Here is a 144,179-nt window from a genome sequence, read left to right on the forward strand (position 1 = left end):
TCTACAGTGTGCCTAGAAGCAGAGGTCAATTTTATCAGGGAATAAATCTGAAAGTCAAGAGTCAATCTAATTGGAATACCATTAGCCTGACTACAGTGACTGCTACCTGAGCTTCCTTAGGGCAACTGCATTACAGGCATACTGGATAGCAGCCATGGAGTCAAAGTTTGGGCTTTTTTTTTTTTTCATACTTCAAAGGATTCTTCCAGCAATTTTCCAACAGGACTCCTGACTCTAGGACTCTGTATTTGTACCATGTCAGCTAGACACTCATTTTGCCTACACTAGAATATAACACATGTGAAACATGACATAGGTGAAGGGACTATGAGATTCACAGGTCTGTCAGTGGTTCTTACAGAACACAAACTTTGCAGGTGAGTTCTAAGATGCACTCTGTCCTTAAGAGTGTATCTTCGCTACTGCAAAAACCAGTGCTACTCTTACAACTATTACTAATCCGCTGCTTCATAGACTACATGATGCACTAAACCACCGAGTGTCAAGCTGCTTGTTTGTTTGCCTTTTTCACTCAAATGAGAATTACTGAAAGGCAGAAGCATTTTTCATGATTAAATTGAATGGGGTTTATTTTGTGCTATAACAGTTCAGGAGAGAAGCGCACTGCTAACAAAAGTCACTCAGATTGTGACATACCTTCAGTAAAAATTGTTATCTTGCATACTTTCAAAGATGTGCATAAAAGGCTCCATGACAGGGAGCACAGAGGTCTCTCAAACACACTTGAATGTGGAGCAGTACTCCAGCACCAGCATTTTAATGCAGGAGAAAGCACAGTAGGTTTCATCTGAACTAAATTAATTCAGCAGCACACTCTTTCAGCACCCATTTCCCTTAAAAAGGGGGAATATAGATATGGACAATGCTGCTGATATTCCTAACTAAATAAATCTGTTAGTATGAAAGCACAGTGACATGATTAACTAGTATCACTTCTTCCTCATTAAAATACAAAACCAAAACAGGAGGGAGGAGGGCATGGTGCACAAGGGGAAGCACAGAAAAAAACATTGGCCTTACTGACAGGAATAATTTAAGCATTAGGTACGATCACCTAATTTTACAGATACAAGCATAAATAATGTTCCTCACACTCACAGTATTAAAATCTTGCCACTTTCTAATTGCACTGTCAAGTCTACCCCTTCTCCCAGAAAATACATACCTGTTAATAAAGCAGTTTATTCCATGCTTAAGAATACGATCTACCTTCTCCTTCATTTTTTCTTTTTCTGCCTGTTCTATTTCTGCTACCTTTGCTGTAGAGTCCACTCGAACACGAGAGCCAAAAATCTAAATCAAAGAAAACAAAGAGTTCATCCTCAAAAGGAACTCCATTTACAAAAACATTGTTTCACAACAGTAGTTCTGTCACGTACCTTAATCTTGTCTGTATCCATACCAGTATTTGCAATAAGAATCTTTGCATTTTCAATTCTTTTTGGCTGATTTACACCAATCTTTTTGTCGAGTAAAAAACCTGTAGTAATAGAAAGGCCTTGTAAGACTTGATCTTAAAAAAGGAAAATCCATTTACATTATTACCCAAATTCCTTGTATTTATCATTGAACTTAATAATAACATCACAATGCTTGCCAGAACAAATTTGTATAGAGAGGTATGACTTCTAACAGCTTCATTTCTGAAGTGCACTTACAGCCAACAACATACAAAGACTTACCTTCATCTAAGTAGGAATCAGCCAAACTTCCACCAAGTTTCTTAATGACATGGATAGCCTCCAAATTACCAGAACCTTTCAACCTCAGAACAGCTTCCACAGCTAGTTTGACAAAGTGATCTTTATGATGAGTAAGTAATTTTGATGAAAGAGTTGTTCCTGCGATGTTCATCAAGTCTTCACGGAACTTCACTTCATCATTACTGAAATGAAGTCAGTAAAGGGGAGAGTTTGAAAGTCTTAATTATCATTAACCTATCACTCTGAGTCTTGCCCCACTTCTAGGTGAACCATGCACCATTTTGAGGAATGCTACACAGAATCTCTCCAGCATCCCAGAATACAGCCTTCTATTCGAAACACAAATTCAAGTAGGAGAACCTTTGCATTCAGCTTTAGAAAGCCTGTGCTCTCAAAGTGCTGGGTAAAGGAAATAGTCACATTTAAAATCAGAGTCTGAAATCTGAAATAACAACTCAGATTTTCGTTCTAGGAAGCAAACTATTGCTCACATTTTGTTTCTGCACATTATAAGTAAATTTAAATAATTGCATAAAGCTTCTGCGGTTCATCTAAAGAAAATGCACTCTTTTTTCCCTTAACTGTTAAAATTAATAAATTCAGCCTTTACAGTACTTAAAAGAGAGCGAAGAATTTCCTAATGGTATATAATTCTGATATTTTAATCTTCACTGATTATTAATAAAGTGTTAAGCAAATGTACATTACTAACCCATGATCCACAGCTGCTTTGAGAAGTGCCTCTCTTGAAGCTTTTGTGGCTGCTCTCCAGCCCGCAATGATGGTCTGAGGATGAATCTTCTTTGAAATCAGTAATTCTGCCTCCTGTATAAATGAAATTAGTAATATTTTTTTTTTCTGCCCAAGGTACACTTACACTAACTAGGAAAGACACTTTCAAGTAATCAGAAAATTCTGAATGGCAGTACAAGCCAGAGAGCTATAACAATGACATTGGAAAAAAAACCTGCCAGTAGAGTGACTTCAATCTAGGCAAATATGATCTGCCCGCGAAATATCGTCAAGAAATTTGATTAATTAAAAACAAATCCTAGCTCAAACAGGAACAGTGAGCAGGCATACACTTCAAAATAGCAATCTTTCACGTCATGTTTCAGATCAGTTTCCTGTTCATTTACAGCTGGAACTTAAAAGTGTAGTTGTGAGTTGTGAGGAACTTGGCAAGCTGATGGATCATTTCTCAGATGCTCTTGATCACCGTCCCTGGATCTGAGATGATCAGATATACTGGCACAGCTCCACTAACACGAGTTCCTCACTTCTGAAGTCTCTTTCACAGTAATTTCAGATTTAGAGATTGGCTGTGTAAACGGTTTAAAGGAACAGTACAAATTCAGGTCTTGTATACAAAAGAACAGAATTTAACACGTCTTTTTTTTATTTTCCTCTTTAATAATATGGAAAACTATTTCAGAGGACTGTGCTGCATGCTGCCTAGTGCAAAATCTAGAAAGTAAACTGAGAGAGTGATACTTTTCTGTTTCACTTGCATATGAAACAATAGGAAATAATTTTCTAAAATGTATCAAATGACAACACTTATGATTTGATAAATAATAAGGAATAGTCTATAATGAAAAATCGATGATGTAATGCCTAAGGGTCTTTTTGCTACCAGTTTCAATGGCAATGGAGCAAGATATTCCTATACTTTAGAAGCCCTCTTCACTAAATTCAAATAATAAACCTCCTATTGATATCACAGGAGTACACTGCGAAACAGAAACACATTGGAAAAACTGTAATACATCACCCTCAGTAATTCAGCCGCCAACACTGTGACAGATGTAGTTCCATCACCAACTTCATCATCCTGAACCTTTGACATATCTGAAGAAAAAAGCCACTGGATTAATGTTTTTATTCAAAATACCACACTCGCCCGCACCAGCTTTACATACAAATGCTTTTATCTCATATTAGTTCGGAGAAGAGAAAAAAGCACCTTACTCCTCCATAACTTAGAGGTCACCCTGTAAGTCACAGAAAAACCCAAGATGCAAATCACATTCAGCATCCTTCAAATTCCTGCTCTTCATCAGCAACCTAAACACCAGCTCCAGTCTGGCAAGGATCAAGTGATACTCCTCTCTCTTCCCATTCCTCAAGTTGGTCAACAAAACAAAGTAGTGCCAGATGGAAGCTCAAAAGTATACATATAGGATGACAGAATATAATAACCAAGCAGGCCACATGAACTGTTGATAAACAAGGAACCAGCAAACACAAAACCATCACGAAACTTGACACCAAATTGTTTAGGGTCCTACTTATCACTAGAACTGGACCATTTGAACACTAAGACAGTTGATCACAAAGGTAAACTCTGTGCAGAGTACAATGGTGATTAAGTGAAAAACACAAATTTAAATCAGGGACAACCAGAGAGAACCTCTGTACCCCAGTAGATTCCTGTCTCAAATTTTCCTGTTGAAAAAAGTGAAGGGCACACAGCTGTCTTTTGTCCCTTTTGACTCCTGGGACAAATCAAGATCGAGGGAAAACAAGGAGACATCAGAACAATTTTGCAAGAGCAGCATGTACCTCAATGATACTTCTGCAGATACCACAAGTCTTAGAACATCTTGACCTCCTTACTTCAGGAATTCTGCTTCCCCTCCCTTCAATTTTTCACATTATTAGAAAAATACTTTTCTAAGAACGAATCAAAACTACATAATACAGCTATAAATTAAGAAATGCCAAGTACTTCAACGACAAGCTGTTAAAAACTCACCAACCAAGACCTTGGCAGCTGGGTTGTCAACTCCAATAGCTTTCAGGATGGTTGCACCATCATTTGTAACTGTTACTGTGCTATCTCTCCCAGTACTTAGAAGAATCTTGTCCTACAAAACGTAAGGTTTAGAATATTGCTTTAAAACATACTGTAACTACTAAAACTAAATTAACAGGTATGACCACAGAAAACTTGCAGCTGACTTACCATGCCTTTAGGCCCCAGAGTGCTCTTGACCAGATCACCGATAGCAATGGCACCAACAAAGGATGACTGAAATGAAGACAAATATACCTTAGAAAAGGCTTTATTTCCGCTTTAATACAAGAAGCAGATCCTAGCCCATAACTTCCCAGAGGACATCCTAACCCAACCCTTCCACAGTTGCACTTTTTTCAGCAGAGACTGAGTCCAAGTTTCTTAACTGCTACATTTTGATAACCAGATCAAATATACTTAATTCTCACAGAAACCGTAAAAACGTGTCTCCCAGACAAAAGAATCGCCTTCCAATGAACATCATTCTTCTGAGCTAAGGTATTTCTTTTTTGAACACTTATGAGGAGTTTCTCTATTTGTTAGTATAAACAACACTCCTCCTACCTTCTGTTCACAGATATGCAACAAGAAAAAAGAGTGAGACAGACGAAGCTCCACATCACCATAAAATGCAAGTACATGTAACAGGAGAAAAGGCAAAGTTCAATTATGCCAAGTATTACCACTTTCTTAGAGAACTAAACTTACCAGGCGAGCTGTTTCTGCCTTTTCTTCATCTGCACCTGCCTTGAAAATGTTCACAGGAGCAAGGGAAAGGGATGCCTACAACAGAGTTAATACAAGAACAGTCCTTTAGCTTTAATAAAACAATGCATTTTAAAAACAAATCCCTGACACTAACAATCTAAAAAATGTTTTTATTATTAAAATTATTAATGTGCATAGCCCATTTGGTTTGCATAAATATATTCATGATAGAATTTTTAGAAAGAGTCAAGGTGAATTTATCTTGCAATCTCTTAATCATGTGAAGAGATTACAAGATTGATTGCAATCTACTCCTAAGGACTTCATACCGCACTCTCTGATAAGCACTATGAGCCTGAAAGGCCGTTATCAAGTACCTTACTTCATGGCCAATGACTGCGGCTGCTGTGTGTAGCCAACCCTTACGTACAGACAACCTAAATATCAGTAAAACCTACAGAACTTTAAAAAAAATTTAGTTATCGAACAAATTGGGGATTTGGTATTTTGATATTTGTGCTGAACTCTCGCCTTTTTATTTTTGTGTTTCCATACAAATTATACCAGTAAAGAATACACGCTGATAAAGACTAACACTTGCAAAAACCTCAAGGACTTAATTAGGATCAGAAGCCAAAAGAAAAAAATACATCAACCCTTTTACGAGAGCTCCGTGCGCTTTCACTTTGCGGCGTGATCAGCCTACGACTGTCTACCAGTTTCACGACCGTTCCGTTATTGCTTGGACAAGGAAAACCAAAAGGCTGCGGTAGCAGACGCCCCACGCCGCCAGGGCGGCTTCTCCCGGTCTTCTTGGAGCCGAGAGGCGGGAAGGAGCGGCCGCCCTGCCGCCGGCACCGCGTCAGCCATGCTGCGGGCGGCTGGCACGGGGCGGAGGCGCCTCTCCTGCCGGGCTGGGCGGGGGGATGCGCTGGGAAAGCCGAGGCGCCCCCGGCCGGCGCGGCAACCGCCCGTGGCCGCCCCGCTGCGGGCTGGGCCCGGCCCGGCCGGCCCCTGACGGACCCTCCATGCGCGCGTTCTGGAACCTTCTAGGCCCAACACGCCGCCCCCCCCGCCTCTCCGCCCGCGCGCGCGGGGCAGAGCGCGAGGCCGCCCCCACGCGAGCGCTGCAACTGCCGCCGGACAAAGCGGGGGTGGGTGGGGGGAGGGGCGCGGCCGCCAGGCCCTCGCACGCGTGTCTACGGGGAGCGCGGCTGCTGCCCCGCCCTGCCGCACCCCAGCGTCCCCCCCAACCCGCGCACAAAGCGCCGCCACGCCGCACGGCCCGGAGGCCGCCGCCCCGCCGCTCACCATGATGCCGGTGCCGCCGCCGGGACCCCGCCAGCCGCCTCCTGCTCCACCACTGAGACACCGCGCGGCCCCGCAAGCCCTGACGAAGCTCCTGGCGGAACTGGCGTCAGAGGAACCGCCGCTTCCGGCGGCGCGCGGTGTTGTGGGAGTCGCCGCCCGTCAGGTCGGCGCTGGGGGTGGGCGGCGGGCTCGGGAAGCGCGGAGCTGCGCCCCCGTGCAGGAGCTGTGTTGGTTGTTAATGAGTGAGGTGGCATGGAGGTCTCCTGCCCCGTTCTGTGGAACGCCCGCCGATGGCGCAGCGGTGAAACGGGGACATTGTTTTAATTGGGTCATTAGCCCTAGCCAAAACTTAAGATACTTTTCTACATAACTACGAGGAAAACTGAAGGCGTTAAAATGCACTTAGTGCCCTAGTTTTCAGAACTAGTTGAGGAGGGAAAACATCTAACTCTCTGAAGAAAACAAAGCAAAAAGCCCAAAGAACTCAAGAAAAATGCCAACCGAGTATTGACTTATTTACAACCAGAGATGGATGTTAAAGTTGGTAGTTTTAGTCATGGGTTTTTGCTCTCTCAACCGGGATAGGTACCTGTCTGTGGCCAGCTTGACTCTAGAACAAACAGCTTTACATATATTCCAAGAGATTTGTATGTGGCAGCAAGATGAGGAACACCAGCTGGAATTAACCCTTGAGGAAAAAGTCACATAAAACCTTTTAATTTTTGTAATACAAATGGATAACTAACAGGATATTTTTTTTTTTTTGAAGGGAGGGAATAAGCTTAACAAAAGAGTCTATTATACTGTTAAGTGGCATTTTTTATTGCCAGCAGTGGGGAACACTGGGAATCACCCTCCATAAGTGCTCCGAAGGTTGGACACTCCTGCTTTGCTTATATTCACATAATTATTACATATGCATTACAATTTTTGAAAATTTTGACATACATCTATACTAAGAAATAATTGATTATGTTAGTTATAGTTGTTTAGTTTCTTACTTACAATACATCTATTAATTATTAGTTAAATACAAACTAGGCACTCTGCTCCTAAACAATGTATCACTTAATCTTCTGTCTCCCTCTTGTCATGCAGAGGGATCTAAAACTTGAAAAGTATCCCCTCATTTTGCAGGTGGTCAGAAAGCATCTATCGTGTCAATTGGTTAATGATGGGTATGTCTTTTGTAACTTATTCACAGCGTACATTAATTTGGCAGCTTCTGTTCAGCAGCACCTGACAGCAGCCGGCCTGGCAGTGAACCGGCCTTTTCCCCAACAGCTGCCATGCAGGCACCAAGCTGCCGCTGTACCCCTAGCGTTGTTTCTGCCTCAGCAAAGGAGCTTGCAGTTGCCCCCTATTTAATTTAATCGTATTTCCAAAGGTCTGTTCTCAAAACTGGTCAAAACTATTTTAAATTACAGTTTCTGGTTTCCAGTGCACTTCTCAGTCCATCCCAGGCATCTGCTATTGCATCACCCATGTAGCCAGTCAAAGCAGTGAACAGAAAATACCTCGTCACAATCCCGCTGAATACACTCTTCATTTCAATATTAATTGGTAACTATTCTCTTGGCAGCTTTGCAGATGTGTGAGAACACATCCGAGCCTTGTTCTGTTGTTGATTTCCACCCCTTGACCAAAAAAAAAAATATCCTGTTAGTTATCCATTTATATTACAAAAAATAAAAGGTTTTATGTGACTTTTTCCTCAAGGGTTAATTCCAGCTGGTGTTCCTCATCTTGCTGCCACATACAAATCTCTTGGAATATATGTAAAGCTGTTTGTTCTAGAGTCAAGCTGGCCACAGACAGGTACCTATCCCGGTTGAGAGAGCAAAAACCCATGACTAAAACTACCAACTTTAACATCCATCTCTGGTTGTAAATAAGTCAATATTTGGTTAGCTTTTTTCTTGAGTTCTTTGGGCTTTTTGCTTTGTTTTCTTCAGAGAGTTAGATGTTTTCCCTCCTAAACTTGTTCTGAAAACTAGAGTACTAAGTGCATTTTAACGCCTTCAGTTTTCCTCGTAGTTATGTAGAAAAGTATCTTAAGTTTTGGCTAGGGCTAATGACCCAATTAAAACAATGTTAACTTTTTTTCTCTCAGAATCAGAGCATTAATTCACATGTTCTACTGTGATGTGAACTGGGGGAAAAGAGATTAAATGCTTTGGACAATTTAGCAAGGTATGGCCTTTTGAAGATGAAATGCTCATAGAAAAACTTACTACAGAGAATTTGTAAATTGGGTTTTAAGGGGCTTTTGATTATTGCTAAGGTATGATTTACAATGTGTAAAAGCAGCAACACCCAAATAGGAGGAGCCCAGTACTAGTTTTGGCTGGCAGCAGTTTGTAAGGTCATGCTGTGCATTAGTTGAGAAAAAAAAAAAGTGCCACATTCAAATATTTTCATAAACACATATGCTTTGTAAATCACGTCGTCTCTGGAGCATGTTTCAGTCCCAAAGACCATTTGACATGTCAGACAGCTCAGAGCAAAGCACAGGCCTTGTTTCAGGGATGAATTCTCAATCAGCCGTCCACCCATCTCCTTATCTACTGATAGTGCTTTAATTCAGACCGAGACCTTCTCTTACAGCTGAGTTATTGATGATGGAGAAACAGCAGAGCAGCAACTGTTCCCTAGTTTCTCCAAGACCAATGATAATTCAAGCATGGATCACAGCATCTAATTTGAGGCTTACTTCAGTCAAACCAGCCACTTACACCTCTGAGAAAGAAAGGGAAAAGGAAAAAAAATGAAAAGGAAAAAGAACTTTTCATAAAACTCAACTCTTCAAGTGCTCCCAACTTAAAACAGCTGTGTTATTGTGATTTATGTACAGTGACTTTACCCAGGCCAGTTTATGTAATTACTGTCAATGCTACCACTAGGCACATGTGGCTGGAAGGTCAGCTCTTTAATGCTGGCTGTTTAATGCCACCTACTTTGTGCCAGCTTCAACATTTTATTTCAAAGCAAAGCATTATTAGGCCAAGAAGGTAAGGCATACACATATTTTAATTTGACTCACTTCTATCAGTTGCATGATGTTTTATTCACAATATTGCTGGCAATTAATTCTAAATTGCATATATTTTGCCTGCTGTCACACATCAGCACCAGTGCAACTCAAGCATTTTGACAAACATAACTGGAAAACCTTCTATTTGACATGAAGGTACAAAGTTTCTACGGAACTCTGTATCACCTTAGTGTGGAAAAACGAAGCACCATGGACAGCCAAGTGGCTGTTAGCATTAGGAAAGCTGCAAAGCTGTTGGCCACAGGTATGAAAAGCTTCTAAGAACAGAGTTTTCAGGCATCGAAGTCTTAGAACCAAAATCGTGCAAGGACCACTTGATGTTGTCTCTCAAGAGATTCTGAAAACAGAACTACTCCTGACATTTCCAGGGGTTTTTTTCATTTGTTGGCTAGTATTAATGACATAATTATTTCCATTATGCTTGGGAAGGAGAGAAGAGGAAATACTGAATTTTGATAAATCACCACCATATTTTATAGTCTCCAGAAGAAAGCAAGAAGGCCATCTGGACAAAACTTCAACCTTGTATTTTCTTATTACTTACTTTCTGAATTTATCAGTATTAGGCTAACAGAGGCCATTTGGGCTTTGTCGAATCTCTGTCACTTAATAACTGAGAAAGGAGCACATTCAAATTGCTGGCATGCAGTACTAACACAACAAAAAATTCTAAGCCTACATACATGAGAAACGTGACAGAACAGCAGTAAAAAGGAAACAAAAACTTGGAGAAAAATTTACACACTCCAGGTAAACAGATTTTGTTTTGTTTTTTTGTTGTTGTTTCTTGGGTTTAGGGTTTTTTTTTTGCTTTGTTTTGTTTGAGTTTTTGTTTCTTTGTTTTTAAACCACTGAGTAATGAGTGAAATACAAGGGCCAGGGGGAGGAACAGAGAGGTGCCTGAAGCAATGATTTAAAGAAAAGCAAAAAAAAGTTCTACTAACAAAATGCAATACAGTGACACTAACATTGGGAAATACTGAAGTAACCCACAGACAATTTTCAATGTAAAATCAATAGTTTATTGCCATGCTACAGTTTTTTTTTTTTTTTCCAAGTGAAGTTGGCACTGGTAAAGGGGCAAAATGTTGTCATAGTACATAACACATTTTTTAAAAATGCACATTTGGTAAGCTTTCTCAAGGACAGCTTAAAACAAGTGAATTATTTTTAAGAATAACATGGAATGGCATAAAAATACACTCTTTCTGCATAGTATAATAACACTTTTTTCATAAAAGAAATATGGAATGTTCGTAAAAACAAATTCATTGAACAGGGCAAATTAATTGAAGTTTTAGAAACAATTTGGCAATGGTACTCCCACTGTTTAGACTTTTTTATATAAAAGAAATAAAAATCTAGAAAGCTACCTTTATACAAAGTTGCTATATTTATGCCTTTAAGTAGGAAAAAAAACATTTTATAATGCAAATTAGGACATACAATAATCTTACAATATCATACAATGTAATGACAAGAAAGGAACATACAACATAAGATTTTGGCCTTTGTAGAAATGTCTATTTCTGCATTTAATAAATGCATTTGTGGCACACTGGTGACTATTGTATTCTTACTACTACCAGTTGGCTTTCATGCTAGAGCGGCGTTCGGCTGTACTGTAATGGCAGGTCTGCAGGTGAGCTGGAACCCGGACTGTTTTTCAGGAGACGAAAGGTGATGCTGCAGTGACGCAAGATGTTAAAAAGGCAACGTGCCCGCTGGTTGCGACATCTGTGCTGTGGGACCCCAGACAACACTCTTTCCTTTCATACCAGAGCTTTTCTTATACATTCAGTTTTTAAGTACCAAAGTCTTAAAAGTGAGAACATCTGTGGTTCGAGATTTGGCAAAATCTCAGGGAAAATACAAAGTTAGTACCAAATATATAATATATATAAAATGTGGGTGTATGATATACACACATATTCTAATGCAAAAAAACTGCATTAATATGGAGTTAAATTTGCTGACATCCATTCCTAAATAACATAACCGTTAAAAAACAGGTGTAATCCTGATCTTTCACACGCTTTAGAATCACTTCCTCTTTCATACATAATAGTTAAAGCAATATATATGCAAGTATGACTCAGAAATCAAAATTCACATAATAATCTGAACTCTGACCACAACAAATAGGATTTTTTCTTTTCAGTACATGTATTTAAATATATTTATATTTTTACAGTATTTTTAGACCATTCCTGAAGAACTTGACCAACCAGGTCCTCAGGTGTAACAGAGCTGTTACATCAGCAGAACTTGATCTTGTAGGAAACGCATCCAGCGGCCCTCGAAGTCAACATGAATCATTCGTTTGGCTTCAAAGGATGCTGCACGGGGCCCAAACAAGCTCCAGAAGGATCGCCCTGCTACCAGGAAAGGTTCCCTGATGCCAAAGCTACTACCCTCACACTTCCTTTCCTCCTGCCAAGGGGAAGGACCGGAGCAAAGGACACAGGAACTCCGGGCTCTCCAGGCTGAGGACGGAGGGAACACGCAGAGCAGAGCCCCAGCACCAGGGAGCAGCGCGGGGAGCTTTGGGGCACCTTGTGGACTAAGGCTTCTCGAGAAAAGTGGAGGAGCTGCTCCTCCACGCTCATCGCTTGGCAATTCGGTCGCCATGGGTCTCAGACGTGAGCTACGGCTGGGACACCAAGGCATTAAGGGCTTTGCAAACACAGAGGAAGACGGTCCCTGTTCGGAAGGGCTCGAGCCTATTTCTTAATCGTATTTTGTACATAATCTCCTTTGTATATACACATATTTGCTACATAAAATAGAATTACACCGAAGTAATGGATATAGCAGAAAACATTGTCACAATATATGTATATTACCACACTAAATAATTACGAAAACTGCAAGAAAAATTTCAAAAATGCCCTTTGTAATATATAAAAATATAGAAATGTCCAACACTTGTTTCATCAACTTTAAAGGTAACTTTATCTCTCATATTCTATCTGTACAACTACGTATTTCCAAACAAAATACTGCGTTAATCTGGAGTAAACGCCGTGTTAGGATAATATCCTCTTAAGACATCTGACACACTTGGTCACACAACTTACAGCACAGTATCACAAGAAATAACATATACATGGTCAGAGTTACAGCTGCTATGGGTTTTTTTTTCTTATTCACTTATCTTGTCCAAAAGAGAAAGTAATTCCTAAAGATTGCAGAAGAACCTTAACTCATGACTTCCCAACTTTCATATATACTCTCTAAGGTCATCAGCAACCTTGACTCCATCTTAACGCAGTTTTTTGTGATGGAATTTCTCATGTACTTTTTATTTTCGGAGTGTATATGAATTTAAAATAAAAATATCGTAAATGAACTTATGTTTATATTAAGTAAATACTGTCAAATATAAATGCCTGAATTGCTACCTTAAGGAAAAGATGGGAAAGATCTCATCATTAAATTCAAAAAACCAATAATTCTATCTATCAAACTGAAGGACCAAAGGTCTTTAAGGGAAACAGGAGAATTTCAGATTTAAGTCCACTATTAGTTCCTACTACATCCGTTTATCTTATTTGCAGCCATTAAATAAATTAGTACAGTGCAGAAATGAATCTCACCATTGATCCCACCTTACATGAAGAGAATACTGCTTAGAAATAGAGGTCCAAATCAGATCCATCATTATATGTTCAAAGTAGTAACTGACATTAATCAGAACTTGCATTTTCACTTCACCAACAGTGAATAAAGACAATCTGCTCGCTCTCTCTCTCTCATTGAAAAGTGGTTAAGTATAAAACAGAAACAAGGACAGCCAGATTTTGAGCCAATACACACCGCTATAAAACCAGCAAAATCAGCTGCTGGTCTGTCACCTGCAAAAGAGCAGCCCTGTTTTGACATTGGTTTGGACTTTGTACAGCTTAGACCTTTCTGTGGCCCTTTTTACACCAAAGCTCTAGTCAGAGGTGTAAACAAACACACAAAATCCAAACGTCTGGAGGGGAGCAGGTATTAAGTAGTTTATGGTATGAAATGTCTATTTGAACATTTAAAATGTCTACAAAAGTCTATAAAGACTTTAATAGGAACATGAAGAGGTGTGCTTCAACGCCCACCATTATGCTCAACTCCTGTCATAAGCAAAATGTACTTATCAGCTTCTCAGAATGGTCTTTTTTGTATTGTTTTATGGAGTCACCAAGGAACACCACAAAATTAAAATTGGTCCTCTTCTTGACATCAATTTGAGGAAAAAAAAAATAACCAAACATCTTCCTGCTATGGATTAAATTTTCGTTAACTGTATTTCTAGTACAATCTTTATTATGTACTTTTGGTTCCTGTTTCACCTTCTTTATCAACTCAGTTTCCTTGTTTCAAAGATACACCAGTGTATGTCTTCCCCAAATCACTGCGTTAAGGGCATACCTACAGATTATCGCTTTCCCTTGTCAAATGTGCATGAAGGGTAGCAGCCAACTGCATGTTACAGATGAAAAGCAGAACTGACAGAGAGGCTGCCATTTTTGCAGGACCTAGTTTCTGTAAACTTAACATCATATCTCAGTTACTACAGAAAATGGTCACATATTTGTAACCATCTCTCAGACTATACACTTGTGGGTCCAAAATAAATATGATCTAAATACTGTGGAGAGATTTCAGCTAGAAACCGAATCCTAGATTACAGACACTAAACCTAACATCACAGCCTTTAAAGAGACTGAATTGAAAAAATATTTACTGAGTCTCAAAGGGTAAAGTGCATTGAAACTACATCTACTTCAAGGGGCGAAAAGAAGGAATGCTAAAGACGAATAGCATGGGTAACAGGGATTACCCAGTATGTTTGCAGCGTACACAAAAAGAGAAAGCATTATCCCACCTGTAAAATGTAAGAGAGTAAAAAAAAAATAGTCCTGGAAATATGCCGTAACTTGTTAATATAAGGCTATGGAAAGTTGGTATTTCAATATGTTCTCAGTTCTGGGGACCAGAGCTAAGAAAACTCCCCCTATGAAGTACTGTGAAACTTGCAATAATATAAAAAAATTACTCAGACCATCTCCTGCATCTGAGACTATTCAGGATAAACACGTAGGACAGTGCACTGGAACTAACGAGGGATATGGTTGATTGGTGTAATTTTGGCGGGTCACTTGGGATCTACCTGAGGCTTCTGTTTCCCTATTTCTCAATTAAGAATATTACTTTCCTGCCTCACAGGTGTATTTGAAAGGTCCAGTTAATTAGTATTTCTAAAAACCCCATATTATATAGATGAGGACCAAATATTTCTAGGCAGCTGGCTAGCTCAAACACGTCTGCCTCAAAACACATGCGTCAGCATTACTCAGCCCACAAATTATAAGCTAAGAACAAGAACACACCAGTGTCATTAACCCAGTAAGTATTTTAAAGTACCTGGTAATTTCTCTTCAGTACAGACCAAGACTGGTCCATAGCATAAGGTGAGGCAATGGCAAAGATGTGAAGGAGCATGAATGCTGCAGACCTGTAAAGTGTCTAGCCCTAGGTCATCATTACCTTCTTGAGTACCAAGGTGTCCCCACAAAGTCAATGAGTCTATCACAAGAGTATGCGTAAGTTGACCATGAAATCATTAATGAGTTGGTTTGGGATTTTTTTTACTCTCGTTGAACTTCCTCATAACAGTCTCACTGACTCCCGTCTTTTACTTCTGCAAATTGTGTTATTTGTGCATTTGGCATTTCAGTACCATACAGTCTATAAAGAATAATGAAAGTCAGAGTTGCCCAATATCCCTTGATGATGTGGCACGTACTTCAGGTGTTGCCACTGTTGCCGCTACTAAGCTGAGAGAACACCAAAGAAAAAGTTACCAAAGGAACAGGAATATACTCCAATTTAAAAGACTGAAAATAATCATAGTTCTTTACAAAACTTCAATTAAAATATTGCATGAAGACCTTAATTCATTTTTCAGATCTCCAAATGGCTTTTCTTGCATGTTTTTCCTCAATCACAGTTCAAGGATTATTTTACATCACACCAGTTCACACAAGTGTCAATTCCTTTGCAATCACAGGCTCAAGAATAATCTCTTCTGCTGCTAGTACCAAGGTGCACCTGCAATACTGCCAGGATTCTAAAATTATTCAGAGTATTAAAAAAAACCCAAAACAAACAAACCCCAAAACTTCTGCTAAGGGTGCATCTGGCATATTCAACAAACACCATTCTACCTGGATGTACCTGTAACACTGAGCAGCCATCATTGTAACCAAGTTCACCAACTGCAAAAGGAATAGAAGTACGCTTGTAGATAATACTACCTTCAGATAATTTAGTACATATCTTTCTAAATTAAAGTATACTATCGACTATGGATGCACATTGCTAGAATGCACAATTTTCTTTAAGAACTATCAAGTCCAGTACCCTGCCTCCCGTGTAACCTGTGTTTGATGCTTTAGAGGAAGACAATAACTGCATAATAAACCTTTCCAGTTGTGCAATAATGCATGCTGCTGGAGAGCTGGGGTATTTCTGCCAGGCATAAAACAAGTAGAACACTGGACAAAGACAACCATTTGACCTTCAAGAATCTGTCAAATGTGGAGAGTAAGACAAACACATAAATGACCCTGAACAATAATTAAAGCTATGTACAAAATTTTTACTTTTAAAACAGGACATTACTGAACAGATAAAAAAGAAACACACAAATGCAAAGAAAGGAAGGCACACTTAACTAAGAAATGACAAGAGAGCCTTAATTCATACAGCCAACCTGTGAATTCCTTCACAAAAAACAGAAACAAAAAACACCACTCTAATTAGATTAAAATTCTGTCAGATTTCACAGGGAACTTGATATGCCACTCAGAATTCTCTTCTAGCGGAAGAAGCTTAAGGCTGAGTTTAGATGCATTTAGAGCTCTGATCAATGAACTTCAATGCGACCTCTCAAATGTCACACAAGTTAAGAAAACTATTGGGAATTAGAGGCCTTCTTGCCCATGCGGTATTAAAAAAAAAAGGCAAACAACCAAACATAGACAAAAAAAGTTGTGGTGTCTATATCCCTTGAGATGAACCAATATATCTTGTGTACGTCAAACTGAGTGAATTAATGCATTACACACATTTCATCCTGGCGGAGACACTTCAATGAGGAATGAACATAAGATAGATACCTTGAATGATTAGGTTTACCTGCTAATAATGCACATATCAAGAGGCTTTAAAAAGTGTTATAAATGCCATTAACGAGTATAGGCACCAGACCAGAATATTTATAAATTCAAAACTGGCATGTCACTCAGACTAATCAATTTAAAGAGGCACTGTGAAAGGTGGTGATGCTGCTATGCAGTAATTACTACTACTGTAGAATGAAATAGTGTTACCTAAATGAATACTTGCTCTACATTAATTCCCTTTAGTTAGACAAGTACATGAAGTATGCAGAAAAAGTTCTATTAGTCTATAAAAGGCGTTAGTGTTAAGAAATGCAAAGTATTTGCATCTTCAATTTTATAAACTTCACAAAAGGTGCAAATGATTTAATGCTTCCCAGGCTCACATAGGCAGGTCAGTACTGTTATGTCTAGTTTTCCTAGAAGTACCATCATCTCGGGGCAGTGCTTTTTGCAAGCTTGACATAGCAGCAGTTCTTTCAATGTCTATCACAGCATACAGCTCTGTGCGCCTGGTTGGAGTTTGCGGAAGTGGAGTGGTGGGGGTTTTTGGAGTCTGAGGGTTGTCGGAGTCACTACCACCTTCCAAGTCAACCTGTATGTAGTTGAGCTGCCTGTGTTCTAAACTTGGACGCCTAATGTCAAAGTTAAAGACTGTTGGGGTACAGTCCCGACGTCGTGTAAATTCTACTTTATGAGCACTTGTTGGTACTGTTACATTCTCTGTATTGACATAATTATGCATTGGATCTAGGTTATTGTGATAGCCATTCAGAGACGGGGTCTTTGGTCCTAAACTGTCATCTTCATCTCTACTCAGCTTGTGGGCTTCCCAAACAGGAGGCAAGGATGGCAAGTTCTCATAGTTCAACAGTGCAGTTCTTCTCTGAGCAGAGTTGTTAATGTTCTGGGTGTCTGAGGTACTGGTTGATGTCAAACGACCTCTCCTGACCCCTGAGGCACTAGGGATTGATAACCTGTTTATATTTTCATACACCAATTTATTACCAGATGGTGTTTCTCGACGTTCATCGCTGTCGTACCCTGTGTCCCATTCAGTGTTGTTTGTGCTGCTGCCACTGACTTGGTCTCTCCCAAGTTGCTCCAGTTTCTCTCTTTCCATTAACTGCCTTTGAACAGGTGTTGGTCCTAAAACAAACTTGACCCCTTCAGGCTCCAGGAGAACCTGTGCATCTCTGTCATCAGTACACATCTGATCTTCTTTCTCTTTAGTTGTCTCAGTGTTGGAAAGCTTTGACTCCAGTGGCGCATGCACACTTGATCGATTTTTTCTTTCCTCTTGTACCCCAGTAGTGTTGACGTAAGTATGTACCTGAAGGGGGAAGAAAAAAAAGAAGGCAATTCAAATGCTATTTGCACCTTTTTTTCCCCTCCAAATTGCTTTCCTTAACTCCCTACTTCTCTAATAAAAATACCTGAAAACCAAATCTTGTGATAACAGCTGTTTAAAAGCAAAGGTCATCTCTCTCAAATTTGCTGAACTGTGCACAGTTTGGTTTGGGGTTTTTCTCCCCCTGAAATTTTGTTGTTGGTTTTGTTAACGTTATCCTAACAAAAGAACAGAATTTACATACTGCACTAATAATTATTTTATCTCAGTTGTGTCCTAGTTACAGCTTTTCAGGGTCTATTCCAGCTCTGCTCTGGGCAGGGAAAACTTGGGCTGCTCCAACTTAACTCATTAGATCACTTGGACAAATCAGTGATGCAGGGCTCTACTTTGCTGTCTACTTTCCAAGACAATGACAATAGTCACTTTGGCTAAATTTATCTTTGTAATTTCCACACCACAAAGGAAATTCACGGTCCATTTAAAAACTGAAGTAGAAAAATAGACAATTCCGTATGAACTGTGGCACTCAGAATTAAAAAGGAGCAGGAGTTGGCACCAGATGCCACTAAGAAAGGCATAAATACACCACTAGTTTATCCCTCCAAGTTCCCATGGTGGATCAACACAAGCTGAAAGGGAAGGAGATATAAGGGTGGGTGTCAAGAGGATGGGACCAGACTCCTTTCAGTAGTGCCCAACAACAGGGTAATAGGCACAGACTGAAGCACAGGAGGTTCCATCTAAACATGAGGAGAAACTTCTTTACTCTGAGGGTGCCAGAGCCCTGGAACAGGCTGCCCAGAGAGGTTGTTGAGTCTCCTTCTCTGGAGACATTCAAAAGCCCCCTGGACACATTCCTATGCAATCTGCTCTGGGTGACCCTGCTTTAGCAGTTGGGTTGGACTGGATGATCTTCAGGGGTCCCTTCCAACTTCAACCACTCTGAGATTCTGCCAACAGTTACAGATTTTCTCCTTGACAGAAATAAACCAAATAGCTTATGTTCAGCAAAAGACTAAGGGGTAATGGACAACAGCTGTAATAGGGAAAAAAAAACCACAAACCTGATGACATATTAGGGAGAAAAGCTTTCTCAAAAGTAGTCAAACAGTGGAACACAAGGCTCAAAGCATGACAGGACAAGGCTCTGTACAGCCACATCTAACTTTAAAATTTGACCTAGAGGACTCTAGAGGTCCCTTCTAACCTAAACTATTCCATGATTTCTATTTGCGAAATAGTAGACTTATATGCAAAAAGCACAATTTATGTGTTTAAAAATCATTACGGAAATTGTTGAAGAGTCTATGCAAACTTTCTATATCTTTATTTGTATATAAATATGAAGAGCAACTTAAAAGAGTTACTCTTCCTCAACAAGCCATGCTACAACGTATAATTTTAAAGATGCAAAGCAAATACTATTCTGAGGTAGTTAGCATATTACAGAAATAGATTCCTACTGATAAACACAAATGAAAGCATACAGAACAAGCATTAGAAAAAAAACTAAACTACTGTAGAACCTAAGTTATATAAGGGGGAAAAAAAAAAATACCCACTGGCTCCTCTGCTACAAGTAAAGGATGTGTTGATTCTTCACCAACAGAGGGGAGGCGTGCACTTCCGACAGAAGGATGTCTGCTGGAAGGATGTGATGAAGCATCTCCAAAAGATGGGTATCTGGGATAGCCGTTAGGTAAACTTTGTGCATTGAACCCAGGAGCTGATTCAATTAGAAAACAAGCAAAAACATATTAAAATAGGACATTTTACTGTATATGAGTAAGATGCTTTATATCTTCATTTATGATTTGCAAAAGAGAAATTAAAATATGTAAAATAGTATTAAATATCCACAAGACTCAGTTTTGCTGAGGGGAAAGAAAAGGAAAGCAAATGGCAGAGTATAGCATCCCAGTATTTACTAGGAAACATCTGAAGCAACCGTGGAAATCTAGGTGTATTACATACCACAGTCCTCCCAGTAAACTCCCTGTTCAACTTCTTGTACCATTAACAACATGCTTCCCTAACAAACAGGGACTTATTTACTGAAGCTTTCCCTGAAATAATAACCTGGAATTCCTAATTTCAAATATCAAGCCATATGCCTGGGATTACTTAAAATCCTCTGGTATTTTTACAAGGCCTTCACTCTACTCATCCATCTACCCATAGCAAAAGAAAGACTGCAAAACCACTATACAAGTGATATTACCATTACTTTTTTTCCTAATAAAAAGGTTGGAATATCGCCCAATATTAACATTTCTCAGAAATCCTACAAGTAAAATATGGTGATAAAGCAACTCAACAGGTGTGCACTAAAGCAGTGTATTCCTATGCAACAACTAAGTTTCCAAAACTTATTTCTTAAAGCTGAATAACTTGACGATGGCAATTTAGTTCCCAAGACTTAAGATTGTCAAAAGAGAATCCTCAGCAAGTACCTCAAGAGAATGCATTACTGGTAATTAGCCTCTTAGCTGAAAATAGCATTTAATTTGCATTAAATCTTCAAGTAATTAAAAAGGAAACTAATTTAAAGCCAAGTAGCACATTACATTCAGGTATGTCATCTGACAGTGTAACCATACTTACTGGTAGGCGTTCGAGGGGTTCTTGGAGCTTCCAACTCAGTTTGATGATTATTCCTTTCTACTACTGGTTCTTCTACCACATTTATGCTATTATTCTGCATTATCTCTTGCAACATATTAAATAGCTCTTCTGCACGTGCACATTTAAAGGCAAAGATTCCTATAAGTACATAAGAAAAAAAAAAAATCAAAATCCTTTAACATAAGAAACATGCCTTAAAACGTATATAACTTTCAAACAATAGAACTGGAATCCATGTAATGAATACCTGTTAAAGAAGCAAAAACGTTAAGAAATTGTAATTGCATCAAAACACACAAAATTACTATAAGAACCTTTGAAGAATATGATTCCCATGCACCAAAAGTTAAATTAGAAAAATGATTCAGTTAAAATCAAAACTAAGTTTTGAGTGCTAAATGAGGGGTTAAAACCAAACCAAAACAAACAACAGGGTAAGGTTTTTTCTTTTTTAAGCGGATATAAAGGATACCTGTTAAATATATATATATATATATTTTTAAGTGAAACTACTGTGGTGCTACAAGGTCATGTTTTTTAAACCAATTTCTATTAAATTACCATAAAAATAAGAAACCTGCACAACTGGAAAGAAGGATTTAAACACCGGGTAAAATTTAGTTTCTTTAAGAAGATTAAAATGAAAAGCTACTAAGACAAACTGTGTGAAACAGACAGCAACAAACTAATCGCTTTAGGCTAAAGGATAAACACAGAACACAAAGTTAGCAGCAATACCATCTATTTTGCGTGTGTATTGTGCCACTTTGCCTTGAAACAGCAGGGAGCGCCCCGACTTACCCTCACCAGCAAAGTCGCAGCTTTGGATTATTCTTCCATTGAAAGCATGAAGTTAAAGTTGACATGCTTGTTAACTGTGGGTGCAGGTGCTCATTTTTTCAAGTGAGTATTACAGTCTTAAAACACTACTAAAAACTACCTACCCATATAGTTTGCTCTCTAAGTGCAATTATGATAATACGCTGGCAATTACTATCATCGTATCTTTATTTAAGGATGCAGAACTGTGACAGATCAGAACCAGGAGAAATGCTTCACATGGCAGAAGTTCATAAAAAAGCAGCTGGGAAGATACCGAATGGGCTAAGAGGAATGATGCTCACCAATTAGTATTCTGCTGGTGTAGTGAATAAGCTTCATGCTTGCAACACAGCAGCTGTAGAGCTGCTTCTGCTACATGTCCCCGACTCATGATCCAGCTCAAGTGCAATACTCCACACCTAACTTTTTTATTATTTCTGAAAATTCACACTGGATACTTAATTCTTAAGGGAGAAAAAAAGGTTTACAAGCTTTAAAAAGCTCCCAGTATGTTTCTGAGAAATTCAGCTGCCTTTATCCCTTTGTTTAAAAAAAGTGATTCCAAATTGCTGATTCCTTAAAATATGAGATGAACCAAACTGGCACTGAAACTGCAAGCAAAAACAACTTGATGAAACCTTCATTTTTATTAAATACAGTCACATTAAATACAATGTGATCTGTCCCTTACACAATATGGTGACACACCAGCTCCTCCAAGTTTTCTGTCCTGAATTATCTATTAGCTGTGCACCCAAAACATGTCTTGAAGGTTTTTAATACCTAGCACAAACTCAATGTTTCACCATCAGTGCATTCTGACAGCTTATCAATAGATATAATTTGAGATTAAATGGAAAACACAAACAAGAATGTTGGCTCATGCAATCGGTAAAAGTTGTGAGGCAGTATTGAGAGTATTCTCAAATGAAAAACTTCTCAGTCATCTCACCAAGTGAAGATTAAGTTTTGCAACTGTGCCCACAAAAGCCAGTGTAGGTCTGAGGAACAATGCTCCATTGCAAAATGGAAGCAAAGAGAACATTTTTTGCCAGATTTCTTTTTTTCTCAATATTCACAGTATTTTAATATTACATAAGGCAGGCAAGAAACAAAAGAGGGAGGAAAGGGCTGCTGCTCACACAGCCTGCTTAATCTTCTCTATTAACAAACAGGAGGGAAGCAGGGAAGTCAGTTAGACTTGGTAGAAAAATTTGCAGATGTGCTAATAGGTCATGGAAAAGAACCTTCAAAATAGTATTTTCAATGGAATTTTATTAGTATCTATTTTACATGTTTAGAAGCAGCAGTAAATTAAACCTGTAAAATCAAATAAAACTATTTTCTTCAAAACAAAGTTCACTGCTTTCTTAGAAGTCTGAAAAGTTAGTTTACTATGGAGTATACCACAACACTTGAAAATATCTCTATTTCTCATTAGGAGATGAGCTCAGAATGCCTTCTAAACTCTTATTAAAAACAAAACAAAACACACCTGTCTTTACCTCTGCTTGGATAATGAAGATTGTTTATTATCAAGTGCTTTCAACTTCCTGATTTTTTACAGTGAAATTTAAAAAAATGCAATTGCTAGATACCATTATTGATAAAACCACTAGTAAATGCTAAAAAACTGTAAGAAAATAAAAACGCAACTTCATTTCACAAAGTGTGAACCATAAGAATTCCAACTACACACAGCTACATTGAGGCAGAAAGATGCAAAAAGAGGCAGAGACTTCAGCCAAAACAGCTGTTTCCTCAGCACTGCAGTGAGGAGAGAGAAAAGCCTCAATTTTCTCACTGGGAGCCAACCTTGGGCAAGGCAGGCATGATCTGGGAACTGGAAACGTAATCACCTTTTCCCAGTTAAAGCCACACAGAAAATAACTGAGCGTAGCTGGAGTTCACACACTTCATAGAAAAATGTGTCAAAGTTTGAGAATGATGTCACTGATAGAAATGAAAGTGGCCTTTGTTTTAGGACGAAGACGAAACCCAAGTGTGTTACTGAAGGGTAGGAACATTCAACCCATGCCAATGCTCCAGTCCTTTAAGAATGTAAAAATGGAGATTTCTTTGAATTCTGAGGAGATTCCTCCACATTTTCAGGTTTCACTGCCTCTCCCCAAAAGTCAAGTCAGGCCCTAAGGTAGGAGAATCTCCCTGTCAAAACCACCTCCCAAGCTGACCAGAAGTATCCACACATACATGAAGTGTTCCAGACTGACAATGCCGAAAATTACACGCAACTCAAATCCTGATTTTACCATAAGACCATTCGTCATAAGGTAACTTACTTTTTTCTTTTCAGAAACCACATTCAAACTATAGCCTCTATAACCCTTGCCGAAGAACAGGTAAACATACTTTTTTAAAACATCTTCCACCACCAAAAAGCTTTATATGCAAAAATTCCACATACCTTGTCCAGTTTGACACCTTCGGCCACTTTCAAAAGAGAAAAGATTTGAGTCATAGCCATAGCGACGGAGACAGAGGTAGTGCCATTTTACAGAGTCCCTTTTACGGGTGTACAAAATTAGTTCTGTATCCGTAAGCTCCATTATGCCAGAACCCAGTTCATTACCATCATCATCCACATTAATGACCTATAAAAAGAGAAGTTAAATAGCGTTAGGTAAGGACTCTTTTGAGCACCAGTACCATTACTAATAATGTTTCACCTATGTGCTTCATCTGCCTTGCGGCATGAGTTATGATCCTTAAGGTAAAAGTCTTTAAAAAAAACAAACCTCACCAAACCAGTTCCTTTCCTCCCCCAGCGCAGAATTAATAGACATTTTAAAGCAATATGAATAAGACTGCATAACACCGTTGTAAAATCTGAGGAAAAATTTTAAATAGAAGAGATACATAAGTTTGGGTTTTTTTTTTTTAATTGGCTTTATGTATGTATTCTAGTATTTCCACACAGATAAGGCATACCCCAGCTAATGGAATCCTTCAGAGCCCCATTCCTAAAATAAATATTTGCTTTGTCATATAACCCCACTTACAGTTGGGAAAAGGAATGAAAAAGGATAAGGGGCTCCAAGATAAAGCTTCCTTCACATACCTGTATAGCTTTGCACTATGCTGAATCACCACGCTGTTTCAGATTTTTTTTTCCTGCCTTTTTAACATCAACAAATAATTCAAATACCCTATGGTTATCTGGCATGAAAACATGTGTATAAAGCTTAAACTCTTATTCTTTCTGCTTTTCAACCAGTTGGAGGTCATCCACATCTTTCATGGAATTTGGACAATGTGTATTTCCTCTGCATGTATTTTATCTCACAATACTCTTTTAGTGGGATTCTTTCTTACCCAATAAAAAGGCTATCAAAAAATCTGCCCTATGGTATCAATTAATGTTACTCCTTCAAGAGACAACTTGAAACCTAGTAAATTGAAAAGAATTAGGAATAGTTTCCTCTGCCACTGAGGATTACGCCAACTTTCTTCATTTTGCAAATTACATTCTTTCATCTACTCCCCCCTGCTGCTAAATCAGTAACCCACACCAACAATAGAGAAATTCTGCGAGGAGAAAAAAAATAGGAACTAGTTACACAAAGTGATGTCAAATGCATAAAAAGCAAGAAAACAGAAAAATATTCTATCCTTCAGCTTTTTGTACTGATAATATTAAACATTTCCAGAAATTCCCATGGCTTTAAAGCTCATTTCAGTGTTGCCCTAAGGCAACGCATGAATCATTTTTCACCATGGAAGCATTACATTCGTTTGCCAACTCACAGAGACAGTTTGGAGCACAGAAGCAAATCTTATTTGTGTGACTATGCAAAGGTATATTTACTTAAAGTCACTGACGTCAGTAGCTTTACATTAAGCATGTTAAGCACATGAACAAGTGTTCACAAGCTTACAAATTCCAGAGATGTAAGAGACAGAAGCATGTTTATCAATAAAATTTCTTCAAGTAAAGGATAAAAGTTCTCAAAATGCTACAGTCAGTAGTGATGTTCAAGTAAAATCAGCAGTCCTAAGATTTTCCATTGCTGACCCCATATCCAGGCTCATAATCACAGTTCTCCAACAGCTCTTCCTTAATCCTTACGACTCCCTTCCTAACTTCCATAACCTTCCAGAGGCAACATCACTTACTTGGGCCCTACCAGCTGACATGGAGATGGACCCAAAGCACAGGGCCTCTTCTCCTTCCTGAAGATTAAAACCGTCATTAACAAACCCAGACTGTCTAGAGAATTCCTGTCACTGCTGGTAAGAGTATTTCTCAAAGGGGCAAGAGAAACCTGTAGCCACGGACACATCTGCAACTGTGCCATGTTTTAACCGTTCAGTAATGCTCACCCTATTTTCATTCATTTTTCTTCCACCACATACCTACTCTGCAAGAAAACAACAAAATAGTTCACAGCACACCATGTTAGCTGCTTACCTTAAACTTGTTTCGATGGTTATCTGAGACAGTTTCTTTATCTGGACAGCTACAACAGCTACCCATGACTTCTTTAGAAAACCATGTGATGTCTAAAGGGGATACAAAAAATTAAAAATTATTATTTAGTTAAGTAAAAATACAGTATCATCAACAAAACAACCCAACACAAATTGCTCTCTAAAATTACAAGTCTTCATGATGAATTTTGCAGTGACAAGTAATTAAAAAAATAAACTTAATATTACAAATATTTTTAAACAGTGAAGTTAGATTTGGCATGAAGGGGCGACAACACCAAGCTGTGTAAGTCCTACCATAATTCAACCTGACGTTACTACCAAACAGACCAGTTTGAGTTGTCACCTTAATTCCCATGGTAGCAGCTTGGTGGAAAACAAAACCCAAAAACTTACTGGGTGTGATTCTCATCTCCTAAATTAGGGCCTTTATACAAGGCAACTACCTGACTCAGGTTCCATCTGAACGAGCACTCCCCAAGCTTAAACTGGGGCGCACAGCCCTCCTGAGGCCCACGCAAGCCCTGGGCTGCTGGAGGCAAGACAAACAGCCAGCACGGTGCTCCTGAAAGGCTCCCTGGCTCTGGCAGCTCCAGGGCTGGTTTGCAGGGGAGCGTGGAGGCGTTCCAGGCCTGGAGGCAGCCCTGTGCTGGCAGCTGTGCAGTGAGGCTCTCTGTGCTTCCACTTTTAAATGCTTCCCATATAGCAATGTACATAAAACTATGTAATCAAAGTCCAGGGAAGGAAAAAGAAAATCCACATTCAACGCAAATATTTTAGAACTTGGGGTTTTTTGTTTCTATTAAGGTTTGGATTGTGTTACACAGTCTATTTCATTTGCCATAAAACAGAAAAATATTCAACCAACACAGAACAGCATGGCTAAATTAAGGAAACAAAAAATACACATCTGATATTTTTGATATTTTCATCTGGTTTTTTATGTATGGAAAAACTTTCATAAAACAGTATGAGAAAGTGTTCATAGAACCAAATCTCACAACTTGCTTCTCCTCCCTCTACCACCTTGTAGAAGGTAGTAAGTTTTGTATTTCTTAAATATAAGAATATGAGGCAAAAGAAAACCCATTTACATGACCTTGGTATTGGATAAGAACTAGAATTTCCACTACACAAATGAAAAGTGGGGCAAAATCCTGAAAGAGAGCTAGTAAGTCAAAAGAAGACATATTAGGAATCAAGAAGAAGGAAGACAGAACTGGTTAATAACTTTTTCTGACTAAAAGGGAAAAAAAAAAATCAGATGTCACTTGAAGAAAACCGAGACTTGCTTTCTAGACAGGCGTTTGTATTATTAGCATGCAATGGTAGTATCCAAGTAGCTCTTTAGTCTGCTGAAAAATAAGGTACAAGAAACAGAAGGAAGCACATCTAGCTCTTCTCCTCTTCTAGACCAGAAAAGCCACGCAAAAGCAATGCTGCTGCTCTAGAGACTGGATACATTCTGTGCAAATCTGCAGAGGTGCAACTTAGAACTTGAACAGAAAGAGTAACAGCATGGCTTGGATTAATCCAGTAACACAGAGACAGACTCAGTCAAAATCATGGATTCTTTAATGTCATTCCTGGCCATAACATGAAAACATGCATTAATATGACAGAGCTTTTTTCCCCCCAACTCAACATGGAACTGGAGGGTTGGTTGTTTGCTTCTACTCTTGCAAAGAACTATGCTACACACAAGTGTTTCTTTGCAAAGTGATGAGAGGTCCTGAATTTTCTCAGTCTCTCAATTACAAACTACTTTTAAGAGTCTTCACACATACATTTCATTGTTATTTTAACTACTCCATTTTTTTTTCCCTGAAGAATTCTGCCTGTTTTATTTAGAAAGGTAGATACAGCTAAGGACATCTATTACTAATTTCCTACCCTGGCACCCAACAATTCCTCACTACAGTAACATTCACATGCTACCCTCTTCATTCTGAGAATACACCGCTCAAGACAGCAAAATGTGAAAATAGCTGCAATGCAGATTAACAACAAATATAATATAAATCTCCAGCTAAGACTTTTCAAGCTCTGGTCCATACAGCACTCAAGTGTGGCAAAACAGAAGCCTCTATGAGCCTTCAAGCACAGATGCTTACAGTTAATAAAGTCCAATCTTAAACCTCCCAAAACCTTTTGACAAAGTGGAAACAAAACTAGACAGCAGGATGCTGTTACAGCATCACGATTTCCTTTGCATTTGGCAAAAAGATAACTGATCGAATCTGCTGGAGGCAGGTGCTAGCAAACTCAAAGAGACAATTTACTGTGAAGCAGTTTAGGAGAAATCACTAGAGATGCAAGTGAAAATATGTAGTATGTGAAGGCGTAGGAAATATTGCTACTGCATCCCAAGAACAACAAAGAAAGGGCATGTGATCAATAATCATAAAAGCTCGTTATTTTGTCTCTAGTAACGGTCTCTAATGGTAATAGTTCAGAAAACTAAGAACTGCAATGCTGCTTCAAAGGAGAGATGTGAACCAAGGCTAACAGGAAGAAATTAAATAGGTAGGGAACTGGTAGAGTTAAAAATCACTCACCTAGATTTGGCCATTAATATTCCCAGGCTCTGCTGCAGCATCAGGGCTTCTGTCATACTTCAAAGTGTCATGCTGTCTTGCCACAGAACTAATCATTGGACCTAGAACTAGAAGAGTACATAAAAATGTGTTTTTTCTTGGGTTTAAGATGCCAGTTAGTAAACTAATCAAAATACATATGTTTTTTATATTTTAGCAATACTATGTCAAGTGAGGTCTTCATGGCCAGAGTGCATCTTAAGTGGAGTTGCAGACAATAAACAGATCTCGTAGAGCTTTCCCAGCATTTTAGTGCCTATCTGGTCTTGGAAGAAAATAATCTGGTGTCCCTTTCTGCAGTGTAGCATGTCACGCTGGCAACTCTACTCATCCTCTACTCACTCCTTACCCAATGTAGTGTGTGGACATGACAGATGCAAAGTTCCAATTATCTTTAGCACATATCAACCAAACCACAGCAAATAGAATACATCCAATTTTGTTTAACTCCCTCTTGCTTCTCCTGCTGAACGTATACCAATGCCGACTTGTACGGCTAACACCTCACCCTTTCTTTGTTTCCCTCTCATGATTCTTGCTGTATGACTTTAACCATAAATTGCTTGATTTCACCTTTCCCCAGCCCCCCCGCCCCGATCATTCTCATACTCGCTCTCCTCTCACATTTACCACTGCAAGTTCAACTCCTGCTTCCATCAGGCTGACAGTTGGCAGCCTCTATTCTCCATTTGTAAAATTGCCAAACAAGCACTTGGTGTTTCCTTTGAGGCTGCTTCTTGAACTCAAGAGAAGGGCTAAAATGGGCTTTATTAGCCTTCCTTATCAGCCTTTCAGGAGGTCAGTGCCAACATGTTTGAGATCTCTACAGCTTTGCTTATCAAGGCTGCTGGAATTCTTTGTATTCATCTGCTATCCTCTGCCCTGGACTTGGATTAAAAGCACTTTGGGAAACTAAAACACTCTTCTTTTCTGTGTAGTATCAAGTGTAACATAGTCCCAAGCTCATCCCAGGCCCCATCACTGTAAGAGTTGCAGAATGTTCTTACTATGGAGGGATTGTGCAAGAGAATAGCATAAATTCAATACTGGTAAATGCAAAATAATATACCCAGCAAAGGAGCTCTATCTGTCAGGAAGACAGATCAGTCATGGAGTCACATCGTTCAGTGAAAACATTAGCTCAATAATTATCATAAAGCACATGAAGCAGAACTGTTCAGAAAGAAGAGTCGGAACAGAAATATGAATCCACAGTGCATCCACATATGTATTAATTTATGCAATCATGCCTTCCCCATAAAAAATATACAGTAAAACCAGAAATATGCTACTAGAAGTGCTCAGCATGCAAAAAAGGACCACACAGGGCACAGAAATGATGAGTACTGAATTATAGGTGACATGGAAAAGATAAAAAAAGCCCAACTATTTTCCAAATGCAAGCTCTAGGGAGCAGCAACTGACATTAATAAGGAGTAGGCTGGAAAACAAACAAACAAAAACACACACACACACACACACACAAAACCAAAACAAACACCACAAAAATCGATTTTGCGCATGGTATGTAGTTAAACTTTGTCATCCATGTCTTGTGGGAATGAGTTCAAAAATTTAAAGATTCAGAAAGTAACTGGACAAATACAAAGAAAGAAATACATATTATATCTGTGATTCTTATATATATATATATATATATTTATATCTAAATCTATCTATCTATCTATCTCCATGAAGAGCTTTGAAACTCAAGGATGTCACATCTGGCTCAAAAAGTCTCTAAACTGCAGATTCTTAGAAGAGTATTAGAGAATGATCTTAAAACACTCCTCCTTACTATTCCCTTTCCTATATACTTACTATTGGCTGTCAGAATTTACTACTTACTGTCAGAAACAGGATCCTAGACAAACTGATGCTTCATGCCTGACCCAATATAGCCATTCCTAGTTAACCAAAAAGGATGACAGACTCAGCACATTTTTTTTAGTGCAGTGTCATAAGAGATTTTTAAAAAAAGTATTTAACTTGAAACTAAAACCTAGATTTCACAAAGGTACAGAGGATAACCTTATTGAACTGTTTGATGGATATGTATATTTACAAACACATACTTAACATAAAGATTCTCTGCTGCGCATAAGTGGTATTTAGCATCAGGAACTTGCAGCAAGTCACCAGCCCTTCATGTAACACATTTGCCCTTCCACCATAAGCTTTATTGATCTTGGACAAAGTTGTAGACAGTTCTATTAAAGATCTATCCCTCTGCACCACACACGGGTTCTGGTTCTGTGACAGCCCTACCCAATCTAGCTGGTATTGTCTACTTTGTTTTTTGGCCAGGTTAGATTTTTGTTGGCTTAGCACACCAAGCCAGCACAGTAGAGAGTCTGGCAAGTGCCAGGGCCAGCTGGGAACAGAATCACAGCCTTAGTCACCTCTGCCCAGTGTTCAGAAAGCCTAACCCCTGGGGCTAGTTACTGGAATTTACTCAGATTACTAAACTCCCTTCTAAAACCTTCAGGACAGGAGAAAGGAAAGATGAAGCAGAAAGCATGACCCACTCAATCTGGGGGAATCTTGCAGGTAGTCATTAGAAAAAGAATAAAATCAAAAATTTTCACAGGCAAGCTACACTAATGCAGGTGTGTTTGCACTGGGTATTTACCCTGATATTTTTCTACCGAAGTTTTAAAACCTTCACATGGTTTGGCTACCTAAAGCAGACTAGCCTGTTTCAGTTAGCTAAGAATAATTCTTAAATTATTTTAAACAGAGTTTTTAATGGATAAAAGAAATCACACAAATTCTCAGCACCTAACTTCTTTTAAATGTAAAGCAATAAGAAAAATCTCTAACCAGTTGTTTCCAATTACAAGTTGGCTATTTACTCTGTTTGGGATTTTCTTAAATCTTCCCGGATTGCAAAATATTTGCTCAAATTTACACATACAAGGAGAAGTAGATATTTTTCACAGTTATAACCCCCAAAATTAATAGTTTCGGTTATGTCTACAATGTCAAATTTAGGAGCTGCAATTTCCCGTTCATGAAGCATCAGTGGTGGTTGGGTCCAGTCAAGCAAGGAGGGGGAAGGGGATGGAGAGTATTTTCTGCTTCTCCCTAACACACATTCATTAGGGCATTGCAAGGTAAAAATCCCAGGCAAGACAAATGTGGACCAGCCCTTATCTAAACCTTGTTAGCAGGAGTGAAAATTAGGAACTGCCATAACTTCAGTAAGATATATTATTTGGCTTTGTCAAGTAAAACACATCTCTTTCCCTTATAGACTAAGCAGTGGCAAAAAGTTATGCTAATCTCTGAAAAGTCAAGGAAGACAAGGCACCAGTGTAAACATAGTAGGTACCTTTTTAAAATACATTTTTTTAAAAAGTCAAAAGTTTGTAGAAACTCTAACATTTGCAATAAAGGCCATGTGGACAAGCTGCAGCTTCTCTTTTCATTCATGGTAACCGGTCACCCCATTAAAGTGGGCTCACAGTTGCATAGCTGATCTAGAAAGTGGCATTCACTATGTTCTGCATGCTTTGGCTGCAGAATCAAACATTAACTCTGGAGGATATTTTCAGTATGCGTTAATTTATAGCCCATATCTTTTAAAAATCAGGGAAGGAAAAACCCCAAACCATAGCAAACCTCAGAAGAGGCAGGGAGGAGCAAAGGTACCTTGTCTGTAAACTGATCTTTTCCACATATTCTCTTTGCAAGAAAAAATAGCCTGTCAAGCCACTAGCTGCCACATTACTAGATCTTGACTATGTCATCCTCTCAGACCTACAAGTACAAAATATACTGAAGTGCGTTAATAGAACTTTAGGTTGTTAAGATTATGATTGGGAATTTTTCCTCCTCCAGAAACTGTAGTATCTGGAAAGATCCATTAATCTAATGGAGTAAATAGATTAAGGTGCCTGTGGCAGATTGTTAACACTCAGGCTAACAAGCACTTGCATCTATTTGTTAGTGTATTATCAAGCATAGTATCAAGAATTCATAATATTTGCACCACAGCTAGACTATATAAACACACACTTCTACTACCATGTTTGCCTATAATATTCTAAGTCACTCCATTTGGAAGATTCTGTCTACTTTTAAAATCCTGAAGCATAAGCATCCACCATTTTCAAAGATTCTGGGTTTTGTCTGGCCTATGGTATAAAAAAAATAAGATCATAATCCAAATCACTAGAACACCAACTCCTGTGCACTCTTACTTCCTACTCTTATTTAAATACTTAGTTTAAAAGGTAGAGTAGAAGAAAAAAATCATTATCAAACCCTCTAGGTTTAACATCAATTTCTGTGGAAATAAAGCAGTTATGATAAAACTCAAACCAACAGAAATGCTGCGGTTTGGAGGTATATTAAAATTGCAAACTTACTGACAGATGAATAAATCAAAATCAGGAATATTTCACCTTTTTCATTAATTTATTTTAACAATTCTATTTAGCATACTGAGTAGAATAATATTGTTCAAATCGTTCACTATATTTAAAATTTGAAACTGCCCAAGACTTCATATTTCTTCTGTCCTCAATAACAACACAAGGATGTTTACGCTCATAGTTTAAACTCTGCCACTTCCTAAAATACATTTCTCAAAATGTGTTCCATAAACATTGTAAAGAGTTACCCATGGTTTACCTAAGCTTGAAGCAAGTTAGCCAGCCGTGCTTTATACCAACACTGAAATGAATTTTTAAAATTCAGAAAGTGCAAAAATTAAGTCAATTTAGGACTTTTTTCAGCTGCACCAACGCTATAATACTTGAGTATTTCAGAACGACAGAATTGGGTTCTCACAGCTGTTTACTATCAAAGAACAAACAAAGAGACTGTATTCAATGTAAAGTTTTATTAACACACTCTTAGAATGCAAGTTCTATGAACTGTTTCAACACCTGCTTCATTCTTAACTTGATAATAAATACTTGATAATAAATCCAGTAAACAAAAAGAAAATAATGGGAGGGGAGTGTAGAGGGGAGAGGAATTAGTTGTACTTGACAGCTTCTGGAAAAAACCTTAAGTTTTTGCAAGGGAAAAGTCCAATACTTGGGAAGAGTGTGGAAGGAACAGACAATGTAATGGTTGTCATCTGTACTGAGCCCAGGAAGGTTTCAATATCATAACTGCCTTCTATGAAATAAATTCAATTTATTGCCTGGGGAACAGTCAGAATGCCAAACATTTACTTCTTTTTAAAACCCACATGTTCAGATATTTCCAAATTCATTTTTTCAGATTGTTCTTTTTGCTGCAGAGCTTTGTTTGCTACAGTTTGGTATTACGTGATCTTAGCAGTTACAAAGCAGATTATTAATTTCTTTTCCTCCCCATTTTGGGTCCTCTCTGGCCTTTTAAACATTAAAGTTATTTGGGAACATGAGATACATCTATGAGAAGATGACTAACTTAAAAACAAAAAAAGTATTCTGCTGAAACCAGTGTGTGTGTGAGGTAGAAAATTTAGAAGTGGCTAGCATATTTTCTTCCTTTAAAACTTCAAAAGAACAGACTCTACATGCTATTTCAAACTCAGATTGTGCCAAGGGTTGTTTCTCTTGATGCCTTGGAGTTATCAGAAGTTATGGCAATGGCAAATTATTAATACCTATATAAAAATATGCACATCTTGCTCAGTATTAAGTAAAACTCCCCATTCTCCCTTCCTCCAAGCATGTTAATATTGTCACCTCTTATAAAACTCCTTAAAAATTAACATTATTCTCCTCAAAACTATTACTATTAAATTCTTCCTGTGTGAAAGAAAACCTAGGGAAAGGTTTTTATTTTTAAAGTATGGCACCAGATTCATCCTGTATTTTAGGTCAGTAACCTGAACACTGTTGATCAATACCTTCACCCCACAGAGACTGACCTCTTTCCATTTGGTATGTAAGAACCAGTTCAAATTCTGGTTGTCTACATTGCATCTACAATAGACAGTAGCAGTCGACATCACAAATAACTTGCTAGGCAACTGAACACCTTGAAATAGGAAAAGCTAACTTTGACAATTTTCTCTCAAAGTTCAAAATTCTCATCCCCCAAGTTTTTGGAGGTTTACATTTATACAGATGCTCAGAGAAGCAGCATCCCTAATTCAGAGTGGGTATTACAGCCTTCATCACGACACCTGCCTGGCAAGTGCTGCAGGACAAATCTCACACCACAAGAGACTTGGCGAGAGGTGACCTATTCAAAACAAGAAACCTAATTTCATTACAATTGGATCAGTGGCTTCTTATAGGAATGTTATGGATATCAGTATACAGAAACAATGTCAAACATTTACAGATAGAAACTGCTCTCTGCAACTTACTTTTTTCTTTCTCCCTCTCCCGCACTTTTTCCTTAAGGACCTATTTTTCCTCTGTAATTTTTACAGAATACTGCTAACTATAAATTGATTCATTTCAGATTTTACATCCTTCATGTTTCATGATTTCCACCCTTGCATTACCATGTTAAATATTTCTTGATATTTGACTGCAGCCAGTGTAATTAGATTTAACAGTGAATTCCCACCCTGCAAAAATATAAGCAGCAAGGCTGAGATGCAATTTATAAAGCAGCCTATTTTTCTAGATCCTTCATGAAGAACATTGATGACCTAATATGTCAAAGGGAACACATACTTTAAGAGATACTGCATGAACTGTGAGTTAAATCCTCTATTTAAAAATTTACCACAAATGATGATGGCGAGATTTGTACTACCTTTACCACCCTGAAATCTTCTTATGGCAAAACCTGAAGCTTACATACTCAATTCCTTCGAAAGGTAGTAACTCCGCTCAACTTCTGGTTTCTGTTTTTCTGTCTGCCCCATGATGAGCCACACAGCATTGAACCAGCCCCTCCTTGAAGCTCATTCCAGTACATCTTTCTCCTCTTTAAACTCTCACAATTGGAAATACTTGAAGAAAAGCACAGCCAAATCCCTACAGATACATTATGATAAGTAATTTTCTCAGCTCGGTTTTGGAGCACTGTTGATGCTAACGCTTATTCTAGAGCATGGAATAATTTCACCTAGATACCATTACCTCAAAGATTAAGTACAAGCTGAGAGTAGAAATCTGACTGTTTCAGGTTATATATAGACAATTTCTAAGTAACTGATTACATCCTCTGCTTGTTAACCAGAGTTGTCACTACAGCAAAGCAGCTTTAATTTTTCTGCACAAAAAACAGCTTTTGAATGAAAGCAGAAGTCCTACAGGCATTTGAAACAGCAAGCAGACTAATAAACACATGAACCAACTTACCATGTAGGAAAAATGTTACTGAGTAAAATAATGATTGGTTCATTGCCATTTTATTCCTTCCAGAAGATAGGTGAAGAAGGCAGAAAAGGTACTGAAATCTGTCCTTTGAATTTTGCTGGTAGCCAAATACTGCCCATCTCATCACTAACTAAAAGGAGGACTTAAATGGATAATCATTTTATCTGATGTGGCAAATCCTGCGTCTTCAGCGTTGTGATGTAATCCATGGTGGCAAATTCTATATGATTTAAGAATCCTGGTATCCTACTTAGGACTTAAAATAGCCCATACTTTGACCTTCTATTTATTTTGGCTAGCATATCTTCACTACCATGAAGCCAAGTTCTTTCAACTGGAAAACAAAACTTAGGTTTCTGGAACACGGGACTCCCACGTACCAGACCTCACATGCACATAAGAGATGCAGCATCAAAATAAAGCATTTGCCTTGAACTAGTTATTACTGAGTGTGGTCAGCTCCAAGAGCCTCATTCCCCCAATGGTCACAAAAAGGACCTCTTCACTTTATAATTATTTGGCGGCGGGGGGGGGGGCGAAATCTGTACATCAGCAAAGACTGACTAATTCACTTTAACATTTGGAGACAGAACAGACGTAAGAGGTGCCAGAGCTGGAATGCTCTCCCATGGAAACACAGCAGTTTAAAGGGATATAAGCATTCAGCAGAACAGCAAGAAACCCCTGAGAAATACAGCAAAAACACTCTCCTCGCCTGCCCATGTGTGCTGCCATCCTTCAAACCAACTCCTTTCAGGTGTCCTGGAGGGCCCTTGCATTGCATAGTCTGGTAAACAACAGCATAATAACAACTCACCCCGAAACAGCAAATGCATTTTGGGGAGATGGCATCTTAATTGTAAAGCAAGCTCCACTAATGTCAGACATAATCCTTGCCCTTCATCCACTTGGCAACAATTACTAAGAAAATTAATATTGAAGGTGCTTAAGTACTAAAAGGATGAAAAAACAACAGTGCTAACAAACCATAACAGAGTTAAAAACGACAATGAAGGAGATCCAAGAAACTAAACATGCTGAGAAAGAGTTTGGTGCCGCTGGCTGCAATTATGGAAAACCAACTATAAATGGTAGAGGTGAAGTTGCAGAATCTGGTTTCTAACTTCGCTTATGCTAGCAGGTGAAGTTTTACCTCAAGCTTTTTAATAAACGAGCATGTTGTCAGACTTACGATTAAAATACAGTAATAAAGGTACACTCCTTTTCTCTCTTCAGCCATTTTCAAGGGGGAGGGGGAGGCAAAACTGGCAAAACCCAAGCTAAACTGTAAAGCCTTCTGGCTCCTGTGAAAACAAAATTATTGCAACCACACACAAGCTGCGGCACACAAGGTTGCCGCTTCGGCGCGCCGCTCTCGGAGCCCTCTGAACACGGGGCGAGGAGGCCCATGCAGATGGCACTGGGAATGGCTCCCTCAGCAACATTCCTCCGGCAGCACCTCCTGCCACTGCCAAGCCCCTGCTCCTCAGCCTCACAGGAGGCTTGCTTTCTTCCCTTTTCTTCCTCCCCCTTTTGAACACACAGATTCCTTCATGATTCCATTTGTTTTGCTGTATATGTTTCAGTATGTTTGGATTCAAAGTCATAGGCAACTTTTTGCTTCTTTCTCCCCACCCCACCTTGAAACACAGGAGAAAAAAAAGCACCCAAAACCCAACCAAGCCAAAAACTAGGAGCCTTGTCTGTTTAAATTCAGGACTGCCAACTGATCTTGAAGAGCCACTATGTAAAATTTTGAAATGGCACGTTAGTATTAAATTAATTCTCTACAGTTCTCCTTAAAAGTTATCATTTTTGCAAAATGCTCAAATTTAGGTAAGTTAGTTAAACATTTGTTGGAACACTGTTCACTAGAAATACCTTAAAAAACTATGCTCATTCTGACAGAAAAGCTCTTCTATTTGCCACAATTACAGCAGAAATGAAGATTAAAGACCAACTTAAACAGCTGAGTTAGACAAGCAGAGAGAAGGGCCGCAGGCAGCAATGTTGTGTCAACACTTACATACTTCATGACATTCAAGACTGATTTATACGACACTGATCCTACACCTCTCCACTCTAGCATGACATTTTAAAACCAGCATTCTGTCCTTTTTCTGAGGTGTGGCACCCCACATTTTGACCTATCCTAATGCTATATAAAAGGTAATCACACATTTCATCCAGGTACTAGGTGACATAACTGCTCTATTCAAGAGGTGTATAAATACATATGTGGCCTGAAATGGAGTTTCAAATCTTCACCTCAGCACATTTCAAAAACTCTAAGTTTTTAAATCCACGTGCATCTTGGACAGGAACACACAAGCTCTCTGCTCTACCATTTCCATTAATCCTTCTGAGGATGTGGAACAACATTCCTTGTTTGATTCTTTAATCGCTCTCCAAAAAACAATCCTCTTACTCTAAACCTCCAGAGAAACACCGCTTATATTTGACTTGGTATCATTTTTAAAATAACTTACACACATGCAAATATTTTTCAATTTCTTACTAAAACAATTTCTCCAGATCCACACCACCATATTGTTTTCTGTGAATATCTGCCAGATTAACTACATCCTTTTAAAAGAAACAGCCAGAATATCAAGCTCCAAACCGTGACATTAGGTTAAACAAGCAAGCACAACTGAATTATTTTATTCTTGGAAAATCTGAACCTCTTAAAAAAAATGTTCTCTGAGGAACAGCATATACAAAAAGCATCATTTTTACACAACAACAAAACAGCAGAAATGCAACTGAAGTTTTAAGCATCTCTGCCATGGAAAATATTTTTGGATATAGAATCAAGGAGAAAGGCAAAGTGATGAGAAAATAAAGTAGGCAGCTACAACAACCAAGCCAAGTAATGGAGCCTAAGAGGAAGAGAGAATCAAGCTTAATTCTTGAAAAGGATGCCTGGCTCAAAACTGTTTAACTAGTGAGTCAGCTCTCCAGTATTTAACCACAAATGCCTCCTAAAAGTTGAGGCCCACAGCTCTTGCCAAGTCTTCAAAGCCAGCAAAGTTCCAAATTCTGTAATTAAGTAAATCGCACTGAGTTTATATTTGGTAATATTTTAATCTCTGAAATATTGTTCATTCAAACATTTCAGGAAAGGTTAAGTTTTGCTTTATGTTTTTGACATGTTTTGCACACAGTCTTCTAATCATTAATAGAAAGAACATTGAAAAGCCTGCAAGCTCTTTCTTACCAAAATACTAAGTGGGTTTATAAAAACTAAGACCACGCCACTGTCTTTTATAGAAATACAGATAAATATATAATCAGTATGTATTCTCAATATGTGCCCTTCTTCATCCACCCATCGGCTGGTCTTTTGCTATCAGCAAGTTTTTAGCACTTGGATACAAGGAACCTGGCCTTACCTGAACATCTGGGTTTTATACATTTTTTTTTTGTTGTTGCTTGAAAAACTGACAATCCCATCCTCCCAAAATATCATTTTATCTTGGCTCTTTTCAAAACAGTTTGGCTTCTGCATTTACCATTTCTCTCTCTTCTGCAAAAAACTTATCTTCATCACATTTCAAAGACACATGATTTTCTTACTTCTGTTTACAGGCCTCCTCATGTGCTTCTTGTACATTTTTTCTTCCCACTTTAAGGAGGAATTCTAATAATCACTTATCTTTACCTCCCCTGTGACGCCAATTCACTGTATAAAAGGGGAAGATTAACAATAGCTGATTATTCCTCTAAATAAAACTATGCATGTTATTGACTGGTAGCTGATGAGAAGTAAGATCCGCAATCTCAGGGTACTCTTTGTCAACATATAATTGCATCTGCCAAAAAGCAGGTTTACACTACGAGCATAAGAACATTTAGTTAACATGGCTGACTTGTTAAACTATGGTAACCTTACTCTATAGATGCCTGTCTGTGCCTTGGGCTACCAAAAAAAAAAAGAAAGAAGGCCAAAGACTGAGTTACTTCTGAGGAGATTCCAATTGGACACAAGAGGGAAATTTTTCATGATGAGAACAATCAGCCATTGGAATAATCTCCCCAGGGCAGTGGTGGATTCCCCAGCATTGCACACTTTAAAGACTCAGCTGGACAGGGTGTTGGACCATCTTGTCCAGGCTGTACTTTTGTCAAAAAAGACTGGACCTGATGATTCTTGTGGACCATTCCAACCTGGTATTCTATGATTCTCTGATTCTACATCAACTGATCAAAATTCTGACTATTAGGATCTGCCCAGCAGGTTTACATAAAAACCAAGTATAATAATATTTGTGCATCCAAGCAATCACTTCCTTCTTTTCATCGCTGACTGAATTTCTTCCATTCAATTTCTATGCAATAAAATAACTTGTCATCCCCCCTACAACATCTTTGAGTACTCCTTTGTCAGTGATTTAACACATCCCCCATTAATTTAGCTGATTCACGCCCTAAAAAGTATTTTTCTATTTGAGATGGAAATTACCAAAAACTGTAGTTTGATCTACTTGTACATAAGACGACTCAGCTAAAATCCTCTCTGAATGAGCTAAAGAGTGATAGAACTCAGCTTAAAAGTAAAAATTAAAATCTTAAATGAAAGGCCTGAGAAGTGCACTGAACTTGCGTGGTGCTCAGACAGTAGCCTTACGTTCCATCCTCAGCCAAACCACACACACTTCCACCCTCCTTGGCTATGGGAATTCAGAGTACTGTACAGTGTTAAGTATTACCTGAAATACTGTAGCCCTCAAAGCCTTCATATAGATTTTTTGTTTCTCTACCAACTGCATTGAGTGGTAATCTCTGCCTATGAGCTCACACCGGTTTTGTGTTTCTGTATTATTTTGTGAGTGAATATTTTGTGCTGCAAACTTCTGCAACTTCTAGATATTAAGACTGAGGTTGATGTAGTTTAAAACACCACACTAAAACTTCACAGACTTTTGCATACAGAAAACAACTGATTTAGTCTATTGCTAGCATGGACAAGCTTGTCCTCGCCCATCCATTTTGCTAGCATCTGATGGCTATATTGAATGCCTATTTTCTCTCGTAAAATATTAATTCTAGAGACTGATGAAGACACAACAACTTTATCACCATTACCAGCCATGACTACACCAAAGCAACACCCTTAGCAACCTTTGAAAAGTATATCAATTTCATAACAGGGTCTTGTCTTTACTTGTGACTAAAGCCTTTAACATTTACACTTTTTTCTTTTTTTGCTGATGATCTTCCACAATGGAAAACATATACATTGAAGGGTGGGGGTGGGAGGAAAAACAACCAACATGTGTGCTCCTAGGGTACACTACATTAATTCTTCATATTTATGCTATACTCTCTTCAGTCAATAACACTACCCAAACAGATCACACTCTCATTATTCTGTGCCAGCTGTGCTATTTAATGGATACTGAAATAGTACCAATTGGTAGAGTACATTAGCTTACAAGGTACAAACAGTGGCTCTTCTGTTGCATTTTTATTATTAAACTTCAAAAAGGCTTTGCAAACAAGAAACCAAAATAAATGTATTACTGATGCTCTGAAAGCCCTGCAGACCTCCATGGGAGTCACTGTTTCTGAAGTATTTTTGACATTAACAGCTTTATTGGCTAAAGCAGACAAGTTGTCTCCTTTATGAAGGGTCCCTATTCATACGCCAGCCACCACTTCTAAACCAGCATTCCTCAAACTGAAGTCCACAAGCTCAAGGCTCATTTCACCTTCTCATCCTTCCTCCTCTCCAGTTCGAGCAGCATTTTGCAGGAGGTGATGGAGAATTGCAAGGATGCCAGGGGAGCAGAGGGGAGAGGTGATTGCAAAAATCGGTGTGGAGGGACAGACAGGCAGTGCAAAGAGCAGCAGAAGAAGGACAACAGAGCTGCTTAGAACATCATGGAGCCACCTCTCAGGTCATGTTCCTGCTGTCCAGAGACTACATACAATAACAAATCAGAGGCACAGCGATGGGCTCTCCTGCTGCTCCTGGCCACAGGTGAGCTCTGGCTCTCACTGGTCTCCATGGTGAGCTGCTTCATGGAGCAAGGCCAGCAGAATATATATTTTTGGAAGCTTACATTTCAGCCAATTTAGGTTCCTGAACTGCCCCCCTGCTGGCCTAGTGACAGAGCTGGCACAATCAAAAGAAGGCAGGAATGTGCAGGGGAGAGGGCACCAAGCTGCATGCTTAGCTCAGCTGGGACTTCAAGCCATATCCAGATCACATTCATTAGCACTACCTGACCAGAGATAAAGGGACTTACATTCCTCCTCCAGCTAATACGTACAGCTCTGCCTAAATGTACGCAAAACATCATTTATTGCTACTGAGAAACAAAATACAAATAAAAAACTAATAAGAAAACCCCATACCCACCTGAATTTCAGGTTTCTCAGGTTTTACTTCTAGAAATATTTCTTCAGTTACCCCTCACTTCCAAACATCAGTATGTCACTCATACCTGATTTGGGTTAAAAATCATCATCATTTTCCTTGCTCTGCTGTATTTTTTTAATCTGGACCAGCTTCCTGATCAGGTTCACTACATGAACACCCGCACACAAATAAGGGGGTGGCACTGTTTATACCAACAGCACCACAGAGACAAATGTTCTTGGAAACTATGCCCAGATACACCTTTGTAGCTACTCTATTCAGTGCTGTGGTTATATAATCAACCACACCTTATTGCCAATGAAAAGTCGCAGAAAACCTGAAAGGAAGGACAGAACACAGAAGAATTCAGATTTAGGCACAGTGTTTTAACAGACACATTAAAAAAAACTTACAATTCTGACCCATCAATGGCACTTCTATCTTAATTTTAAAACAAGTGCAACAAGCAAAATGGATAATACCCAAATTCAGCAATTTTCTAGAAGAGGACAGATAACTTTAGTTACATAGTTTAAACAGCCAGTTTGCTGCTTCAGGGTATTACAAGTCTGCCCAAAGTTGATATAAAACCCAATCATTCACAGGTTCTACTACAGCATTTTGTGGATGAAAACTCAGTGGTCTCTAGCAAAACAACACAATTTATTTAAGAGCATGGGATGTAAAATGTTTGGCATAAAACCCATTTAAATAACAAGGCCATAAAGCTTGCTGGCACTTATTTAGACAAGAACAGAAAGAAAACAAAAATCTATTATAATTCAATCAATTCCAAGAACTAGATTTGTGTTTTAAAATTAGTATTAATTTACAGGATTCAACATCTTAAACCGGATTTCAAGTACAGATGAATCCAAGTTAAAATACAATTCCAACAGATATTTAAGTTGACTTACTAAATCCTGTCTAGATTTACTCTGTAGGTGAAAACTCAAAGCAGTAAAACATCCATATAAAGTACTAACTTCCTTTGTTACGTTTCTCTACTCCAGCTTATTAGCATTTCTGCAGTGAACTACACATTTTAACAAATACTTTTTTTAAGGGAAATTGCTTGTTACCATTGCTAATATTCAAACTCCTGTAAAGTAGTTAAAGGATCTTCTTAATCCCTACAACACATTTCAACTGCTCAGGAAAGGCCAGAGAATGATACACACAAAGTCTAAACCAGCTAAACTGAACCACCACAAAACAGAGAGGATCTGTTTTTACCAGCTATCATAACAAAATACAGCAATTTAAAAGTAATTTCTGAGGAGCTACTTCATATAAATTTTATTAGATGAACACCCTGTCACCTGAGCAATACTATGCTAAGGAAGTAAATTCATTACAAATGGACTAAGATGGAATTTCTAGATTTAGAAGTTACAGTTTAATAAATATTTACACCTAAAAATCATTGGTCAAATGGGGGGGGAAAAAAAGTTTACACTTCGAGATGAGATACCTTGATAGAACCTTTGAGAAATAACTTTAAAATGTTTTTAAAAAACATTAGGTACAAAACCCACCAAATAATTAAACATATAATAAATACATGGTAATTAATGTCTGTAATAAGCTGACAAGAAAACTGGTGGAGCTTTGATGTCTTGAGTAACTCTGAAATCAAAGTCAGAAAACTTTCTGGAATATATTTTTAAAGCAGAAAGTTAACTGCTTTCAATTCAAAAGTAAATGGGTGAGATGTAGCAACTTATCAGAACACAAAGGACTCAGACTAGGTTCCTCCATTCTAGCCTTAAGCAACTTATGACTACGAATAAATGCTGGCATTCAAAAACAAACAAAAACCAACCACTTTCTTCAATATTTAAAGATTTTCAAAAGCAAGTTTTAGAATAAAAACTACATTTGAACTTGGTGTTGAAATATATTCCTACCAAAGGCTACATTTCAGTATATCACCATGTTACATACTAGACTGGTATAAACTGCAGAAGTGATGACTGAGTATCTTAAAACATGAAACAGTGGTAATAACATCAATGAACACACACGGTTTGAAAGTATGCGCATCTTCAGATAGAAAAATCAAAATGTTTGCTGTGTAGAAAGCTACGAAGTCCAAAATGTAAACTTTAAGGTTTCATTAATATAACTGGTATTCTTGATCTACTGTCACTGATAATGAGTTTCACCTATTAAAAAAAAAAAACCAAAAACCAAAAACCAAAAACAACCAACCCTCACTGTATGTATCACAGAGGGTTTGCTAGAAATACACTGTTCAGGTAATAATTTTATGCAACAACTGACTCATAAAGCATGGTTATTGAACATTTTGTCTACTTCAATTTCTTTTTTCCTGTTTTTCCTATAGCATTCCATCTCCTGCCAGCTGGGAAATACCCTGAAAATAACAACTGGGCCTTTTATACCAGCTTTGGGGTTTAGTGAATGAGTAAGTTGTTGAGTATCAGTCACCACGCTGCAATTACTGTATCCAGTGGAGATGGCCAGTCAGATGAAGCCAGGCAAGGACCCCAAGTGACAGGATCAGAGGCAACTAAGGCCAGGACCTTTGGTTTCCAGGACACTTGGAAGATTCTCTGTACATCTCACTGACTCTGTTTCCTACACTGGCTTGACCTTTCCTTTCTGTTACAGCCTTTATCTCGCTTCTTTGCTCCTTCTCCTCTCACCACACCTCATTTCTGCTGCCTCTCATTCCATTTTCTTTGTGGAACTCATCCCTAGTCCATATCCAGGACCTTGCTACCACCACTGCTGTCAATCTACAATCACTTATGGAATACATGTCTTTTTCTTCTTTTGCATGCCTGTCTCATCCATTTAGACTATGAACTCTAAAAAACGGTTGGTAATCCCTGCCCTAATATTTATACTGCTATTACCACAAGAGAGAGGTAATTTCAGCTGACCATTACACACACTGTAACAGACATGAAAACTGTCAGTTCAACCACAATTCCTTGGCAGGAACACCTCTACCAGTCCAAACTGGAATCCCTGTTTTATGGCACAGCTATCTTGTTGCTTTTGTCTGTTCCCATGCAGTGAAAATATTCTCTGTCCAAAAACTAGCAACAAGTAGAATCATTTCAATGATGTTGCAACAGTGTTACGCTTATCATACAACGTAAGTGCCTTGCACTTCATCCTTCATTTGAGTAGAAGTTGAGATTTTACGTGCAGTTCTGTACTTACAGAGATGATATTTGATATTGTACTGCTTATAACCCCTCAAACCAACAACTGTAAAGACATCAAACATGAGTACAGGCTTGAAAGGGGGAAAGTGTACAACTTGTCAGTAAACCTGACTTGCATGAAAGTTCCTAAGGGACTCCAGCTATACCTTACTTACAGTCAGCACGCAGCACTGACAAGTCCACTTTTTTATTTTTATGGTTTAAACTTTTGCCTGCAATAGTACAAAAGACAAGAAAAGAAAAAGTAATGGTGGAAGACCTTGAGATAAAGACATTCTCAAGACATGCTGCACCACAAGTAGTCTACTTTTCCTACAGGAACTGTGTTCTTAGAAACAATACAGCTAGCGAGCCCAAAGATCCATATATAGGAGGCTCAATCGTGTGAGACTAAAATATTTTCCATAACCATTTTTACAGTGTTGCGCTCATATACGAAGCCAAAGAGGGCACCTTTTTGAAAACTCTCCCACCATTCCCTTACAACCTGAAGACTACACAAGGGAAAGTCTGTGTGGCAAGGAGAGAAGATGGGTCAGCAGAACATCTACCCACCAAACATTTAAAAAAAACTGTTGCTGCATGGTAAACGAAGTTGAGTGTATGTCAGTATGGATTACACTGTAAACAACCAGTGAGAACATCAGTGAATAAATACTCATTAGGATGGTGCAACTTATTTCTAGCAAATGCATAAAAATTATCTCAATCTCCCCAAGTGGCCCAACAAAATTGTAATTTTGGATATCGGCATGTTTTGGAAACATACCAGCAAGTACACTTGACAGCTTCAAAGAACTTGGGTCACCAGTTGGATTGAAACACCCAATAATTATCTAGTCCCAAAATACACAGAATTATCCAAGTTCAGAGTGTCTAATGAAAAAAAAGTCAATCTTCACCAAAGCTACATACTAACCAGGCAGGCGGACATGATCATTTGTACCCACTGGCATAGTAACACAGACACAGGTATTTCCTGAGCAGGCTGTTTCTCCTTCCCAAAGTTTTACCATGCACAAGAAGCCCCGAGTTACCCAGTGTGACTGGTTTTAAGCAGGACAGACTTGACATATGGTCTCATAACACAGAAATACAGTATTTGCTCCACTAACTCTGAAATAGGTTGCCAGACTTCATTCTGTAGAAAGGAATACGCTCTTTGAGCTTTTTCGAAACTTTAAGGCTCTAACTGCCTGCATGTGCCTCCGTCTCTTCATTACTATTGCTGCCTGGGCTAGCTAGATAAATCATGCTACTTGTATAAATAAACACAGATTCTCAAAAAGTTAACAGATCTGTGAGAAGTAACACAAAAATTATCATTTAACATTGAGTTAACAGACAAACGCCCCCTCAAACCACTACTAAAAAATGGTCGAACAGATTAACAATAGCACGGGCATGTATATCATACTCTGTGCACATTTTCCCATAGAAATTTACCTATATACACAACATAATATTTTAAACAATGCCAAGATAAATATAAAACACTAAAGGATGCGATTAAGATTTATATGCATTTTCCAAGTAATTCCTTAAAAGCCACATCTTCAATTACCAGAAACTGATGCTTTCCAATTCAAAGTATTTAAGAGTTCTTGCTAATTTAGTCTATCGTGAAGAAGACAGTAATATGAATAGCAAAACAAGATGTTATTAATAATATGCAATTACCATCACAAGCTTGTTACTGATTCAGTGCAACCCTAGAAACCTGGCATTTCTGTTGTCTTCAGGCAATGGGGACAGATAGGATGTTTCTGGGGAGAACAGAGGAAAAAAATCCTGTTGACCAGCTGTGTCTAAGACCACACCTCACAGTTAGTAAAGCTACAAGTTAGCATTAAGAATTTAAGTTTCATGTAATAATCTTTCCATCAGCCTGAATTTAACAGTGAGGAGAAATCCCAAATTATTTTGCATCTTAATTTATTCTGCACATCAAAGGAACAGCAGTACTCCAGGCAGATAGGAGAAGGGTGAACAATTATTTTATTTTATAGGTAGCAACAAGTATTTACACTAAAAGGAAGTATTCGGGTTAAGATTAAAGAAAATGGGTGCTTTCTCTTCTCTTAAAAGCAGACACTCATGTTAATCAGGGTCACAGCTTATAACAAAGATTTTTAAATTACAGGCAGAGAGCTTTCAAAACAGCTGGAATTGTGAAAGCTCTTTTAATCATATACTCAAAATTAAACCCAAACTTTTTAAAGTTTTGAGTTTCTCTTAAATATTCTCGTTCACAATTTAAAAAACCACACTACTTTAATTGTGTCCCAATAGTCTTATTTAAGTATGTGTGGTACAGGACTGACTGGGAGGTGGGAAGAAGGATGTAAAAAATCCTGTTTACAGAAGAAATACAGTTGTATTCTGTTCATATATAATTTCCATTATGAGTAGTACCTTTGCACTTTAACTAGAGCATTTAATATTAATTACATAAAAGGGAATAACTAAGATGGCTGTACAACTTAAAAAAACCCCCAAGAGTTAATATTGATAATCAAAACAGTTATGAAACACGCACTGAAGGTCACTTGAAATACTGCAGATTAAATACTGGGTTACTCCATAAACTTTTATACTTCCAACCCCTGCTTACTTCCCTGAAAATAAATACATATTTTTTTTTTATTTCTTACTATTGTTGTGAAGTCACATAGAGTTTCAAATGACTCAATACTAATATTTACACGTCTACATCCGACTCAACTTGCTCTTCTTCATATGTTCACACTGAAGCCCAGTAAAATGCCAAAAAATTTGTAATTCTCTACTAGACTGATGTAAGAGATAACAAAAACACCCCTTTCAAAACCAAGCTCGTGTTTGAGATAATACAAATTCAATTTATAACAAGGACATATTGTTTCCTGCCATGTACAGAAAATAGGTGCATAGCTATGAAGTAGTGTGAAATGTTCCTTTCATAGAATCATTTCAGTTGGAAGAGACCCTCAAGATCATCAAGTCCAACCATAACCTAACTCTGGCACTAAACCATGTCCCTAAGAACCTCAGCTAAACACCTTTTAAACACCTCCAGGGATGGTGACTCCACCACTTCCCTGGGCAGCCTGTTCCAATGCCTGACAACCCTTCCCAGGAAGAAATTTTTCCTAATATCCAATCTAAACCTCCCCTGTTCCAACTTGAGGCCATTTCCTCTTGTCCTATCACTTGCTACTTGAGAGAAGAGACCAGCACCCTCCATGCATGAATGAAGCAGCCATCATGAGACAGGATATTTTAAATTAACTGCTGTGCTCTCCTTTCACAGATGCTATTTTGTGTTACCTTCAGCTGATCTAAAGGTGACTGCAGCTAAAAGACGTGGTCTATCCTGCTCTGGCTAATCTTCCATTTAGCCAGACAAGCTTCAATCCAAATCACTGTGCTGATCTTGCCCATCAGAAGGCCACACTATTACTAGTGCCAACAAAAGGGAGGCTGGACCATGAAGCCTAAGGAGAAATCATGTGCTTCTTTTTTTGGCATGTGGTCATGAAAATACAGTTTCATTATAATGTGAAGAGATATTACAGATGAACTACATCATCTTGTACATCACTTTTACAGAAACCTATAGAACACTTATGGGAAAAGAAAACAGGCAGTAAACTCTAAAACAGCTTTCCTTCAACATTATTTTACAAAAATGTAAGTTCATATAAAGCTTAGTTATGTATGCAAAGTATAATCTCAAGCAAATACTAAAGCATGTTTAAAAGTTGAGAAACATGAGATTTTAATAAAAAGCATAGTACTTCAGGTGCAACGTTAAGAATGGTATTGATAAGGCTTATTAAATCTAAACTTACACAAGCAGCATGTTGTCATTATACAACTTCTAACAGTGCTATTTCTAACTTCCATTTACACTGCAGCACAAGTGTCAAAAACTCTGCACAAATACAGCTTCAAAAGTTACTATATGTTTAGGAATAGGATTAGTGACCATTTAGCCAGTACAGATTTTGTTTTTTAAAAAAAGTCATCTTACTTTTGCATTTTCTTTAAAATAAGAACATAAAGCTTAAGTGTGCTAATTAAGATTAAGCACCTGACACTTAAGCTGTAGTAGGACTGATGGGAAGTCATTCCCTTAATTTTTCAAAAAGTCAACTACTAACATCAAGCATCCTTACAAACTCCAGCCCAAGCATTATCCAACGTAGTGTTAAATTATACTCTATATCAACACACAGCACAAAACCTTTGGAAGTTTGTGATTCGCTAAAACTGATTTTTAAAGTGTTCAATAACAACAGCTGCAAACAACAGCAACACTTTTGTTGTTTCCCCCTTCCCCCAAAAGACCAATGGCATAAAGATTAATTTAGAGCAAGAACATAAAGTTGAAGCCTTCGTATGAAGTAGCACATTTCACATCTGATTTCTAACGGCAGTGCAAGACAAATGGCTTGCTTTCACCTTAAAATTAATATTCAGTAAACTAGAAGGACAGTAGTATGTTTAAAAATCTTATTACACTATTTAGTATTTCAAGTTAAAAGGATATCTTTGAAATGATAACTACATATTGTTTGAAAATATTTTGGCGCCGGCACAGAATCTGCAAAGAATAGCCCAAGCTTTAACTTAATTATCCTTTTACAAGAGTTGTGGTTTGAGAAAATACAACAACTTCATAAACATAATAATCACTAAGCGCAATGGCCTTTGGCAATAATGTTCCAAAGCAAGTTTGGATAATCCAAGATAAACCATGAATCCTTTCTCTCTGTACTTTTGCAGTTAATATAGAAAATTCAAAAGCAAATGAAAATTGTGTGTCTCAGACTGTACAAGCAAACAAAACAAAAGCTCCTGTCAAAGCAACACATCACATCCAGCAATAACTGATAAACAAGACTATGTTACAGAAACTGCAATCCAACAATGAAATTTGAAAAAGCTACATTATTTTCTAGAACAGAAATAGGGAAGAACTGGCTGTCTATCTGCTCCAGAAAGCCACTGTTAGCAGGGCATCTGTTGACTGCGTCCTGGTATTTATATTCAAGGAAAAGATAGCTTCTGTCAAAGCACATCAGTGAATCTCCTGAGAAACTAATACAGCAAACCCTACAAAAGCCATGTTTTCTGTTCTTTTTGGTGTTCCATAGTTCAGTGTCTTAGAAGTACATATAGTATGCTGATACAGGGTCTTTTGCTTCACAGAGGGCAGTTGCTAATAGGGCTTTGGTGCTTCACCTTGCATCCCTAGGAACTGAATTAGAGATAAAGCTACACCCTTATATGAGGATAAGCTTAATTAATGAGGTACCCCCTCCATGACCACCTGCTGCAAGGCAATGACAGTCCCCTGGGAGCCTCCGGGCATGATTGTTTTCAGTATGAGAATGTCTCTAGCTCCTAGCAGAACTTTTGGTGGGGTTAGAGTTGCCTCAGAAATGAGCGAGACCTTGCTCCTTTGCAATCAAGTCTTGTGAGCTCACAGTACAATAAAAGACATGCTAGTCAAGTGCTTTGCCCCAAACAAGTATGATTCTTGCTTGACTAACCTGAGGTTTACAGGGAGATGGTGTAGAGGTGGACTTGGCAGTGTTAGGTTAACAGTTGGACTCAATGATCTTAAAGGTCTTTTCCAACCAAAAGGATGCTGTGATTCTAAGAAGAAAATTTAGATGCAGTTACAGAAGCAGTGCGAAATAATCATTATGGTGCTCTTTAATCCCAGATACTCCATCCGTTTATTGCAACCTCTTTGCCTACACTGGAAGACACCCCAAAACAAAGGCACAGAAGCCATTTAATCCCTGCAATACTGCAGATATTTTGAAATTAACTTAGAACTAAGAAACATGATAATTAGCTACTGCTAAGACAGTAAAACACTGCAATTCAAATTCTATATGTAATAAGTGGTATTAGAATAAATTCAGTCAATCACAGAAAATTCAAAATATTCAAAAAATGAAGCTTCTTCATTAATGATTCTTAGTCCCCATTCTTTATTCGTTCCCATTCAATTCCCTGTACTCATCCACTACCTCATCTTATCTTGCCCAGCTCCTACAACTTCTGTTCAACCCCACCAATGTTCAAGCTGCTCACCTATGTGAAACACCTCCGTTTTCCACAGGTCCAGTTTTACATCTGAATTGGATGTATTCTCTCTGTAATACCTCATCATTACAACACACTAATAATTTGCTTATTCTAAACATAGAATCATAGCATCATTTCAGTCAGAAAAGACCTTTAAGATCACGGAGTCCAACCATTAACCTAACACTGCCAAGTCCACCACTGAACCATCTCCCTAAGAACCTCATCTATGTGTGCTTTGATGTTGTTGTACAACTTCAAGTAAATTATTTAACCTTGAATATTTCAAAGATTATTAACCTAACAGTCCTACTCTCCTTCATAAATTCCAATCCATTTATGTTAAATATCTGAATATCCAGATAAATTTATGTATATTACCCTCTAAATTACAGTAGGAAAAAATTGTTTGTTTTCATTTAGAAGTCAACACAAGAACAAGTGTTCTGGAAAATAACTAGAGAAGCAAGAACATAATGCAAAGCACATGTATTGATATTACTTTCCTTGGGAAAGAGGACTTTTAATTTTCAGTCACCCTATATACATCTATAGCAACCCAAGTGAGAGGGCAGCACAGTATAGTGCAAAAGGGAAAAACAAACAGTTGGAAAACTTAAATAGTACATGATGGAACCACAGCCAGATTATATTAATCCTTCACTTCTGCTGTGCCAGCAACTGAAAGCCTGTGTTATACTGCAAGGAGGGCTGCTGTCAAATTCCGAAGCCTGTCTCGTGCTGCAGACTGATGCAAATTCTTCTGCAGCAGAGACAGTGGCCTTCGCAGTCAGTCCTACCACACCAGCCTACGTTGAACAGGATCATGAACACGCTAACATTCCCCATTCTAACATCCCTACACAGCTGCAACATGGATCAGTTAGCCCCAGTGGTGCAATTTTTATATTATTCAATCTAAAATGCATTAATTCTTGGCTGCTGAGGTGATACATTTTGTCTGTTATATTCACTGAACTAGGGCCAAACTGGACAGAACAAATTTCTATGGGTATGTTAATTTTAGACATTTATGTAACTCACTATGTACTGAAGCAATAGCAGAGTTCTTTAATCTCCAGCACATCTAGGCTTCCTTTCTTGTCATCAGATAGCCTACGGGACAAGAAATAATCATAAGGTCCTCAGAACTCAGTCTAATACTTGTGTGTTACTATACATGACTCATTTGAGAGCTTCCCTAGAGGATCACCTATAGTTGACACTTTTGAACGGTTTAATTACATTTGCAAGTGTTTAAAATCTCTGCCAAGTCACTACTATAGGCTTACACCATCAATAGCGAAATATAATCTTAGGTGAAACACATCTAGTAGCTTAGTTAGTAAAAAAAATACTAAAAAAGGTATATAAATAATCTATAAAATCTCTATGAAAAATTGCACAGCACCACATAACCTATTGGTATGATTCATTACATCAGGCACAGGTCTAATGTGTGCCTATGAATGCACACACTTCATAAGGAAGCATTTACACTTTTCTTGGAAATAAAATTAAATTCTGGGAAGCAGCAACCACCATCACCAAGGAGCCAGGGGATAAATTCACTACCCCCACAAGGTGCCAACCCCCCAACAAAATCCCTACCTCATCCAGAAGACAAACACTGAACCACTCACGAATCAGCTGTTAAACTGCTGCAGTTCACATCATGGCCTTTTAAAGCAAACAAACAAAAAATACTGTAAGGCATACTGTAAACTGGTTTATAAATAGTTTAATCATCCATGTACAAGATGATTGTGCAAAGCAAACGGTGGAAAAAAGTGCATTGCCTGCCTCAAGCTATGCTGTCACTATTTTTGAGTTAAAGTAAAAACACAAAACCTACTGACATCCTATGTAACTGTTACCACTTCCCTCAAGTGTAAAGCATCTGAGCAAAACTGTGCCATTTAAACAACTTAAAATATATCTAGAGGATGTGCAAATGATCTACTCACAGTGTATCTGCACCAGCACAAAAACTGCAAGTCTCAGTAATAATGTGTTGCTATAAAAATACTTTAAAAGGGGAAGGGAGGAAGGGGCAAAAGTCCCTAGTCCCTAATGATACACTATGGGAAGGAAAAAAAAAAAAAAAAAGTATAAGTTGCTTCTTCTCCATATCTCAGTTTGGAAAAAGTGATGGCACTTTAGCACAGAGCAGAAGAAACTCAGCTTCTAGGTTTCTCAGATTTTTGCCAAATTTCCATTCAACAACAGTTTTACTCTCACCAGTATATATTCAGTATATATTCAGAAATACAGATTCAAAACACGAAGAAAGTTCAAATAAAGTTTATTATTAGGGTTAGCCTATGAGTAACTTGGCAAGTAGCTTTTAACACACAAAATCTAACATCAAACATTTTGGTGACAGTTTTAGTTACATTTTATTCATAACTCTAGACAACACCCTCTTATTCTTTCTAGTTTTATGTGTCCCTATGTAGTTACAGATTTTCCTATAACCACCCACCTCAAAGTAGTCCATTCATAGTAAAAGCTAATCAATGATGTAACTTCACTGAGTTTGTATTTGGTATTGGAATTAATTCATAGAAAGCCTTTACAATTAATGTAAACCAAGACCTCTTTTAAATCACTAACAGCCAGCCCACAATATTTACTATTTCAAGTAATGTGTAAAATGCTTGTACTGTTGACCATAGACTGCTAGGTTTTATTATTCCATCATGTCAAGCATTCTTCTGTGATATTTCCCTCTTATGAAATCAAGAATATAGAAGGCTTTCTGAAGCTACACATCCTTGGTATAGCACACTTGAGAAATAACATTTCATACAGAACAAATGTAAAAACTTACTATTTAAAAAACGCGTTAATGCAGTATTTCACTTTTTCCTCCTTAACTGACAAGGAGGTTTTATATATTTAATTATGCAAGAGTTTACATTCTTTTCAGCTCCTGGGTTATGTCCAATTTCCAACAATCTGACTGCTAGCATTTCTACAGTCTAAGGATGGAGCAGAACAAAGCTAAATGCACCCAAGTGATGGAGGAGAGCTGCAGATTTTCCTTCTGTAAAAGAATGAACACTAGCCGTCTCTTCCCCATCTTATCTCCTCAATAATTTTAGTTATTAATCAACAATAAAAGCTATGTTAACTTGCATAACTCCGTTACAAGAAAAAAACAAAACCCACACACATGTAGGTCAGGCACTTTTATGTGGGGCACTGGAAAGCAACATGAAGAAACACTATCTTCTAGACATTTTGACACGTGACAGCTGGATTAGAAAACAGTCTTACTTCAAATTTATTTTCTTGAAAAAATTCTAGAACTATATGTAACCAAGCACTACAGTAGTTCATAAAAAAAAATGTGTCAGACAATTTCAAAATAATTAGCTACTAAACATGTAGCATGTTGAAACAAATACTTAGTTTTTATAGTGCAAAAGCCTAAAACTAGATATTTCATGTACAACATAAAAATGTATGTGTATGACAGAACACATCATAAGAATCCAATACACCATCCTTAACACACAGCTCACTTAGCAAGTCAGCACCAGATCCCATCAATCTAAGAGTACTACTGCAACCAGTCATCTTATAATCAATGCAAGAGCAGATTGACATATCACATAACATAAAAACTGGTTAATATCTCTCTACTCATTAACATAAAGTATCTCACGGTAGTCAACATTTAATCACTTCATTAAGAGCTTTCCCTAGAGTACACTACTTATCATTAAGTACTCCAGTCTGTCCCTCTTCAGACATCAACCTACTCCCAACTACAAAGAAATCATCCTTCCTAAGGAGAGCTTATAAAATTCCAAACTGACCAGCATATGCTTTAGTTGAACATTATTCTTCCTACATATTTCACTGAGCTTTGTCACATATAGTTCAATAAGAACTCAAAACACTAAGTGAAAACGATGTGAATCTGAATCTAAATAAATAAAGAGCTGCTCAAAAATTGTGCTCCAATTTACTTATCAATAGATAAAGAGTACAGAAAGTCATCAGAGGCAAGATGTGAACATAAAATGTAATTTAACTGCTTCCTAACTTTTTTTTTTTCTTTTTATATACTTGTACCTGTGAACCTTAACACTTCACAAATATTTAGACCTGGACACAAACATTCACAGCTTGCCTTACACTAACCCCAAGTGTAAATTAGAGGTGCTTATGTTCTTGGAGGAGGGAGACAGGACAAGTTTCAGTATAAATAAGCTTTATTGATTTATTTTAACATCAACAGTGAAGAATTCACAGAAAAAATGCCAAACTGATACAGTATTGGCACAATCAATCCTCTGGAAAGCTGGCTTTCTTTTTGATTTCACACTACTGACAACATTAAACTACTTTTTACATTAATATGAAACTATTTAAAAACATAGCATCTAAAATTAGTAAGTTACATCCTTTAACAAATAGAATTCTATATTAGACCTAACATCGAGAAATACAAACTCTGCAAGAGAAGTAAATTGCAGACATACACAAAGCTGTGCTCTACAGGATGAGTTTATGGAGACTTAGCAGAACAAGGAACCTTGAAGCAGGAAGAAATAAATAAGTATTTATTAAGCAAATGTACTGACACTAATGAACTAAAGTAATAATAAAACACATTTGTGAAGGTCAGATGATCTACATTCACGGTAGGAACAGAAAAACCAAGGCAAATAACTTGAACTTTAGATTCTGAAGGACACTTTTTTGTCCTTTCCTAGTAGAAATATTTCAAGATCCTAAGTGACCATAGGTATCTTAAAGTAACAGTCAAAATATACACTTAAACAGAAACTAGCTTATTTAAGTTTTTGGTATATGTTGTGCCTCTAAGACAAAACACATTGCTCTAGAACTGAAGACCCAGAGGACAAGCTGGAAATCCTCTCCCCATCTCTATCATCAGAAAAAGTTCTGGAACCTGGGATGGAGATATAAGTCACTCAATAATAATGGTTCACCCATATACCTGTCTATTAAAAAAGGAGAGAAGAAATATGAAAAAGGAAAATAGTTTATCTGAAGCCTATGTAGCACATTCCGTTCTTCCTTTCCTGTAGACATTCTTTTCTAGTCCAGCAATTTTTAGGAATAGAGCACTCTTTTGGGCTCCAGAACTGACCAACTGGCATGTATTACTCAGAATTTCTCTAAATATAGGCATAACAATGTCATTATAATAATACTAAATAAATACCACAAAGTTTAAGTTTAGAGAAAAGTATATTGTATAATATTGTATTTCATATTAGCTTATTCATTACTTTTTCTTTATACTTTATTCATTACTTTGGAAGTTGGCAAATGTGATGCTTATCTACAAGGGCCAGAAGGAGGATCCGGGAATCTAAAGGCCTGTCAGTCTGACCTCGGTGCTGGGGAAGGTCAGGCAGCAGATCATTCTGAGTGACATCACACTGCATATACAAGACAGTCAAGTGATAAGGCCCAGTCAACATGGGTTTATGAAAGGCAGGTCCTGCTTGACCAACCTGACCTCCTTCTATGACAAGTTGACCTGTTCAGTGGATGAGCGAAAGGCTGTCAATGTTGTGTGCTTAGACTTCAGTAAAGCCTTTGACACTCTATCCCACAGCATTCTCCTGGAGAGGCTGGCAGCTCGTGGCCTGGATGGATGTACTCTGTGATGGATAAAGAACTGGCTGGAGGGCCGGGCCCAAAGAGCTGTGGTGAACAGAGCCAAATCCAGTATGTGGCCAGTCACGAGTGGTGTTCCCCAGGGCTCAGTATTGGGGCCAGTTCTGTTTAATCTCTTTATCAATGATCTAGATGAGGGGATTGAGTGCACCCTTAGTAAGTTTGCAGATGATACCAAGTTGGGAGGGAGTGCTGATCTGCTGGAGGGTGGGAAGACCATACAGAGGGATCTGGACCGGCTGGATCATTGGGCTGAGGCCAACTGTATGAGGTTCAACAAGGCCAAGTGCCAGGTCCTGCACTTGGGTCACAATAACCCCAAGTGCTACAAGGTCAGGGAAGAGTGGCTGGAAAGCTGCCTGGAGGTAAAGGATCTGGAGGTAAAGGATCTGGAGGTAAAGGATCTGGAGGTAAAGGATCTGGAGGTGTTGACTGACAGGCAGCTGAACATGACCCAGCAGTGTGCCCAGGCAGCCAAAAAGACCAAGAGCATCCTGGCTTCTAACAGGAATAGAGTGGCCAGCGGGACTAGAGAAGTGATTGTGTCACTGTACTCAGCACTGGTGTGGCCCCACCTCAAATCCTATCTTCAGTTTTAGGCCCCTCACTACAGGAAAGACATTGAGGTGCTGGAGAGACTGCAGAGAAGGGCAACAAAGCTGGTGAGGGGTCTGGAGCATAAGTCTGATGAGGAGGAGCTGAGGGAACTGGGGCTGTTTAGCCTGGAAAAAAGGAGGCTGAGGGGAGACCATATGAAGAGTGTTGGTCTCTTCTCCCAAGTAACAGGACAAGAGGAAATGGCCTCAAGTTGCATCAGGGAAGGTTCGGATCGGATATCAGGAAAAATTCCTTCACAGAGAAGGTTGTCAGGCATTGGAACAGGCTGCCCAGGGAAGCGGTGGAGTCACCATCCCTGGAGGTGTTTAAAAGACATGTAGATGAGTTTCTTAGAGACATGGTTTAGTGCCAGAGTTAGGTTATGGTTGGACTTTATGATCTTGAGTGTCTTTTACAACCAAAATGATTCTGCGATTCTATGATTTTTAAGACCTAAAATGTCTTAGCCTAATGCCTTTTAATAACGAAGATTAATGTAATAGTATCCTTCCCAGCACAACTGCAAGTGCCGAGGAAGTTCTCTCAAGAACACCATTGCCTGAAACTTACACACTAAACGAAGAAATGGAGAGCCATCAAAAAGATAAGAATGTAGGCATTCACAGAAGCATACAAACATTTGCCAACCAAATGCTTTTAGGAACAAACCCACAAACAAAAAAACCTGAAACACATGTCAATGGCTCAAAAAACCTTGAACCTTGTGACCCAAAGTTTCATGAGACATGAAAAAAAATGTAAGTCACTTGGCTTTCCTTATTAAAAAGTATTACCTCTGTTAATATTAGTTTTAGTTCTACAATAAGTCAAGTATAGGACATGGCACTTAATACTACTTTCATTGCCAATTTAACTCAATTTGGATATTATTTAAATAAAAGCTGCAGATCACATCTGAGTTGTCTCACCAAAGAAACGTGCCAAGTGCAGAAAAAAAAAACATATTTACTGACTGAAATCAAATATGATAATAAGAGACCACAAAGTCTGACATCGTACTCTCAGAATATAGTAAAGTTGCTTATCCCAAAGTAAAAAGTATAGTCATCAGACAAGTGAACCAGATTTGGAAGATATACAGGAACACACATTTCACAGGTGTCTATAAAAAAAGATCCCAAGGTAATACGCATCTCTGTCAGCTTTGGTAGATAAAAATATAGTTCATTTGTATAAGTAGAGAGACAACAGGATACTCTAATACCCATGAAGTCAGAGGTGTAATCCTTTTCTCTTCTAGTAGTATTAACATATACAACATACAATTATACTCCAAAGTTTCCTAAATCAAAGTGAAGAATATGACATCAAACATAAGCAAAGATGGGGATTGGGGGAAGAGAAAGAAAAAAAAAAAACACAACACATAGATTTGAGTGCCAAGAGTAGCACAAAAAAAAAAAGAGTAGGAGGCAGAAATATGAGATGCAGATCTTTGAATTCAAAGACAATGGGCTTTAGCTTGATGAGGAAAACTAGCAGTCTCACAGACTACTGAAAAATCATACCAGCTGTATTTTAAACAGCTTGCAGAGATATGAATATCAGGAGAGGAGGGAGGAGGTACTTGAAGTACTCCAGATGACAGATACAGGCCTAAATTTCATTTGTAAAGACAGAAAGCATAGTCTTCAAAATGTTGTTTGGAAAAGGAAGAAGGAGGACATGAATAAAACATGACTCTGGATTCAAGAAGAGGTAAAAAAAAAAAAAAAAAAAAAAAGGGGGGGGGTGAGGGGCTACTCCCAAACAACTGCCCTGGGAAACAGAAGATTATACTGCTGTCAGCAGCATCACAAATGGCAAGCAAATGAGTTAAGTTGGAGAGAGATTATAATGAGCTCTGAGACATTTAAAATGTTTATGAAAATTAGAAGCACTGCAAGGAAATGCAGGACTGAATGAAGGCACAAAGAGCCATGAAATTCTACCAAGAAATGCAGTAACCTAAATAAAGAGGATAGTCTGCAAGACTTCTATGAACACTGTACACCTCAGGATTAGTGGCAAGAAGGAACAAAACAGGGAAGATGCAGCAAGCAGCACCACAGATGCCAAAGAGGGACAAGGCTGTGACAGCCAGGCAAGTTTCCCCACATCATATCTCCTCTTATCCCCACAAGGGTAAAGTAGTTTAGCTATATGCTTTATAAAAAGCACAACTACACATTGAAAATGTAAATAAATGTTTTGATTGCATTATTGTACTACCTGATAGCTACATAATAACAACTATTTTCAATTACAATTATTGTGGTGATTTAAAAGCAAGAGCATATTTTATTTAAACTAAAATTAGTAATCTAATTACATGTTTCAATCAATATTGGAATTCCTGAAAAATACAGACGGGTACAAAGAAAGAAGTATTACAATCTCTGCTGGCTGGCTGAAAAGGCTAAACTTGTTGAGTGACATCAAGGGGGAAAAAAAGTCCCCTTGTGTTCCTGTAAGAATTTTTTAGAAGAAAAATAACAACAACTGTGCTTTAACGGAGTAATTAAAAGATATATATATATATTTTTAAACATAAATACAACAAACTCTAAGATGTCGGAAGAATCTTAACATACTTCCCTGAAGTAGCCCTCCCTGTGTTTGCTTGGTATCTTAATTTGCGTTTGGTTTCAAAACTCTAGGCTTGCCAAGAGCTATTCCTTTCAAAACCTCAGGAATTCCATTACTAGTTTTAAGCGAAATTAAAGGAAAATAGAAGCATTCAACGCATGGCAAAAGTATGCACAAAGTGTTTGTTGATACTCATAAATAGACTGAAAAATTTAGACATGTCTGAAGGATAACTGCTGCACAGTCAGCTCTGTTTTGCTCTGCTGTGCAACTAAGCAAAAAGCTACTGCTGTCATTCCAGAAAAGCTCAGCATCAGATACATTGCTGCCAAGATGGAACACAGTTAGTACTAGATTGTTCATTTTCCACTGAAGAGTTCACTTATAAATCAGAGGTTGCATTTCTGCAAAATAAAAAAATAAAATTAAAAAAGTGGGAGTTTCCCCTTTAAAGCTACCACTTCAGCATCTCCATTTGGGAAAAAGATGCCACGCTGTGCTAAGACATGGCAAAACCAGTCAGCTCTCCACCCTGCCAAATATCTTGCAAGTCATGAAATAAAGACATTCCATCTCAGAAATATACCTAATATTGTGCTGATGATTATCTTTCCAATGTTCACATAATAAACAAAATGATATTCCTACAATTGCTTTTACTGACTGAATTATGGTAAGAATAAAATGTCCCCACCTACGTATTGTGCCAGATGCCATACTAATGCACAAAAATATAACATCCCTGTCCAAAGCATTTAAGAAAATTTGCTCAAAAGACAAATGATTCCTTTGTGCCAAGGTGAGTAATCCCAGCAGATAAGAACTACTACGCAGTTTAACTTCTTTGGCATCAGCCAAAGGTAAACAGTGCAAACATCAACACACCAGTTTAAACTGCAGCTCCAGTGAGAGATAGATGAAAGTTCTGTATCTTCCACTAGAAACACAGGAACCTAAGTACCAGGTGCACACTGGATAGAGAGTCTATTTTACCCCTGAAAAGGCAAAAAATTAAAGCAACTTTTCACCACTGAGTCAGCACACAGTAACAGATCAGTGGTTTACAGTAACCGTCACCACTGTATGAATGACAGCTGTAGCATCTCAGGCCCTGCCAGGACCAAAATCACTATGAAGGCCAAGGGAAAGTAGTCAGCTCTCCTGACTGAAAACATGGTCCCTTGGTCTCGTTTCAGTTTGGAGCACAGTCTAGGAAAACCATCACTATTTCAGAAATGCCAACTGTCCTACAGTTCTCAGCTTTTATCACAAGAATAGACAATTCATACAATATTTCTGAACCATGTTTTCCTCAACAAAAAAGTAATAGAAAAATGTACAAGAAAAAGCTGAACAGCAAGATGTACTTGACTACCTTTGCTGTAAGATACACGTTTATCATAAATAAGGGGAAATAAAAAGGATAAGCTCAAACCTACAGTGGGATCTTCTTTTAAAATCTCTGTTCAAAAACATACCAACACAGAAGCGCCTCTACCAACAGCCAATATGGAACCTGAACATTTACATTAAATAAAAAGTTCTGCAAGAATAAGTGGCAGGTCTAACAACTGTGACTGATTTTGGAAGATGAATAAAGGTGACTGCCCAGCATGGGCAGCTATGATAGCAATGACACGCAACACAATCATCTCACACTTGGCAGTAATTCAGGGAAACACATTGACTTACACAGATATTAGCAGTACTTTGTTGACTGAGATTCAAGCAAAAAATTTAGGAATTATCCTGGACCACCTGAGAAGTTATTGACAGATTAAGTATTGCTCAAATGACAAGAAACTTCCCATCTCACTACCCAAATACAGACATGAAAACATTTTAGAAAAAGAGCAAATAAGACATGGAATTAAAGTACTCTAAGACAAGAGGAGGAAACAGTCAGTAATCACAACAACATTTCCACTAATTAGAAAAGAATGCATAATAATCAGTCCCAAACATGCCATAATCATGAAATTTTATTGTATAAACATCAGAAATAAGTTATTAGTTCTTTTTATTAAAGCCAAGGGATAATTATTTCTGTTGTCATTTCAAGCTTGAGAGAAAGACTGAAATTGTGGAGAATCACACAGCTCCAGGAAGATATGCCTAAATAAAGAGGGAACTAAATTGATTGTCATTATTATTGCCACCTTGCCAGAAGCAGTGAAGAAGAAACTTTGAAAAGTACATTATATTTGGAGAATACATGACATATACACACATTTATATGCATAGATACTCATATGAGAAAACACCACATGCTACTTCAGCACCAGTTCAAGTTCAAAAAGAATGCTCACTTCTAACACAAATTATACAGAAGGGCCAACAAGAAAAGATGATGCTTAAGAGCAGAAAAGTCAAAGTTTGTTATATTATGACTGCTGTTCTACTAACCAATAAACAACCAAAAAGGTTCCACTTAAATTTGAGAAGAAACAACTTCTCAGTGAGGGTGACAGAGCACTGGAACAGGCTGCCCAGGGAGGTTGTGGAGTCTCCCACTCTGGCGGCATTCAAGACCTCCCTGGATGCCTTCCTGTGTAACCTCATCCAGGTGTTCCTGCTCCGGCAGGGGGATTGGACTAGATGATCTTTCAAGGTCCCTTCCAATCCCAAACATTCTGTGATTCTGTGTGATTCTGTGAAAATATCATCTGCATATGCTGCATGAAATTACACATCTCTGGACAGCAATTTTCAGCCAACAGCTCCTCAAATAGTTTTGATAAAAAACAATGTTATGCAGTAGCAGACAAAAATAAAACCCATAACGTTTGTTCCAAAAAACATCACTGAAAAACTGCAGATAGGTCAACCTCTTCCAGCAGCAGCTACTGCCCACAGTTACTCATCGCCACTCAGCAAAGAGAGGTTACCACCCATACAGACTTGCAACAGAATGAATCATGTAAAAGCACACTAAGCCACTTGAGGAAAAATTCATCAAAGTAACCGACCAGTGAAGGCAGATTGATATTATACTGGCTATTTAACTGTTGATTATGCCTAACACATAACACTGCATCCAGCTTCTTTGGTGAGAAGGATCATTAAGCACAGCAATCTATGTCAGAGCAGCAGAGGCAAATGGCTGGCGGGACAGAGTATCTACAATAGTCATGGATGATTGGAAAAAAAAAAAAAAAAATTAAAAAAAAAAAAAAAATCAATGCCTATCCATATCCTGAAACATTAAGTACAACTTCCGTGATAGCCTGAAAGCCTTAAGAAAGATTTTGAAAACCACTAACGTTAAATAGTTACTTAAGAAGAAAAGTCACACACTGCCTCCTAGGAAACTGTCTGAAGTTATAATATATGTCTTAGGTCAGCCTCATAATTTTCATAGGTGTGTTCATTATTTTTTTTTTTTTAATCTACTTATTGCTGCAAAGTATCCTGCAGTTTTCTTAGTGAATGCTCTGATCACTATCTTTTCTGTTTTTAGACTTTTCAATTTAAAAGCTCAACATATATGCTGAACAAATTCATTGTTTCAAGAATTTGATGGATGAATAGCAGTTAAAAACAGGAGCATATTTTTCCCATTAAGTACCACTGAATGAAACAAGAGGTACCAAATAAAAATAGTAAAAAAAAAAAAGTTACTATACAAAAGGCCAGATTCTTCCCTCAAAGTACATAATGACATCAGAGATGCAGTGCCACTGGTCTTAGATGTAAAATAAAGCCATGAATGATAACTGAGCAACGTATTCAAACTGTCAATGCCATATGAGCTTAACCTCACTGGATTAGGCCAGTATTGAACACACTTTAAACTGGCATAGAGTGTCACTGTCACCAAAAGAAACAGACACACCCTGCTCCCCTTACTGCTTGCTTCCACCCCCATCTTCACGCCAGCACAAATGTTTGTGCAGCAAACTGATCCAGCTTAAACCTAACCCTCCCCTCCCTGCCCCTCCCCCAAGTTAGTTCAAACCTCAACCCAGTTCACCACATAACCCTACAAGTATTTGCCTGCACAAAGGAGGAAGCAGCAGAGCGGGGTGGAAACAAGCAGGACGGTGTTTTTCAATGGTGGAGCTGGTCCATGTCAGCTGTACGCCTGTGCAAAGCAGGAGGCTGCAGGCTGGAGTCCCGTCACATCAGCCTCATGGCCTCTGAGCTCTTCCCCTCCCTCTCCTGGATCCCACCTCTTTGCTCATGTGGCCACTGACAGGTATGTGACTGCGAGGTGAGTCGGTTCAGGGTGCTGAGTCAATTCTAAACTAACTCTACCAAAAGAAAAAGTTGCTAGTTTTCGGCCAGTTCAGCTCCCTGAAACAGCTCCCGGTGCAATTGTTACCAGCACAAGGAAGAAAGAGGAGGAAAGAGGCTGGGAAGGCAGAAGGTCCAGTTTTGATCACCTTATGTGGAAACACTCGTACACCACCACATTTTTAAATTTAAACTTGCCAGAGCAGCTGAACATGATTATTTTTAATTAATTTGTTCTTAAGATTAAAGCTCGTCCCATTTTTTTTTTCAGAAATGTAAGCAGCCATAGTCTACTTGGGCACAAGTAGCAGGAAGTGATGCTGCTTCACTACATTAACCAATTTCACTCTTCATGTTTAGTAAAGCAGAGTATTAGTTACTCTAATGATCCTTTCACCAAATATTCTTTTAAATATCATTAATTTAATCATCTCAGATATTGCCACAGGAGAACACACATGTAATAAAACCAATGCTGTCATGTTAAGTTTTATATTTACTGTAATTTACTATTTGCAAGGAATTTAAACAATGGTTCAGGTGATTAAAGTGGTCTTATAAACCTCTCTGCTCAGGACTGAATTTCATCCGCTATTCAAAAAGTTGTTCTGTTTAAGCTACAAAACCCAATGGTCGCAGAAGTGAACAAAATTCACTTCAGTGAGTTCAGAATCAGACCCTTAATAAACATGCTACTTTCTAGCTATTTTTTGCCAGCAAAGTATTGTAAGGAAGAGTACACAGACAGACTGTGAGAAATAATCTTGCTAACTGCCAAACAACAGGATAGTTAGATTTAGCAGGGAATTATTTCTACGTCAAGAAAAGATATTTATGTTCATCCAGTTAACAAAGAAAAGAAACATAATCCTATCAATTCAAAAGGCAAAACATAACACCACCACAGTTCAAGAACTGTGTAACTAAAGTGCAGAATCAGATTCATGCATCTGCAAATCAGTCTTCCCAACTGTCACATATTACTCTACCTGTAAGAATTAGAAATGAGAACAGTTTATTTTGACTTCAACTCATCATCACCACCTAAGACAAGACACCGAACTGGAAAGTGAGCAAAACCCTAGAAAGCCATTTAACCAGATATACATAAAACTGTTGGTGCATTGTTTCAAGGAGCATTTTCAAAGCAATCTTGACACAGAGACAGACTCAGGGAATCTCAGTCAAGGAATAACATTATTAATCACTTTCCATTTGGAATGGAGTTAACGGTTTTTGGACTTGAACTGGTGACCTGCACTGATAAAAGTTCCTTTTTAAGTAGGCACAGACTGGTGTGCTCTTCAAATGCACTTGCTAACCAAGGAAAACAGACAATGAACTTCCCTGGCAGTTCTGCTGACTTCAACAAGAAAACAGGATGCTTATTGGATCTGAACCCCTGGGTCTTAATACCAAATCACTTCTAACACAGTGATAAATCTTAGAAAAATTAGTTTTTAATTCTCCTGAATAGAATTATAATGCAGAGCTAGCAGCGCAGATTCAAGGCCAGATTAATAATATAGAATGACTGGTGACATTAACACCATTAAAGATAAAAAGTACTTATTCAGAAAACTTTTTAGCTCATTACAACAAATGTCACTTTACCACTAGCACTTTAAGTAAAAAAAAAAAAAAAAAAAAAAAAAAAATCAGACTACTCAAAAAAAGCCACAAATGAAAAAACTTTTAAAAAATATAATGAACATCAAATCACAGATGGCAACTTTTTCAACACTTACTAAAATCAACCCAGATTTCTACTGTACACATTCATTACAATAACAGTATTATTTTCAACTCACAGCCCAACAACATTCCTTGTGATTTCTAACCATAATTATCACTTCTCATGCGTGAATGCTGAACAAGATGCAGGGACCAGGAAGATGAGAAAACGCGCTTTCATTTTCCAGAAAATCAAGTTCAGACGGAGAACTGAGTCAAACCAGTATAGAGACACCTTTCGACCTTTGTGATTCCTCAGACCTACCCTTACTACATCGGCATGCAGAGATACGTCAGAGGAAGGGGAGTTTAAAACGACGAGCAAGCAAGCTAGGTCTCTCTTTCATTCATACACACAGCAGCACTTTGAGAAGCCCAGGGGACCCCCTTCCCCTGGAGTGACTCTGTCTGAACCGACCCGGCAGAGCTCTCCATGAGCCTCAGGGCTCGCACCTCCGAAGCCCCCCCTGGACTTGCTCGGCGACGTGGAGCAGAAAATGCACTCGTCTGGAGAGGCATGTGACAGAAGCAGCTGACCCAGAGGACGGTGCAAGCGCTTGACAGGTCACACACGACGAGACCGAACCGCCGGGCACACCGAGCACCCACCAGGCCGGGTGGGCGGCGGGGCCGCCGGGATCCGCACCCCGCGCCAGACCCGCCTCCCGCAAACCAACCGCCAGGGCAACTCCAACGGCTCCTCTTTTGTTTTTGAACTCACACTCCGCTCACCCAGCCCCGCTCTTCCCCTCCCTCCCGCCCCCGAGCAAGGCGGCGACCCCCCCGCGGCCTTCCCCGCCCACAAACAACCGCCGGGCCTCGGCCTCCCGCCCCCGCCGTGCCCCAGGCGGCCCCCGGCTGCCAGGCAGCTCCCGCCACCGGCACAGCGAGACCCCGCACCCGGACCCGCACCTCGGGCGGGGAAAGGGACGGCAGGTCCTACCGCGGGGAACGTCCCAGCTCGGCTCCCACGGGAGGAGGCGCGACACGAGGCTGCTCCCGCCCACGGGCGAGCCGGGCCCGGCCCCGGGAGCCTCCGCTGCCGCCCCCTCCCCGCGGAGCCGGCTGGGCATCCCCCGCCAGAAGGAATCGGGGTGAGGGGGGGGAGGGAGGACCAGCACACCCACCTGCTCCATGAGCCCCCCGCTGGCCGCCGCGCCGAGCCCGCCGGGCCGCCTGTGACGGGCGAGACGGCGGCCCCGCGTCGCGCCGCGGGGAACGGCTGCGCCTCCCGACAGCGGCAGCAACAGGGCCTCGCTCTGGGCCGGACTTTGCCCGCGACAACTTCCGGGGCACGGCAAAAACGCTTTCCGGGGGCAGCGGCCGTTGAACGGTGAGGGGGGCGGCGACCGCCCCGTCACCCGCCCTGTCACCTGGTCCGGCCCCAGCCCGTCACCCGCCCGGCGGGGGGAACCGGCAGGGCTGCTCCCGGCAAACGGCAGGCGGTAAAGAGCGCGGCCCAGAGCGGTGCAGGGAGGCGGCCAGGAAGCGGGTCTTACTGGTTTCTCAGGTAAAAAAATAAAATAAAATAAAGAATTAAAGGTGTAATTGCGCGCTTAGCTTTGGGAAACATTGGCTCAGTCGGTTTGGTGTGGTTTGTTTTAAATTTCTTTATTTCTGGAGGTTGTGTGGCACACGGTGTTACTGCTGCTGCTGCTGTGGGAGCTCAGCTACAGCCAAGGGAGCTGATCTCCTCATAAACTACGCTACATGCAGCTGGAAGCAAAGGTAGACAGAGCAGATATTAAAGCCAAAGATGCTGCAAAAAGAAGCGTGAGAAACAAGAATGAGAAAAGATGCCACACCTGCGTGTTGTGATTTGTGGAAATGCTGAGCGCTTCTGTCAGCCACGGCGACAAAAGGCCACACGCTTGGTTGTGCTGTCGCTGCCCATACGTCATCTCGTCTGGCGCCTGTTTGCAGACCAATGCATGTGACAGGTCTTGCACCAGAACACCTTGTAATCTACCTTTAATCTCGAATGTGTAATTAGTGTCCCAACACACACAAAAATCAAACACATTGTTTGCAGTTAGAGCAGCCAGCACAAAACTCTCAGCTTTGTCTGAGATCATGCTATATATGGCTCCCTCTTTTTGTCTGGCTTCTTTGACCTTGCTCTAACTTTTGTCCTCTCTACCAAGCAATCCCTAGCCCTGAGTTACTTCACAGAACTGGTCTGTTCATGTATCTTACTTTCTCACAGGTTGTGCAACTCATGTTTTGACTGTTTCAGTTATCTAAAGCCTTTGATAGGGAGAATGGAGAGTCTTGCTCTGATGATAGCCACTCACTCTTCGCTTCCCTCGGCGGTTACTGCTTCATAGCAGAAGTGGCAGAAGCCACTCCAATATTCTCCAATATACACTAATATTCATTTAATCTGTAGGATGTATGAGAGCTGGAGAAGCTGAAGTCCATGCAGATATTTTCTTTGCATGCACATGCTAGAAAGGTAATAATATCTAGAAGGAAAAGGGTAGAGAGAACACAACTGTGGTTTAATGATTGCACCATTGCAGCTCTTGGCTTCTGTGCATGTGAGTCAGTGCTCAGAGAGCTAGATGGATAAAGCAAAGGGAATGGGATTTTCCTATAGCTGAGTCATGTACTATGCAAAATCACATAGCAAATTCTGTCATCTAACATACTGTCCATGCTCATATCCTATCAATGTAATATATCAGTGGGCTACAAAGCAATGAGCTGCACTTAAGACAAACATCTGCAGCATTCCTTATGACCTTCAGGTCCTCTGTTATGCAGACTTGCCATAAAGTCTGCTTGGCTCCAGTCGTTGACCTCAGTCTGTGAGTCCACATCCAACTAAGTATTTGTACGTTGCAGTTTTTCCATAGCATTCTCAGCAGCATCTGGATGAGCAGGGAACAAAGCCTCCACATGTCTGTTCTGCTGGGTCATTTATTTAATTTTCTGTTCTCTCTACCTCTCACCATGCCATCACCAGCTCTTGTGAATGGCTGCATTTAAACCGTATGTCAGGATTTATATTAAATTTGGATAGCATAGTGTCTCTTCAACAGTCAAGTTCAATGTCTTCATCAAAGGTGAAGTGCTGTTTCTGTTCACCTGTTGTGCTGGGTCAGTCAAGACCACCCCCCTTTTATAAGTGAGCTTGATCTTATATGGTATAGAATACCCAGATGTCCTAGCAATGAAGAAATTAACCCCATCTTGACCAGCTGAGCCATTCCACCCCTTATTCTATACCATTTATGTCATTCTCAGGTCGTACATGTACCCACATGCTTCAACTAATTACTACCACCTTAAATACATATACACATATACCAACCCCTTGATTTGTCCTTTTACAAATTAGCTTGACCTTATATGGTATAGAATACCCAAATGTCTTCAGTGTAGAAATTAACCCCGTCTTGACCGACTGAGCACACTTGTCAAACTGGTCATATTCAGCATTTACCTAAGTGTTATTTTACCTAGCTCACCCAGATTTACTGCCAGATCAATTCTGCATTTAGATACTAGAAGTCTGTGGTGCTCAGTGGCTGTTTTGTGTCTTTCTCCATGTGGTTTTCTGGCTTCTTAGGACCTTGCTGTGTCTCATTCCTGCTGGGAATTTCTGACTGGTCACGTTGTTCCTTCTCTTTTTCACTTCATAGATGTTTTGGATCCATGGCGTACTGGTTGCTGATCATAGCTACAGTCATTTCTGTCATCTCAAACTGAGATTATTGCAGCTCTGCTCGGCTGCCGTAACGATTACTACTCTTTCAAAGATCACATAGCTGCTTGCAGACTTCTGCAAATTACAAACTTAAGTTGCTTTAAGTCCTTTGATGGCATCTTCATTTCTGTTACATCTTCCTAAACTTTCTTTAGATCAACTTAGAAGTCGGAGACCTCCTCTGTTGTTTTACTATAGTTCCTGTTCTCTCTTAAAAATTGGATGCTGGTGCCACCTTTAAAGCTTTTCCATAAGTGATTAGCCCATAGATAAAATTTGTAAAATTGTTATTTTAGTAGCTAAACATTTCAACATGTTTGCTTGGGCATTTCTTGTATGGTCTTACAGAGTGGCTACTGGGTGTGCTAATTGCTTGGAACAAAAGTAATCATATATTTCTCCAATCTGCAATTCATAGCTGTTCTGCCCAATTACTATTTGGAATTAACTCCTTTATTAATAAAAAATTAGAAGGTCAAATAAATATTTTGGAAATAGTCTTTGAAAAGGAAATAAGCTTGAACTGTGTCAGATATACTATAGCTTGTATTTCCAGAAGTTCTCATTTCACTGTCTTAATGTATTTCAGTATGGATTCATAGACCCCTCTTGTTCCATTTCCTGGATTCTTACAAGATGGGAACAACATTTTGTGGTAGGTTTTATTATAAAATTTGGACTCTGCAGGTCAAGTGCTTATGCCTGTGATCTACATTGATTTAGGCAGTATTCAATTCTGTAAGCAAGAGAGCAGTCCAGTGATATGCAACATTTTATAATTACAGCAGATTTATCTGATTAGGAAAGCGCTTCTCTGTTTATCTTGTATTCTTTCCTAATGCCTGGGTCTGACAAAGAGGGAACTCTTGGGGAATACGATGCCAGATTGTGTTGTGTTTCTGCAGTTTCCTTTCATACATTATTCAGAGATTAATGGCAACAAACTTTTCAAGGGTTTGCACAGAAGGAGTTACATTTCTACTCTCCCAGAAGTTTGGAACCTATCCCATTTCATGTATAGTTTGTCTTCACAGCAGGGAAGTCTTTTTTGATCAGTATAAATGTGTATCCCCCAGCAGGAAGCCTGGATGTATTTTTGGAGATAGATACTGATTCAGATCCTTAATGTTTCAACTATAAATTCTGCTCTTGAAGTAAACATAAGAGAGTAAACAGTTTCTCTTACAAATGAAACCATAGCAATAGCCTCATGACAAATGACAGAACTTTGCAGTCACTTTGTTTTGTGATAAAGAAGGCCTTTGATATTGCTATAGGCACCACCAAACCCAGCTATAGGTGAGGGCTCTGTTATAAATATTGTCTTTCAGGGTTTGTGATTCAGCAGTGAAAGTATGTTTCTGATTGAAATGTGGTACAGAAGCTCGTTCTCTTTCTCTGCTGCAAGAAGCTACCTAGAGTGTGATTTTATCCTGACCTCCCCTTTCCAAAATCCATTTCACACTGTAACAAAATTTATTTTTTAAAAAAAGAAACACATTTGGTCTATAACAACATTTCAGGAGCTAGAAAACAGATTTACGAAGAGAGAGAGTTGGACTTAGTGTGCTAGCTGAACAGAGTAGTGCCAGTCACATCACATTCTGCCTCCCCTCATGTGGCATGCTAAGTGGAATGACCCTTTGTATATCAAATCAAGAAGTTTTTGTTTTCACAACTGAACAAAGCCCTTGCATATAGTAAGGGCTATATAGCAGCCACTTATGGCCTGATCCTGCATTTCTTAAGAAAGAACACCTCCCCTGTAAAGTTAGTAGGCTTTTCTTTTTTTCAGAGGGAAGTACAAGATTGAGTCAATAATCTAAACCACTAGTTCACTACATCATTGGATGCTGTCAAAATTATTTAAGTTGTCAACATTTCAGGTAAATATGAAAATAGAAATTTCAATCCAATAGTGAATAAAGGCATTTTGCAGATGGACATTTTAATTCACATAGTGAAACTTTTCCTGAAATGACTGCTGGAATATGAAAAATCTTCTGCTTTCATTCCTGTGATATCCAGGGAAAAGTGGACCAGAACTGGTCATTCAGGAATTCCTCAGGTGACTGTATTATAATTTGTTTTCCTCAGATGTTTTGTTCTTGAACAAATATACCACTGATATGGTTAAAGGATACATGAGCTCTAAATAAACATACTGTGAAGAAGCAGATACTTGTCACTGTGACAGCTGGTCGGTAGACTTTTAAAGATAATACAATGAGCTGCAAGAACATAAATTGAAACTTAGTTGTTTTCTCTGACCTGTTTATAGGCTGAGCTTGCTGGCTGAGATACTAGGTATTTGGTCCCTTACCACTTGAATATTGAAAGCCTGAAAAACATCATTGCAAGTGAAGCTGCCTTTTGGGCCTCCAAAATATAAATACAAATTCATTTCTCCTCACAAATGAATGTTCTGCTTAACCAAATTGAACTGTTTTCATTCCCCTAACAAAGGCGGCCACATGCAGTTCCTGTAACTTCTTGCAGGCTGTTTGCCAGGAAGAGCATCAATGTATTGACCGTAGAATGTACACACGTCTTTTTCCAACTAGCCTATGATAACCAGGTGGGATGTAAATTTAACTAAATGCAAAAAAAAGCCACAGTGTATTGCAACAGCATTCAAGATCAGACTTCGACTGACAAAAGCAAGGGAATTCCAAGTGAAGATTGCTCCTACATTCTTACTTCACCCCTCTGTATTTCAGAGTTTCAGGGCCTCAAAACTACACACTTGACTGTGTACAAAACAGTGTTCAAAGAGCATTGTCACAATGTCAGACTTTTAAAAATTAGGCAACTTGTGCAATTGTAATTTTGACTCTATTCTGGGCACAAAGTATGATAAATTTAAGTAGCCTATCATAGACCATTTTTCTATTTTGCCCCTTCCTCATTCAGGACGCAGAAGAGGTGCTTCTCACAAGAGAAAACAGCTGGTTATTTCAAATCTCTGCATGCAGCAAGTGCCCTTTGCCCTATTTATTTATTCATTCAATGAATAACGACTTAGGTGTCCTTCAGGCACTTATCATTGTGTTAGTTGATACTTCATTAGCATTAGTGGAATTATTTCTGTGTTTTCTGTACGAGAGAAGAAATCCAGTTTCATTTTACTTAGAAGAGAGCGTGGATTAGGTCCATGGAGGGTCTTGGTGCTGCTGTGCTCAAATTTGTGGCAGTTAACATTGAAGAACCTTGCTGCTGGGTGAAATCAGTTGTAACTAGTTCTCTGTCCAGGTTTCCTATATGGTACATGTCAGAAGCAAGTAGAGGAATAAATAGGCTTATGTTGGATCCACTATGAACAAGAAGCTGGCTCAGCTTTTCACTGTGAAAGGCCAATTACATCTGTGTGACTGAAGTTACAGTGACCAGGCCTGAGTGCTGCAGAATCTTGTAAGATGCCGGGTTTGTCTGTTGTGTCCCATAAGCAAGTATTACCACTGCTGTTGGAAAATTGGTAGATGGACTGTGCGCCTTCGCCTCAGCCTCTACAGTGCTTATTCAGGAATGTTAAGTTAGGTCCACACTGCCAAGTTCATAACCAGGACACTGACCAATAGTCCATTTTGCCCACACAGGTACATGGGAGGTGTTTCGATGCAGAGGCAGAGCAGGCAGGCAAGTACAGCTGCAAAACTTACAATTGTATCTCTCAGCACCCTCAAAACTCAGTTGGAAGGAGCTGCTTGCTCTACTTGGAATTTACTTCAGTACACTATTTCATGTTAGATGCCTGAGGGGGGCCCTTTATTACAGAATGTGAACATTTAAGGGGTAGGAGAAACCACTCTGTCCTTTTCCTATAGTTCAGTAATTAGAAACCCCAAAACTCTGCTCGTGGGGGACCTGGTTTTGGTTTCATCCTCTGTCTGTGAACATAACTATTAATATTTTCCTTCGCTCGGGTTGTGCTCTAACAATCATGTGGTTATTACAGCTTCCCTCATCACAGAATCACAGAATGTTAGGGATTGGAAGGGACCTCAAAAAATCATCTAGTGCAATCCCCCTGCCGGAGCAGGAACACCTAGATGAGGTTGCACAGGAATGTGTCCAAGCGTGTTTTGAATGTCTTCAGACAAGAAGACTCCACAGCCTCCCTGGGCAGCCTGTCATCTTAGCTACTGAAATTGTTTAGTTGTGACTGTCTGGGCTGGACCTTTAGGAGTAGATTTAGCTTGCTGGGAAGTATATGCTAAAGCGATCAGAGACATTTTGGGAACCTCACTGAAATAAGAATTTATGGAACGTTAGCACCTCCATAGCTGGAAAGCAGCTGGATGAGAATTTTGAAGACTGTCATTTTGAATTAAAGGATCATAAGTGTTTGTTTTCAGCATCTGAGTCCTCTTACTGGTTTAGTCACCGAGATTTGTCTCAGGTCACACAAGCAAATCAGTGACAGAGAGCTGGGGTGAGGCTTCAGCGTACAGACAAATACGTCAGACTATGGAAAAATCAACACGGGTTTTTGTAGAGAAGCTTTGTCATAGTTACGAAGTTCTTTCATGAAACCAACAAACTGATAAACCAGAGTGATACGTTCATTGTAGTGATTTCAAAAGAGCTTTTGGCACAGTTCCTCACCAGTGCTGCTAAAGAACATTAGCTGTCATAGGTTAGGAAGCCTGCTTTGTGAATTAGTAACTAGCTGAAAGAGAAGGGTTAATGAGGTAGCAATAAATAGTCATTTTCTTACGCTGCGGGAGAGTTACGATTGGACTCCCACAGGGATTCATGCTGGGACTTGCACTAGTTAGCATACTCAGAAATTGTCATGGAAAGAGAGTGAGAAAGGAACCTGCACGTTTTGCTGCTGGTGCAAAGTACTTTACAGTAGTGGCATATGAAGCTGACAGCAAGGAGTTCCAAAGGCTGTTATTCTGCCACGCAGCATGGATGTTAAACTAGAAGTTGAAATTCAGTCTCAATAAATGTAAAGTAATGCATACAGCAAAACCCATCTTAATTTTATGCACCTAGTAGTATGTTATACATCTGCTGTTATTGCTGTAGAAGGATTCTTTAGAGTCTCTATAGGTAATTCTTTGGAAACTTCATTTCCAGCTCCAAGTCAAAAATACCTGGAATTATTAGAAAAGGAAGACAGAATGAAGCAGAAAAAATCGTGACATCTTTGTGTAGATCAGTGGTATGGCCACATCTAGAGAACAGTACGAAGCTCTGGTTTCCCAGGTCAGAAAGAAGGTAAAGGTAGAAAAGAATAATAAAACATAGAGAATGGTTTCTGTTTAAAGCATGACTGTCAACACTTGGACTTTTCTGTTTGAAAAAGACAAAAGTGACAATGTCTGGGTGATTAAGGGAAGATGATTGAATTATATAAAATGGTGGCTTGTGAAAAGAAGGTAGGGAGCTCTCACTCACTTTTTCTAGTAGGTGGCACACAGGGGAAATCATGGACAGCAGGTTTAAAACAACCAAAAGGTAGTATTTTTTCCGGATGCTGCAGAACTATAGTATGGAGCTCACTGCTTCCAAAAATGTGGAAGCTAAAGCTACGATTACTTTCAAAAAGGGATTAAACTCAAGAGGGATGCAGTGCATTGGCAGCTAGTAAATGGAACGGAATACAGCAACCTTTGGTTCAGGTTTTCCCTAACCAATTATTTACTGAAAACTCTGATTATATATCTAGAAGGATGGTGTTATACCTGACCTGTTCTTTATACTCTCTTCCTGACTGATCAGTCTTGGTCATTAGGATCAGAAGCAAGTTTGGGATACCTGTGTAGTGCCACGCAGTATGACCATTGTGCAGCTCATACTGGAGAGAGACACCAAGATGATCAGGAGACTGAAAAATGGTATATTATAGAAGACAACAGAGAGAGAGAGAACTGAGATTGTAGAGAGAACTGAGATTGTCCAGCTTTAAGCAGGCGACTAAGAGAAGAATTTACTGCTGTTGTTTGTATGGAAGATGAAGTCAGATTGTGCTCAGAGAGACTGAGAGGGAATGGACACAAGTTGAAATACAGGAAATTCTGCTTAGATACAGAGATCTATTTGTTTGTTTGTTTGTATTTACCATGGACACAGTCAAACATTGGAACAAGTTGCCCAGAGAAGTTGTGTAACCGCCTTCCTGGGAGATACTCAGAGCTTGACTAGACATGGTCCTGAGCAATCTGCTCTAAGTGGTCACACTTTGAGCAGTAGGTGGTCCCAGGTGACTTGCAGAGGTCGCATTGCAACCTACATGGTTCTGTCTTCTTCAGATGGGTTATTACCATGTGCTTGTACCCAAAGGATACATTATTCCATATGGTGGATTTGATCAGCATTAACTAATATATATTAAAACTCAGTGCAAGAAAATAGTGGAGACAAGACACTTTGGATTTGCCATCAAGAAAGCAAGAGTCAGCTGTGGTACTTTCTGTCTTGTGGCTTGATAATAGTCATGAAAATACTTCATAAAAATGCATCGAGAAGAGGAGCTGTTAGTCAGGGTGCGGCAATAGCAGGAGTCAGTAAATGGCACAGTTGTCCATGCTCACAGTTTTTGGTCTTTACTTCCAATGTCTTCTTTAAACAAACGATAAATAATTAGTTTGTCAGATGCTGAATGACAGGGAAGAGTATACCCAGTGTAGCATGTGCTGCCATGTCACACGATGTGATTGTGTAAGCATGTGTACTCTGCATCTGGATGAAACGTGTCTCCCACAGAAAAGCCAGTAAAGAGATGTTCTTCTTCACCTTGATTTCTCTAACTAGGGTCAGCACTTCTTGGTATTTGGGTTAAAATTTTTGAAATAAAGATAGTGCTGTTTGTTTTTGGAACAATAAAGGACTCAGCATTCCGATGCAATGTGAATCAAGCAAAGCCATTTATTACAGAAACAAGCCTCCTTATATATGTAACTATATTCTAATCACGCGTCCACGCTCCAAGCATGGATTCACTAAATGAGTATCATGGGCTGTCCACGCGCTGGAGTCTCACTGATGATAGGTCTGATGATTCATGTCACGTTGAGGCCCTGTACGCTCCTCTTTCTCACAGCATATTCTGTTCTCAGCTTCTCGAAGCGGCCTTGAGATTCCTTTGAGCCTGACTAATTTAGCAACAAATCTTTATCTATCAAAACCCCTCCACAATTTGTCACTGAGTGCTTCTGTTCAACAGCTGGCATGCATGGCACGAGCGAACATTTCAGGCTACAAAAAATACCCAAAACTGCCCATCACTGTTACCTCCTGTAGTAAGAACTTTCATTTGTAAGATGCAGACTCTGCTACAGCTCAGCAGCTGAATGACAGTGTTTTCACCAACAATACTTAAGGAATAAGCTGAGTCTTATAGTTTTAAAGAACAAATGCACTTCAACTTAATTGCAGTCAGGCCTGAATAAAAATTAAAGGGTTTGCATGTCTGTTAGTCTATATGTGGGTAGAAAGGCAGTGAGGTTAAGATAATAGGCTCGAAATGTATTCTCAGAAAACATTTAAAACCACAGCAGGGTGTGATTGTATGCAAATGAGTATTTTTGCAATAGCAGATTAAACACCTTATGGAATTTGTATGGAAAACTGCATGCTTGTACATGATGCAAAGTATGATTAGGCACCAGTGCGTGGAGTTTTTGCCTTTGGTAAAAAATTAAGGCAGATTTAAATCAATCAATGGTTTTCTTAGTCTTTTCATAGTATATATTGTAAGTTACGAACAGTGATTACTAGAAAGTGTCAAAAAAGAACACTACTTTTTCCTTCGGCCTGCATCCTTACAGTGTGTCCTGCTACAGTTTCCAGTCAGATAAAGCACTTCAGTAGCAGAAAGTCTGCCCATAATCTACATTACATACCAGAGTTACGTTCTGCCTTTCTGAAACTCTCTCCTCTAACACTCAAGTTACTGTGTCCTGTGCAATGAGAGAAATACCCTAGCGTTTTCAAGAAAATTAACTTTTGGTGTGCCCAGGAAGGACATTTAAAGGAACATTTAAAGTTGCAGCCTACATTTTTTCCCCCTAGAAGTGATACATCTGACTTAGCAATATTAGATATAATTGTGTTTGTTTTCATCCATTGTTTTTCCTAGCTGGAGTAGAAAAGATAAAATACATTCCTTCAAATTGACTTTGACGTAAATAGTGAAGTAAATTGGACCCACAGTGACCTTGTGCAGTTTCTCTGAGGTGGATGTATTACTTTATGCAAGACATAAAAGCTTTTCTAAAGAAGTCAGATTGTCACATTGAAAAACAGTGAAACACACTCTCTTTCTGTCTTCCAAAACAACTCTGCCTGCTCAGCAGTAAATCTGCACAGGGAACGCAAGCTCCCACTGGCAGGATTACTCTTCTTTTCTGCCTCTTAATCATAATTTGTTAGTGAAAGCAGTGGTCAGAGAAAGTGCAAGATCAACAGTTCTGAACACTGGTACAGCAGGCTTCACTCTCCTTCATGCATGTGCCTTTGTGCCACATAATCCAGAATCACATCTAGAAGTGAATGGATAACAGAGCATCGTGATTTATACAGACAGATGAAACTTGGAGGACTGCAAAAGGTATCACCTACCCTTCTCTTGAAGGGTCTCTCCCCTGCTTGGGGGGAAGACTCAGCTTATGAAGCCACTGCTGAACTACTGATCATAGCCTGACATTTTAAGAGAAGAAAAACATAAAATCCAGGGGTTTTTATTTCTCCCCAGTATATAAGGAGTGGGCTTCTTCAGGAAAGCAAAAACCTTCTCACCATGTGGGCATAAACCACTGAGTGAGGGTAACAGGCTATCCAAGGTGAGGAACCACTCCAGCCCTTGCAAAATAACTTTCAGAATTAGAGCTGATATAGCCAACATAAAGGTCTATGAAAAGACTTTGGGCATGTTCCCTTCAAAGGGGCATGGAAGAAGAAAAGATGAAGTATGATAAAGCAGAAATATTGGTAATGCAATATAAAGCTGCTTTTGCAGTGCCTTATTTTGGACTGCCTAAATTCACACATAAAGCTAGTAGAAGCAAACTACGTAATTGCTTGAAACAAGGGAAATAAAAACAGACTTGTTAATTTAATGGTATTTTAAGCATTAATTATTTTAAGCAGAAATAATTTTATTTCCCTTCAATTAGGTGTAGTAGCATATTTTTAAAGCCAAATCGGGGACAGAACCAAAATGTATACCAACATCATTCTCTCATGCAGAAACATGTATAGGGGAAGTCTGAAGGATGGAGACCAAAGAAGTCCTGCTCATGGAATTTTTCTCAACACAGTTTGATTCAGGTGGGATGAGCTAATGCTACTGTAGACAGATATTTGTCCCAACTGTGTTATTCCAAATGCCTCTTAGCAGAAGGAGAGAAAGATGACACAACGGCTTTTGTGCTGTAATGAAGCATTTAAAAAATAGCTCGTGCTTATATTAAACAACTCCAAATAAAATAGATCTTCAAGAAAAAGTGAGAAAATTTGAAGTTTATGAGTCTTGTGGAGGTTAATTCCACTGCTAAAAAAGCTTTGGCCCCCTCACAGAAGAGAGCTTCATTGTGACAGAAGAACCAAACTGGTAACTGTGGACCATAGGTGATCTTTGATGTTTTCCTTCTCTCTCTGTCATACCCTTGGCCTTTCCTGAGATATTCAAATAGTTGCTCTTTGTGTTAGAGCTCAGGGCAGGCTGCGTATCCTGGTCTTATTTAAGACTCACTTGTCAGTGCAAACCTCTGTGAAGCAGCCTGAAGTATTTGTCTTTTTGTTGTTGTTGTTGTTCTGCATTCACAATTGCAGATACAGGCTTATTTTGTCAAAGTAATGAAGATGCTGAGAGGTTTTGTTCTTAAGTTTTCTTCCCAAGGCTACTTAATTCTGTACCAAACAACTGCATGCCTACTCCAGCCCTTAAGTCAAAGCCTTTTTTTGTACAAACGGGAGATTTTCAGATAATTTTGGCTCAAGTCTTATTTCCATCTCCTTTTTTAAAACCATAAGAAAAATTTTCATGTAAGTGACTTCCAGGAGTACTGTTTTTTTAAAAAGAAGCCTATTTTGTTAAAGATGGTGAAACCCATAGACAGCAGTCGCTTCACTAATCCACTATAGTCACACTGAATTATATTGCCATGGGATGAGAACCGTACTGAATGCTTCTTCAGTTCAAAGAGAATTAAGGGTATAATTTTAGAGCTGAAAAACATTGTTTACAGTTCAAGTAAAGAACTGCAGTTTATTATACCACCCATCCTATACTGCCCATTTACATTAAAGGCCTTCAGGCCTGGAGCTCTGCCTGTGCGTTTTGCATGTACAGTATTCTCAGGATATGATATAAATAATAATATATCAGCAGTGGAGGGAATAGCCCAGTGGAGCAATCCACAACTGAGTGAACCTCTCAGATATTATGGAATAAGGCCAGCATTACTTCAAAAACATTTTTTTTCCAGACAAAGTCAGTCAAATGCCTAAATTAAAATCCCACTCAATTGCTTTGATCTTATCAGATGCAGTATCTGTATGTTCATTTAATAAGCCTCACATGCATTTTATCTTTATGCTTCATTTAAATATGAGAAGCAAACACATTTTATGTAGTTGTTATTCTCCAATTACTACAAAAGCTTCTTAGCATCTTTGATCATGTGAATGTTATTTCAAATCCAGTTCTGCTTCACAATTACAAAGTGTCTTTACTGAAGTTAGTTGGATGCAATTCTAGTCCAAGTGGAGTAAACCACAATCCTCGAAAAACAGATATGACTACGGAGCAGTAAGGAGATCAGAAGGCACCCAAGTAACTGAGTTGATTGGTGTTGGGATTTTTTTAGGCAGAAATTTCAACTGAAGCTGTAATGGAACAAGTGTCTGACACAGTGCATCAATGATTTAGCATTAGAGGCAGTTTACAAAATGTTACGATTGTTAAAATACTATAGATCAGCAAACTTTTTTTTTTTTTTAATCAAGGACACTACAAAAGATGCTCAGTAACAGGTTTCTGGTTTGGGGGGATATTTTTACACAAGACCACAGAGAGATGACACAGGTATAATGGCCGCTAACCAAATTCAACATGCTCATGTGGGGACAGCTGTTGGACAATTACAAAGTGTATTCAGAGTTGTCACACAAACTCACTCTAGATTGAGGTAAATCTCTGAAGCGAACACCCGACAGCGTCAGTGTCAAATAAAGCTCTTGAAGCAAAACAGCTTTTTGTCTTATAGATCATTTCTCTTTAGTGCTTCTTGTTGAGTGGCGAAGGAGCTGTAGCACAAAACTGAGGAGAAGGAATTTAAAAATGGCAAATGTACAAAATACAGTACAAGAAAATTATTTTACTGCAAAATCAACAAGAGGGCATACAGTAGCGATGGCTAGGTGATAAACTGAAAAACATACTTTGTTTAAATTTATGCGCAGGTACCTATCAGACTTCCAAAAGCCTTAGATTAATAGTTACAAAGGAATGCTGGGAAGCCTAACTATCAGGAAATATAAAACATTACTAAAGTAGCCCTTTTCTCAAGTGGCCTTTCTAGTATGAAAATGTGGCTTCTTCGTTTACTGATCTATAACCTTCATTCACCAGAGGTCTGATTGAAACTCACTGGCTTCACGAGGACTGAAGGTTTATTTACTGAAGTACTATGCATTTCCAGCTCCAAATGCAGAGGCAGGACACTTGGTAGCATTTAGTACCACACAGTACCATACAGTACCATTAGACAATGAATAAACTTTAATGAAATTTCACTTTTCAGGCAACGAAACCATGAAAAGTTTCACTGCTTTTCCGTGTTAAAATGAACTAGTACCCAAGAGGAGTAGCCACATGCTGACTTGCAGGCCTGGCAGCTGAGTTCATACCAAATCACTTTCACCCTCTGATATTGCCCACAACGTTCTGTCATGATCCAAGGCAATGCTCGTGTTCATTTAACGCTGCAGTTCCTGGCTGTTGCTGATAAGGACTGAAAAGGGAAGATTCAAAGCAAATACAAAGCTTTGCAAAGCAGCAGATGCTTGGATCATTTCCAAACACTACGTAGGAGTGTAGTAGAGTCCAGCCTGTCTAGTTTAAATGTTTATCCTGTGTCTTGCCTCACCATGTAAATGGCTTAACCTGTAGCAAGAAGGAAAAAAAATCAGTTTCTATTTGTCCAATATATATATTTCTTCTACAGTCACTAAAAAGGTGCATAATTTCTGAAGGCAATAAAAAATCAATTCGATGTAATTTAGATCTGTTCATTTACCCTTTTCTGAGATGGTGGCTTTATTCAGCTCAAAAGCACTCAATTCGTTTTCTCCAATGCCCTAACCACTAAGCGAGGTGATGGTTTTCTTTCGCCTGTTCCCTGCCCAGTCCTGGAGAAGTCTTGCAGAACTGTCTTGTCTACAAGCTCACTGTGACCAGCGGCAGTGGGGAGAGATCTTGTGTCCTCATGGTTAAGAACTTCTAAAACTGTGAGATGCAAATTCAGTCTTCCTCAGGAATATTTAGTTCACGGGGTAAATGCTTTAACCACTACATAGACTTCCATACAGAAACCAGGAAATAACACCAAACTTAACCACAAGCCCCGCAGACCTGACTTTCCAAGATTCTCCATATTGCTTACTCAGAGTTCAGGTGGTTTAGGACCTGAATGGAGCTTTAGGTGGGACAGTTATCACCCTAATCAGGATTGGAATGAAAACAAAAGTGACCTTGATTCATTCTTGCTTTAATAAATGGACAGGAAGAAGGAGCCACATGCTGGCCCTGCTACACATGGAAGAGCAGAATGCTGCAGTAGTATTAATTCTCCAGATTTTAAGGCCAAAAGCTGTCACCCTTGTTACATGTATAGAGACATAAATCTTGTTGGTTTTGACAGCTCTTAATATCTGTATTTACCCGGTTTGCTCATGCTTAAAGATGCAGGCTTAGAGACTCTGATTTAACTGTGAAAGGTTTTCAAATCTTTTGTTTGGAGTCATGTAACTGAGGTGCAGTTTTGCCTGATCAATTCAGCAGGTGAAGGAGACCTTTCTAACCATATGTCTTATTTCCTGATCCTATGAATAAAGATACTGGAATGTTTCACTGAGAAATTTAGAAGTGTGTTTAATTAAAACTCGTGCATTTTAATAACATTCTAGATCAGAAGTTAAATTTGAAATAAAGCTGAATTGTAGAGTGTGAAAAAAATGTGAGACTTGCCAGACATTGTAGAAGTAGATGTTGAAGAAAAACTACTACTGATCACTTCAGGTGAAAGTATTCACAAAGCAGAAGCCAGCAGATAAGATGAAATCTGTTCCTGTCCTGAAGTACAGAATTCTTCACACCTGTGGCAATAAGAAGTGCCAGCCACTCATTTAACACATGAACACCTTAAAAAGTATAGTAATTATCAGGGAGGGAGCAGGACAAATAGTGCATGTTCCAATGCTAGTGAGTTCTTTTTATGGCCTAATCACTAGTCCTTCAAGAGATTTTTCCTATGAAAATTGAAATATAAATTTTAATTTTGCATGTGTATTAGCTATTTGCAAGACTGTTTCACTAGAAACTGACTTGATTTCACGTTCTAGCTTGAAACATTTTCAAACAGAAATAGTATAAATGTATCATAAGTGAATGTTAAAATAAATCCCAATTAAGTATATTGTGATGCATAAATAACAGTAATTTCTCATTGTTGCTGTTCTTTTTTTACCATCCTAATTCTTTCTTCTTCCCCTTACTGGACTTAGGCTGTTCTTCCCTACTTTATTCAGGAAAATCAAAAGTTTTTATATACTTGGAAGCCAGAGGTTCATTCATAGTATTTATTAAGCTGTAAGTAGTCAAAGAAGCTTATGAATTCTATGAAGTTTTTAAAAGTAATTACTTCTAGAAAATCCCGCCATTTTGCACCTGCAATTGAGTGCAAGCAAAGGATGCAGTTCAGAGGAATATCCAAGGTATGTTTTGTTCATTTCTGGGAAAAAAACAAACAACCAAACAAACAAACACAAACCACACAACACTAAAAACAACCTCAGAGACCCTAGAGATTTGTATTTGAAAGCTGCTTCCCTTGCCAAATGAACAAAAATTGTGAACAAGAATTCACACACTTTTTTTTTGCTTCCTGGCACAGTATATTCAATTTGCTCACAAGGCTGCTGAACAGTTTCATAACACAACAAGATAATTTGGTCATCTGTATAGAAACAAATACAAATTATCTAATCAGATGATCAAGTCTCAAAGCAAATAAGATCAACCAAAGATATCACAGATCTGCCAAAATCCCAGTAATAAAAATGCTGTTGAGACTGGAGAATATTTTGGACATACCTGCCACCTGGTGTTCAGAAAACAACCTTATGTGTGAAAACAGCCTGAAATGCTCTTAAATCTGGATTCCCCTTAACAAGCAAGCAGACACTGATGTATTTAATGTGGATTAAATGGATAAGCACCAAAAGTGTCTTTAGTTTAGTATTACTACCAGCATCTGTCTAGAAAGAAAAGGAACAGGGTGACTTAACATTCCTTTGAGTCCCATCTCTACTAACCACAAAAACTCTCAAGTACATCTTTGAATTAAGTATATTTACACATCTCCCATCAGGTAATGGCACTTTTGATGAGAAACATCCCAGGCACAACCTTATACAGCTTCACAGTCTAACTGTAAACTACAGTGTGCCAAACCCAGAGGCAAAGAAGTTGTATGAGCTGGAGCTAGTTAAAAAAAAGGACTAGTGATAAATAATATTGGGTAGTAAGCAGTCAGGGTTTGAAATCACTGCGATGACTACTAATGTGTTTCAGCTAAACTACTTAAAATCCCCAAGTCTTTATAGTGGAAGCAGCAACGGCAATAACTACCAGTTTCATGTATTTGATGCCTGAAGTGATAGGACAAGAGGAAACGGCCTCGAGTTGTGCCAGGGGAGGTTTAGCTTGGATAATAGGAAAAATTTCTTCATGGAAAGGGCCATCAGGCATTGGAACAGGCTGCCCAGGGAAGTGGTGGAGTCACCATCCCTGGAGGTGTTTAAAAGGCGTTTAGATGAGATTCTTAGGGACATGGTTTAGTACCAGAGTTAGGTTAGGTTACGGTTGGACTCGATGATACTGAAGGTCTCTTCCAACTGAAATGATTCTATGATTCTATGAAGTAAACATTCCTTGTTGGTAAAATTGATGGCAGTAAACACATAAACTGAGATAAACCGTGTTTTATCTTTACTTACCTAAAGGTTACTTCAAGTGGGGCCTAAAGGTTCAGTGTAGGCATTTGGACGAATTACTGTGTGATTCAGTGATATCAAACTGTACTTAAGCACGATGAGGGATTTTCTTTTTCTCTCCTTTGCAAAGCAAATTTAAATACATCTGTGTTTCACAATTATAACTTAGGATGAAACCACAGTCTAAAGTCAGCCTCAGCAACATAAATAACTAGCATTTAAGTTAGCACCCCTGGCAAAGACAAACTGTAACTATTTGTCTGGAATCACAGACAAACTGTAACTGTTTGTCTGGAATCACATCTTCGTAGGGCTGCCAAGAATTAAGCAGAGTGTAGCGAGTTTTTCTTCTTCTTCAAGGCAATGGGGGTCAAATGCAACTGTGTCCCTGGGTGCCAGACTCCATTTCAGTTCTAGTAACTTTGGAAATGATACGCACTAGAAGATCAACACTGTATTGTACATTTACAGTGTACACATGCTATGTCAGGTGCTTGTGTCAACAACTCTTTTAATAACCCATAGGTCCAAACATAACGTGTTAACTGAGAACCATGCAGTTGTTCATGGAGAAAGTAGCTACAGGTTTACTTATGAAATGCGGGAAGGTGGGGTTTTTTTTGTTTCGTTTGCTTTTTTTCCACATTTTATTCTCAAGCCAGAATCTTAAACAGTTTAATTCTCATGAACTTTTCCCAGAATTTAATTATTAATAGAGGAGTCAGTTGCTTTCTCAGCATCTGAAGAAAGTATTTCCTAATGAAAACACAGAACAGAATAAGGAACTTTGTAGAGCAGAAGATATTCTTCCTGTTTTCTCTCAACAGTAACTGCTCAGCACAGATGTTAGCGCTATTTTCTTGACTTAGTATTGACAGGGGAACATGACAACTCTTGTACGATCATTACAGAGAGCATGAAGCAGAAGAAAACACAGTCCACAAAGTCAAAAGAAAAACCTGGTGGGGGGAACCACTAACCACAAACAAAAATTACATCAGTGGTTTAGCATGTTGATGGCTACTAACAGTAGAGCCAGCATCATTGCTTCCATAGAGTTGAATACTGCAGTGATTATTGGATGTTATTTAAAATGTAGACAAAAATAATACTTTAGGCTGCTACAAAAACATTGCATTCAAAAGGTACCACTCCATTATTTTTTGGTCTGTTTAAGCCTTTGGCAGCAACTCTGTTGTTAGTCATGGCTCCTGCAGAACCTATGTAATGTTCTGAGTTAATCTACATTAGTATTATTTTAACTGACAAATAACAATGTTGAATACAACTAGTTATCACCAAAACTCTGCTTTCCATTCCCATTTTTGTTTCAGCATGCACAAACGGACCTTAAAAACCTCCTCACGTAATGCAATAAATATGCAAGAAGCTAAGAGTATACACATGGAAGGAGTCACTTCATGCTAACACTATTACATTTGTTCTTAAAAATCTGCTGATGATCATCAAAGACAAGGAAGCAGTCAAACAGTTTAAATAATAAGGTATAATCAAATTGTATTAAAATTGTACGTTTTCACTGAAAAGTGTTTTTTCGGTCTTAAAATATATAATATACTGTGGCCCATGCAAGTCTTGATTTCATTGGAGACCTCTGAAAATGGCACGTTCCACTGTACTGAAATTGCCTAGCATATTCTTCTTAGGCTACTGCTTCAAAGGAAATTGGCTACTGAATCAACAAACCAATTCAGTAGCCAGAAAAATGTGGATAGTCTGCAGTGCTACAAAGAGTCCGTATGGACACCAGTGCTAGAAGCTGTTCCTCAACCTATGTGTATATTCAACCTATGTTTTTATATAATACCATAAACTAAACATGCCAAGTTTTAACAGTTATTTTTCTTGATGAAAAGCTTAAGTCTGCATCTGGAGTGCTGAAACTGTTTCAGTTCTAAATCTTTACCAAGCTGTGGTAAAAGCTAATCATCAATTGTTTCAAGCATGAAGAAATCAGTGTTGTCTTCCCAAAGCACTGATAATACTGTTTTCTCTGGAAGAAAGGATGTGGGGTTTTTGCTTCTCTGGCAAAGTTTATCGCAACACAGTATCTTGAAGCAGTAGAAAAGGCCAGGCCTTCTCAAAACCTGAAGTAGCACCATCTCTATTACACTCTTTCACCTCTACCAAAAGTTACAGGCAAAAGATCATGTACTAATTTGCTGATTTTTCAGAGGGAACACTTGCTAGTTAATTAAGAATAAACACAGTACAGTGCAAATATTAAACAAACTTCTACAAAACAGGACCAGAATAATTTCCTGCTTCTGCACATAACTTTGTACATTAAAGCAGATCTGATGCTAGAAACTCTGTAAATAATCTGTAAATATACGAGTTACTTGTTACCTGTTTTCAGAAGGTTCTTTCATTGTGCTGATCACAGGCAGACATGCAGAAATCACTGTAACTAGACTTATGCAAATTGCTTACAATTATGTGTCAACCTCTACCTTAAATCAGGGCATGCTATTTACAATTGTCCTTGAAGACCAGAACTGGACAGAGACAAAGAATATTAAAATAAAAAATAGCATATTTTATTTTCAGCTTTAAAGATGCATCTCTAAACGATCAGTAGAAAAAAAAAAAAAACAACACAAGTAAAAAAAGTAAACATCGGCATTTTGTAAAATCACATAGAACTAATAAAAGACTTAATACAAAGTTTTTATATACCATTCAAATGCAGTTTAAAAAAAAAAAGCAGTCCGGTCTCCAAGACCCCTTCTACTTGAAATAAATGATTAAGTACCCACAGATTTCAACTATAAAACTAGGATACATCCTTTCTTTTTTCTTCCATTTATAAAGTCAGTTGCCACGTACTTCAATCAATTGCAAGTGAAATTCATGTTAGTCTCAGTTATAGTACTTGAGAGGACAAATACAATTCCAGGACTGAAGTCCTTCTGTTTTCAGTATCCTGAAAGGTTCTTTATCAAGTCAGCGCTCGTCACATATCCTTAGACTGATCATCCTCTTCAAGTTTCCTGATTTCATTCTTTAAACAGTTGATGGTTTCACGACTTGCTTTTAGTCTTTCTTTCAGTTCAGCAATTTCAAAACTAGTTTTCTTTTTGGCAGCTTCCAGCTTTTCCCTGGTTTTTACTTCAAGATCTGCAACTGTGGTAGCGATAAAGAAAAATAAATATTAAAAGAGAAAGCCAGAAACCTGTTTTGTGGCCCCATTCTGCTCATCAGTTTTGTGGATGGAGTTATAATTCACTACATCTGGTTTACTGAGATGTCATAATTATTTTTTTTAATTATTTGTTCACGCACAAGTTTTTGGACAAAGCTGGTAACGCCAACAAATTTAAGGAGGCCACAGATATCCCTTCATATCTCATATGTTCTAGAGTTGTGGGCAGTGTAAAAAAACAAAACCAAAACAAAACACTGAATTTTTTTATCTGCTTCAGTAGCACATACCAAGGAAATATATTTTTAAAACAAACAAACAAAACAACAACACTAAAAATTTCTATCTATGCTCAAGAGAAACATCCAGAAATTTTAAGTGAGAAAAGTTTACGTTTGGACAAGACCTTTTTATTATTCAAATTATTAAACATTTTCTACACATAAACCGTAGCAACATGAAATATACCAAAAGTCCACCTTAAGACTGGCTAAGCTGAGGTGGAAAATACAAGTCCACACACCCAAACAGACATATGGCAAATGACAAAGGTAACTTTGTAAAGCTTCAAACACATAGCTACTCTTAGTTTGAGGTATTCACTGTCTAAAAATACTTGTTCTCAGGGGAACCTGCATATAAGCCAAAGGCCAGGTGAGCCGCACTGTGACAGCACCAGAGTTTGTAACTAACATGGCAGGATTTGGGCTCAATACATATTACGTTTACTTTCTGAGAGGTGGAAGAGATGAAATTCAGAAGGTCAGAACATACATCATCGCTAAATGTATTGTACTTTATGAATCAATGTATTTCCATTTCTTTCATTCCCTTAATATTCTAGTTTATATTTAAAGACAGATTCAATAGGAAGGACACGAAGAATATTCAGCTACACTGAAGAAGAATTGTTAGGAAATTACCTAAAGAATTAGAAGGGAAAAAGACAGGAAGAGCTTTCAGACACTGCTCTATCCCAAAAGGGTTGCTGCTTTGACTAACACAGTACTAACTGCTCTAGATTTCAGCGGTAAAGTGGGATCTTTGCTTGCACTTAAAATCCTGATGAAACCAACTTTATCACAAATTCAGCAGGCCGAATTTATTTAGTTTTATCTGATTTTACTGCATGCCATCACTCATAATACTAAATTATTCATAATTTTCTTCAGCAGACACACAGACCTGAAAATCTTGGAAGTTTTCAAATAAGTATTAATATCTTTGCAAAAGTTGAAGCTAATTTAATGCAAAAATATGACTTTTTAGCAGCATCCAAATCCTCTGTACTATTACAGCCCAGGGGAAGAAAAAAAAACCCAAAACACAACACCAAAGCCCACACAACTAAAACCAAAACAAACTCTTTTTTATTGCTAAAATGAAAATATTTTAATTTTCAACTTACATTCTGTTTCATGCTTATAAGCACCTAGCGTTAGCTGACGAGATGTTGTCAACAGCTGCTGCATCATTGCAGTAGGGTCTTGAAATATCTAACGAAGGAGAAAAATACATGGTGTCAACAATACTGTTAAATATAAAGTGAGGATTACATTAAAAATTAACATACCATTTCATCATAGAATTCAGAAACTACAGTTTTCTTTCCCAGGATAGCATTGGTATCAGACTGAAAAAGCTTCAGCAAGTGATACAAAGTTACCTATAAAAAGACAAAATTGTATTAGCTTGACAACTGCAGGGAAATGGTATCTTCTAGATATCAGTAAGTGGTATTTTTTCCTATGTTAATTGTGTAGGATTTAAAAACTAAATGTCATATAGCTTCAGCAGGATTACTTAAATTTAGTATCGGTAGTAAAACACACCAACTATCCAAAGGCTTCTTGATACTTTGTGTTTTTCTTTGGAAAGACACTGATGCTAGCATAGCACCATTGAAAAAAGACAACTAAAATATTCTAAAATCCTGTAACTAGGAAGATAAATTCCTGGTGTGTGCTCAGCCCAGGTAAGGTGCAACATGCAGCCACCTACCAGTAAACACCAGAGAAGCTAAGCACAGAAAAAGCCGTCATGAACACCAGTAGAAAAGCACGGAAACAGAAAAACGTGGCCAACCATTAAATATATTTCCTATGCAAACAGGCTTTATTACTTCCATGGCTGATGGGATCTATTTTGACCAGAAATATCCTACGGCACAGCTTGAGGCCACCATAATTGATTAAGTGTTGTTAAAAGTTCAATGTACTTACAGGTCTCTCATTTGGATCGATGAAAAATATCTTAATGATTATTTCAAATTCACCCCAGCCTGTTTCGGTGATTTCATAGGGCGGTTTGGTAACAACTGCAGTGAGAAACACAGAAGTATTAATATAGGTGATAACTCCTCATCAGAACTAATCAAAATTCCGTTTCCAGGAACAAATGCCCAAATGTAAAACCCACCTCGTAAAGGATTACCGTAGCTTTCATGCAACTTGAATTGAATTTTTTTGACATAGGCAGACATATCCTAAAATAGAAATGCCATGATTTCTGATTATTTAGACAGCACAGCAAACTACTGTTTATTCATCCATCCTACATGCCTATCATTTCTTCTGACGTAAATACAGTATTTCTTCTGACTTCATGAGCAGGAAAGCAAGACAGTAAATCCAATTATTAGTACTGGCATACAAGTCTGTCAGTATTCTGTTCTCATGAATGCTCTCCAGCTCTCCCCTGGCCTGGAAAGATCACTCCACAAACATAAGTGAAAAAGCATCTTCCTTCTCTTACTCTTTTTTGGATCCCCCCCAGCCCGTGTGTGCACTCCCCTTATGCCCCAGCACCCTCTTCCCCTCTCCTCACACCCCAAAGCTCATCCAGTCCACCCCCCTGCAATGAGCAGGGACATCTTCAACCACATCAGGTTGCTCAGGTCCAGCCTGGCCTTTAATGTCTCCAGGGATGGGGCATCTACCACCTCTCTGGAAAACCTGTGCCAGTGTTTCACCATCCTCGGTGTAAATCATTTTCTCCTCATGTCTGGCCTGAATCTCCCATCTTTTAGTTTAAAGCCACAAGGACAAGGCGGCGCTCCCCGCACACCTCGTTCCTGTAGGGCTTCACGTAAACTGTCCACTGGTGCGTGTGGCCGTCCTCCTCTCTTTTCTTCCCGAAATACCGGGCGACGTTTCCATACACGATCGGCTTCACAATGGTAACGCCCTTTAAAAAAGAGGAAAGAAAACCAACGGCACGTTTTGAAAGGCGTTTGCCGCGCTGCTCCTTGTAGCCCGAACGAAGCCGGTGCCCCGCGGAGCGAGGCCCGTTCCCCGCCGCAGCCATCGCTCCTCCATCCCCCGCGCCGGGCCCGGCCCGCACCTTCACCCTGCCCCCGGAGTCAGGCCCGAACTCAGCCATTCTCTTGAACATATTGCCCCGGCGGGGGGGGCGCCGCCCGCAGCCGCGCCGACCGCGCTCAACTCCCGCGCCACGGCCGCCTGGCCCGGCCCCGCCGCCACTGCCGCTCCGCGACCGCCATCCCCTGCGGCTTCCGGCGGCGCCCGCGTCACGGCGGGGCGGGGCTGACTGACTGACTGACTGAGTGACTGACGGTGTGAGGCGCTCCTGCGCGGCCCCGCCGTCTCACCGCTCCCCGGTTTGGTCACCGCTCTTCACAGAATCACAGAGTGGTTGGGCTTGGAAGGGGCCTCTGGAGATCATCCAGTCCAAGCCCCCTGCTAAAGCAGGTTCAACCAGAGCAGATCGCACAGGAATGTGTCCAGGGGGTTTGAATGTCTCCAGAGGAGACTCCACAGCCTCTCTGGGCAGCCTGTTCCAGGGCTCTGGCACCCTCAAAGTAAAGAAGTTTCTCCTCATATTCAGATGGAACCTCCTGTGCTTCAGTCTGTGCCCATTACCCCTCATCCCATTGTTGGGCACCACTGAAAGGAGTCTGGTCCATCCTGTCGACACCCACCCTTGAGATATTTATAAACATTGATGAGATCCCCTCTCAGGTTCTCTCCTCCAGGCTGAACAGACCCAGCACTCTCAGTCTCTCCTCATAAGAAAATTGCTCCAGACCCCTCACCATCTTTGTAGCCCTCTGCTGGATTCTCTCCAAAATTCCGTGTCTTCCTTGCATCCTCCAAATTGAAATGGATATGTAAAGGACCCCTCTGATATGTGTGACCTTTCTAAGCCTGGTTAACTTTAAATGATGCTCCCTCTCTCGGCTGTGTTTTGCAAACACAGTTTAGTCTTTTTAAAACAGAAAAACCCTCCGCGCTCACGCCATGTCCACGGCTGACAGGCCTCTGCGTGCAGGTCACCGTGCTGTGAGCTCAGCGGTGCTTAAAAAAAGGAAGCAGGGAATTATATATAGATTCTTTTTCTTCTTTTCATATTTTTACTTTTGTAGCCTTCAAACACACACTCAACTAGCATATGCTGGTGTTCACTGGTCTCATTGCGCACCATTCCCATGGACACATACGGTGCCTGGTTAAATGAAGCATCCTGCACAATCAGGGCGGTCGCAAGGAGGGCAGGGTGGGAAGGAAAAGCCTATTAGAAATTAAAAAAGGAGGGGGGGAAAGAGGGTTGCAAGCATGCTAAAAGTTGCACAGCCACTCCAAGCTTCAAAATATTCAGTTTGTGGGCTGACCAGTCCAGAAATTTTTGTACATCTTTGGAATATACGGGATATCACCTTTGGTAAGACTTCATCCCATTGTCTTCCAGGCAACACAAACCAAAAGGCTGAGATGTTTGGCAATTTCTGTGTTCAGTTTGAAATTAGGTCTGTCTTTTGGAAACACCCTGTAGTTTCTTAGAAAGAGCAAAGAACTTTCCTCTGGCAACTTTCAATTACCAGAAAACAAGCAGAATAAATCTATTGAAGCAAGTCCACAAACAATGCAAAATAAACTAGGCTGCAAGAGGATGCTGTATTTCATGCATTTATCTTTGGATGGTAAAGTTAAAATACAGAACTAGGTTAGTAGGGTGGCAACGAACTAGTTTCTGCCACCATTTTATGGTTAATCTGCAAAAAAGCTCCTTTGCCTATCGGGAAATAACTGAGCTGTCAGGTAGTCTTCTTGGCCAGTGACTGTTCAGTTGTGCTCTGCCACAGCAGGAGGGTTGTCACGCTGCAAGCTAACGAGTTATACCTCTGGTTCAAAGTTGTACGTAAGTAACACCCATAATTGCCCAGTTCCAGTAGTTTCCATTTTATTTACCCTGTGAACCTGATGGTTCTTTGGGTGAACAAGGTATTAAAAATTAACTGGCAATGTTCCACCCTGCTTAGGTGTGAGCAGCTTATGTCAGCTGTCCTTGTCTTCATCAAAAGGAACTGGCTGAGCAGGACCCCTTATTTACATTGTTCTCCTGAGCAGCTGGATATAACAGAATATGTGATCTAAATATTTCCTTGTTCTTGTAGGAAGGCGGTCAGCATCCTGAGGTACCCAAACAGCAGCAGAGGACAGAACTGTTGAACTGCTGGTGGCTGGGGAGTGATGCCCATGCAGGGTAACACACAGTGGGCTGAGCCGACTCAAGGGTCAGGAGGAGGTGAGTCTGAGGGCATCCCTGCTCCGTGCCCCAGCTGTAGCCTCTGGTCTGCCCAGCTGTGTCCATTCCCGCGATGGACAAAGGAACTCCTCTGGGGAGCTGCAGCCAGACCCTGCTTGCAAACCGCTCTCCAGAGCCCCCCCTCCCATGGCATCCAGTGTGTGCCAGGGCTCCTGGTGGACAAGAAGATGGGGAATGGCCTCAATTTGCACCAGGGAAGCTTCAGAGTGGATATCAGGAAAAATTTATTCCTGGAAAGGGTTGTCAGGCATTGGAACAGGCTGCCCAGGGAAGTGGTTGAGTCACCATCCCTGGAGGTATTTAAAAGGTGTTTAGATGAGGTTCTTAGGGACATGGTTTAGTGCCAGAGTTGGGTTATGGTTGGACTCGATGACCTTGAGGTTGTCTTCCAACCAAAATGATCCTATGAATCTATGAATACCATGCCTAACCCACTCCTGGGAAACAAAAATTCCCTAACTCTTTCTTTGCATGAACTAGATCTCACGTGACAGTGCTGCTCAGCTCTGCAGTATTATAGCTCTTCTTGTTAAAATGAAGCAAGTTGGCAACACTGGCATGTGGGCCAGTCTTTTGCAAGTTCTCACTGTCTTCAAAGAAAAATTAAATCTCCTGAGGTTAATGTAATTGCTAATTAAATTAACCTCTTTACTCTGTAAACATTAACACAGACAAAAAGAAGAATGATGCCATTCCTGCTGTACAGAAACCTTTTCCTCCCATGTGTGATGACTGCCCTGCAGATCTCCCTTTGGAAAGGGGGAATGATGGGCTTGAATGTTGCTCTGCTGTGTGTTTTAAAGACAGAGCTGTAACCAGCTAATCTATTTGCAACTGGGAGATGAGAGGGCAGCCCACCACAACAGCACCTCGAGAGACTGTGCTCACCTGAGCAGGGGCTATTGCACATCTGCTTGGCCCTCGGGATCCTGCCACCATTGCACCAGCAGCAGCTGTTGGTCTGTAGGATCCATGATTCTGATGCAGAAAATAAAAAAATATGACTGTATGGGGAATGCCCGTGCTAGAGGGGGTGGTCCTTTTATTCTTTAATCCAACCAAATACGAAAAACACATGCAATATGTCTTAACTTCAAAAATGCCATTGGAAAACACAACACAGGTTTTCTACTTTTGGAAATAAATTCCATTATGTTTTCTCTGGAGACATTCAAAACCCGCCCGGACGCCTTCCTGTGTAACCTCATCTAGGTGTTCCTGCTCTGGTGGGAGGATTGGACTAGATGATCTTTCGAGGTCCCTTCCAATGCATAATATTCTGTGATTCTGTACATTGCTCTCTATATATAGAAGTACAAATCAAGCCCAACATGTATTTCCACAAAAACGAGAGGAAAATACAACCATAGCCAATTTATGCTGTGGTTCTGACTGTATTTATCAGTGCTGGCCTCTGCCTGGACAGAAATGAAGTGCAAGCCAGATTTCACAGAGGTAACTTGGGAAACCAGCGCAGTGTTGGGGCCCTCCCACTGCCGTTACTGCCCTAAGGGTGAAAGCGCAGACACTGGGAATGGCCAAAAAAACCAATTCCTTCCAAAGATAACCAAGTTTCTTTGCTGGCTCCTGCAGGTTTGAGTGCGGGTGGCTCAGCTGCACACGCGTGTCAGGGGCCATGGGCTGGCGGGTGGGCTGTGGCAGGCAGGGTGTCCTCTGCAGCAGCAGCTCCTGCCGCGCTTTGAAGCTGTTGACAGCCAGAGCGGGTAGAGCTGCTCTCACGGGCCCTGAGGGTGCTTTTGGCAGCCTCTGTAGATGTATCCAAACAGACCCGCTCACCTCGCTCCTGCCACCAGGCTCGCGCCTGTGGAGCTTCTTGCTGCACAGATACCTGGTTTTGGTGAGGGGCTCAGGGCTTTGCCTTTCCCTTCTTATGACTTGCCTGCCCTGTTTTGTCCTATGGACACGCCACTATGTCTGCAGCAGGAAGGAGAAGGGACGGGGACAGTGATTCTCATCTGTTGGCCAACATGGATGCTGTTGTGGCTTAATGTGAGCTGGCAATACAACCATGATAGCTGCTCGCTCGCCTCCCTCCTCGCCCCCCAAATAGGGGAGAAAATCAAAAGGGAGAAACTTGGATTGAGACAAACAGTTTAATAAAATGACAACATACTAATACACTACTAGTAAATATATATTTTTTTATATATATAAAAGATACTCGGGCAATTCCTCATAAACTCCGTCCACACTGAGCAGCCAGTCCCAGGAAACAGCACCTGGTCCCAAACAGGTGATCCCAGAGAAAGAAAAGACAAAAAAGGCAGAAAGGCCCAGAGGCCTCTGCAAAATGGCAAAAGGCTGAACTAATCAAAGTCCTGAACAGAACTTCCCCAGCTTCAACAAAAAGAACCAAGAGAGTGATGAAGACAAAAGAGACCAGAAGATCCCCCCCGCCTCCTTAAATATGAAGCATGATGCTAGTGGGCTGGAATAGTCATATTGATCAGTCTGGACATCAGTCAAGCTCTGCCCCATCTCTGCTCCCCTTCCTTGCTGCCTCACACCTGTGGGCAGAACACTCAGAGTGCCCTTGGCTCTCAGACCAGAGCAATTAAAAACATGAGCTCTGTGCTGGGATGTTATCTCTTGTTGTCAAACTAAGTCCAAATAATGATCACGCTAGCTATGAAAAACAAAGGTTTCTAACTGCATGAAGAAAATTAACTCATTTTCAGTCAAACCAGCACAGATGCCCATGGCCAACACATGGATTGTTCCCAAGACCCGCGATCAGAGCCCATGAATACTTCTCTCCGAAGGACAGGAGTTTAGCAAGAGCCTGTTGCCACCGCCCATTCCTCCGTGTCCCCAGGTCCCCCGGCAGTACCTGTCTTCCACTCCTGCTCCAGTTTGCTCCACAGCTTCACCTGCTTGCCCCGCTCCAGCAGTGCGGCCACCATAGGCAGATGACCAGCAGGAGAAGGAACTGCAGCAAGGAAAAGCAGCACAGTCAGGAACTGGGGAGGTGTGATGAGACAGGCTGCTTCTGGGAGAAGCTTCCTGGTGACCAGAGAATCACAGAACGTTAGGAATTGGAAGTGACCTCAAAAGATCATCTAGTCCAATCCCCCTGCCGGAGCAGGAACACCTAGGTGAGGTTACACAGGAAGGTGTCCAGGCGGGTTTTGAATGTCTCCAGAGTAGGAGACTCCACAACCTCCCTGGGTAGCCTGTTCCAGTGCTCTGTCACCCTCACTGAGAAGTTTCTTCTCATATTTAAGTGGAACCTCCTGTGTTCCAGTTTGAACCCATTGCTCAGCTCAGACTGTGGAAGAGTGGCAGGGCTAGAGAGGGTGAAGAGAAAAGTTGTAGACAGTGACAGCAAGTCTGTGTCAGCAGAGATGGACTAAGCCGATGGGACCCTGACTTCTAAACTCTAGCATTCAGGTGCTCATTTTAACAAAACTTGTTAAAATGGAAATTCCTGCCCCATGTGCCCCCTGGAAATCACAAGAGCAGACTTGGAGAATCCCAGGCTGTGTCCCCAAAGGTTATTTGATCCAAGACGTTTCACAGCTGCTCACAGCTGACACCTCTCATGGACCTTCCCCGGAGCAGCCAGGGGTAGAAGGCAAAATGAGAGGATTAGTCAAGACTTCATGGTGCATACAGCCTCTTAATACTGAAACCACAGCTCTCCTGCACTTATCTCATCTCTTAACCTTCTCCCACTCCCTTTTGGTTCCTCTGCTCTGTAGCAACCAGAAACGCAGCCTCTTCAGTACATGGGCATTTTCCGATACTTAAAGCATCACTCCAAAATTGTACATCTATGATGTGGAAAGCCACAGCCAAAGTAACATCACCTCAGAATTTTGTTTAAACTCTCTCACAATACCTACCAAAGGGGGATTTGGCTATCTAAACTCTGCTACTCAGATTTGTTATAAAATTATTATCAAAGTCCTGGTCTTAATGCAGTTACTGCTCATCATGAATCTACCACCATTAACAACCTAACAGAAGTAGCCTGGAGAAACGGGCATCGGACACACGGTCTGCACCTATTGAAATTAAGGAAATCACCTAAATGGAGCAGTTTTCAAAGCAGCCACTTTCAGAGTCACAAGTAAGTTGTGGCATGTGGCCAGTTATGGGGGGAAACCTGCTTAGGAACAAAAGCGGAATGAAAAAATCTGCGCAATGAGATGACGTGGGAAGGACTGGAAATGGCTCTTGCCTACAGCAAAGGGCTGGGAGTGCCATGAAGAATACAGGTGCTGAACCCACTTCTACCAGCCTATTTTGGGGGGCTGCCCCTGTGATGTAACTGTTGAGCCCAGCCTCTGCCCAGGCACGTGGTTTAGGTGAAGCTTTATCATATGCAGCTGTTGTGAAAGAAACGGTGTCCAGGCAGCTCCTCACAGACCCAAGTCCCTCACCTGTTTTACAGCTCCCTCAGACAGCACACAGGTACTGTTTTGATAAATAAAGAACAACTCTCAACTCCAGACTCTCAGCAAAATGACCAGGTGCCTTAGCATCCTTACCAAGGTCAAGTCCAAGATTTAATTCCAGAATTTGTGCTTTTAAATTTGCCAATTTTTATCAACTTGAAAAGAGGTGGGAACAGTTTTATTCATCAGAGTGTCACATACAGTCTCACAAGAGCTGCCCTCACACGTATATTATGTAAGATGTTCCCCAAGCTCCTTCCAGTCCTGGAAAGGATGAACCCAAGTGGGCGCTGAGGCCACCAGCTCCAAGGACCAGGTGCAGCTGGAGGCAGCACAGACCTGGCTCCAGTGATGACACCAAAACAACGTCTCTCATGTTGGCCCCCATGGTTTTAACAGACTATTAATTTAATTGTTGTTTTGGTTTTGGCAACTTGTCAGTTTTCTAAATAAAGATGTGAATTTATATAAACTTTCCCTTCTTCAGTAATGCACCCAAGCCCCACACAGTGAAAAATCTGAGATAGTTTGTGCTGTCATTATAACAAAAAAAAATGGTGAGGGAGGTGGTAATGTAGAAGGGTTAAGAGTTTTATTTCTAAATAAATTTGAGCAAAACGCATAAAATTATTGTTTTCTTTTGTTTCCCAAATAGCTTCACTGAATGGAACAGTTAGGGGAGAACCTAAAATGAGGAGGGCACAGTAGGGATCCCACATGACAGAAAAAGGAATTAAAAAACTGAAGTATCAGACTGTTCGCTACCACTGTGAAAGAAACACCAACAAACTTTTACTGGACTCCAGCTGAGATGGAAGGCAGCCAGCAGATAGCTTTAATCCTTATGGAGAATTTTTATTTACAGGCTTCATTCCCATGAACAGCCCACTCCTCTCAAATTAAACGTTTTTAAAGTTCCTTTTAATGTCAGTTGTAGTGATCTGTGAGCTCAAAATACACCTTTTGTTGTAGAGTAAAAGGCTAATCGCTCTCATCTGGTTAAATAGCTGCTAATAAAACATTGGTCTTCTCTGACCCTTTTCATTCTAAGTATTTTATGTATTTAAAAAAGGGCCCGGCACACAATTTAGACATTATTTCCAACAGTTTCCTCTGCAGAGCTCTGTTGGCTGTTCCACACCATTCACCATTTTCACTACGCTTACACTGTGGGTCTGTGAGAAAAGGGGAGCTGCAGACCTACATCTCACAAAGATTCCCAGCTAAAATGATTCAGGAGAGTGAGAACTAGTTTTAATTACGCATAGGCTGCAATTAACATTTTGAGGTGGGAGCCCAAGTCCTGTACAGCTCGATCCATGAATAAGGATTCTGTTTGGGATGAATGGTCTCTGTTCTCATCCCCTCCCACCAGCGCGGATCTGTAACGCATCCAGGCAGAACCACCTATTTTTTAAATGAAGCACAGTCTGCAGATTGTAAAAGGTGTTGAGGGCAGCTACCTGTAGGTCAAAAAGAAGTAGATGGCTAAACAGGGAAAGGGAACACCAGCGAGCTTTGGAAACCGGTTTTAAGCATCATTTTAACCATTCTGAAATACAGTAACACTGCAGAGCTCCCCGCTCCTTCAGAGGCAAACGCTGGGTTCTGGAGACGCCTTCAGCTACAGCCAACATTTTCCGTGCGGACAGTGTCTTCCAGTGTTTTCAGTGTCAAAGGCTTTTTGAGCATTAAAATATTTCTTTCACTCCAAGTGTATTATATGGGAAAACACACACAGGAATTTAACAGCAGCGCACTGAAGAGGCATTCAAATAATATGGAGAAAATAAGGAAAGAAACAAGGACTTTTTCATGAGGTGTCAAGGTAAGGACGAGAAACATAGAGCTTGTTTATTTCGCGGAAAGAGGGGAAGAAGCAGCTGCCATCTCCTTAAACTTCGAGCAGCTGGGGATTATAACATCTAGTTCTGTTGACAAAGTTTGTAGCTCATAAGGAGGTGGATATGTGGGATGCACGACCAACGTGTGGGCATTAAGTAGGGTCCCAGACATATAACAATGTTACTCATCTATCCAATGCCTCATCTGTAAAAAATAATTAAAAGGGATAGCAATCTTCTACCTGCGGCAAAAAGACACCTATTTCTATGAATAAAAATGCTCTGCAATTGTTTTTCATGCCGTCTCTCCAGGAGCACTAAAAGAGCAGAGTAAGAAAGGCAGAGAATTCTTGATCACTTTTGAACACCATACACTCAGTGTCTCAGCATTAAAAGCATGGACTAGCCTCTCTGTTCTCTATAATATTATACATTATGTTATGTGACCAAAAGGGAGTTTCTTCTCTGATTTACTTCCAGCTCAACCTTAACCAGCAAAAGTTCCACCTGTCTGGTTGGCACCAGCCCCCTCTCCCAGACCATCACACTCTCAGCCTGCTACCCTTGAAAATAAATGTCCTGCCCTCTCCTTGCTGCTGCATCAAACTCCTCCTGTGCCTTTCCCAAACCCCTCTTTTCACCTCCAGTCTAAGAAAGGAAATATCAATACATTTTATTAATAATAAAATAATACATTAACATATCGTTACCTCATTCTCACTTCGGTTTTTCTCCATTGCCCCTGTAAAGGCTCCCTCTTCTACATCTCCCAACAACTTAATTTTCTAGTATGTGTGGCAGGCTTATCGTCTCATCTCCAGCCTTTTACTCACATTTTTAAGAATCAATTGCTTGCTTGTGCACCTTCAAAGAGCTAAAACAGATGAATTTTGATTATACTGATACACTTCCTTCCTCTTGCACTCCCAGTTAAACATCCATGTCTTACACGGCAAGCTCTCCAGAGCAGCAGCGGCCTTACCTGCTCTCAGAGCATGAATGAGCATCAACTCTTTCAAGTTCTTCAGGATGTTTGGGGTAACCTGTGTTTTTAGTCAGGGTGCATTCAGAAATTCAAGCAGGCGTGTTGTGCTTTAACCACCTCAGGATATGCCAAAGCCACTGTCAGGGGTGCTGAGTGTGCAGACCACACTCCTTTAACAAACATGCTATGCTACCAGGTGGTTATCTGTGGAAGAACGCAGATGTTCACTTGGCAAACATGTCTCCCAGTTGACTGCCTTATTTCCCAGAGTGTGATGGTACAGGCCCTCAAGAGGACTTGGCTAATTCCCAAATGTAAGACAGACGCTCTGTCGCAAAAATTATTGTCAATGTTTCCTTTCCTGGCATGTCATGATTAGTTATAGTCCAGCGTTTCAGGATAAATTGGGAATAAAGACATTCAGGTATTTGCATCTGATTTCCCTGTAATAATGTTTGTAAAAAAGGTATCTTTGTGATCATAAGCTACACATATAGCCAGGCCTTGCTTTACTCAGCCTGTGCTGCGCAAACTTACCTTTCACATCTTCAGACACTTTGCTCTGTTGACTTTTTTGGAACTTGATTTGTATTCTGCTGCTCTCCTCCTTTACAACTTACCATCTCTCCTGGACCAGCTGTAAAATGACGAAAAGGTTTGAAAGACGAACCAGGGGAGAGTAAAAAGATAGAGAACAGGAATAATACCCTGAGCATCTCTTCCCTCCCCAAATGTAACAGGGATCAAAAAGGACACTTCTAACTATTTACTCAAGGTCTGCTTCCTGGCAGGCAGGCACTTGGGTGTCTTTTGTTTCCACAGATTTCAATAACTCAAGCCTGTCCCCAGCCAGCAATGCTAAGCTCAGCAGTGCCTTCAGCCAGGCTACGCTGGAACGGGTGCAGCAGCACGAGGGGACATTTTCTCATTGCGCAAAGACACCCTGGGGACATCGCTGTCCCATGGCCTGGGCTGCACCACGCACAGCCCAACACCTGCACGAGGTCTCCAGGGCTCCCGCACAGGAACAGCTCCTGCAGTCCACAGATCGCCCTTCCATTGCAGTGTATGAACACACAGCTCATGGAAGCGACTGTTTGAATTCCCCATGTTAAACCTCACAAACGCCTTTCACCTCCCTCCCCTCCCCTCCCCAAAAAACTGCCAGTCAATATTATGGGGTGTACAGGGATGTTACTCAGCCAGTACCGCTGTGCTCAGAAACAGGTTCATCCTGGTGGGGGTCCTTTTGTGTTTTCTTTTGGTCATGGGGTTTTTTTTGTTTGTTTGTTTTAAATCCTGTAGCCCTCAGAGGACAGGATGGATGGGAAGGGTCAGCTCTGTTCTGCAGCCAATCCGCCAGCATGAAGAGGTGGCAGAGAAGACGTTCTGCACCCCTTTCCACATCGCTGGGCACTGGAGCAGGGGGAACAAGCAAGGACAATAATTCAAGGGATTATATTTTCCCCAGAGAGCTTCCAGAAAAGGAAAAACAAACCCAACCATATTCAGAATGTTTACTTTCCTCGTTCTTCTGAAACAGTTTCAAATCAGACCTTGACAATGTGGCGCCCTGGTTAGTTAACCTGTGCTTGAATGCTTCCACAACAAATTCATCCACACGCTACTGAATCCTCACTGTGTTTATCTCTGAGTACACAGCCCGTGCTTTTGGGGACAGGATGCTTTATAATACAACTCTGCCATTCAGCAACAGGAATGGCTGAACACCCTAACACAGAGGAAAATTCCAGCAAGGTGTTTTAAAATAACGAGTTAGCAATGATTTTTCCCATGCTCTCCACCCAGAAGGAAGCCTGGAGTCCTCCGAGCCCAACACTCCTTTCACCACGTCCAAACTTTCACACTGTCAATGAAGCTGAGCTATAACCCACGCTCACCTGGTTAAAAACCCAGGTTAACTGTGAAACTCAGTGCAGTAAATAATCAGTGGCCAAGTTTGTTTTCCTATCGTGTTGCTTGCTCTTTTGAACAATTCAAATTTGAACCATTTAGAGTAAGCAAATGTTATTTTTGTTATCACAGGTTTAGGGCACTAGTCAAAGAAATCCAGGTTCATTTCCTAATGAGTGATATTGTTTCCTCCACACAGACCCATACAGTCACCCCCCTTCATTCACCCAAAAATGTTTAAATAAAATCATGAACGTTGTGATTTTCCAAGCCAATCAGACTGCGTTTCAGACTTTTTTTGAAGCTATAAAGATTAAAAAGAGTTATTTTTCCTAAATGAAAATCAGCATTCTCAAATAATCTTATGACTGCCAAATGCTGGAGGCTTGTCACAGACAGAAGTCAAGCTGACAACACTGCAAAATGGTACCAGAAAGCTAAGGTGGTACAACAGATGTAGCTCATTTTGTGCTACAGTAAATTAACTTCAACAAATATTATGAAAAGTTTTCAACAAATATTATGAGAAGTTCACCATCAGTGAGGCAAAGCATGGCAACTTAATGACTTTTCGTGTATAACACATAGATGTGTGTTTTACACATACAATGTTCCGATTTTAGGAGCAGAGTGAAACATTTGGCCACAAACCACAGTGCCCAAAATGATTTCAAATCACTGCAGGATGGAACTGCCACTGGTATCAGACAACTCTGCCTGAACAGCTCAACCTGCCACGCAGCTGGTTTACCAACATTTGCCAGATTTAGTCAATTTGAGAAGCCAGATTAAAATAAAAAGGTTTATCCTCCTATCCTAAAAAGGTTAATGCCTCCTATATAGCAAGCCCACCGCTCCAAGCATTACTACACATTTGAGTCTGAAAATGTGATTTTAAGAGCCTGACATTGCTTTATGCAGCCGCCTTTTGTTCTTCAGTTGACACATTACATGTGGGTCACCGCATTTTACACAAAAATGCCTGACCAAAAAAAGAGGCTGGCTTAGTAAAAGAAGTCTGCACTTCTCACTGATTTTAAACTCTGCAAAAAGTCTTTGAAGACCAGAGCAGAAGGACAAGAGCTAATAACAGAACTATTTTTAAATTCAGAAATTATTACAGCACGGAATCTGGCTATGACATTAGAACATCCACGCTTAAAGTTTTAATGTCTGAATATTTGAAAAGACCGACATAAGGAGCACTGAGGAGAAATCAGACAAGCTGAAATGAAGAGAGACAAAAGTATTTTTTTATATAAAAATGGCCTTTATTTCTTCAATACAAGGTAAACTACTATTGCAGTTTAGGACCAACACAAAAGTTGGACAGCAAATTGCTTAACAGTCTCCTAAAGGCTGGAAAGAAAGAAACCGTGAAAGCTAAAAGTTATGCAATATTTCAAGTATAACATCTAAAAAAGATGAAATGATCCCTAAACTTAACTAAGTACCTCTGCTGAAAATGTATTAAAATCCACATTTGCTAGGATACCATCTTACCTTGTTGAAAAATATAGGTCTCCAGAAACTCAAGTATTCAACAGACTCTTTGGCCTGCCGGTATCAGGAAACTGTTTACTATACATATATAAAATCCTTCGGAGTCAGGCATTCTGACAGGCATCCATTTCCTTACATTTTGCATTGCAATTCTGCATTCCCTGCTGTATTTCAAAACCATTTCTTGAAAAGCTTACTCGTACATCCTTGTGCAAAATGGGAATCGGGAAACGGAATGGTACAGGAAGACAACACAGCCTTTTGTTTAGAAAGTCAGCAGTGCTGGTAATTGTCATAAAAATGTTAAGCTTTACCAAACAGGAATGTATTTCACCTTTAAAACACTTGGCTTTTTTTTCTGTTAATGTTAAAGGAGGACATCTGCAGTAGTAAGGAAACTTAATTTGCAATCACTTGTATTTATAAAAGCACACACATTCCTCATTTTCTTACATTTGAAGATCAACGGAATGTCTGTTTTGTAATGTAATAATAATAATATGCACAGTTTAATACAAAATACAGTATATAAGAGGGTGAGGTCAAAGTCTGTTACTTGAATATACCCCAAAGTGTTCGCATTGAATCATGTAAAATCACATTACATGGTATGAATAGATGGGAATTTTTACAACTTAAATGCTCCATTTGATTGGGATCAAGGGTATACTGTTTACTATTTCAAGAGACTTCAATAAAACTAGTATATAGTAAAAGATTTAAGCACAGACATAGGTCATATCAGAACCTAAAACCCACTGCGATAACTGGGGCTATAGAAAGGATGCAAGAACTAACAGGTGCATAATTTACAAATAGAATGAGATGCTTCCTCATATTTTGTCCAACATGGGCGGAAAAAAAAAGAATCCCATGAGAACAGCAAACTGAAGAACTTTTAAGCTTGAAACTGCTCCTTAGTAATTCACACTCTAAAGCTAAAATTAACCTCAAAGTACAGAGCATGTCAGATCTTAATTTCAGGGGTGGGGGGGGGCAGGGTGGGGAACAACAACAACAAACCACCCGAACACCCCCACCCAGCCCAAGCCTGTCTGCAATATTATTTGCAAGGCATCATAGTAAACAGGTGCAAGAGACAATATTTCTGCATAAACATGACTAATTAGCATGCTGCAACCATTATGTTTAAGACTTATGTGGTCAATTACCAGAACAATTTAAAACCTAAACAAATCCACCTTCCTTCTTTCCTATGTCAAAATACTTATTTGGAAAGAACGAAATCTTCTTTAAGTGTGTGCACACTGACCTGCACTCGCCTCCTCTAAGATCTTGAAGGGTTTGCATTTCAATGTAGAAGCAATTTAGTGTCTTGCATCTCTGAGGAGTATCAGTGTTAAACATGCACGTTTTATATTTGAATCTATATGACTAACAGTATCTTCACAAGCATTATGCTAGGAAATTTAAGGCTGTATCTCAGTTCACACAAGAACCAATAATAACTTCAAGAGGCTATGTATAAAAGTCTATAAATAAAAAATAGGAGCAAAGTCTGTTTAACCTGTACACAGAGAGAGCAAGTGGATAAGAAAAGGAAATCGGGAATTAAGTATTCCTATAAAGAAAGTCATGTATTTTTACTACAAACAGAGATGACAAGTATGTACAACATTTATATCGCCAATTATCCACATACAACTAGGAAAACATTTACAAGGGTTTGGATATGCAACTAAACAATCAGGTAAAAAAATACAGATAGAAAAACTAAGCCTCACCAATCTCAAAGGAACAAAAATAGAAAAAACTCACTCCTTAAAAAAAAGAGTCAAGCTAATGCCTACATTGAATAGGGTGTCGTCTTTACCACAAAAACAACGGCTATCCAAGCTTACAGCCACACTGTGAAAAAAAACATGGAAGTTCTGACCTAACATTTGTCAAAATGCAATCAGAACCAAAATTATTGGCACAGAAAGCAAAAAGGGAATGAGGAAAAAAGACTGTATGTACAGTTTCCAAAATGCCGTGTTCTTCTTCTGGACATGTATTTTTGACCTATCAAAACATATAGTCCAGTAGAAATTTTACTTTAAAAAACCCAACCGATCAACTCTACTGCTAAAAAACAAACCTCCAGTAAAACAACTTGTGTTGCTAAAGCACTGCCACCCTTAAGTCCATACCTGTTGATTTTGTCTTTCAAGATAAAGGACACAGCCTTATTTTTTTTTCATATAAGTAACATTAAAAATAATAACAATATTTAGAAGAAATAAAAGTATTTCCTCACAGACTATTTTGTCCTTCCATCAGCAAAAGGAGATGAAATAAAACTGGATGAATATCAAAGAGGACAGCAGTAGCCACCGTGGCATCATCACCAGTCAGTAAATTACCAAACTGCTATATCCTGAGCATGCACAGGAAATTGCCAGTAATGTTTAATAAACCAAAAGCTGGTAACATTCGACTACAGATCCAGTTATACATGATGTGCATTAAACATATTCCTTTTTGGTGTCTATCAAGGTCTTTGGATTTTTTTTCTGTACACTTTTTTTGTTTCATTAAAAAAAAAAAAATCTAACAAATGAAATTCACTATAACAAGAGAATATTATCTAAATTGCAACACGGTACATCTATCAGTTAAATCTAAGTGTTCAGAGAACAGGCAGAAATAAGGGGCTTCATACAGGGACCTCATCTCTCAGGTCACAATGAGCGCTCAGTTTAACTTATGTTATTTTTCCCCTGCTATTCCCTCCCTATTTCCATTGCCAGCAATGGAAATCTAGATGCAAGTGAGAAATACACTCTGTTTAAAAGGAGCAACAGTCTCCTTAAATCTTTGTCAGTGTGGAGAAAAATATCAGTTCCTGCATAAAATGCTTGTAAATTTACTTTTTTTTTAATTTTAAGATTTAATATATCTATGCAATGGAACATTACTTACCTGCTGCCTCTCCCGTATTAGCTATACCCCATGTAACAGCTACAGGCAGGTTATTTCTTCCTTAAACTTATTACACATAGCAGTAAACAATGTTTTTAAGTAAAAAAACCCCAACTAATTACAACAGTACTGTTTGTAACCAACACCTATTCACAAAAAGCAGGTAATGAGTCATGACTTGTTCGATACAACTTTCAGTTTTACAAAATTTTAAAAGGCAGTTTTCCACTTTCAAACAGGATTAAACAAACATGTCAAATAGCTTCTCAGTAGCAAATAGTCCAGTAAACACCAGCGATCCCATGCATGAGGAACTGAGGTACACAATTTAAGGAAAAAGAAAAAGAGGGACGGGACGGGGGAGTCTGAAGTTGTAACCAAGTCCAAGAGCATCAACCTGGCTGCAGGAAACCTGGCTGAGTCATAGGTGACAAAAATATTAGACAATTTCAGACTTAGGCAAAACTGTTGTGGTTGCACAGGCTACTGGTCCCAACTCAGTAAAGCATAAAAATCACTCACGTATGCAAATGAGGTACTTAAAGCATATGTTTACATTCCCTGAAATCTATGGAACGTAAGCACTTGCTTTAAATGCTCTGGAAAAAACAACGGGATTTAAGTGCTTTCCTGAACAGGGTAACACTTTAGGTCTGCTGTAAAAAATCTCCAAAACGGGTAAAAAAAGAAATCAAGAGTTGTCTTAAGAGTTGCCTCTTAAAGCCATCTGAGGTCTTGAAACTTAACTTAAAACATTAAGTGCAGCTATTTGAACAACTGAAAACTCCAAGAATAAATCCGTTACGTAATGATTTACAATGTACTAAGAGTGAGCCTTTGTGCAAGGCTGCCAGAAACTAAGTTTTTGCAACTCGTATGAACTTTCTATTCGCTTGCATTTCACACTTGATGAAATTTAAAACCAATTCTCAAATTTGAAGTCAGCTTCCACTGTGAGATCCAATAACTTGTTTTTAGGTAAATTTACAAAACCTCATCTGACAGATGTAGCGCTTTTTGCTAAGACATTTAAATATTGCCCATTGCTAAACAAGGACATACAAGTGCACCTTGTCTTTTATACGCATGTGTGAATAAACCCCGGAGTATTAAGAAAATAGCAAACCCATAAAGTCTGAAAAATGGAAACACCTGGTTTCTTCTGGCACATTTCTAATATACAACTATGTACAGACTGCTACGGCCTTGGGGGCAGAGGGGAACACACACAAGCACTGTTCCTATAAAACTGTAAACAACTGCAGGGTTTTGGTTTGTTTGTTAAACCTAACCTTTCCACCCCTTATTATGGGCAGTTTAAGTTTATATAAACTGTAGCATCGATCGGGATCAAGGCTGTATGAAAGAAAGAATCTTCAGCGTGCTGAAGCCACAGACCTGGGACCACTTCTCCTCCAAACAACAGACCACAAAGAGCTGCAGTTTTTACAGTTTTACACGTCAATTCGCAAATTCACAAGCCACCTAGGTAAACACTGCTAGAAAGCAAAAGAGCATTAAAGGTTTTATGTAACCACCTATTTTCATATCAAAACTGAATGTGTGAGAGCAACATTAGTATGCTTAACTCACCGAATGCAAGATTAGGCTGAGGCATATGCAAGAACTATTGCAATGTTTTTAAAGACAGCATCAATGTTTTCATCGTAACATTATCTTTAAATATTGCTGAACACAAGACTTTCCCTGAGGTGTAAACATCAAATAACTTGAACAGCTTTACACATCAGCCCCATTAAACAGTTTATTACAACACTACATCTACTGTAATCAGAGTGGTGCTGTTTACAGACATTATCATATGAACAGTCTAACATGAACAAACTACTATAAAAACAAGCATTTACTTGACTTTTTCCAATTGCTTGCACATTATAATTGCCAAATGTATATAACCAGTAATAAAGTTGCAAAAGCTATAAGGTTTAAATCACACAGGTTTCCCTCAAATAAAACAGTTAAGCAACATAAAAAAGTAAAAGAGCTACTGGTTACCATGTATGCAGATTTGCTTTATTCAGATCTATTCCTGTTCATTTTATCCATGAATCCTTACAGGCTCAGTTCAATCACATGAAGCAAACTGCTGGACAAGCATCTTTCCTTGAAGAACGTATCTTGTCTTGGACGCTGTTCCTCTTCCTTCAGCTGTAATGTGTCAAAATTTGTGATGTAGATTTTGCTAGTCCCCATAATACACAGAAAATTGTTGGCTTATCTATACATACACAAGTCGTGCATCTACTTTCACCATAATGTAAACTAACACAAAATACCCAGAAGCAGTAGCTACTTGTTTGTGAATGAAATAAGTTTTCCAATTCAATAGTCAAAATTAATGTTGTACAACAAAATTGAAATACACATTTCGCAGTTGAATTATCAAATGATAAAGGAAGAAATAGCTACTGTTCCTGTGACTGATGGAAACATTTATAGAGAACATTTCCTAAAGTATGCATTCTGCAAGAGTCAACAGACAAGCGCACCAGGTAATTTTGCCACTAGATTTTTACATTTTTACCTGCCCACTTACAGAAGTTTTAAGCTGGTCTGATATTTAATTAATGCACTGATTTGTATAATGAAGTGGATGGCTCACAGCTCAGTAACATTTAGAAGTGCACAGAATCTGATACCAGTACTTCAGAATTTTCAGACTAGCAGCAAGCAGAATTGGCTTCACATCTAAAAATACATGCTTGCAGTTCAATCACAAGAACCCACTTTTCAAGTAATACAATATAGATTTTCAGGTTTCCCCATCTACTTGCCCCAGAAAAAGAAAAAACAAGCCCTACTTCCTACTCTCATCTATTTTGGCAAATTAAGGAACCACATCAGTGTTAATTACTCTAAGAGTTCACAAAATACTCGGGATGGTATAATTCCATACATTGGATTTCAGTTGAATTCCATTACGAAACAATTAGCTATCTTTATTTCATTAATAATTAACAATTTCAACATTCAATAATTTCAAAATAGCTTAAATCAAATCGTTTAAAAACCCAACACATTAAATGGTTCATTTGAAAAACAAGACGTTTAGAGGAGCAATTTCATGAACACACATTGGTACACAGCTGTCAAATATTCTTCTTCTAGTACAATAACTTCAAAGCAGTTGGGAATACTAAGTACTCAGTTTTTGCATGAACAACCGACACATTTCTTCTTCCTTTCCTCAAAGTGACTTTTAACAATATTTTTTCAGAAATGTATAACCAAGTAGGCTCTATACACTACAGTATGCACATAAATTAATCCACATTGAAAGCACTGACTGGAATTTCTTTTCCCTTTGTTCCCAAGTCATGGAATGTATCAGCCAGTAATTAATTCTGGGGAAGTTCTCAGAAGTTCCTTCCCCAGAAACCCAAATTTCCATAGGTGTTATGTACTTTTAAAGTTAATTAGTAGCAAAGTGACACAGTGCTGCCTCCACAAGAAGATGTGTTCGGAGTTGGGAGCCAAGTTAGCACAGACAGAAGAATCCCAGGCTTTTTTAGTGGAGAATGTAAGTATGTGACAGCTGTGAGACTGCGTGTCAGAATTTGCTGCTCTCATCATACAATTGCTGCGGCAAGAGTTATGGACCTTTATCACTTCTATGGCAACACTTAACAGATCCAAAGCACCATATATATGATTTATAATACTAGCATAAGACAGCTACAGTTCCTGGGAACCATTCACTAGATCCATAAGGGTGCTTAATAGAACTACAGGAACTTTAAAGAATGCATGATAAACTGGACTTGAGATTAATACTTTTCATTATAGGGCTCTTAAGATGGTCAGCATCACACTGAACCTTCATTTTAAAGAACATGAGCAACTAAAATCCAAAGTGGTGCACATTTTGGTTCCAAGTATTCTGCCACTGCACCTTGGCAAAACTGCAAACCTCTGTGGTTCCATAAGGAAGAAATAAATCTGTATGGATTATACCTTAATGCTCAGCCCTTTTCAGTATTCTACGAGCAAGTAGAATATTGAAGTAAGAAACAACTTTTTAAGGGGGAAAAAAAATAAGACTAAATCTCTGGTCAGTACTTCTCAGTGATGCTGTTTCCCATCTGCCTCAAGCTCATATCAGCTACCCATCCCAAGCGTGTTAGGTTTGTACAATTTAACACCACACAGCAATCAGCTTTTCATCATTTCTGCTAATAAACCCCAAATTTCAGACTTATCTGTTAAATAGGTATTTTGTGGTTTAAAAGTCAGGGGTTTATGCCAGAACATTTTCACAAATGAAATCCCAGAACTTAAGCGATCAAGTGTTTTTGTATTTATGCAAAATGGAACTTAAGGGGTTTTTTTTGCATTAAGACAGTCTCTTACAACAAAATCCAACAGATTTCTTATTATATAAAGCATCTTGCAGTAGTAACTCTGTTTTTTCCCTTTAATTCCAATTATCCAAATAAGTATCTAAAAGCTTTAAACAGCTTTTAGAAGTGTGAAAATTCTACAGCAGTTTAAAGCTGTATGTGTATATACCCATCGAGTTTTGTTATAGTAATTTCTGATATTTTCAGACTCTGAATTTAAATCTCCCAACATGTTCACATTTCAGTAAAATGCACGATACACTTTTGTCACTATATCCTAATAGCTCCTAAGAATTACTTCATGTAATTCTCCTTTATTTTTATTTTATTCTATACATAAAGGAAAAAAAATACACAAAGTAAAAATCCCACACAGTATCAGCTTGAAAGCCAAAATTTGTTTGAAGTTAACCTACATTCCAGAACACCACAAACCTCCAAATACTGTGATGCTTTAGCTATAACACAGTAAGAATGAAGAAATTTTAAATTTGAATCTATACGTGTCTTTCTGCATGTAAGCTGATATATATATATATATATATATATGTGATTCTGTTCATCATACATGTACAAATAGACTATTTTACACCACTGGCACCTTCTTCCATTTGTTGCATACATTTTTCTCCCTATTATTAGTGTACTTACCTGGTACCTTTGTTCAAGTCTTGGTGTATAATTTAAGATCAACACCAGAACAATTTGTTGATTTTATAAATAATATTACACGGGAAGAATGCTCCCAAACTAGTTTCATTCATCATATGTCTTTCTCCTACTATCCCAGCCTTTCTATTCACCAAAAATAATGAATGAACAGAGATGTGTTCAGAAAACTCAGTCTTTAGCTTAACAATTTAAAAGATTTGAATTACTGGCAAGTATCTTTCACATTAATATATGAGGAAGACACAAAAAGGTAGGTCAGGCTGCCACAGGAAAACATAAAAATGAATATCTCATTTCTCTCTTTTTTCGTAAAATGAAATCTTAGTTCTCAAACCACAATGAGCAAAAGGAGAAAAATGAATTTGTTCATCCTTTGCAGAACACTGCATCAAGGCAACATTTTCACTTGCAAGTAAATTCTTTCTCTTTCAAATGCTATATGAAGACTTAAGGTTTCTCGGGGAACTTTCACACAGCTCAACTTTGTCAAAACTACTGATTTCACAAACAAAAGAAAAAAGCACAGGATGTGGTAAACAGAAAAATATAGAAGTGTCTAAAGACATCTCAGAAAAAAACAAAATTACAGCAACATGTCCACAGAAAAAAATAAAGGTTATGAAATTTTGCATTTGAAAATAAGAGCAGAACACTTCCAGTTCACTTTTTCAATCATCTTATTACCCTCAATAAAACGAAATCACTGAACATTAAGAAACAAACTACATGTTTCTGTAACACACCAGAGTAGCCACAAAATAGGCTTTAAGAAGCACATAAAACAGGGGCACTGCTCGTCTCTTCCACTCTGTGGTGGATTTCCAATACCGAAACAGATGCACAAGTCATTATCTCTCTGGTGAATGCTAAATGCAATAGAATAGTACAGCCCCAAATATGTGCTTCCTCAAAAATACAGATTTTTTTAAAAGAGAGATTAGGTAAATAACATTCATAATAGCTTAATACTAAGAAGATCTTAAATTACCCTAGACAGGTACATATACCCAGGTTTTGAACCATGCTACCACGATTCATTTCAAATTCCATTATTGACTAAAAGCTTACTATTAAAATAACTTACAAAAATAGGTATTTTCCTATTAATTTACAAGGTTTCTTAAAAGGCTAATTTCATACTTCAAATGATGTCTAAGTGTTTGCTAACACACTGTTACAGGACAGTTCCCACTTATACAAGCAAAAATATAATGAATTTTACTTCAACTATCAGTACCATTCCCCCTTCTACTGACACCAAAAATATTCCAACCATGTTAGTTCTTAGATCACTCCAAAGCTAAAACTATTTCAGAAGAGCTGAGAGCAGCTTTGAAAGAAGCATATGAGCCTCAGAAGTGCATTAGATTTGAAATTATTTTGCTTACAGTGGTTTGAGAGCAGAAAAATCAGAGAAAAAACATGAAATATGGAGTACAAAGTCTACATACATATCAAATGTTACAATGTTAGTGTGGTTTTGTCTTTGCAATTCAGTCCAAATCCAGTTTAAATAGGAAATAATCAACCCAATAACAAAAACATAAAATGAAAAATTTAACATTCAGCAGTTATAGAAATTCAGACAGATTAAGATTGGGACAATGTATCAGCTAGAAACACATCCAGTATCAGTTACACTAAAAAAAAAAATCTGTCTAAAAAAGAGTCAGGACTCATGCTGATGAAGTTACATTACTATTCTGTTTGTACACAATATTTTTGCTGTTAATCCTTCTAAATATCATTCTAGTGGATTATTTTTTTTTTTACTAATACAGGTTAGACATTTGTCTTAAACGCATTGGTCTGTTTTATTACCTATAGGCTTTGTACAAGCAAATGCAGGCAAGATATTTCAAGGAAATGTTCAAATTACAGTAATTCTGGAGAATGGATTATCAATGTACATGAAGCCTTACTCAAGTGAAGGTACAAAAAAAGCTTACAATAATTTAATGTTAAATCACGAAGTGTACAAACAGAAGTGTAAATACCTGCTGAGGTAGGTACATCTAAACTTTTTAATAGAGTTTTATTATTATAAACACATTTAGTAAGTTATTCCAATTTAACCCATCTCTATAAACGTAATACAGTACAAACTGAATTTCGCTGTATACAAAAATGTTCACAATGGACCTTTAAAACCCTTCTAAACTAAATGTGTAACACTTTAAAAAATGCCAGTACAGTATCACAGTTATGACTATAGGTACACAATAAGGAGAAGTATAGGTGCCATTCATAGGCTGCAGGCACAGAGGCAACTTCATGTTATCTGGCAAAACATAGTAATATGGGGAGTAACTCTTTTCAGCATTACTGATATTTATTAAATGACTGAGACTGTTAAATCCACTTATGAATATTAATCAATGTAAAGAATGAAACAAAAAAATGTATGGCAACATACATCTTAGTGAAAATGAAACACACAAACCAGGAGATAACTGTATTTCTTTTATACGCGTGTGTGTATAAATATATAAAAACAAAACTACAATAAATCCTTTCTTCATTAAGACAGCAACGAGACAAAATGTTTACAACTTAACTTGAAAAAAATACCAAATGCTTTCATTTACATGCAGAATACTAAATTTGCCCTTTAGATCAAGTTCTTAGGACCTATTTTCTTCTTTGAACAAGGGAACCTTACCTACGCAACCCCTCTGAAAGAGGAGTCCCAGCACACGACAAAGTACAAGGACGTTGCGTATATAAATCCCACCTGAACTGAGACTGAAGCCACAGTTTATTTTTAAAACTGTGCTTTGGAAATGATAAAATGCGACCTAACACTATTTGGTATGGTGACAGGGTAGGAAATCTGTACACGGCACAGAAACTCTGTATCTACATCCACAACACTAAACACACAAAAATTAAAGCTAGATTAATAAAGCATGCCAAGGACAACAAGAAGTTATCTTAAATTCAAGGTTATTATTGATTTTTAGTATGGCTTGCTTATCTCCACCAGAAGGAAAACACTTTGGAAATGCATCCATCACTCAGCTCAATAGTTACCTCCTCTTAATAACACCTATTTGCAAATAACACAAGTACTCATTTATCATAAAAGGTAAAAATCCAGTTCAACAAAAGAAACACACTTACTATTGTTAAATCAGTATTTTTATGTTCTTATATTTCACAAATTAAGAACAAGAGTAGCTATTTTTATGCAATTCCAGCAATATTTCTACCAATCCATTTTTTATGACAAAAAGTGGCATTAACAGATACACACTGCCAACTTTATTTCAGCTGCCACGTTTCACCTTCCTATTTAAGCCTCTGATTCCCCTTCTCTAGTTTGGTTCCTGCTTTGTGTGTCTCATTAGTATATGAATCCAAGACAACATCCCACTTAACACTCAATAGACTAGAGCATTCAGTATCAGAATTTGTTCTCCCCAAAAGGAGTCAGTGACACAAAAGCCTGACTGAAAAACTGACATTTAACTAATACAAAATAATATTTTCACTTAGGAGCACATTCCATTTTATATGACTTCTAAATAGTTTTGCTCTATTTCACTTCTGTAAATGAACTTCCATGAATAAACACCACATACAAATTTGGAAATTAAATCTGAAGGTAAACATAAGAAATGGAAGTTGGTCAGACAGGCAAGCCTGCAATCTTCAGTTTTAGTGTAGATGTAGTGGGAAATTCTTCTAAAAAGGGAAAATATCATTGCGGAGAAACTAATGGGTGTGTTTTTTCCAATTGTCAAATATAGGGAACCATGTGTAGCTTGAATTCCTAACCCTCAAAATGGTATATTTTATAACGTAATGAACATTTCTATGTATTTTAAAAGCTCCCAGCAGTACAATTAAAAAAATATTATTTAGCATGCTACTCTGTAGCTACCTAAACATTTGATGCATTCAAGACTGCAGATATATGAAATAAAACAACACATTAGCTTGTGAACAACCAGAAAAGAAACAATCCTTGTGTCATACATTTGTTTACTAGTCTTCAGAGAGTGACTTAACTATCAGAGGCAGGAGGGAATGAAAAAAAATCAGGGTGGTGGGGAACAACTGATCATAAATCTTGTTGAATATAACACCCGAATTTAGCTAGAAGGCAGAAGATACTGACAGGTCACATTTCATAAAATATAGAGCAAAGTCTCGCTGTATTTCTTGTATTTGAGTAAAACTCACGGGGCAGGGGGGGAAAAAAAACAAACAACAAAAACATCGCTGTACTTGTGCAAGGACAGCATCTGTAGGTACATGTGTTCCCTAAACTGAAATAATCCACACATAACATGTGAAGGTATAAATGCTGCAGTCCTTACACAAGTAGATTTTAAAATACAAAGTTGGTATTTTAAAATACAAATAAGAAATAAACCCATAAATTTTATATAATCTTCTAAGAGTACAAAGAGTAGACTTATCAGTCTGGCTTACTGCTTTTTGAAAAATCCATTTAATCATGTTTAATAAAAACCGCAAACATTAATATCACCTAAAATTAAAAAGGTGGCATGTAAACTGCAAATGATAATCACACAAATACTCTCACCCTCCTGAGACCAGTTACCTGTTGTTACTTACCTGTTTTCACGTCAGATGCTGCAAGAAGAAAGTGATTCAGTACATACTGCAGGACCATTGAAATACAGATATTAATGGTGTAAATAATCCCAAACCTAGAGTAGTTACTTGTGGTTAAAGCTCAAGAACATGAAACAAATGCTCACCTTCTTTAACGATGACGATATTCTCTCTCTCTGTCTCGTTCCCTGTCGCGATCTCTGTCGCGATCACGATGCCTCTCTCTTTCACGGCTTCTTTCCCGATAATAGTCATCGTGACGATCTCTACTACGTGATTTGTGGCGCCTACTTTTTTCTCGTGACCTACTGTGGTCCCTCTCTCTGGATCGCTCACGTCTTCTAAAAGAAATTACTTCATTAAATTTTTCTTCAAAATACAAACTGTTTGCATGCCAATTTTCTATTCTGTTTAGGAGTTGTGTCAAAAAATTATGAGAGAAATATCTGTTCACTGTGATGCAGGTATGTTTTTGTATATGCACCATACCCCAAATGATCACTATAACATGGCTGCTAATCTGCATAGTGAAAGTATGTGCCAAAACCAGCTGTCTTTACGTTTTTAATATTCAAGGCAAACTACGCCACTCCTACAGTATCCAAACGAACCAGAGGCTCAGTGTTAGTCCCAACTCTGAAAGGGGCAGTATTTAAGTTTTAAAAGAAATACCCATCTCTTATTTGTACTAGGTAGAGGAGTCCATGAATTTCAAATCTACCTACTCTCAATTTTAAATTGTATGACAAAGGACAACAGGCAAAATAATTCTGCCCAACTTTATGTTTTTCCCCAACTCAAGTGTATTTCTACTGTGACAAGTGTGGAGAAAATTAGTTTTAAACAAAATGAAAAATGGTATAAATATGCTCAATCTTAATTTTCAATAGCAAATTCTAATAAAAATTATGCACTGGACATCTAAATTGAGGAACAATCATTCTTTTTGAAGATTACACATTGCAAGAGTACCATGTAGGAAAGGATACTAAATTAGACTAATTAAATTTAAACTAGTCGGATCAATAATGAGAAGAGCATTAATTAAAAGGCAGCTTGAGAAACCCCTGCTTGGTTCTCTCATCCCTTTCTTGTGCAGCTCAGGAAATCACTAAGCTTCTTGTATGACTTATTTTCTTGCCTGTGAACTAGTCCTGCACTACACCTTCCCCTTTTCTAACTAAGGGCAGATGGAAGAGGAAAGTTTTACCTGGATCCAGAGCCATAAGACTTGGACTCAATTCCATGAAGGCAGTCCTGAAGAGAGCTAATGAGCACTTTACAGCGATCATCTGCAGATACTTTGGACTGTTTGATTAAGGAAATTGCAGTTACTAAGGTCTCTATAGCACTTCCATAGTCCCCTGAAAATGACATAAGATCACGATCAGAAAATTATGCGAATTAAACCAAAGTTTTTTATCTGTAATAGTACTATCATTTTGAGCATCTTCTCTTCAACAGCCATCCAGATAATTTACTGTAGAACCAGGTATTAAAATACTGTCCAGATCAGTACTCAGAAGGCAATATCAGAAACTAACTGGAGCACATTACAAGACCAGACATAGGATGTACTTAAATTCAGCCTTGTATTAGGAAAATGTAGCTTCAGGGCTACCAGTTTCCTAATAGAAAAAACTATAAACTCTTTTCAGTAGGGTAGAATAGCAAACATGTTGATCAAGATTTACTAACCAGCACTGGCATCTGATACAGCTCTCGAAATGGCACTGCTTGAGATTGCCCTATTTCTATTCATGATTTCTTCAAATTCCGCTTCACTTAGAGGTGTCCTTGCAGCATCCATTTCTCTGCAAGCAATGAAACTTGTATTTAAATGGTTAAGAAAAACTTCAGAAGATGATATTGCAACTTTAAGCGAAGTGACAAACAGAAAAGAAAGCAGGATCTGGGGATCTGGGTTTGGTTTTGGTTAAGGACCATGTTACAAGTATAAAATCCTGAAAGCTAAAAATAAAATTTAAAGAAAGGTAAAAAACAATTAAGAGATTGCTGTATAGATAGACTTATTTTTGTTTATCTCATCTATTTTGAAGATTCAAGCAGCACTTACTATTGTGCTTTACCAATATTTATAATTTTCATAAAGTCCTTGAAGGTATCTAAGTAGATATCATCCCAATTGAATGGATATGGAAATACATGTACACAGGCAACGCGACTCAGAGCAAAATTAGAGATAATTTTTATAACAATACTGGAATTAGAACTATATGATCCTGTTTCCCAGACTCTAACTAAGACCAGAATGCTATAACTCATACAAAGCAAATATAGTCCATAATCTCTAAACCACTCAATTTTCTGAACGATACTTCAACATTCCACAGCTAATTCCTTCTTTTTTTTTTTATTTTCTTTTTTTTTTTTCCCAAACTTTCTGGTTTAATTCAAGGTTCTCTAATTTGATCTCCAAACCAGTCACAGTAAGGAGGAAGCAATAAAGCAGAATCCTCATACTCATTACACTTTCTTACTTTAACTATCAGCTACCTATATAGAGCTTCCAAAGTAACAGAAATTAACCTATCCAAAAATTTTCCCAAAAGTTTTGCAGTGTCCTACTAGCCAGTCTCTTTATCACACAGAAAATTTGGAGAAATGTGTTAGAGGCAAATGTTCAGACTATGAAACTGGCCCACTGCTTGAAATTTCTAGAACAGTGTTAGTTCTTCTGGTAGAAGGAAAATGCAGAATAATAAGCAATGCTATCCTCTTAATTGCAAGAAGTGGAACAAGATCCTATAGCCAGTTTAGCATAAGAGGAAATGTCTAAAAATTCATACCTCCCTGAGTTTTGAGTATTATTTTTCGTGTGCCTCCCATAGAATGGAATATGTAATTTTTCTCTTATGGACATGTTATTTCCAGTGAAACGCCTATGATATATAATTAATGACAATTTAAATAGTTATGGATAATAGCTTTAACATTATTAATGAAAATACTGGACAGTAAGTTATACTGTCCTATTCCCACTCCTTCCCTCCCCAGACATTCTGCAAACTGCAGACAACCTGAATTTTGTCCATCAAAAAAATCCCAACACCTTATCATTTTATTTCAGGCAATTAAGCCAAATTCTTGAATTTCTATATAGTTTCTCTATGAACACAGTAGGTACAGACGCGTGGGGCTTTTAAAATTCGTAAAAGAATGAAAGTGCCTTTGCAGAAAACATTTTAAGCAAGATAAGTGTCTCTCACGCTAGCAGTAAAATTACAACTGAAAAATCCAAATGTAACTATGTATAAAGTGTCTTTCTTACAATTTATCCCAAAATTTTCTGTGAGGAATACAAATACAGTGAAAATCAAGAAACAGAAGCAAGACAGAGATTCCTGAAAGCACAGATGTAAAAGATGCTTCAAACAAGATGTGAAAAACTTGACAAGTCAAGTTAAAGAAACTCAAAAAAACACTATCCCAGACAGGATTAACCACAGGAAAGCCACCGCTACAAGCCTGCACCAAATGAGCAGAAGCATCTTGACAGGAAAGGAAGACAAGTATCTTCCAGTAAACTCACACCTAGCTTTTGAGACAAAGACTAACTTTGAACTGGATCCCAAAGAAAAAGGGGATAAGCAGAGCTGCTGGAAGGTGAAAATGGTATAAGCTTGGTATGGCACTGTACTCAACACACACATTCAAAAAGCAGAACTCCAGAGCGTTCTAAAAAGACGGTTTGCGAAGCACAATGGTAATGGTATGGTCAGAATTTCAAGTTAAGACAGAAGCACAACCAGAAGCTGGTTTGCTTATAGGACAAATAGGACACGTTTGCTTATAGGACAAATGGAATGATGACACTGCAAATACAAACAGTGAAGGCAAAACAGTTCAGAGCTGAAAAGGGAAAATGAGATTACTGGTGTTGCATTTCAGGATTTTCTTACTGCTACAAACGCGTTTGAGAGATATTTCATCAAGAGAAGTGAAAAGGGACAAATCAGAAGACCATTTGGATCCCCTCCAGCCCTATTTTCCATTATTTCTAAGATTTGCTTTCAAAAGAAAAGTCAAATGCTTCCTAGAAGAGAAGTAAAATTTGCTACCAAGCACATTACAAAGGCACTCACCTTCCAGGTGGCCCATAGTCACCTCTGTCATAGGGTGGAGGTCGGCCATACGGGTCTGTTGGAGGTGGGCCCCGGCTGTCTGAAGTAGGTATGCCACTATTGGCAGGTGGGGGGAAGAAAGCTGGATTCACATGTGGTGCAGGTGGTGGAGCACCTGGAGGTGGCCCAGGGAGATGTGGAGGAGGAGCAAGAGTCAGGGGTGGGCCAAGAGGACCAGGCGGACGAGGGGGAAATGGACCTGGAGGTGGAGGTGGACCCTGCTGAGGCGGTGGTGGACCTGGTGGTGGCCCATAGCCTGGAACAGGTGGTGGAGGGCCTGGAGGAAGTGGCCCAAGTGGAGGCTGACCAAAGGGCTGTCCTGGAAACAGAACTGGTGGTGGCGGACGGTCACCACGATTAGGAGGTCCAGCTAATGGAGGTGGGAGGACTTGACCAGGAGGTGGAGGGCCTGGTGGGCCTGGTGGACCAGGAGGACCTAAAGGTGGACGTGGGGGAGTTTGTCCAGCTAAAATATAAAAAAATAAAATAATTTTTTTAAAAAACAGAGTTAAGAAATATAAAGAAATAAAAGGCTTACCAGAATAATTAAAATTTTTGCCTTTTTTTAATGCTTAAAAACAACCCTCACTGAACAATTTGCAACTTACAGAAGACATGCATGGTCCCACTTTGGCTCCAGTAGCTTAGAAAACTTTTAACAGTTGCTTAACTAAAAATATCTAAAGAGAACAACATTAACTGGAAAACTGACAACCCACCCCACTCAATAATTTAATCACCTGCTATTCTTATCAACCCCCCAAAAAACTTACAAAAACTAGAAAATATTGCACGCTACTTATATCTGCAGCTAAGTTTTTCATATGTGGCATAAGATGGAATATATATTAAAAATATGGGGAAAGTTATATTGCAGAAGGTAAATGCAGTATCCCAACGTACTTTTAGGTCCTCATCAGTGGTTTTTCAATTTGACCACATTCCTTTACTTGTTAGTAGACAATCTACTGCTGAATAACATTTATTAAAAATACTTAAGCTGAAATGAGAGCTACACTGCAGTGCAAGCCTGATTGTTTAACAGAGACTTCTCCCATATCAGATACCTGACTGAACATGAACACCTCCTCTTCACATCTGTGGTATTCTAAGTGCCACCTAACTGGCTTGTCAATGGGCATGAATCAAAACTGAATTTCTGATGATGTGCGAACTTGTAATGCCATAAGAAAAAGAATTACTTTGCACTCTGCGACACAGGCATTCTCACCCCATATAGCAGATCAGAAAATCTGAACTACACTGCACTAAAAACAAGTCTGCTTGCTAACATGATCTTAATTTTTCCGTACTTTGAAAATACATACATTGACACATTAGAAAGACTGTAGCTAAAAATGTTATTACATTGCTATCGAATTTCGTAAGTAAAACTCCCTGTCTGAATATCGACAAAGAAATACTGTAGAATCCAGCTGAGAACACTGATTATAGCACATTACTGGATTGTGTTGATCTTTGTAATTCCCCAAATAATGCCACATTAATACAAGAAAGCGCAAATTAACCTCTAAATCCACAAACTAATTACTGTACCTGGGAAAGGTGGTGGTGGCCCTCCTGGCCCTGCTGGTCCAGGGAATCTGTCTCCACCTGGAATGGCACCTGGAAAACGACCTCGCCCTCTATTACTAGGTGGAAATGCTGCTCGTGAGCTTCCTCCTGGGGGACCAGCTTTACCTTCTCCAGACATCTGGCCAGATTGTGTGGCTGCAAAAAGCCAAACAGCAAAAGTGTAATTATATGAGTCAAAATAGGCTACAGCTTTTCAATTCTTGACCTGAAATTTTCTTCAGTGCTAAAGCACGATCTTATGAACATCAACTTGTTCCTCGGTAACCAAACCCAAAGCTATTTGGGGAGGAAAGAGTGCTTTGCTAAAAGATGGCAGTGGTCCAATACTCCCATACTGATGGAACAGCATCTGGGGAGACCATCAGTCCTTCCTTCAATGCAGCCCAAGGCCACAACAGAACATATTCACACATTAGGACTGGGATGCAGAAGACAAGGTGCTGGACGAAAGAACAACACAGAATTCCTTTTCTCCATTTCATCATAAGCACAGCTTAACCAGACATCAGAATTTAGTCCAATTTGTCTACTAATGTTAAATTTCTAAATGCTGATGTGTTTTGAAAAAATTAAATCTGCAAGAAGATGAGAAAGCTTTTCCAACTGTAAAACAAGAGTTTCACAAAGCTGCAACCTTCTTTCAGTGAGTGCTCTCTCCTGCTAAAACAAAAGATCTTCAGTATTTTAATTTTTTTTTTTTTTTATTTTTACTTTTAAGAGGATCATCTTTAAATTAATCTGCAACTTTATTCACCTTACTGGCAGTACTCTATAGCTACTTTAAACCTGTGTAGAAATTACGGGACGCTAAGAGAAAAACTATTGGAATAATCTCCTATTTTTCCAAGACAGTACATGAGAAAAGCTTACTTTTCCTTGACTGCATCTCAAACTGACTCAGAAATTGTTTATTACACGGAGTCACAACAGGATTCTGCCCATGCAATTCTCTTTTAGGCAATAAATCCATCAGCTTTTTGGAGGATGCTTCTGATCCCACACCCACAAGGGCAAACCTGAAATAATGAAGAAAAAAAAATTACACCAGTTTTTCCTGTTTCTTGGATATCCTGATGGACCATGAAAAAGGTTACACACAGTAAGCAAAAGAATACTTGAAAACAAAATACAGAGATTGTCTCACAGGTCTTAGTCCAGTTTTCAGAACTGATACAATAATTAATTCTAGGACATATTAAAACCACCACAAGTACAAGACGCATCAACATATATCACAACAAAGACAGCTTTTTGGTAGAATATCAATATTCTATCTCTGAATTCATACGACCAAGTTATTATAAGCATTCACTATTTTCTCATTACTACTAAAGAGAGAGAAAGGCACATTCATGCAAGGAAGATTAAGTTGCCAGTGAAAAATACTAACTGAAATCAAGGAATAGACTCACAATGAAGATTGCCAACAAGATTTAACGCACAAAATAACAAGACACACAATACTGTCATAAAAATTTATGCCTGAAATTTAAGTCATTAGTATGAAATTATATACCAAATCATTGTTGGATATCAATAAACAAAGATTATCAGTACTGACAGTTATGAAAATTGACTACCCTTTCCCCTTTTCCACCCTCCCAAGCTTCAGTCCATTTAGAGAAAAAACAAATGACAAGTTCTTACCCTTTAGACTGGCCATTAGCACGGTTTTCAAAAAATTTTATCTCCAAAATATCATTTACCCCCAGTGAATGAACTGCTTCAGTTAAGTCTTCATCGGTTGTCCACTGAAAAATATTTTTAATATTCGACTATGAAAGCTTATCTAAAACACCACAAAAAGGGCAACTATATTTGGTGTGAACTTGGTCAAGAGGAATATTTTATTCAGGCTGTCAGTATTTTCTGACTTTTGAAGAGCAGTCATTTATATCCTACAATTCTCAGAAAATTAATTTAAAAAACATACACACTTCCTCATTTGTTACACTGCACCAATCCCTCCCCACAGTTTACCAGCTACAGTTTACCAAAGAAAAAACATTGTATTTCAGTAACACTTGTCTTCCGAGAGCACAAGGCTTCAACAGAACTATTTCAGTAACTAACTTTTTCAACACCCAAACCATTTTTTATCCCACTGATTCTATTATTTTCACACAAAAGTAAATTTTAAATGGCTCGTTAACTAGGTGCTCTTTATGAGAGCTTTGACGAATGAGAGTTTAGTGAACTATATATTATTTTCACAAAAATAGCATGATTTCCAGACAAAAGAAGGGAAACCGAAACAGAAACTATGGTTAGAAACAACTGCTTCCAATTAACCATACCTACTTGCTGTAACTTCCTATTTATTACTATGTAACATTGAACAATTTCACTCATATCTGATGGTACAGTAGTAGACCAATACTTATCGTTTTCTTCTTACTTCTGTAACTCCATTACCTCTTTAAATTTCATATGGGAAGTGCAAATCAGGCTTTTAAGATTCTAAACTGCTTATCTGCTCTCTCTCAAATCAATGCTTCTTTTAAAAATTCAACAAATTACCTTCCTGAGAGCTACACGCAAGAAAACCCACACAATAGCAACACTAAAGTAAATAAATGCACTTTTTGTGGATAACTTCACTTGTGAAGCCAAATAATGAGCAATAAGTACATATCGCTGCACACTGGGCCACCCGCTTTAGGAATTGTGACACTTGACTTGGATGAGTTCAGCTAATCCATGTGCATTTTACCCATTCCATTCACGTATTTTGAAATGGTACAACTCTTAAGTCAACTGCTCCTTTACTTACCTATTAGCTCCTGAAATTAGGATACTGTAATAAGTAATGAAAAGACACCTAAGCACCCATAAAGCATTCTTTTCCAGGTTTCGCAATAGTAAGAAATTCGGGTGGGAAAAAAACCTTGAATGAGAACTTTCCACGCATGGACTTGGAAGAACTTGACTTCAGGTAAACAGATACATAAACTCTAGTCAATTCAGCTACGGACCAGCTCTTGCCGTAGTGCTAACAAAAGTAATTGTCTTAAGCACAACTGCCATTCAGTGAGTTATCCCAGACCTGTTACTCCTAGGACAGCAGAAATAAGCCTCAAGGCAAATACCTGAAAGCAGTTTTGTTCAAGAGTCACTGCCCTGGAAGAAGGTGAAAAGTAATTTCAAGAAAATCCCAGAGAACCTTCCAGTTCCTTTTCAAACACAAAACTTCAGCAAGGGTTTACTAATAAATGGGTTAATTCACTAGCCCTAAAGTACCTGCAGGCAGAAAGTATTTGGTAGTTTAAGCTTGTTTTCTTTCATTTAGTTCTCTGAAAACCTTAACAAGATGGTAACACAAACACCCCTTCATAATACTTCAAACACAGCAGCAAACTTTACAGCTCATATTTACTGAAGAGATCCTTGATTTTTTTAGATATTAAGACAGCTCCAGACAGGCTTAGTAAATTTCAGATAAAAGGAAAAAATGAAAACAAACAAACTAAAGCAACAAACCCACAAACAACCAAAACACACCACTTGCTTTGCTGTACTCTTAATATTCCATCTAAACTAAGTTGTAAGCCAAAAGTATTTACAAAGAACTACATTCATAATTCTAAAATTCCTGGCTACACCTAAATAGTAATAAGACACTTACCCAAGTAAGATTTCCAATGTACAAGGCAATTCTCTTTCCAGTATATGTATAGACAACATTTGGTGCAGCTCCTTTACCTACGTCATCCCCAACAGATGGTGGGAGAGAATCCATGTAATCACGATCTTCTGGGGCATCTCCATTATTTGCAGATGGAGAAATTACATCATCATATAAATCAATCTGATCATGTCCACCATATTCAGCTTCCTAAAATACAAAAAACACCTTGATTATATTTAACATTAAACACTCTTAAAACTTACTTGAAACAAAATGCTGTGATAACTGCCACGTTCCACAGACTTGGTGAGTCTGATGTAACACCTACATAACATCCCTGCTGAAAAGCTAACCCCCAATTTCATCCACATTAAAAGTATATAAAATTCTTATGACTTCTATATCCTAAACTGACAGGGAAAAAACAAACAAAAAACAAAGATACCTCTGGCCGCTGTTTTGCACTGCAATACTTTTGCCCTTGTAATATAAACAGAAATCCAAAAACGCACAAGCCCTACTCCCAGAATTATAGACATTAGCAAGTGCAAGCAATGTGCAAACTGAGTCTAACATCCACTCTCAAGCAAATCTTTTTTCCATCAAAACATTTAATCAAGTGAACAGATCAAGTTTCAACAAGAGCCCCACTGACAAACACAATGCTTTATATTTCAGATTTCTACTGCATTCCTAACTTGATTTTTATATCCTCATTTACAGGGGGACCAGATAGGGATACAATTATATATTGTTTCATTGAATTAAATAAAACTAGGGCTACAGAGAGACTATTCTACAGCATCACAGCTGCCTCTCAAACATTTTGGTTCAGACAAACACTGAGGTGTTTTGTAGTGAATCACTCCCTTCTCCCTTGGGCTGGTACAGGTTACAGGACAGTTCTGGCCAAGTGAAGCAGAATCCTTTTGGAATGAATGGAAATGAGAGTTTCTTTCCAGAAGTTCTCCTTCATGTGCTCAACAACTGCATCCTAGCTCCTAAATGGGAACAGATAGCTCAAGATCAATCAGTCATGCTTCAGACAGCTTTGATTTGTAAGTGTGCTAGGAATATTTGGTCCAAAAGGCCAGACTAAATATAGTCTGAAGTAGACTATGCAAACAGTGTGTTAGGCTGACAAAGGGGCCTGAGCACCAACTGCCTTGATCTGCTGATTATCAAGCCATATTACTTTTTATTAGAGACAGCTATACTGTCATCACAGATGACAGACCATTAGGAGAAAGGTAAAATGTTGACTGTAAATCACAATAATCTCCTTAAAAACATGCAAAAAACCTTTTTAAAACAGCAGGATTGCTTAATTCCAAACATGAATTAAGTTGAGTGCTATATATTTGCATTAAAGAACTATTTTTAAAACAAAGACTTTTGATAGTTGGCATTTTTCAGCATAGACACTGTCATTCATCATATTTAATGGTGATAAACTCTGCAACAGGATGCTGCTACCCTCTTCTAGTATCCTAGCACCTACTTATGATAGACCAGCCCGATTTGTGTGAAAAAGAGGCACTATTTACATTTCTGTTGACAGGAAGGCAATAAGTTCTCAGTGAACAAGCAGTATTTAACATTAACCTTCAAAGCTTTTATATCTTGACTTTCACAGGTTGCTTTGCCACTTGCAAAAGGTGAGACTTGAAAAGCCTGCAGAGGGTTCCTGGACTCTTCTGCCCCGATCCAGAACAGAAATCCCCTCACCAGGTTTTGTTAGCAAGGCATATTTCAGCATTCAGCATCTTGTGAAAATGTCTCTAGAAACCCAAACCAAGCATCCTTGATAGAATAGTTCAAGGTACTAGATATAGCAACTAGAGAGAATCAAGTTGGATTCCACAGAACACAGGCTGCAAAGTTAACAATCTTGATTGAAAACCCAACCTATCTACAGCAGCCATCAGATGATCCATTGTCTTGAAAATACTAACCCATTCATTATCAACTGCTACTCATACAGACAAAGTATAATTAAATTAAAATAAAACAAAAGCAAAAAACACACACATACAAAAAACCAGATAACTTAAGTTTTGGCATTGTCAATCACGTAGATTTGATTCTCAGTAAACTCTACTGTCCCAATACACTCTAAACTTCAACTGAAAATTAATCTCTCAATGTGAGTTTATCATCACTAAATTAAGTAAGGGTTTCATATTTTCACCTCATCTCTCTTGTTCTCTGTCTCAGTTTGATTCCTCCTATCATCTTAGCTAATGAAAGGAGGCTCCAAGACCTGCCTGGGACAAGCTGCAACACGACATCTTACAGCAAGATTAAGGATGATGTCACAAGGCAATTTAAGAAATCCTCTACTAAATATGCAGTGATTCTAGTCATCTGTGTGTATGGATGATGACTTCAGGGAAGTAGAATTTAGTCTTGGTAGACAGATCCAAGCAGGCAGCCACCCGTCTTAGAGCAGTTGTACACTAACCTATCTCTCTGAAAAGGCTGAGGTCAGAATTGCCAAAATACCAGAGCAGGCAGCAGTCCACAGCTCTCCTGCACTTCCCTAGTGGCAAGAATCTCCTCTGAAACAGATCAAGTTTCTATCACATAAACTTTCAAGTCATGATTGAAGGAAGGAGAGAATTATTAGGGCAGCATCATCTGCATATAATTTTTGGGGGGCCCAAAATGCCCAACAACCTAAGTGCCTTAATTTAAATAAACAAAGACACTACAGAAAACCTGATGTTGTTCCTCATAATCTCTTCCTACATCATGCATGGAATTCATTCAGTTACTAGCCATCAACAAGGTGTGTGGTTCGATGATTAAGAATGATCTGAGTCAGCAACTGCAAGTGCAGATGGAAGAGAGAGGTGTCTCGATGGCTGTTGCACAAGACCAAACAACCCTTCCTCCTTCACACGTATACCATGGAAACTTACCTAAACACACTCTTCTTTCCTAGATGCAGAAGAGCATGAAAAAGATTACAGGAAGTGTTACTTCTCTAGTCTTAGCTATTTCAACAAATATTCTGACCCTACCAGGAATTAGTTTTGACCTCTTCTGACTTCCTTAGTTAAGAGAAGACCGTCAAGCATAAAGAGAAATTATTTCTGCTTGATTATAGTCATTCAAAATGTTACCAACATGTTAAGAAACAAAGTTAGCATCATTATTCCAGCCCCCTCCACAACTGATTCAGAGTAGCAAGACATTTCAAAAGCCCGTGTTTTAACTTGAGTACTGTCTGAAATACTAGATCATTTGCTCTGGAAAATCAGGACTGAAATACCACAGCCTGTGCTATTAAGTGGGACTGGATGAATCAAAAGGGTACTGAAAAGAAGCTCTCAAAGATTGATGCCAGACTAGCTATTAACTTCCAGTTACTACATCCTTCCTCAGTATTTTGTATTTCAATTACTGTTTGCAGTATTTTGCAACATTCGAATATGAAAGCCATAAACACATGGAACATCATGGTCATGTCCAGAAGGGACAAATTAAGAGTGTTTTGGGTTTTTTTTCAAACTTAGCAGCCATACTCCTCTGAGTTGCAGAGAACTGGTCAAGAAGACGCAAATTATCCAGCTTCTCCCTTAACACTTTAAAAATTCAAGTTACAATATATGTGGCCAAAACTTCTAAATGCTTGTTAGCATCATAACTTTTAATAAAAAGTTTGTATGTCCTGAAGAACAACAAGTTAAAGAGATAAGCAAAAAAATACTTCTGGTCTCAATTAGCTGTCTGTACACACAGATTGGAACCTTTAACAGAACAGCGGGCCTTTGATGTTTCTAAAATAGCACACACTGCCTGTAGCAGAAACATCCACCACAGTAGAGAAGTTTGCTAGGCCATAAGATTCACATTTATTCTTTAAGCCCAAAGGCACTCAGCTCTACAACTGGCACACCACTAAAATTTAAGCAATCTGATCCCTTGCCAAATAGAGTAACTAAAAATTCACGAGTAGTCAAAAGCATACATTAAATATAAGTAGTACTGCTGTTTGCATTAGAATGAAGCAGAGAGGCATCAGATGAGATGGTCTCAGGTTTCCTTTGTAGTTTGATATTTGCAAATATACAAAGGTTATCTCTTTCCCAGGCCCCTTTCAGCAGATCAACAGTACTGACGAAATTCATGTGCAATAAGGTATTGCACATTTTATAATAAATGCAGGTCTGCCAGTTTATGATTTTTATGACCAGGACAGCTCTGCCCATCTGAGGGGAAATTTATTATACCACAATGTGTACATCACCTTCCATAATGACTTGACTGTCTTCCTGATATAAAGGCCATTTAAAACAGCTTGTTTTATGTGGTAATTAAATGTTAGCTTTTATCATTAATTACACAAAAATATTTTTCTCTCTGCGTTCTAGACAAGAAATCAAGAGAGTAACTAACATATTCCTAAGAATCTGTAGCCACAGAGGTTTCCAGGTAATTAGCCTCTTAGCTGGTTACTACATCTAAATCACTTTAATTATCCAGTTACAAAATACAAAGTCAAAGCTCTTTCATTTCTAATTTGTTAGTATTTAAATATCAAACTAGAACACTACAGGCATGTTTAGACATATCCACAACACAACTACGCGAGTGTACTCATTACAGTATAAACTAAATCAAGCACTTTTTCCATAGCATTCAAATAAGAGATCCTTCTGACCAAGCAGAGGATACGAAACCATGTAAAATTTCCCATATGTATACATATAAAATTTATTTTACTGCATAAGATGACAGTAAATTACAATGCATAATCAAAGCAGTTTTTTACCATTTAATTATGTGCACGTGAAAGAAGAAAAAAAAAAAGTGGGAAATGTAAAGTTTATTAGAGCATCAGAGAACTTGATGGTTCACATTATTAGGACTGCAGAAAAGTAACAGAGTTTACTGGCCAAAGTTGCAGACAACCTTGAGACCCAAGCTGGCTTCATGCACAGGCTCCTCATTATCTTTCTATCATGCATGGATATACTCAGGTTTCATGTACAGAGACATCCTAAAATCTGGTAAAGTAATCCGTCTGTGGTCTTCTGGCATCAAGAGAATGCCAGCGTCAGCCACTTGTATGCAGATAATGCAGTTCTCATGTGCAGCACATTATCTCTCATTCTTGAAGAGCAAGAGGTACAATGTGTAGGGAGATGGCCAAAGTAAAATATACCATGCGATACTTATTTCTTACAGGTCACAAGCAATGCATGCAGGAAGCATTAAATTTACTTTAATTTAATGTACTTTAAAACAAGACTTTCAATACGAAAGATCGTTGGATGGGGAAGCCAGCCTAAAAGAAGAAAATGGAAAATGACTCAACCAAGTTCTTAAAACAAAAAGAGGAAAGCACAATTTAAAAAACCAAACAACAACACACAAACAAAAAAAAATAGTGGGAGCCAACTTCAGTAAGGCTGTAAGCCTAAGTCCAAAGAATACAATTCTGATGAACAGTAAGTCAACGAATGGGTAAGAGGCAACACAGACAGTTTCAATGAGCTCCAGATGGAATGGGAAAGATGCACTTTCACTAAAAAGATCTGACTTCAAGTCAAGTTAGCCAGCTCACTGCAACCAAGACAGTTCTCAGTTGTCATCCATCTTTGCCAGCGTGTAAATCCATGGCTCTGTGGTCATTATTTCACCCTTACAACCTATGGTTCATTTAGCGCTAATCAAGCAGAACGTCCCTCTCCCCATTCTCCTGGAAAAAGACTTTAAAAATACCCCAGAAGAGCCTCAAGGATGAGTACCTTGAGGCCCAGAACAAGACAAAACAAGGAAGGGAAGCTCATCCAGCTTCTAGTCTTGAATGACACATTTGCTACAGATGCAAACAAAAGTTTTGTCCCAGCTTGAGTATACATACAGTTATACTGTACCCAGAAGAACAACAAAACTACACAGTATATTTTTCAGTCCCTGCTTACCGATAAAACTAATGGAAAGTTTGGTTCCTATAGTCCAACTCAAATCAATATTGGCGGGTCAAATTAACATAGTACAACAAAATAAAAAAAAAAAAAAATAGCTTAGTGCTTTACACATAAAGCTATTTTTTTTCTTACAAATATGTGTTCCATAAAATGTCTGCTACATAAAAAAATAATAATGCAAATCACTTTCTCCCTGCAGCATTTTCTCAATTGTCATCTTCAGCTATCCACAGATATGCAGAACCATGGCCACCTTATCAATTTAAGCTGTCATCTTCAAATCAGAAACAGTAATTCACAAATAGAAGCTTCTAGATGTCAGAATTAAAATAGTAAGGAATACTGTAGACAGTAACAACCAGCCTTCTTTTGTGCTTTACAGAGGGAAAGAGGAAAGTGCAGAGGTGTCAATCTCTCCCAGTAAAACTTTCTATTTTTAAGTAATATAGTTCAACTGATCAGGTCCTGAGGCAAAATGAAAGCCACAAAAAACAGAGAGCAAAATGTTGGGGAAAAAAAAAAGAAAAAGAAAAAAGAAAAACAATCTGCATGAGCTAAGGGAAAAGGGGCACTAGCCTCTTCTCACTTTTCTGCCCTATATTTTTGCAATTGTCACAAACTGAGACTGCAGAAACACAGACGTAGCAGGACAGCAACTGTAGCGAATACAGTGAAAAGAGCAAAGGTTCTTCTGACTCCTGGAATAAGCAACACCAAATTATCACAAGTCTCTCATGTGTACCACCATCCTTCCATGCATCGTGGCTACACAGAATTTTAACAGTAACCATAACCTGAGTAGACCAGAAGCATGTGAGTGAAACAGAATCCCCGTCACTTTTGTTCTGGTAGCATCTGTCTGCACCATACTCATAGCACAATGCTATTCTATGCGGAGGGCTTCTGCACACAGGAATGCACACAAACATGACTGGATTCAAATGAGGTTTTTTCCTGAAAGACTTGACTTGTTATCAGTGTTTTACCTGGAACTGATCAAAACAAAACCAACTTATTAAAAAAAACGAAGAGATGTACTCTCATGCTAAATGGTATTTGTGCTACGGTTCATCCCCGTTTAAATTCATGTAATGGGTCTTCAACTGTAAGGGAGAAACTTTCACAGGTAGACAAACTAAGAGCAACTCAGTCCTCTGCTCTATAGTTTGGTATTCTTTTACAGTATACCCTTCTGAGATTAATTCTGAATTGCTCTATCAATAGATATTTAAAAAAATTAAAGTTTCCAGAGATCGTTATAAGTTGCTATCCAAATTAACTGTGACTTCCATAACTTATTACCTATCTCCCAGTAAACGTGTGAGTGCAGTTGTTCTCGGTTATTTATGTTCTAGGGCAGGAACAATGCAATCTGGGGCAACACGATCCAGAGAAGTGCAAGAGTCACAAACAGGACAGATGGCACACAAAACCACTATGATCGTCAGGTTTTAGGGTTTGGTAGGAAAGCAGGCACAAAGCTTTTTGGAAAAAATAAGGGGTAAAAAAAAACCCCAAAAAACAACAAAAAAAACCTAGAAAAGTGGACTGCTTGTAATACAAGGAAGTTCTGTTTATTTCACCCTCACCTCCTTACCAAAATAGAGCTCCTCCTCTAAAGAAGGGCCGCGTAACTTTTAACTAGTGGAGAACAACGATTATAAATAAATAAATAAATACATTAAAAAAGAAGATAGTTTCTCCAACGCTGCAAGAATAAAGCTGCACTAGTTCCGCCTCCCCCGCAGAGATCGACCGAGAAACCGCTACCGCTCGGCGGCTTTTTTCCCCCCGTCCGCGAACAATGGCTGTATTTCCCCTCGGCCGCCGGGAAGGAGCTGCTCCCCGCTCCGCAGCCGGGAGGGCCCCGTCCACTGCGGGCGGCCCCGCGCCGCGGCGGGAGCGGGATCCGGAACCGCTCCTGCGCGGGCACTTGAGGAGGAAAGGAGGGAGGGAGGGAGGGCAGCCGCTCGCCCCGGCGCACCGCGGCGCCTCTGGCTCCCCGCCCGCCTCCCCTCACACAGCGCGGCCGGGCGGCGCTCCCCGAGGGGTCCCGCGGGCGGGGACGGGCCCGAGGCGCGGCCTGTGCCCCGCGCAGCGTGCGGCGGCGGGAAGGCCCGGCGGCGGAGCCGGCCGAACAATGGCGGCGTCAACGGCGCGGCCGCCGCGCTGAGGGCCCTGCAGGCGGCGCGGCGGCGAAGGCGGGCGAGGGAAGGGAAGGGAAGGGAAAGGCGGGGAGTGGCCGCGCCGGGCCCGCCGGCCGCGCGTACCTGGTTGAATTCCTCGCCCACATCGGCGTAGATGTCGATGTGGTCCACGCCGTCCGCCATGATCCCGCCCGGCCGCGCCTCGGGCCGCCGCCAACCGCGCCCGGCTCCGGAGCCGCCGCCGCCGGGAGGGGGGAGGGAGAGAGGCACGGAGCGAGAGAGGGGGCGGGACACGGGCCGTCACTTCCGCGCGGGGAGGGGGAGGCTTCCGGCGGCCGCAGAAGTGGCGGCTGCCCGCGGGGTAAGGGTCGGTGCTGCGCCGCTCCGCCCCGCCGGGCCGCCCCAAGGCTGCTCCCGGTGTTTGCGGCTCACGGTTCGCTGCTTCCCGCCCCGCCTCTGCCGTTCCGTGCGTGGCCATGTTGGGCCGCGGGCTCGTAGCTCCCCAGCGGGCGGGAGCAGCGCGGGTGCCGGTGCCGCTGTGCGCCGCGGGTGTGGGGGGAACGCGGCTGCCCGGGCCTCTTCTGTCTGCGGGGATAGGGCTCATGCTGGGAGCTCACTCGTGTTTTTATCGCGGCCTCAGCTCCGAGGAAAGTGCTGCCCAGCGGAGGGAAAGTGTGTTGATTGCTTAATAGCCGAGGACTTTAATTAATGTCTGTAAAGCGGAGCAGAGTGTTACATCTGTGAGGACAGGCTGAGAGTTGGGGTTGTTCAGCCTGGAGAAGGGAAGGGTCCAGGGAGACCTTATTGTGGTCTTTCAGTGCATAAAAGGGGCCTGTAAGAAAGATGGGGACAGACTTTTCAGTGGGGCCTGTTGTGATAGGACAAGGGGTAATGGTTTTAAACTAAAAGGGAAGATTCAGACCAGACATGAGGAAGAAATGTTTTACACTGACAGTGGCCCAGGTTGCCCAGAGAGGTGGTAGATGCCCCATCCCTGGAGACATCCGAGCCCAGGCTGGACAGGGCTCTGAGCAACCTGATCTAGTTGAAGATGTCCCTGCTCATGGCAGGAAGTTGGACTAGATGAGCTTTGGAGGTCCCTTCCAACCCAAACTGTTCTGTGATGCTATGATCATCACACGAGGAGTGCACACACTGGTCTCAGGAGCACTCCATACTGTGCAGAAAGGACATGAACAAGCACACACTGTTCTGTGTTTATCTAGACTCCAAAATACTCCGCTGTTGCAGAGCTCAGTTTTAACATCACAAAGTAAAGAAAATTAGCATTGAATAGCATTGTTTTTTTCATGCACTCAGATCTGTTAGGATTGCAAAGGCAGCTTTGGATTATTTTTGGATGAATGTTCCTGTTACCCAGATCCACATTTAAGCTCCAGCTGATTTAAAAACCAGTGAGTGTCTCCTGGAGCATAACGAGAAATGTGCATGATGTTTGACACCACAGATTATGTTCTGTGTTGTACATTATGTTGCACATCCAAAAATAAAGCTGCTTTTTTGCCTGACAATAAGAAGCTTGGCTTTCTCTGGCTGAATTAGAATAATGTAAAAACTTCACTGCGATAAATAAAAATGCTAAGTGTTATTTTTAGCTTGACTCTGAATTTATTTTTCCATGACTGGGAGCACTTCCTAGTTCCTGGATCAGCATCCATGTCCCAAACTGTCCTGACTTCACATTAGTTCTAGAACTTGGGTGCAGACCATCCCTGTCCCCCTTGCTGCCCCCACGTTGTAGTCTCCACTGGAAGGAAAGATGAATAGAGCGGAAACGAGCTGAAAAATCAGAGAACCACAACAAGGGATATGCTGTGGAGCATGCCTGCTGACAGTCCAGATCTACCTCGGGCATGGAGATGTTTGGGCGTTACTCCTGGAGTTCTTATCTGGCTTGTGTCACGTTAACAGTTATTCACTGCATTGTGTCATTCCTGGTATTAATGGAAGCCAGAAATTCTGTAACTGAGTCTGGTTTCCACTCCATTGCAGTTTCCTGGTTAGAGAAACTAGCAGATCTTTCACCCTTCAGTAAAGTTCAGAGCATCACCTGAAAAAAACATTTTAGAGATGATAATCAGGAACAAACAAATAGCCTTAATTGAACTTCTAGTGTTGGTTACAATTATGATTGACAATACTGTGTTTGATCACCGGTTAAAAGTACAAGTTCCTATCTATGAATGCACAAGTCACGTGAATTAAGTGATTCATTTGTTTTGCAAGGAAGATTCACTGCTGATTACAGTTGAAGTATTGGGATCTAATTGAGTTCATGTATTTATTTAACGATGAACTGAGTTAGTGACTAGTCTTCTACACAACAAAATGAAGCGCTGTGGCACTGAACGAAGTTGGTGAAGTCAAGAAAACTTAGCCCTTACTACCTGAGTGAGCTCACAAAAATTCACAGGAGAGTTCGCAGGTTGTGTGCAGGTGACTGTTTTGTATGCATCTGAATATCTTAAAGTTATACATGGATTGTAGTGGTGCTTAAAAGGGTAAATGAATGAAATATGAATGAGAAAGTCGTTATAGTCACCTCAGAAACCACCCTGGGGATTGCCACTAGCATTTAAAGGGCCCCGCTGGGGGTCTTTGAAGAGGAAAAGATGTGGCCTCTTCTTTGCTCTGTAAGATAATGAAGGGAGATCAGAAAATCCCTTAGACCCTCAGCCCGCTGTTGTGTTTTGTGCTCAGGAGGCTCTTCCACTTTGGAGCCTTGCTAAATAGTCGGACTGGCTAGATTTACTGCTCAGGGGCATTTGCAGAAGTGGCTGTGATCATTTTTGTTCTTGTGTAAATGTCATTAAGCAAATTCTGTAAACAGTGCAAGAGACTAAATATTACGCAAGCTATTCTATTTACTTTTTGCTGTGTTTTCGTTCTTTTCACCATTAGACCTACTAAATATGTCTTTATCTTTCTTGTGAGCAGCAATAGCTTCTTTGTGGTCTATTATCTCACTATGGAGCATTGTAGGAGTTGATCCACTCCAGTTAAAATATTAATGCTTCATGTTTTGCACACATCAAGATTATTTAGACTGTTGCCTTCACCTGGAAAACTTCAGAAAGCTGAGGTGGAGTATGAGCTAAAATAGAAGTGCTGTCATGAGAGAAAGAGTTATTGGTGGTACAGTTTGGTCTGGGAGAAGGGTCCTGGTAAGGGTTGTTTGGGACAGCAGAAGCCACGAGCTATGAAGTAGTTGCACACCTTCCAAAGCCACAGCCCAGCAGGAGAATGTTGGGGAATGGCTTAAGGACAAAGGACATGGGTCTACAGAGCAGTTGTACGAGCAGAGCCTGCTCTGAAAGCCAATGACTGCCCTGTAGAACCCTCTGCCCCCCCATTCCCTGAGGCAGAGGAGGAAGAACTAGAGTGTTCCCCAAGCAAGATAAAAGAGGGTACTAATAAATATACAGTTCCAGTTTCCATGGGTGATCCCAAAATGACCCCTGTAAACTGGAAAAAGATCATGAGGCAGGCAGCAGAAGAGAAACAATTCAACGTTGCTAGTAGCATTTCTGAAAGTCTTGCATTCTCAGTAAGGTATGAGGTAGGGAATGACAGGGAGCTGTATGGCATGCATAACACATTGGATTCAAAATTGTTATCTCAACTAAGGAGTACAGTGAATGAGTCCAGATTACATGGTGAGCCCACAAAGCAATTACTAAATTATATATGGGGAGGAACTCTTTTTGTGTCAGGAGGATATCAAAGGAATTGTTAGAATGATTATGACTCAGTCGCAGCTTTTATTGTGGCAAGCGAATTGGCAGCGTTATTGTGAAGTATCTGCTCACCAGCCTCGACAACAAGGTGACCCCCTTTCGGGGGTTACAGTTGAGCAGTTAATGGGGATGGGCAGATTTGCTACCATAGATGCACAAATTCAGTTGGGACGAGATATTTGTTTGGAAGCAGTGCGGACAGCGCAGCTAGCAATTGCAGCAGTTAAAACCAGCCTTCCCTCACCATCATATATGGCAATAAAGCAAGGTGGAGAGGAAACTTTTGCACAGTCTGTAGACAGAGTAAGTGCAGCCATAGATCAGTCTGATGTACAAGAGTGGATGAAGCCAGCTTTGTTGAGGCAGTATGTCTTAGAAAATACTAATCCTTCCACAAAGTCCATTATACTAACACTGCCGGGAGACGCTACAATAGAACAGATGCTAGGACGCATGAGCAGAGTACCAGTAGGACCTCAAGCCACATTGGTAGAAGCAGTGCGAGAGTTAGGGAAGGATCTTATACAGGCACAACATCAAGCCTTCGCAGCCTTGGCACCCTTGCGACAGACCAAAAGGCAGCCTCAACCCCCGATGCAGAGGGGAAATAAATGCTTCCGCTGTGGACAAGAGGGACACATCCAAAGACAATGCCGCGCTCGAGTCTGGTGTGACAATTGTAATATGAGCAATGACAGTACTGCGGCCTGCCGGTGAATGGGAAACGGGCAGCCGAGCGCGAAGGGCCACCACGCAACAACAACAGTTGCAGCCCCTGCTCAGCGGAGTGGAATGCCAGGGCCAGCGCAACAACAGCACCATCTAGCACTGAACCCCAGCTCCAACCCGTTCCTGCCCACTCCCTGCGTCCAGCCACAAGCGGGAACCTCGGCCTGGACTTGGCAACAGCAGTAGACTACAGGCTGGTAGATCAACAGCCACAAAAGATCAACATGACCACGTTTGGACCTATAATGATTAATGGCAAACCACAAGGTGCATTGCTATTTGGACGATCATCAAGTGGAATAAAAGGACTATGTTCTGCCTGGAGTTATCGATGCAGATTTTAAAGGGACAATATCTATAGTAGTACAGACATTGTTTCCACCTGTACGTATTCCATCCAGAAGTAAAATTGCACAGCTAGTTTCTATTCCACAACTGACAGAAGATATGGAAGCGTTATCTCCAACAGAAAGAGGGACAGCTGGATTTGGATCAACAGGAGGCCTAGTCATGTTAACAATGGCTATGAATCTTCGACCAGTGACCCTAGTTACACTGTGCATCGGAGGAGAGCAGATCAGCTTGGAGGCACTACTGGACACAGGAGCTGACCTTACCATCATGGCGAGAGAACAATGGCCTCATCATTGGCCATTGTTGCCCATGGCCAGAGGAGTAGAAGGAGTAGGAGGCCTCTCCCCAGTCCTGCACAGCAGGGACCGTATCTCCATTGTCATAGATGGAAGGACCACATCAACTCACATTACTGTTATGATCTTGCCTCAAGGAGTTAATGGACTAATTGGTTGTGGTGTCCTGGACCAACTAGGAGTTATTCTCACCACCAAAAACCCTTTTTAGTAACGGTCACTGCAACATGGACTTTCCCGATCCCACTGCACTGGTTAACGGATGCCCCGATCTGGATCGAGCAGTGGCCATTGAAAAAGGAAAGTCTTGAAGCAGCACATCAGCTAGTAGAGGAACAACTATCCCAAGGCCATCTTAAGTTATCTACAAGACCATGGAATACTCCTACATTTGTAATTAAGAAGAAATCAGGGAAATTTCGACTTCTACACAATCTGCGAGCCGTGAATGCACAAATGCAAGCCATGGGAGCTTTACAACCGGGACTGCCCAATCCTGCAATGTTACCTGAGCAATGGCATCTACTAATAGTTGACTTAAAAGATTGTTTCTTTACTATATGCCTACACCCAAAAGATGCTCAGCGATTTGCATTTACTCTGCCATCAATTAACAAGGAGTCGCTCGCTCAACAATTTGAATGGACAGTGCTCCTGCAAGGAATGAAGAATAGCCCAACGCTATGCCAACTTTTTGTAGATAACGCGTTGCGGCCAGTCCAGTCTGCCTGGCCCAAAGCAGAGATGTACTATTATATGGGCGATATATTAGTAACTCAAGAAGATCCCTTTACTGAGCAGCAACAGTCATTTCTATCACAGACCTTAGAACAGGAAGGACTGGTAATTGCTCCTGAAAAGATTCAATCAGCAGCCCCATGGAAGTATCTAGGCTGGCAAATATCAGAATCCCAAATTTAGCCACAGAAATTAAAAATAAAGACTGACATCCGTACGCTACATGATGCCCAAAAGCTGATGGGTGACCTACAATGGCTAAGGCCAGTAGTGGGAATCTCTAATGACGACCTTGACACTCTACAGCCTTTGCTGAAGGGGGTTGATCCAGCTAAATCTGTACATCTGTCCCCGCAGCAAGAAGTGATCCTCCAATGAATCGCAGAACAAGTCACCCAACGTTGGGTTGATCGACGTGACCCAAATGTTCCTGTGGATCTGACCATTCTCAAAGGGCCCTCTCAACTCATAGGTGCACTAACACAGTGCAAAAAGAAAAAGGGGGAGAAGGTCCGCGTTTTAGAATGGTTGTACATGAAGCTACAACCACAGAAATCGATTACAACAAAAGCTAGAAAATTTAGCTGAATTGATCAGGAAAGGAAGAACACGCATTTTACAAATTACAGGATATGAACCGGGAATCCTTAGGTTACCTATAAAAAGACAAATGTTAGAATGGTGTATTCGACAATCAGAAGAACTTCAAATCAGTCTGCTATCAACAGCAAATGACATTGTAGTAGATTCTGTTAAATCACCAACACTTCAGTGGATCAGCCAAAATAGTTGGATTATGCCATCTAAGAGAAGTGAAATGCCCCTACCGATTGTGATCACAGCATTCACAGATGCGGGAAGAAAGTCGCGACGTGCAGCTGTCACCTGGCTAAGCGGGGGGGTGTGGCACCAGCACATCCTTCCAGCTGTGCCAGCTGCAAATGTTGGAACTGGCTGTGGTGCTATGGGCCGTCCTTCAGTGGCATGATCGGAACCGTAACGTTGTGACTGTTTCACTCTATGTCTCTGGAGTTCTTCAAAGAATAGAAGATGCCAGACTCAAGGAAATTAAGAATCCTCGCCTTTACGAACTTTTTTGTCAACTTCAGTCTGCACTTCAACAGAGACGGCAATCATATGCAGTTATCCACATAAGGAGCCATATGTGGATGGAAGGTTTAGGCGAAGGAAATCACAGAGCTGACCACCTAGTAGCGTTCACAGTACCGCTAAATGACTTTGTTAAAGTGTGAGAAGCACACAGTACTTTTCATCAGAATGCTAAAGGACTAAAAAAGCAGTTAAATATCACAACAGAAGAAGCCAAAGGAATAGTAAGAGCATGTCCCGAGTGCAGCCATCATGGACCAGGCCTGGGCATAGGAATTAACCCTAGAGGTTTAGGTCCATGTGAAATCTGGCAGATGGACGTTACTCATGTACCAGAGTTTGGTCGACTCAAATATTTTCATGTCACAGTAGATACATACAGTCATTTTGTATGGGCAACGCCCCGAGCAGGAGAGAAAGCTGGGCATGTAATCTGCCATCTAACAAGCTGCTTTGCAGTAATGAGAGTCCCTCAAAAGCTAAAACCAGACAATGGGCCAGCTTATGTCAGTGAAAAAGTGAGAAGATTCTGCCAAATGTGGGGGGTCACACACACTACCAGTATCTCTCACTCCCCAACAGGACAAGCTATTGTAGAAAGGACTAACCAAACTCTAAAAAGATATTTGAAAAAATTCCGAGACCTTAGAGATATTCAGGAAAGAGTGTCGAAAACCTTGTTTGTGATGAACTATCTATGTATATTTGGAGATTCTGAAGTGCCGCCAGTGAAACGCCATTCCGGAATTACTGATGATACGAAAAAACACGCCATGAAAGTGTATTACAGAGACTTATCTACAGGAAAATGGGAAGGGCCTGCAGAAGTACAATTCATTGGTAAAGGTTATATGTGTGTTCTTACCCCCTCAGGACCACAGTGGATCCCTGCCCGATGGACTAAAGCAGCAGTAGACAATGCTACTTCAGCAGCATCCAAGCAAAAGAAAAATTAGCTGAGACGCCTGTACAGTGGCTGCATGGATACATATAGCTATGATAACGATGAGTAGGCAAATTGTTGTTGTGGTTATGTGTACTTGTGCAGTTACAGGTTTTGTGCCAAAATCACTTTTTGATCCTAGAGAAAATGTATGGATAACTTTAAGTAGGTCGCTTAACACCACCACCTTTTGCACTAGCTTGGCTAGTCCCAGTGCACCCTTTATTACTTGCTTAATAGGAGTACAGCTAAATGAATCCAATTGGGAAATGTTAAATCAAACACTCAGGGATAATGAAAAACAATGGATAGGAAAAAACAAAGATGAGACAAAATCCAGATATCATGCAAATGCTATCAACATGAGTGATTGGTTTGACAAATATGATAGCTGGGATGACCGTCTCCCTATCGGCCCAGAACCTCAGGAAATAGAGCTTGTAGATTCCTTAAATGCCCCCTTTTGCTTCTTTGTTAATTCTTCTAAATATCCTTGTAATGAAGGGACTCGATACCCATGTAATACCACTATTCAAACTCCTATGTACCCAATTGGAAATGTGTCAAAATGGGAGAAGTGGTGTAGAAAACATAGCAGAGATCCAAAAAACCCAGCCCTTGGTACCACTTTTCTGAGAAGATTGCCAACCGGATTGTTTCTTATTTGTAGTAATAGAGCGTGGAATGGGATTCCCTTCCGCCCTATTGGTGGTCCCTGCACGATTGGCCAGCTTAGTCTTGCTTTGCCACATCATCATCCAAACAAATTGAATCCAGTGAGGTGGAAGAGAGAATTAACCCAAACCCTTCACAACACCTGTGACGATAATGTCCAACTTTGGAACAAATGGGAAGTGATCTTTACATCCCTCTTTACTCCAGGTGTTGCTGCAGCCCGAGCCCATAGAAACATAGAGAAACTTTCTTGTTGGATTGTAAAACAGGCCAATCCCACCAGCAGGGTATTATCAGATCTAGCAGATAGCATGAGTGTGGTACAGCATGCTGTGCTGCAAAATTGCATGGCCTTTGATTTTTTTGCTCCTAGCCCACGGACATGGGTGTGAAGAATTTGATGGTCTCTGCTGTATGGACCTAGAAGATAAATCGAGATCAATCCGTAAGGAAATTCAACAACTTATGGACCACTCCCAAAAGATTCAAAAGGATATGGGGTTTTTCAGCCTAGAAAGTTTGACAAACTGTTTGGGGCTGGGAAGGTGGTTTAAGAGCTTTTTGCAAAGTATGTTGCTTATCCTAATTATAGTAGTTATTGGACTGTTATGTTTAAGCTAGTAGGTTAAACTGCTAGGCTGCAGTGGAAACTACTGACTGCATCAGCAGAATTGGCAAGGACACTGGGACTTTGACAGAATTTTGTAATAACTTTAAGGAAGTAAGAGCACAGGAACACGTAACATGCATAGCTAGTAAACCGCAAGTAGGAGGACCATGCAAATGTGCCCGTTAGAGCTTAAGCCAATTAGTGAGTGACAAGTAGGCATAATTATTTTAGACTGCATAGGTATG

The 144,179-nt window shown here is 39.4% G+C and overlaps 4 protein-coding genes across 9 annotated transcripts in view; all 4 read right to left on the minus strand.

Annotated features, from left to right (window-relative positions):
• CCT2 (chaperonin containing TCP1 subunit 2) overlaps positions 1-6,648 on the minus strand; it is a 13,035-nt gene extending 6,387 nt beyond the window's left edge. The window contains exons 1-9 of the mRNA XM_080344427.1: positions 6,544-6,648; positions 5,233-5,307; positions 4,693-4,758; positions 4,483-4,594; positions 3,499-3,575; positions 2,437-2,549; positions 1,704-1,906; positions 1,401-1,501; positions 1,187-1,314 (exon numbers count right to left, since the gene is read on the minus strand). Coding sequence (XP_080200553.1) covers positions 1,187-1,314; positions 1,401-1,501; positions 1,704-1,906; positions 2,437-2,549; positions 3,499-3,575; positions 4,483-4,594; positions 4,693-4,758; positions 5,233-5,307; positions 6,544-6,546 — 878 coding nt within the window. The 5' untranslated portion in view covers positions 6,547-6,648. The remainder of the gene's footprint in view (positions 1-1,186; positions 1,315-1,400; positions 1,502-1,703; positions 1,907-2,436; positions 2,550-3,498; positions 3,576-4,482; positions 4,595-4,692; positions 4,759-5,232; positions 5,308-6,543) is intronic.
• A 9,274-nt stretch (positions 6,649-15,922) lies between these two features.
• FRS2 (fibroblast growth factor receptor substrate 2) lies at positions 15,923-67,968 on the minus strand. 2 transcript variants are annotated; one of them, XM_080363426.1, is made up of 8 exons: positions 67,508-67,968; positions 53,169-53,237; positions 28,576-28,682; positions 25,998-26,089; positions 23,994-24,180; positions 20,726-20,884; positions 19,684-19,847; positions 15,923-18,100 (listed from the first exon to the last, which is right to left on the minus strand). In XM_080363426.1, exons 4-8 carry the CDS (start codon positions 26,061-26,063, stop codon positions 17,150-17,152), a joined length of 1,527 nt encoding a protein of 508 aa, XP_080219552.1. In that variant the 5' UTR covers positions 26,064-26,089; positions 28,576-28,682; positions 53,169-53,237; positions 67,508-67,968; the 3' UTR covers positions 15,923-17,149. The 2 variants fall into 2 exon arrangements, with proteins under 2 accessions (XP_080219552.1, XP_080219551.1); XM_080363425.1 differs by lacking the exon at positions 53,169-53,237.
• Positions 67,969-87,859: 19,891 nt separating this feature from the next.
• On the minus strand, positions 87,860-91,980 carry YEATS4 (YEATS domain containing 4). Its single transcript, XM_080353614.1, has 7 exons — positions 91,829-91,980; positions 91,553-91,672; positions 90,905-90,971; positions 90,709-90,803; positions 90,060-90,152; positions 89,895-89,982; positions 87,860-88,467 (listed from the first exon to the last, which is right to left on the minus strand). The coding sequence occupies exons 1-7, from the start codon at positions 91,877-91,879 to the stop codon at positions 88,298-88,300; spliced, it is 684 nt and encodes a 227-aa protein (XP_080209740.1). The 5' UTR covers positions 91,880-91,980; the 3' UTR covers positions 87,860-88,297.
• A 9,880-nt stretch (positions 91,981-101,860) lies between these two features.
• On the minus strand, positions 101,861-134,973 carry CPSF6 (cleavage and polyadenylation specific factor 6). 5 transcript variants are annotated; one of them, XM_080345898.1, is made up of 10 exons: positions 134,845-134,973; positions 126,630-126,839; positions 124,652-124,755; positions 123,875-124,020; positions 122,966-123,139; positions 121,370-121,874; positions 118,962-119,077; positions 118,474-118,627; positions 117,410-117,604; positions 101,861-101,938 (listed from the first exon to the last, which is right to left on the minus strand). In XM_080345898.1, the coding sequence occupies exons 1-9, from the start codon at positions 134,902-134,904 to the stop codon at positions 117,415-117,417; spliced, it is 1,659 nt and encodes a 552-aa protein (XP_080202024.1). In that variant the 5' UTR covers positions 134,905-134,973; the 3' UTR covers positions 101,861-101,938; positions 117,410-117,414. The 5 variants fall into 5 exon arrangements, with proteins under 5 accessions (XP_080202024.1, XP_080202026.1, XP_080202025.1 ...); XM_080345900.1 differs by lacking the exon at positions 101,861-101,938 and adding an exon at positions 104,463-109,812 and having other exon boundaries at positions 117,410-117,601; XM_080345899.1 differs by lacking the exon at positions 101,861-101,938 and adding an exon at positions 104,463-104,574.
• Between the last annotated feature and the right edge of the window lie 9,206 nt (positions 134,974-144,179).

This window comes from Nesoenas mayeri, assembly GCF_963082525.1.
Source record: "Nesoenas mayeri genome assembly, chromosome: 1".
NCBI classification, from domain to species: Eukaryota; Metazoa; Chordata; class Aves; order Columbiformes; family Columbidae; genus Nesoenas; species Nesoenas mayeri.

What these genes read in the sequence shown, in the direction of transcription:
- FRS2 (XM_080363425.1), bottom strand. Translation starts at nt 26,063, where the DNA reads ATGGGTAGCTGTTGTAGCTGTCCAGATAAAGAAACTGTCTCAGATAAC. An exon ending in AAGGTGTCAAACTGGACAAG is followed by an intron (nt 20,885 to 23,993) that starts GTATGTGGAATT and finishes ATGTACTTATAG; the next exon opens with GAATCTTTGCCTTTAAATGT. An exon ending in TACTTGTAGCAGAGGAGCCA is followed by an intron (nt 18,101 to 19,683) that starts GTGGGTATTTTT and finishes TTCCCCCTTCAG; the next exon opens with GTACATACTTACGTCAACAC.
- YEATS4 (XM_080353614.1), bottom strand. Translation starts at nt 91,879, where the DNA reads ATGTTCAAGAGAATGGCTGAGTTCGGGCCTGACTCCGGGGGCAGGGTG. An exon ending in TGAAGCCCTACAGGAACGAG is followed by an intron (nt 90,972 to 91,552) that starts GTGTGCGGGGAG and finishes TTTCTATTTTAG; the next exon opens with GATATGTCTGCCTATGTCAA. An exon ending in CTGAATTCTATGATGAAATG is followed by an intron (nt 89,983 to 90,059) that starts GTATGTTAATTT and finishes CTCCTTCGTTAG; the next exon opens with ATATTTCAAGACCCTACTGC.
- CPSF6 (XM_080345898.1), bottom strand. Translation starts at nt 134,904, where the DNA reads ATGGCGGACGGCGTGGACCACATCGACATCTACGCCGATGTGGGCGAG. An exon ending in GCCACCACCACCTTTCCCAG is followed by an intron (nt 121,875 to 122,965) that starts GTACAGTAATTA and finishes TTTATATTTTAG; the next exon opens with CTGGACAAACTCCCCCACGT. An exon ending in TGTATCAGATGCCAGTGCTG is followed by an intron (nt 118,628 to 118,961) that starts GTTAGTAAATCT and finishes TGTCATTTTCAG; the next exon opens with GGGACTATGGAAGTGCTATA.